The following is a 144,179-nucleotide window of genomic DNA, read 5'->3' on the forward strand; positions in this document are numbered from 1 at the left end:
AAACATAAGCAAAATGTGATTCAGGGGTGGGTTGGCTCTGGTACCTTTCATAGGCCCTCTCCTTGTTGCGGACAGCATTGGAACAAGAGTGATTAAACCAAGGTTTTCTTGCATTAGTCAAAGGATATTAGAAAGGATTGTATGCTTCCATGCCCAAGAGGATAATCTCCGTAATGCGCAAGGCACACTCAGATGGCTCCTGGCCATGGAAGCAATAATCATTCCAAGGAAAATCAAAGAAGTACTGCCTGAGGGCCTCCCAATCCGCAGCTCCAAAGTGCCATAGACTGCGTTTCCTTGGAGGGTCCACAGGCTGTACCTGAGCGATAGGACAGGTTAAGTGATAAGGTTGTGATTGGAGGAGCCCAACGGAGAGAAATGATTAACAGTGTATGCAGAAGGATTAGTTGTAAGAAAGAGGTAAAGTATGTTGGAGCTCTCTCCAAGGCGGTTGGGATTACGGGTAGGGTCCTGTGCAAGCTGCTCTAAGTCATCAAGGATATAAAAGATGTAGGCTTGTTCACCAAAATTTTTGATAGTCAGTAGAATTAAGGGATAAGTAAACAGCACAGATATATTTGGGCAGAGAATGACAGGATAGCCAAAGCCAGATTGAAGAGAATTCAGAAGAATCGAGTTCAGGAACACGAGAGCCAGATAAGTCGTTGCGTATATATTCACAACAGCCACCTTTGGCTTTGATATGAGTATAGAGAAAGTAAGAGGATACAGAAAAGGGTTTGCTGTCAGTTGCCTCAGACAGCTGAGTCTCAGTTAGAAAAAGAAGGTGAGGTTTAGAGGAGAAGGGGTGGTGGTCAACAGAGCGAAAGTTAGAGGAAAGGCCACGAATGTTGCAGAAATGAAGAAGTGAGTCAGACAGTGGCTCCAGGCAGCTCAAGTGTCAGCAGGAGAGGGGCAAAAGGTGGGGGCATTTATGGTCCCCCCCCCCCAGGGACTCTGAGACCCTGTGCTCGGTAGCCATAATTTTCTTTTGAATTTTGGAAAAGGAAGTGTAGTGTGTACTGTGCATATAGTCTGGTGTTGATAGAGAAACTTGTATTGGAGAGCATGCTGGCCTACTCTCTGTGTTACTGAGACACTGAAAAAGTTCAGCAATGGGGGATGGTCAGGAACTAGTCCTGAGGGCTGATGAAATGGGAGCTCCAGCCCTCCCTGTCATCAGCTTTCCATCCACCTCGGGAGTACTGCCCTGCTCGACTGGTGCTACAGTCTACTCCTCCTATATATATATATATATATATATATATATATATATCACCCAATCCTACGTTGCCCCATGAGGAACGTAGGAGACCGGGACTAGGCAAGTTAGTCCTGACATTTAAGATGAGAACGACAAGCCTCACTCGTCCCTGAGTGGCAATACATGAGCAATAAACCCCAACCATCCCTTGGATATAAACCTTCACTGGCTTATTCCGATTGGAGCGCCGTAAATACCCGCTAAATGATCAGGAAGCACAATTTGGTTATATGGTTACCATCCAGGGTAGTAAATAGTTTCCTGGTGTACGGGAAACTACTTTAGTGCAGTCACCCACAGGCAGAAGGAAGAGGAAAGAATGAAGGAAAGAAAGACATAAGAGGATGGAAGAAAAGAAGGATGGAGGAGAGGAAAGGGCAGACACCTGAGTGCAGCACTACATCAAGTGAGTGGATATATATATATATATATATATATATATATATATATATATATATATATATATATATATTTCCAAAGGTTCCACAGCACATGATACTGTCTCTCGATGAACACTCTTAATACATATCACTAACATTTAATTATAAATCATAAATAATCAACATTTATATTAGCAAGGTACAGTACCTGTCCACTGACGTCCATCGTTGCCAAGTGTCCTTACGTCACCTGCACACCTGTCGGTAAGGTATCGCTGACATACGCTACACACCCACAATATCCCACAAAGAACACTCGTGACACATATCACAAACATTTTATATAAATCATAGATAATCAACAAATGTCTTAGCAAGTTACAGTTCCTGTTCAGTGACGCAAGTGGTTGCTAGGCGTCCTTACGTCCCCAAACACCTGACGCTAAGGTATCACTAACCTAAGCTATGCACTCACAGAATTCCTTTACGGACACTCACTGCACATTTTACGTTCATTGTACATAAAGTATAACTTCTCAGTAAATGTCTTAGCAAGTTACAGTACCTGTTCAATGACGTCCATGGTTCCTAGGCGTCCTTACATCCCCACACACCTGCCACTAAGGTATCGCTAACCTACACTACGTACCCACAATATCCCACAATGAACACTTGCTGTACATTTCATGTTCATTGTACATAAGTATAACTTCTCACTAAATGTCTTATCACTGTTCATTGACGTCCGTGGTTCCTAGGCGTCCTTACATTCCCGCACACCTGGCACTAAGATATCACTTACATATGCTACGCACCCTAATATTATCCTTCACGAACATTCGCAGCTCAATTCACGTACACTTTTCACTAAATCAAAGACAAATATATGACTACCACAAAAATTCCACCCTTACCTCCGCAATTATTTATGTTCCATACTATGGTACAACGTGACCATGACGCAGCACTTTCACCTCAAGATTTACGACGCATGGTATATTGGCACACACGACACTCCTTCAGAAACACTCACAGAATGTTGGCCTTTTATTTCACACAAATTGATACACATGTACAGTATCACAATCAAAATATCCATTCCTAAACACCTCTAATAATCCCTTCCCGACTATGGCGTACAGGTAACGCCTGCCTCATTCCACACTATGGCTATGGCGTACATAATGCATGTTAGTTCCAATATATCACAAGGCAAGCCACTACAGCTTTCACACACTATACAGTTTAGGCATTGGCTTTTCTATATACGTATGTGTAGTCACAGCAAAGGGCCAAGGGGAGGCGGAGTGGCGAAACCCTGCTACAGTGAACACGCATCTTGCCCCTAGGCCTAATGACTGATAACGGGCACCATTTCTTCTCAAGATATATATCTATGTTCCAACGACAAAATCACTTCAACTTAATTCCCTAATTTGCCAATGAGTATCCTACTATATACTTTTCCTCGTACACTAAGAAGACAAATGCCCCCATCATTACCACACGCTTCTTTTTCCCTTTTTCCTTTGTACAGGGGAATAATTATACTTGACTTCCTGCGGGGTTCTACCTTCCTCCCAGGTCAATCTGCACATCTCCCATATCCATTCTACTACTATCTCTCCCCCATTCTTCACCATTTTACCACACACTCCATCACCTCCTTGGGCTTTCCTATTTTCGATTTTCTTCATTGCTTCCACCACTTCCATCCTACTGATCTCTTCCTCCCCTCTTACTTCCCTTCTCTCACCCATTACCAAGCAACTTCTACTAGCATTACTTTCATTCTTCATGTTTAACAATTCCATAAAGTGTTCTCTTTATCTGCTCACTTCTTATCCCTTCTCCACCATCAATCTGCCATTTTTATCTTTCTCTCCCCTACCAACTTCTCTATAACCCTGTCTAACTCTTTTTACCTCCTTACAGAACATTTTCTTACATTCCCTCCACTTTACACACAAGCTCCTTCAAAATTCCTCATCCACTCTCCTCTTATTCCTCTTACTCAACTTTTCACCTCTCTCTTCCCTCTCTCAACTTTCTCCTTGCCTCTGCTTCCCATCCACCCACTATGCACTTTTTTATTTTGCACCGCATCTTATCTAACCTCTTCCTTTCACCATGCTGTTCCTTGCACCCCCTTACGTCTTGTCTTCATCATACACACCACCTCACATGCTGCACAGATTTCGTCTGTGAATATCTTGCGCACACTTTCCACCTCTTCCATCTCCTCCATATTTCCCCTATTGCTCCTCCACTTCTCTCTTATATTCTGCCCCCCTTCCCCCTTTTTTTTTTTTTTTTTCATCCTCTTGCAACCTTTCTACCTTCCTGTCCTTCCCTCCAACCTTTCTACTTCCTCCTGTCCTTTCCTTCTTCTATTCCTCCATTGCACTTGAACCTTGATTTTCAACACCACAAAGTGGTGGACCGAAAGACCACTTCCCCAACCACTGTATGCTCTTGCATCGATTACATACCTTCTCATTCTTTCATCCATACACACATAATCAATCACTGCTTTCCGTTCATTCAGTTCACCACTCATCCTTCTCATCACTCGCCACGTATACCTGTACCTGCGAATCATTTTGTGCCTAAGGAGGGTAATGGTTATCACCAACCCCCTCCTCAGGCAAATATTCATTAGAACACTGCCATTTTCATCCGCTTCTGCAGGCACACCCCACTCACCAACTACTCCATCCACCTTCGCATTCCCAACTTTTCCATTCATATCTCCAGTCATGTAAATTTATGTTAATAAATTTTTGAACGTAATGGTTATAAAGTATACTATGATGCTGAATATACATAAGCTTTTATACCTGCTATGAAATTAAATGTATGATGGTTCTTAGGGATAAAACAAGGAAAACATTCTCCTCTCCCATGTTTACAATGCTGAAACTACCCCTATTTCACCACTAACTCCTCGGTTTGTCCATCCTAAGCCTCTGTCATTGGCTCCCTCCACCATCTCCTTTACCAGTCCTCTCCATAGCATGCGATACTAGTCCACTCCACCATCTTCACCCGTTTCATCCACCATCGTCCTGAATTGTCCTTTCCAGCACTCCCTTTCTCTCGTTACCCGCTGTCAACCCGTCTCCCCACCATCATCTCCCCCTCACCACCACACACACACGCACACACACACATGCACACACACCGGCATGAATCGTCAGGAGGCGAGGTCAGCTTTAACACGGGCCGGAGCCAGGGGGAGCGAGGTGTGCGATACATGGTAGAGCCAGGTGAGTTATCTTTTCCGCCTCCTTGTAACTTCTTACCCTCTCACCACCCAAGTTCAACAACCCGTTTGTTTCTTACGAGTGCTCTTAACATTACCTAACAAATAAATGCTGTCACCTACTTTTCAGATATATTCTGTACTACCTTTTCTAAAATTCAGCATCAGCAAAATCACTCTAGACTCTCAGTTTGCCAAGACTCGCTGAGCTGAAAAAAGTCGTTTAAAATCAAGAGAAAAATAATGGAACCATTCTAACAATGAGAGGGTTAATGGTACCATTATTATTATTATTATTATTTTTTTTTTTTTGCCAGACGCCATGTATCCCAGACGGGGTGGCCAAGGGCTTAGAGTTAATTGTTTTACAGGGAGGGGCACTAATCCTCCACCAACCCCACTTGACACGTAGGGATGCCAACAGCATCTGGTGTTCCCAGGCGGTCACCCATCCAAGTACTAACCAGAGCAACGTTGGGTACCATTATGAATACTGAAATTCCAGTGGTTTACTCAGCTGAATAAAATCGTCTGGTGGTGGGTGGAATAAAATACTAAATTGTCTAATTATTATATTCATATTTACTTGCACCCGTCATCAAAATATGGCTGTAAGATTAACATATCCTTCTTTCCGATGATACCCATAAACCTAATGGCTACTCGTACAGTTTGTCCTATCTCGAATGCTATGACTCTCTCTCTCTCTCTCTCTCTCTCTCAGCCATACACGCCAACAAATTCAACAAGTTTCAAGCCAGCTCCGGAGAGCTTTGTGTCTGGTGGTCCAAGGAGTGGTAGGGTGCAGGGATGGCCTAACTGAAAAATCAGTAACATATATTTACCTTGTGATAAAAGCAACAAATCTGGAACAGAGACAGACGAATATATTGTAGAATTTTTGGATACTGAAGGAACCTGGATCTGACCCCCGAGGGCGTCTGGCAACATTGCATGATATTGTATAATCCAACACCTCACTGCGCCTTACACTGCAGCTACCCTACCTCCACAAGCACTCTACTGTACATAGACCTACGTTCTTTCATATTTCCTTCTTATGTGAACCAATTCAACACAGATGGAGATAGATATTGAAAAAATGGGTATAAGACCGAATATTGTGCAATTATATTTAAAAAATATATATATATATTTCTTGCCTTATGATGGCGATAGCCTATGCAATATGATCCTGACAGTATGTCTTATGTTCGATTTTATCTTCGCTTGGCGAGGTATATATATTCCATAATATGGCCAATTCCAGTTCAATATAATGGCGATGGTTATAGGAACATGAGAATATTTAATATTAAGAGAGATGGATAGTGGATATATCACCATTTGTGGCACCTGTTTTACATTTTTAATATCGTATCTAACCTGCTAATGTCTTGAAATAATCTGCATTGTTATACTCCTAATAAATAACATTACTGCAGGGAATATCCGGTCTGTTTATGAACTGTCAACTCATTTAATACAAATAAATGGGCAGCTGTGCGAACATTTTGTATGGACCAATCAGCTGTTTTCAGACAGAAAGTGGGCGCAGCTTCTAGGCCTTATTAGTGTAAAATCGGTATAGTTGTAGTTGTAGTAGTAGTAATAATAGTATTATTTCTAGTACAGTAGTTGTAATACCCAAACTTCTCGCTCAGCAATGGCAGAATTGAGCGACATACATCTCCGTCTGTGTGTGAGAGAGAGAGAGAGAGAGCACGAGAGTGTCTGTCTGCCTGTCTCTCTGTAAGGCGAGCAGGCAGCCTGCGTTCAAGGTCGTTGCTATGGTTTCCGGCCTACAAGCACCAAGTACGACCGATTATGGAAAATTATTCATGTAGACAGTGTTTGTAGTGGATTTTGGTCTTATGGAAGTGTTATCGAAGTGTTATTATTGTGGAGGGCTAGTGTAAACCTGAGTTGTGTGACCGAACCTCTGCCACGCATACGGACACCGACAAAAAAAAAGAAACAGAAATTGACCTCATTCCCCACACACTCACTCTCCCTACACGCACTTCACGGACCATCTGATGAGATCAGCTTGAAATCGAAGGATTGTTGAGTAATATGAGACCTTGTCTGTTTTATTTGGTTAAGTATTAACTAAGATATGAATGTTTAAAAGTAGATGATTTTCTCGATTTCTCTCGGGAACTCCCGTCTGGGAGGAGCGCTTGCGACATCATCTGCTGGACGGCAGGGATTAATTGAAGAAAATATTATATTAGTTATTCTCTTCCGTCTGTTGGTGTATTCTAGCTACTTTCAGACAACTATATTCAGCTTCATAGAGACTTTCCGAATCAGAGGGAATATGCTTAGCTTCCATTGCTTCATGTACTAGACCAGAGCTCCTGAAACTGTCTGCAGGTAACATGAGCAGGAAAAAAATATGTATATATTTTAGAGATTAAGACAACGTATGGAATTATATATATATATATATATATATATATATATATATATATATATATATATATATATATATATATATATATATATAAAGAGAGAGAGAAAGAGATGGATGGATAGACAGGTAGACAGATAATATGACATGCGATTTGTTTCTGTAAGCATTAGTTTCTTGGTAGTCTACTTGCAGGAAGAAATGTTAGGTAGCAGGATGATATATCCATAAATTTAACAGAGTTGTATGAAAACTTGTGCTCTGTCAGTGTTAACCTGTTCACGGCAGTGTCGTATTTCATACTGAATTACTGCTACCATCACCCAATATTACGCAGACTTGGAGAGAATTTTTGAATTGGAGGAGTACGAGCTAGCCTTAATTAACCTCTTCATTGTAAAAGATTTGTCTTAAGTAATGAAGTCTCCTGTTGGTGCAAAGAATAAATACGTCATGGGGTTTAATGTGTTAAATGGTAAGTAACAAAGGTTGCCGCTAATGGCCAGGTTACGAGGTCAATGAGAGGCAATTGCAGTTATCACCTGGCTTCAGCAGTCCACTTTCCATTGATCCCACCACGGGAAGCCAGTGCCGTTTTCGTTGTTAGGGTCCTACTATTTAAACTCAGAGTGGGAACGTGTGCATAAATACCCATATTATTTTTATCATAATTTCCGAAGCATGTGATGATATAACTTCTTACCTCTCACTGTTAGCTGTGACTACATTCTGTACTGCGAGGTGCAGGTTATTCAGATCTAACAACTATAAATGTTCCATAACTGATCATCATAAATCACGAGTTGCTTACACCCTGGGTCGGCATGACTCGGCCACTGAATACTTAGACGTCCAGGCTCATGCCAAAGACAGATAGTGGAGGTTGATAATTATAACAGAACACATTAATAACCCTGAGAAGACGAACCCACAATTTCTTCCATTAGTTTTGGAATATATGATGGAAAATAAAAACTCTGAACCTATGCACCCAGTTGCTGATCGTGTTATACAAAGTGAAATGCTTTCTAGCCAATTCCTATGATCACAAACATTCTGAAATTCAACGTCTTACGTTAGCGTTTTTCCTACATCGGGCACAGTGTTTCAAGAAGACTGCAGATCACCCTACATGACTGTTTATGTGAACTTTTCTTCACCTTATTGATTAACTACCCATATATTACAAATCAGTGAGTCATATTACTTAAGGAATAGTTTGATAATACAGTACTTGTAGAGTCACCAGCCGACGCTGTGGCACCTCTCCTGCTTCTTTCTCTATGGATTTTGGCAGTCAGTAGAAACCAACATCCATGACTTTGACCACTGATAATATTTCTCGTCAGCGTCACTGGCCTTGGATACGTTTATTTTTACAAGTTCTCTATTGGCCGCTTTATGGTGTGGCGCCTTCACTTGAGAAAATAAGTGCCCATTCATAATTCTTCAGGCAACTACTTGTCGTTAACCTTTGCTGTTTAAAATAATGAACATTCAAGAAAACAGCAGTTTTCATAGTCATGTGGTTCACTCATCATTTATCATCAGCTTCTGGACAACGACTGCCAGAATTTCATAGTGCCTCATGGATGTCGAACAAGAGATATGCTGATCCCTCCCTTTGTATGAGAACTTTTTCGTACAAGATATTCTCGGCGGACATCTGTTCAGCTGTCACCTCATGCATCCCTACTTCTTCTGTCTGTGGTTTTTGTCATCTATCCCCCTAAACAGTGAATGTGTATAGCAGCAGTGGTTACCTCAAGCATTCCTTCTGCTTCGTCTGTGGTTTTGCCTCGTGCCATTATTCGGTGAAGGTGTATAGTCACAATGGTTTCGTGAATCATCCGTTCTGCTCCAGTCTGTGGTTTTGTCTGCCGTGCCTTTATGCAGTGAAGGTGTATAGTCGCATTGGTTACCTCACGTATCCCTTCTGCTCCCGTCTGTGGTTTTGTCTTCTGTGCCTTTATACAGTGAAGGTGTACAGTCGCAGTACATAATTTTTGGCTCACCGAGGAAACGATGAGTAAACCCAAACCCAGAAATGTCGAAACGAACACACCGAAATCATGAGATCCGAAACCATATCCCCACTGAATGGACTGATGTTTCAAGTTGATGTTTCACACAGAGAGTTTAACACAAGTAATGTTAAGACAGAAATATTCTCCAATCATGTACTGACTCCAACTCATTGTCATAGCAAATTAACATTAATACTATTAAAAAAAAAAAAAAAATGAAATCAAATATAAACAATACATTGTCACTGCAAATTAACACTAGTCTAACACAAGAAACATTAAGACGCAACAATATTTTGAAGCCAAATATAAACTCCAGTACATTGTCAAAGCATATTAACACTAATTTAACACTAGTAATATTAAGACACAGAAATATTTTGCAGTCAAATATAGATTCTAGTACATTGTCACAGCAAATGATTAGTCTCGAAAATGAACAATGTCTATCGCCAAGCACGATGTTTTTTTTGCACAGGACTACATTTAACCCTCACCTTTGAGTCAAACGCCAAAACTTGCGACTACCATTGAACAAAAAGAAGTGCCATAATGGAGGTTATCTCTCTCAAGAGGGGTCAAAACTTCATTTCGAGTAAAAATCCGTCAAGAATTCACGTATTCCTTTGACTGCCACACTGTGCGGCCTTGAGTATTTCTTAATTAGTTAATGAATGTTTTTTTTTTTTTCGGTTTTTACCCTGCCTACATGGTTTTTAGAATGTGGGACTATGTTGGTACAGCAGGGACAAACATTCTCCAACCAGATCAGTGTTTCACACTAAGACCAAATCCGTCAGTTTCCTCCTTAAATTATTATACAAAAAAAAATATCATCTGTATCTAGAGAAACATAGCAAGCTTATCTGTGCTTGGAAATGTTATCCGGCAGAGGACTGTGAAAGATAATAACGCTGAAGCATTATGTAACATTTGTCCCTGAATTTGGACTCCCTGCCTTCTTTCATAATGCCACTGATTTTGCCTTTTCTATTACACTCCACTTCTTTGACTCAGAATCTATGCTCTCTCCCTAACACTCTCCCTCGCTGCCAATTGACCCTAGGTTCGATCCATATCAGTCACCCCTCCCGGTTCCTGCACCACTGAACCTTTACCAACGATTTATTACTACCTCCAGACTTTCACTTCCCTCGCCCTCTCCATCTCCAAAGCACCCTCCCTGTCCACTTTATATTTCCAGTTTCACACTCCGTCATCATCACTCACCTGGTTCAAACTACACCACATCCCGGCCTGAGCGTTTTCCGTTCGCTTCACAGTGAAGTAAATGGAAGGGGGGGGGCAAAGGAGTGCAGACATCGTTATTGTTACCTGGGACTTTTCACTCTGTGCAGTACGTATATACAGTTACCGAATGAAAAATTGCCAGATATCTTTGAAATCTCATTACCTATCTGTCAATATATTGTCCGACACCTTATTCCCGTAAAGGGTGGCCGTAAACACATCGCCTCTATGTCGCACTGTTCTCCGTCATTTCACTGCCCTCCTCCCAGCTCACACACCCCTCTCTAATATACCTCTCCACTCCATCCCTCCATCTCATCCTGGACCCCCCCCTCCCATTCCCCCCCCTTCATCTCACTCACATACACTCTGCTTGTTCGTCTCTCGCTCTATCCTCTCCTCATGGACAAACCACCTCGATATATTTCTCCTGTTTCTATCACATCGACATCCACACCAACACTCTTCTTCACTTCCTCATTCCTCAGTCTGTCTCTCCATATAACTCCACATCCTCCTCCCGAATAACTCATTTCCAATGCTCAAACTCTTGACTTATGTCCTTCAAACAAGGTCCAAGCTTCACTTCCATACGTTAGAGTTGGTATCACAAGATTATCATGCAACTACATTTTTACTTCCTTGCTCACTCCCTTTTTTCTAATCACTGCTTTCAAAGAACCAGCAACCTTTCTTCCTTGTTGCACCCTTTCAAGCACCTCATCCTCCAAACTCCCATCCATACACACTACCCAAGTACTTAAATGCACTCAGATTTTCCACATCCTCACCATTCAACTTCACTGTACATTCAGTGACTTCGTTTCTCTCGAAGACCATAATTTTACTCTTCCCTACATTCGCCTTTAGATTCTGTTTCTTACACACACTCCCAGATTTATTCACTAAGCCCTGCAGTTTCCCTTCGTCTTAACAATACAGTATCTTCTGCAAACAACAGTGCAGGAAATTTTCAAACGCTGCCCTCTCTTTTTAGGGCCGCTCCAACATCCTCTTCCCCACCTTGTACCTCTTTTATAAGCCCATCAGTATTCAGATTGAACAACCATGGAGACATGGCACATCCCTGTTTTAACCCAACATTCAGACAGAAAAATTCACTCAGTTCACTATCCACACGCACTGTAGCCTTAGCACCCTCTTACACATTCTTCACGGCATTCAACAACTACCCAATTACTCCACATATTCTTAATATTTTCCACATTTCTTGTCTATCCACTCTGTCGTATGCGTTCTCCAAGTCCATGAAGGCGGCATACAACTTCTTTCCCTTCTCTAGAAACTTTTCCACTATAGACCTAAGAGTGAATATGTTTTCCCTTCCTAAAACCTTCCTGTTCTTCTCCAACTAATTCCTCTGTTAATTCCCTAACTTTATCAATAAGTATATTATCATATACTTTTCCTATTACACTAAGAAGACAAATGCCCTTTCATTACCACACACTTTTTGTACAGGAGAATAATTACCACACACTTTTTGTACGGGGGAATAATTATACCTGACTTCCAATCCTCCGGGATTTTACCTTCCACCCAGGCCAATCTGTACATCTTCTATCAATCAATCAATCATTTCCTGTGGCACCCTCGGGGATGCATAGGGCCTCGATGAACTCACACCACCACATCCTATCTTGTGCTAACTCCTCAAGATCTCCCCAACACTCATCTCCAGCTTCCCGTCTCATTGTCCTCACCCACGTCTCTTTTGGCCTTCCTCTACCTCTCATACCAAGTGCCACCCACCCTGGTGTACCTCGTACTATTCCCTGTCTCCTATACACATGTCCTAGCCACTTCCATCGTGAGAATCTAACATATTCATCGATCGGCTGCACTCCCGTTATTTCTCTAATTCTACTATTTGGTATCCTTTCCCACCACTTAACTCCTAATATTCTTCTAAGTGCTTTATTTTCGAACACCAAGAATTTATTTTCCATAGTCACTGTGTTGTACCAAGACTCGTGTCCATAAATTAAGATACTCCTAACCATTACCTTATAAAGTTTGATTTTTGTATGAACAGAAAAATTGTTATCATTCCAAATATTTTTAAGCATTCCCATTGCCTGATTAGCCTTCTTTAACCTTTCCTCGAATTCAAAGTTCAAAGAACCATCCTTGGCTAAATAAGTACCTAAATATTTAAACCTATCAACTTGCTTTACAACCATACCTCCAATTACACATTCCTGCGCATTTTCCATATTCATATTGATTATTTCAGTTTTTCCACAATTAATAACCAAACCCACCTTGCGACCTTCACTCACCAAACAGTCCAACACTCTCTGCATCTCTTCTGGCCCATCACAAATCAAAACTATATCATCTGCATAATCTAAATCCAAAAAGTTTCCTGTTCTCTCCCAAAGTATACCTGCACCGGTTTCTGTTCCAACACGTTTCATAATGTAATCAATGACCAATATAAATAATAAAGGCGATAGAACACCACCTTGAATTACTCCGGACTTGACTTCAAACGAATCACTCAGACAACCATCAACCATCACTTTACAAAATGTGTCCCCATGCATGTTCATAATGACCCTCACAAACTCCTCTGGTATTCCATAATGTCTCATGATCTTCCCCATAGTCTCTCTCGAAACACTATCAAAAGCCTTTTCAAAATCAACAAAACAAAGACTTAACGGTACTCTCATTTCATTAACTTGCTGCATCAAATGCCTAACTATAAAGATATGATCATTGCAACCACGTCCCTTTCTAAAACCAGCCTGTTCATCCCTCAGAATACCCTCAACCACTGGCTCCAACCTATTTAACAACACTCTACTGAAAACTTTCAAAGCTATCGGTGACAAAGAGATTCCCCTCCAATTACCACATTCACTCAGGTCTCCCTTCTTCGGAATTTTAACAATTACACCATTCTTCCAAACTGATGGTAGTAACCCCGTCACCCATATCTTATTGAATAGCTTGGTCAAGATCATTATTAATCTATCCCCCTCCACTTTAAACATTTCCGGAAATAAACCATCCTCCCCTGGTGCCTTGTTATTCTTTAACTGTTTTACTGCTTTCTCCACTTCTGCAAGCCTCAACTCTCCTGTTTCTATATTTAAATCTTCCTGAGCAGACGGTATATCCTCTTCTGGTGGTATTGGTCTATTAAGAACTGTCTCAAAATGCTCTTTCCATCTATTTTTAATATCTCCAGCTTTGGTCAATAAATTTCCTTCCCTGTCTCTAACTGGTATTTCCTTGCGTTTACCTGCATTACCACTCAGTTCTCTAATCGATTCATATGCTATTCTTTGACTCTGTCCATCATTTTTGTTTATTAAGATTTCAGTCTCTGCAACCTTTTCATCCACACATCTTCTTTTATCTCTCCTAGCTAACCTTCTTACTTCTGAATTCAAACTCCAGTACGCAGCTCTTGCTAATTCAATCTCTCGTTCATCAACGCATTGCATTTCACTCCTCAATTTAGCCTCACCTCTCCTTTTTATCTTCTATATCCATTCTAATACTATGTCTCGCCCATTCTTGAGCATTTTGCCACACACTCCATCACTTCTTGGAGCTTTCCTCATTTTGACTTTCTTCATTGCTTCCACTACTTCCATCCTACTGATCTCTTCCTCCCTTCTCACTTCCCTCCTTCTCCCAGCCATTCCCCAGCCACATATACACGCATTCCTTTCATTCTCTACGTCTAACAATTCCTTAAAGTGTTCTCTCCATCTGCTTACATTTTATCCCTTCTCCACTATCAATCTACCATTTTATCTTTCTCTTCCCTACTAACTTCTTTTTCACCCTGTCTAACTCTTTTTACCTCTTTCCACAACATTTTCTTACATTCCTTGTACTTTACACTGAAGCATCTTCAAAATTCCTCATCCACTCTCCTCCTACCTCACTTATCTTTTCACCTCTCCCTTCCTCTCTACATATAACTCTCTCTTCCTTGTCTCAACTTCCTCCATGCCTCTGCTTCCCGTCCACTCACTATATGCTTTCTTCTTTTGCACCACATCTTGTCTCATCTCTTCATTTCACCATGCTGTTCCTTGCACCTCCTTACGTCTTCTCTTCACCCCACACACCACTTCACATGCTGCACAGATTTCTTCCTTGAATATCTTGCACACACCTTCCACCTCCTGCATCTGCTCCAAATCATATTTGCCCAATTGCTCCTCCACTTCTCTCTTATACTCTGCCTTTTTTTTTTTTAATCCTCTTGCAACTTTTCTACCCTCCTGTCCTTCCCTTCTTCTGTTCCTCCATTGCACTTGAACCTGACTTTCATCATCACCAAGTGGTGGTCCGAAAGTCAACTCCCCCAACCTCTGTATGCTCTTGCATCCATTACATACCTTCTCATTCTTTCATCCATACACATATAATCAATCATTGCCTTCCGTTCATTCAGTTCACCATCCACCCTTCTCATCACTCGCCATGTATACCTGTGAATCATTTTGTGACTAAGAAGGGTATTGGCTATCACCAACCCCCTCCTCACGCAAATGTCTATTGGAGCACTATCATTTTCATCCGCTTGTGCAGGCACACCCCACTCACCAACTACTCCATCCACCCTCTCATTGTCTAAATTTCCCTTTATATCTCCAATGATGTAAATTAATATTATCAATAAAATTTTTGTACTTAATGGTTGTAAAATATACTATGATACTGAATATAAATAAGCTTTTGTAATTCCTATAAAATTAAATGTATGATGGTTCTTAAGGATAAAACAAGGATAAAATTCTCCTTCTCCCGTGTTAACAAATGCTGGTTGTACCCCTATTTCACCACTAACTCAGTTTGTCCATGCTAAGGCTCTCATTGGTTCCCTTCACCACCTTTACTAGTACTCTCGATAACATGTGTTACTCGTCCCCTCCACCATCTTCGTCACCCGTTTCATCCACCACCTCCCTCAACTGTCCCATTCACCACTCCCTTCTCTCGTTAGCCCTCATCACTCATCTCCTTTCCACCATCTCCCCCTCCGCCACCACACACACACACACACACACACACACACACAAACACACACTCCGGCATGAATCGGTGGAAGGCGAGGTCAGCTTTAACACGGGCCGTAGTCACTGCGGGAGCGGGGTGTGCGATACTTCGTAGAGCCGTGTGAGTTATCTTTTCCGCCTCCTTGCAGCTTCTTACCGTCTCACCACCCAGGACTGCAACAACCCGTTTGTTTCTTACGAGTGATGGAGAAAAGTATTAAGAATATATGAAGTAGATGGAAAGTTGTTGGATGCTGTGAAGAGTATGTAGGAGGATGCTAAAGCTGCAGTGCGTGTGGATAGTGAACTGAGTACATTTTTCTATTTGAAGGTTGGATTGAAACAATGATGTTTCCATGGTTGTTCAGTCTGTATATGGATGGGGTTATAAAAGTGATACAAGGTAGGGCAGGGGATGTTGGAGCGGCCCTAATGAGAGAGGGCAGTGTTTGGAAACTCCCTGTGCTATTGTTTGCAGATGATACTGTGTTGTTAAGACGAAGGGGAGCTGCAAGGCTTGGTGGATGAGTTTGGTAGAGTCTGTAAGAAACGAAATCTAAAGGTGAATGTAGGGAAGAGTAAAGTTATGGTCTTCGAGAGAAGTGAAGTCAGTGAATGTACAGTGAAGCTGGATGATGAGGAAATGGAAGATGTGAGTGCGTTAGTACTTGGGTAGTGCGATGAGTAAGAATGGAAGAAGATAGGGTGAAGTGCTTGAAAGGGTACAACTGTAGTGCCATAATTTTAAGTATTAGTGAAGATGTTTGTATAATCTAGTATTGTAAGTGTAATCTTAAACTTAGGTGATGTTATAAATATAGTCTGTACAGTTCATTAAGCAGTAAGTTCTATATTTAAGTCTAGTCTTAATTCATATTCATAATGTGAACATGATTCTGCTATTGATAGTGCTAAGTCGAGTTTCGGTGTGGATATGATTAATGTTTTTACATAATGAACCACCCGTTTTCCAACAAAGACGTATAACCGCGAAAGTTTAGTAGAGATTAATAAACGCGAATGTCTTTCTTCGTATTCTGATCTACAGATTTATATGTCAGTGTTAATAGTGCTCCCCTTTTGAACTGTGCAGTAGTGGATTGAGAGTTGTCCGAAATAAGAATGTTGATGATAGTCAAAAACAAGCGCGAAATTCATGTTACTGGAGTCGTGTTTTTGTTACGTAGGCATATAAACAGTTTGAATTCCTAATTGATTTGGCTTCGTTATGATTAAAGTTCCTGTACGCTTATTGCTAAAATTTTAAACACTGTAAGTAATTAATCTACATATGTTAAGTACAAACGTACCTCTCGTATTCTTTGAAGATCTAGACTTGATAATAGTACAAAGTAATCAGTTAAATATTTAGCCGATTCCCGAATATTATCTTGAAGAGGATAAAAGGCGAGGAGCCGCGCCATATATGCAGACCATCGCTCCTCTTCATCATTCACAGGTTAGTGCCCGAGTTCTCACTCCTTCCCTTTTCCTCCCTTGTGTAATGTAAGTCATCATATACAGGTACGTTCGTGAGTAAAATTAGCTATATTTCCCCTGATCTCTCTTGCATTGAATAATGAGACCGTCGCTCCTCTTCATCATTCACAGAGATCGTCCGATCAAGCCACTGCCCAATGTCTCACACTAAATCACCCCCCCCCCCTTTCTTTTTAGTTCATGTAGCCTAATCAAAGAATCTATCGGCTGGTCCATTTTGATTACGGTCTATTTGATTACTGTTCATGTAATTACTGTATCTGGTCTGTATATGATTCTTGAGTTATACGAATTTAATCTTAAGAGAATCTTTGGTGGTAAATTTTAGTTTCTTCCCGAAGAGTCCAACTGTGACCACGGGATTAATATATCCCTGTGTATCAGTATTCTGTCTTTGTTAATTTAGCTTGTAAGATTCATATTTCTAGTGATGTAGATCCTCATTATATTTCGTTTGGGTTCATTCACGGTTTGAAGAGTAATCTGTCGCAGTTCTTAATGCTTAGTAAATCTTAGGTTAAGTCATTTCGAGTTTTAATTTTTGCTATCCTCTAAGGGGTAGTACAGACGAGATTGAGTGGCCCGCACGGGGTACTAATATCTATCGGCTCTCGCACTCTCCAAAGATCACGCTATCTCATTTCTCATAAATTTTCAAATAAGATCATGCTACCCTACTTCTCTTAATCTCTAAAATTCTCAAATATCATCATGCTACCCTATCTCTCTTAATCTCTTAAAATTCTCAAATAACATCACACTACCCTATTTTCCATAATCTCTAAGATTTTCTCAGCATTAGCCTACACTGGTGACTAATTCTCAGCAATACATTGATGGTGACCAACTTATTTCGGTATTACACAACAAGCAATAAAGGTTGCTGGTTCCTTGAAAGCTGTGATAAGAGACAGGGAAGTGAGCATGGAAGTGAAAAAGTTATTACATGACAGTATTGTGATACCAATTCTAACGGAAGTGAAGCTTGGGCCTTGTTGGAGGGACAGATGTCAAGAGTGAGAGCTGTGGAAATGAGTTATTGGAAAGGAGCATGTGAAGTTACAAGGAGAGACAGATTGACAAATGAGGAATTGAAGGATCGTTGTGGTGTGGATGTGGATGTGATAGGAAGCGTTAGGAGAAACATACTGAGGTGGTTTGGCCATGCGGAGTGGATGGAGAGTGGGAGACTAACGAGGAGAGTGTACATGAGTGAGGTGGAGGGGAGGAGAGGCCAAGGATGAGATGGAAGGATGGAATGGAGAAGTATATGAGAGAGGGGGGGGTGAGCTTGGAGCAGGGCAATGAAATGGCAGGGGACAGGGCAACATGGAGGCGATTTGTTTGTGGCCATCCCTTACGGTATTAAGGCGTCTGGCAATAGACAGATAGATAGATAGATAGATCTTAATATTTCCTAACAATAAATGCTGTCTTGTACTTTATCAAATACTGTACATTCTGTACGACCTTTTCTAAATTTAACTTCAACAAAATCACTTTACACTCTCAGTTTACCAAGACTCGCTGAGCTGAAAAAAGTCGTTTAAAATCATCAGGAATAAATTAATGGAACATTCTAACAATGAGAGGTTTAACGGTACCGTTATGAATACTGAGATCCCTGTGACTTACTTAGCTGAATAAAATCGTCTGGCGGTGGCTGGAATAAAATACTAAACTGTCTAATTGTCTAATTATTACATTCGTATTTACTTACACCCACCATCAAAATAAGGTTGTAAGATTAACATAAATTTCTTTCCGGTGATATCTACAAACCTAACATATGCAGTTTGTCCTATCTCGAATACTATGACTCTCTCTCTCTCTCTCTCTCTCTCTCTCTCTCTCTCTCTCTCTCTCTCTCTCTCTCTCTCTCTCAGCCACCCCCCCCCACAATTTTAACAAAGTTTCAAGCCAGCTCCGGTGAGCTTTGTGTCTGGTGATGAAAGGATTGGTAGGGTGCAAAATAGTGGGGAAGCTTAGCTGAAAAATCTGTAACATTTGTATATTTTGTGATAAGAGCATCAAATCTGACACAGAAGTAGACGAATATATTGTAGAAATTTCTGGATACTGAAGCAACCTGGATCTGACCCGCGAGGGCGTCTGGCAACATTGCACAATATTGCATAATCCGACCCCTCACGGCGCCTCACACTGGAGCTACCCTACCGCCACATGCACTCTACATACCTGTAGGCCTATATTCTTTCATATTCCATTCTTATCTGAACCAGTTTAATAGAGATGCATGTAGATATTGAGAAAATGGGTATAAGACTGAATACTGTGCAATTATATGTATGTATAAAAAAAAAAAATTGTATATTTCATGCCTTATGAATGGCGGCAGCCTAAGCAATCTGATCCAGACAGTGGGTCTAATGTTCGATTTTACCTTAGCTTGGAGAAGTGTATATATTCGGTGATACGGCCAATTCGAGTTTAATATAATAGAGCTGGTTATAGGAACATGTGAATATTTAATATTAAAAGACATGGACAGTGCTTGGATATATCCTTCGATTCTTACTTTCTTTGCTTTCTATATATTAAATATTTTTTTAGGTATTTGACAAATATTTATTCCGTTTCAAGCAATAACATGCAATTCAAGAAAATGAACATTTAAAAAATGTATACTTTTTTTTTTTTCATTTCCGATGCGCCTTCATTAGAGCAAAAGGTTTTCTAACAAAAGTTTCACACTTGTTGATCCTGAGCAGCCTGGCCCATCAGTTTATGCAGTCACTGAGACGAAGTAGAATATTTGTATTGTATGTCAAGAATACAAATCAGAACCTTTAACACGCCCTTTACAGTCCAAAAGAAGTGATGTCGGAAACTGATATATTTCTCTGGCAGGAAACCTCAAAAACTTTAATAAACTCAATCTCCTTCCACGGACACTGCAGCGTGAGCGACTCGATGAAGGCAGTGGCACTGAAGCCGCAATGATCGCTCATAATACACAATATCACCAAACATGTCGACTCAGATATAACAACACAATGCTGGATCAAACGAAAAAGCGTAAGTTGAACACAGTTGATCAAGATGTAGAGCAGCCTTCAGCAAGCAAGTTAACAAGGTCACAGCAATCGAGTTTCAAAGAAACCAAAAATGCATTGTGTTTCTTCTGCAAACAAGACTCTGGCCAGGAAGGACTCCATGCATCAGCAACTTTCCAGCTCGACAGTCGAGTACCGAACATGTGTAGAACTTTATGACATGAATCTTCTGGCCAGATTAAGTGCGGGTGATACGGTGGCTCTGGAGGCCAAGTACCATGCTAGGTGTTTGGCAGCCTTGTATAACAGAACTAGGAAGGCCAAGGACACGAAATCTAGTGATGCTAATAAAGAGAGAGAAATAATTATCTGCTGCTGTTTTTCCTGAATTGGTAATCTACATCGAGGAAATATGTTTAAATGATACATCTTCAGTCTTAAACTGATTGATGTAACTCGCCTCACCACTTCTAGAATGGAACAGCTTGGAGTTAAATTCGAAGATAAACACTAATCTTCTGTAAGGACGGCTCCTTGCACAGTTACCCAACATGATGGCTTACAACAAAGGGAGAGATGTTCTTCTGGGATTCAACAAAGTTATTGGATCTGTACTTGTAAAAGTCTGTGAATTTGACAGTGATAGTAATGCAATCCATCTTCTTCTTGCAACACAGGTGGTTAGCCAACACAATATGTTTGGAAACCCCAGATGGTTTCTCTGATCGATGCCAGGAGGAGCCTGTGTCACCATTTTTTCTTTCACTTGTGAAAATGGTCCTGGAGGGGCCCAATAAAAAAAGTATTATGGAAAACAACACCGCTGCTGCACCTGAAATAGATCAACTACTGAAACTGAGCAGTGTTAAGCACAGCTTAACGCCCATTACAGGGAATGGACTGTAGCACCAGTTGAGCCCTCATTTCATCAGCCCCGGGACTAGTTCCTAACCATCCCCCTTTGCTGTACTTTTTCAGTGCTTCAGTAACACAGAGAATAGGTCAGCATGCTCTCCAATACAAGATTATCTACCTGTCAACATCAAACTACATGCACATTACACGTGACCCTTCGTACTCAAAATAGAAAAAAAAAATGTTTCATTGTACAAATCCTCGGAGACCCTGGGGGGGGGGGCATAAATGCCTCCAATATCCGCCCCTCTCCCGGTGACGACTCAACGAGTTGCCTGGAACCAATGTATGACTTGCTTCTTCTTCGTTTCTGCAACATTTGTAGCCTTTCCTCTAACTTTCTTTCTGTTCAGAACCACCTCTCTTCCTCTAAACCTCAACTTTTCTTCTTAACTGGGACTCGACTGTCTGAGGCAACTGACAGCAAATCCTTCTCTGTATCCTCGTACTTTCTCTATACTCATTTCAAAGCCAAATGTGGGTGTTGTGTATACGTATGCAATGACTTATCTTGCTCTTGTGTTCCTGTACTTGATTATACTGAATTCTCTACTTTCTGGCTTCGGCTTTGCTGTCATTGTCTGACTGAATATATCTGTGCTGTTTACTTATCCCCTAATTCTGCCATGAAAAATCTTTGACTATCATACTTCTACGATGGAACAAATCCTATCAATTACTCCTTTCTGTGAAATCTCCATTCTAGGAGATTTCAATATTCACCACCACCTTTGATTCTCCTATCCTTTCACTGATCCACCTTGTGAACAAGCCTACACCTTTTCTATCTTTAATGGACTAGTGCACCTTGTACAGCACTGTACATGTGTCCTCCACCTTGGAGAGAGTGCCAACATAGGCTACTTGATCTCTTCCTAACAACTGTTCCTTCTGCTTATGCATGAAATCTTTCCTCTCCTTTGGGCTCCTCCGATCACAACCTTATTACCTTAACCTGCCCTATCGCTCCAGTACGGCCTGTGGACCCTCCAAAGAAATGTCGGTTGTGGCATTACGGAGCTGCTGATTGGGAGGCCCTCAGGCAGTACTTCTTTGATTTTCCCTGAATAACCATTGCTTCCATGACCGGGAGCCACCTGAGTGTGCCTTGCGCATTACAGAGGTTATTCTCTTGGGCATGGAAGCATACATTCTATTCCCATATCCTTTGACTAATGCAAAAAAAAGCCTGTTCTGATGCTGTCCACAACAAGGAGAAGGCCTATAAAAGGTACCAGAGCATACCTATCCCTGAATCACATCTTTTTTTTTGTATTTCTCCCTAGTATTGTGCTAAGTCTGTTCTTTGCTCTGCTAAAAATAATTTCATCCATGCTAAATGCTCTCAACTCTCCAGCTCGAATTCATCCCGCTCGTTCTGTCACCTTGCCAAAAACCTTTTCAGTAACTTTACCTCATCATCCTTCCCTTCTCTATTCCACACTGATGGCTCTGTGGTTATTTCTGCCAATAAAACAGAACTCTTCGCTCAGACTTTCTCCTGCAATTCCACCTTAGACGATTCCAGTGCTGTTCCTCCATCACTTCACCCCTCTCACTTCCTCATGTCTAACATTAAAATTTCTTCAATTGATGTATTTTCTGCCATTACTGGCCTCAGTACTAACAAGGCACGTTGGGCTGATGGGGTCCCTTCTATTGTCCTCAAGAACTGTGTTTCTGTGCTTACACCCTGCCTAAGCAAACTGTTTCATCACTGTCTGTCAACTTGCAACTTTCCTTCTTGCTAGAAGTTTGCATTCATTCAGCCTGTCCCAATGAAAGATGAATATTCCCAGCCCTCTAACTATCGCCCTATTGCATTAGCGTCCCATATCAAAAAAGTTTTTGAGCCTATTCTTAAGAAAAGAATTGTAAAGCATCTTATCTATCATAACCTTCCTTCTGATCATTAGTGTGGGTTCTGCCAGGGATGCTCCACTGGTGATCTCACCTATCTGTCAGACTCCTGGCCATCCTCCTTTCGAGACGTTGGCGAAAGCTTTGCCATTGCGCTTGACGTCTCAAATGCTTTCGATCGAGTCAGGCATAAATCTTTAATTTCCAAACTACCTTCTTACGGTGTCCATCTGTACCTTCATCTCTAGCTTCCTTTCTGGTTGTTCTATAGTTGCTGTTCTAGAATACCGTGTTTCTCCTAGAGCTATCAATAGTGGTGTTCCTCAGGGTTCTGTCCTATTGCCAACTCTCTTCCTTTTCATCAATGACCTTCCAAGCTGTACATCTAACCCTATTCACATATATGCTGATGACTCCACCCTTCACCTTTCCATTCGCTCCCGACAGCGTCCATCTCAGCAGTTACTTCAACAAACAAGGGATGAGGCTAGGGCACACCTAATGTCTGACTTGGCTCATATCTCTAATTGGGGTAAAAATAAATCTTGTTGTTTTTAATACATTAGAAACTCAGTTCTTACATCTATCAACCTGACAAAATCTCCCATATGAGTGCCCTTTAACTTTTAACAATATCCAGTTGAATCCTACATCATTTTTAAACATGCCTGGGGTTTAATTCTCCAGGGATATATCTTGAAAAGAACACTTTACTTCTCATGCAAAATCTGCTTCCAAGAGATTAGGTGTGCTAATACAACACTGTACCTTCTTTATCTCCTGCACAGATATTAACTTTATACACGGGTTTCATTCGCCCCTGTGTAAAGTACAACTTTCATTTGTGGGGAGGCCTGCTCAATCGGTAGAGAGGTGGCCTGCAGTCCTACCGGACCCAGGTTCAAATCCCCGATGGGGCAGGGAACAGTTTAAGGATTTGAATTTCATACAAAGCAGACTTTACGGTTCTACCAGAAGACCCGCCGACATGTAAAAATACCTCTGCTCATACCAGTACACCAGTCCTGTATGAGAATGCCCCTAGCATGTATTCAATATGCAGTGTGTCCAAGTTTCTCGAAATGAACGGATGTTGAATTTGGCTCTCCGTTATTTTTTTTTCTTGGAGGGAACAATTTTGCATGCTCCTTGCATTTGGTTCATTCTTATTTGCATAAAAGAAAAAAAAATGGTTGGGTCCAAGCATTAGAGCACACTGATGTTCCAGCACCAGGAACTGCCGAGTCTTTCTTAAAATCAGTACACATTGCACATGCAAGACGAGCTCACCAGGTCACTGCAGCTGCCTTGTACATCCAGCAAAGAAAAACCTTTGATCGTAACTGTCAGATAAACCAAGTCAATAAAAAATTTGGAGACTAGAGCTACAAGAGGGAAAAGCCTTATCCTCAGTTTAAGTGCTGGGCAACTGTGCTTGACCTTCAACTGCTGTTACTCACCTTTGTGCATTCCCTACGATTGGCATCATTTACTGTGTGTTTCAAAGCTCTGACTTTGCTAGCTCCTTGGTTTCATACCCTGGACCATGCTAACTATGCCAAGGGGATCCCTGTTCATCTGAGAGATATGGTCGTACTTCAAACAAGGCACCCAGATATATTAACACAATTCAAGACTGGAAACTTCACTGTGCAAAAGACATACAAGGTATTCTCCTCAATTCCAATCGATCAGGTGCATGTACAATATAATGCCATTATCTAATGCGATGGAGTAGCTGTTGGCCTGATGGACAATCCAAGTGCCCTGTAGCATTGGATGGTAGCTGGTCCAGAAGTTGAAAAAACATTAGAATACTTTCACATTGGACTCTGTTACAAACAAAATCACAATGACACACACCAGGTAGTCAGTGTCCAGGTTTCATTCGCCATCGTAATGGAAAAGCTTGGCAACCCCTTTGGGGAAGAAAACCAGGATTTTACTATACTGGATCCAAAAGAAGCTGCAGGTTTAGCAGCAGTCAAGAAACCCAGAAAAGTTAAGGAGAGTGAGCAACAGCAGATTGAAACCTTCACAAAAGAACGTCTGATACAACATACTATCTATCTATCTATCTATAGCCCGACGCCCTAATCCCGCAAAGGGTGGCCGCAGACAAAACGCCTCCAAGTCACTCTGTCACCCACCATTTGACTCCCCTCCCCCCAACTCACCCCCCCCTCCCTCATATACCTCTCAACTCCATCCCTCCACCTCATCCTCGGTCTACCCCTCCCTCTCCCTCCCTCCACCCCACCTACATACACCCTCTTAGTCAGTCTTTCATTCTCCATTCTCTCCACATGTCCAAACCACCTCAGTGTATTTCTCCTAATCTTTTCAACCACATCCACATCTACCCCACAACATTCCTTCACTTCTTCATTCGTCAACCTGTCCCTCCACGTCACTCCACATGCTCCTCTCAAGTAACTCAGTTAAAGATATCCTTCCTCGAAACAAATTGAAGGTCTCTCAGTACACCATGATAAAGATTGCAAGCAAAGGCAGACAGCAACTGGCCTCTCTGAAGAATGAAGCTGGACTCTTCTCACGTTTGTACATTGGTTGTAAAACACAAGGAGGAAATCTTCAACAGTTTATCAACCATGAGAACCAAGCATACTCACCAGCATTGTCTGATGGTGGAAGGCTCTGTCTTGGTGCTAAGAGTGACCTCTTTGGCTGCTTAGAATCACTTTCTGAGGCCCAATCCATTATTCCTTCTGTAACCTACGTCATTCTTGTTAAATGTTAAAGCCAGCTGCTGATAAGACATTTGATGCAAATGCAAAGCGAATATTCATACCATATCCCTCTACAAAGCTGGAGAATGCATCACGCCTTGATCTTGTGTGAGACGTATTTAATGAGAATTCTCTTAAGGGAAAACTAGAATGAAATGTGTGACAGGAACACGGGGACGCGTGGTAGCCACAGCATCAGTGCCTGGAAACTGGCAAAGCTTCCTTCAAGTGGGTGACAACATGACAGATCTGTTCACATTTTGTCAAGTACTGTAGTAATATCGAGTGGTTCAATGAAGAGGGCAAGCAGCTTGTCATCAAGGATGGAGAGAGAGGTCTCAGTAAGCTACCACTTGAAGAACTGATATCACTTGCTCCATATAACGATGAGGAAGCAGACAGTGACATGCTGCTGCATGCATCTACTGCTGCAAACCGTGGCCACTGTGCAATAATTCTGATCCAGAGTGCCGATATCGGTGCAGTGGTGTTGATCGTTTCTATGATACAGATGTTGCAGACAAAAGATGAGCTATGGTTGGCAATTGGGACAGGAAAAAATTTCAGATACTTAACAGTCCATGAAACTGCATCTGGACTTGGACCAGAGAAAGCCTAGGCATTGGTCATGCTCACACACTGACAGGGTGTGACACTGTCTCAAGCTTTTCTGGGCATGGGAAGAAAATTGCTTGGGCAATCTGGTCTGCTTTCCCGGAATTGACAGCTGCATTACTGAGGGTATCTATGGCCCCAATAAGCCTATCAGATGATGTTCTAGCCTGCACTGAAAAGTTTGTCATCCTTTCATATGATTGTACAAGCACTAATGATGATATAAACTGAGCACGGAAAAAGTTGTTTGCTAAGAAAAAGAATGTTCAATTATTGATTCCACCAACAAAGGCAGCACTAGAACAGCATGTCAAGACAGCAATCTACCAAGGAGGTTAGGACAGAAGCAGAAACCAAAACTCGAACTTCCATCACTTACTGATAGGGGATGGATCAAATCTGATGACGGCCTGTATAGCCCACTTTGAACAACTCTTCCAGAGGCTGCCAATACTTGCAAGGACCTTGTGCCCTGCAAGTGTAAAAAGGAATGTATCAAATGATGCATATGTAAAAAAAAATTGCACTTCCATGCACGGCCTTATGTGTGTGTGTGTGAGGGAGAGTATTTTTTTTACTGACATTGGATTTGCTAAAGCCAAAGTCCAACTTCTAAAGTTTCCATTTGAGAGTGATTAGTAATCTGTTGAGCTTTTTATTCTTTTTACACCATATGCTTACTATAATTGGATAGATGGGATTTAATAATATGACAAAATAAATATATCTGTATTTACAAAAGATTGATGGAGATGGACTCATGACTTAGATAACATGCGATTAAAAAAAAATGTCAATTTATGTTTAGGTTTTGAAGGAATTTTTTGCCATAATAAAGCATTTATACTATTATTATTGTGTTTAATGTGTTATGTACCTATTTAAAAATTAGTCTAGACACAAAAATGTTTTAAATATGTGAAAAATAGTATTTAGCTTGTGGTCGTGGCTGCCATGGTCAGTGTGATGGATTTATGCATTGCCCCAATATCCAGCTTTGTTCAGATTCAGTTGAAATCTATCTATACCAATTTTCATGATTTTACCACAAGATGAACGAGAAAGCATACAGAGAGCTCATTCCTCCACCAATGCCATTGCCATTAAAAAGGATCTGGATCCCTGGAGATATTGTATGGAATACGTAGGATCCAGATCCGGATACATGGAAATATTATGTGCAATACATACGATCCAGATCCGGATTCGTGGAGATATTGTGTGAAATGCATATGATCCGGATCCGCCCCAAAACATAATCAATTATTCCTTGACCCATGGCCCATTCTTCCACAAAATTTTATTGAAATTCATTGAGAACTTTTGGAGATATTGTGCGGGATACATAAGATCCGGATCCAGATCTGGATCCGCCCCAAATTTAATCAATGCTATCTTGGTCCATGGCCCACCCTTCCACAAAATTTCGTTGAAATTCACTGAGAACTTTTGGAGATACTGTGCTGGATTTTCCGGATCCGGATCTGCCCCCCTCCCAATTTAATCAACTTATTCTTGGCCAATGGCCCACCCTTCCACAAAATTACGTTGAAATCCATAGAGATCTTTAGTACATATCGTGTGGATAAAAAACACAAACTGACAAACATAGGTGAATACATAACCTCTTCCAGCTTCGTTGACGGAGGTAACAATCTCTCAGCTAATCCATCCCACTAAAATGGTTTCATTCCTCCCTTGTCCAGAAATATAGAAGGGAAACGAAAATGAAGATCCGATCATTTCGAAATTCCTGCATGAATTTGCACTTGACACGGTGGGGGTAGTGTTTTTCAGAGTACATTATATTTTTTTTATTCAACCTTACTCTCGGTTCAATGATTCGTTTTGATATGTCAGGGAGGCAGATCATGGATATGACGAGGTGTGAATTGGAATTTTTGGTGAAGTTTTATCCCTGACTATTGTGTTTAGAGGAGGGGGCTGGTAAGCTGTGATACGAAGGTTTTGCAAGTAGTATGGAGTTAACTATGATGTTCACGTGTACTAGCGTCTAGAAGAGTACAGTCACGGTTTTGAGAGATACTATGCCAGGTTCACCTAAAATGTCACCAAATATGCAAGCACTGAAGGAGATACTTTTATGTATCTAGTATCTGACGCCACACCACAAGTTCGCTCATGCTGACTGTAGCGTAATGCCACCAAATGCTGAACACCGATGTTAATCAATTGCTTCCCCAATATTAGCCCACAAAGCCAAGCTTACTTTTACATTTTCATGGCATTTGAAGTATTGAAAAATAGTTTCAGTACATGAACGAAAGTACTTTGAAAAAATAGTAAACACCAATTCAAAATTTGCATAAGTACCTGATTAGTCATTCCGTGGTGGCAGGGAACAAAGAATTACCCTTATCACATTTTTTTTTTCATCTAAAAGAAGTACTAGAGCTTTACCAAATCACAAGAACATCATTTAATATAATATTTAATGTGGATGGAGAGGGATGTCTTGTCACATTATGATAAGTATTTGCACTACAGAGATTGTGATATATGCCGGTAGCAGTATAAAGGGTTACAGAAAGAATACTAGCAAGGGTACCCGGCACTGACCGGGCCAAAAAGGCAAACACTCTAATCCTATTTGTTTTAGTTCAATCTTTCTACTTCAGAAAGACCATATACCTCTCATGCTTTTGAAGAAGTATTATAAGAGGTCCAGGAACGTTCTACTTCAGCTTTTCCAGACTAATGCACAGTATTTGTGAACAACTCTTTACTATTACCGATGATCTCAAATTGACTCCGACCAGTGACCTCAAATGACCTCGGAGGTCAACCTCACATGGCCTATGTCCGAAGTGGAGGTTATGCGAGTCTCCCTGCCAAATATTGGGCTGCAGGGGTACCCGCCGTTGCCCGGGTCAAAAATAGGCAAAAACTCTACCTCAAATGACCCAGATCTGAATTTCGACCCCCTGAAAACCATCCATGGGTCACCCTGATTCAGAATATCTATGGGTCTACGGTTTTGGCGTGATTGAAGGAGAAACAAACAACACAGCTCTTTTACATATACAGATTGCCCGTCAACATATTAATTTTCAAAAAAGATTTCCTGGCATTATGAAAATGAAGGGCTTCAATTTTCTATACAGAATATGACAAAATACTTTGACAAAACAGTGCCCATTCACAAACGCCATTGACATATGGATAATTTTTCAATAACAGCTGCTTTTACATTGGTTTCTTTGCTTATGTCAAACTGATGAATTAGCTACTACTTCCACTCAGGCAAAATGCCGTTTAGTTTTGCATTCTACCTGAACACTGAATTCCATTATTTTCACTGCATCTGCATCATTCTGAGTTTCTTGTGACATACTTTTTCATGTAACTATTCTGTCACTGCCATCATCACCTTTTAGTGTTCATAAAGTGTAATATCAATATATCCATCTGCTTCTTTAACAGACGGTAAACATTCTTTATGATGTGATAACACATATTTTTTTTTTTTTACTCCAGGTAGCATAAAAAGGGGGGGAGGGCAACTGATGGTGAAAAAGAAGTTTAAATCGACCCAAAATTTCATATAGGATAATATCACTTTAACGCTGAGGTGAAAGAAAGCAGTGATCGTCATTTATATTATGGTATTCAAAACTGACGAGAAAATGAATATGTGCAGCCACTAGCCAAAAGGCTACATTTTTAGTTAACTAAATTCAAAGTTAGTCTACTGATAAGCAGTTCCTGAAAAAATCCGGCTGAGTGTCTCATGTGTATAACCTTCAAGAAGAAGCTGATACAGCACTACAAAAGAGTGCATTACAGAGCTGCTATACCTCTTCTGAAAATAAGATGATGATATATAATAATGTATGAAAACAGCTAAACTGATATTGTCTCTGTATAAATATTCATATATAAAATAAAACAGTTACATTGCGCTGCTAAGTGTATTATCAGTTCTTTATATTACAAATATCGGTTCCATACCGTTCCAAAAATATAAAGGATTTGTATAAAAGACTGAAGTGGCAGATTTTTAACAGCAAGAGTAAAAATCTAGTAACTGGGTGTGCCTGGGTCGTCTACAGTGCGTCATATTAATCCATCTCGTCATCTAGATAAAGTTTATGGGTTTCCGACATTTAACCCATTGAGAGCGATAGGCTTCATTTGGGACATATCAGAGTCAAAAGCGATAGGCCTCAAATGAGCCGATTTTCAAAGGCGTACCAAAACCGCGCCACAAGGGGTAGGTGGCTGAAAATTGTTTGGGAAATAGGGGCAGGTGGCAATTCTCGATACCACCCATGCACTGCCCCACACTGCCCCATATACGCACAGAATATGTGCCCATGGACACCATGGAGCGCGCATGTAAATTTTCCTCATTTTCCTCCCGTGATGATGCCAACCCCACACCAAGTGCTAGGGGATCTGCACACACAGACACACACTAGAGTGAGAGAAAGGGGATCTGCACACACACACACACACACACACACACACACACACACACACACACACACACACACACACACACACGAGAGAGAGAGAGAGAGAGAGAGAGAGAGAGAGAGAGAGAGAGAGAATGAGATAAAGGGCATTTTTCAGAGAGAGAGAGAGAGAGAGAGAGAGAGAGAGAGAGAGAGAGAGAGAGAGAGAGAGAGACAGACAGACAGACAGACAGACAGAGAAAGGGTATCTACACACACACACACACACACACACACACACACACACACACACACACACACACACACACACACACACGCACACACACACACACACACACACACACACACACACACACACACACACACGAGAGAGAGAGAGAGAGAGAGAGAGAGAAGAGAGAGAATATTACAGGAATTGCACAATCAGTGTCTGTTCGTCTCCATGTCCCTTCAAATGAACGAATGATGTCCCTCTTGTTTTTCATTCTCCATTCCCTCCATCTTCTCTCTGAGAGAGAGACAGAGAGACAGAGAGAGAGTTATGGGTAAGCTGAATAATAATGTATGCTTTGTTGGCAGTGCGTAAGGTAATTTATCGTAGTTCGAGAGACAGAGACACAGACAGAGACAGATTCAGAGACAGAGACAGACAGACAGACGGACAGAGATTTGGGACTTAGATAGGCCTGAACTGAGCGTGATTTTCGAAGGCGTACCAAAACTGCGCCACGAGGAGTAGGTGGCTGAAATTTGTATGGCAAATAGGGGCAGGAGGCAACTCTCAATACCACCCACGCACTACCCCATACTGCCCTATATACGCTCAGAATACAGACGGACACCATGGAGCACGCACGTAAGTTTTCCTCCCGAGATGCTGCTAACCCCGCACCCCTTCCGGTGATGGCGCATGCTCTAAGCGCCCCACCAGGAGGCCCTTGTATGTCCCTCCAGACGACTCTTCAAATGATGAAGAGTACCAGGCCCAAGAAGCCCCACGGAAGAAAAGGAAGGCTGCATCACACACCAAAAATCCATCTGTGAAGCGGTCATTATTCAAGACCTCTACCACTGCTTCCAGAACTGCCACCACTGCTTCAAAAACTACTGCTGCAGGAGGCACCGTAGCAGGCCCTTCGCAGGTAGGAAAGTCTATGGACATTCAGGCAGGGGGAAAGGGAAGGGGCTGCTTATCAGTGGAAAATTACACCTCCCACCACAGCTACCCCTACACCACCACTCGCTACCACCACACCTTCCCACACCACCACTGTCACCTCTACCATCCCCGCAGCCTCTACCACCACTTCCATGACTGCCACTACGTCTATTGCTGCCACCCCAGTTGCCAAGAGACCTAGCCGTCACAAGCCCCTCACTCCTTCTAAGTACAGTGCCATTCTTTTCAGCAATGATGAGTGCAAAGGGGATAGCAAGGGGGCTGTTCAGGGATTCATGCTGATGCGATGGTAATGGGTTGGGGGGCTGATTCAGACAGTGAATCATTGCACGGCGACCCTGATTATGTCTCTGAAGAAGACGAATCAGGGAACGAGGTGGCCTTCTGTGAACATACCAGTGATGATGGTGACGATGACGATGGCGACAACAGAGATGGTGACGGTGCTCCCATTGATAAACGGCGCTTCACGTGGTCTGATGAGGTGAATTTCCAGCCTCAGTTGCATCCATTTGATTCAATTCAGTGTGGATCTACCCCCGCCTGGCTATGTGATGAAAATGCTTGGGAAAGTGATTATTTCTGGGCATTTTTTTGACGAGGAACTTTTGAAATTTGTGACTGACCAGACCAATGCCTATCAGCTTTGGATCCAGGAAAGAATGGATTTCATAAGTTCTGGATCAAAAATGCACCAGTGGGTGGACACGACACCGTCAAGGCTGCTTGTGATGTTGGCCCATCTCATGATCATGCCCTTGATCAAGAAGTATGTCCTGCAGGACTTCTGGAGGGCAGATGGACTCGTCGGGACCTCGATCTTTGGGAAATACTTGTCTCGTGACAGGTTTTTGTTGCTGTAGATTTTTTTACATTTTGCAGACAATGAAAATCCATGTCATGAAGACAGGATCTGGAAGATCCGAGACTTCTTCACAATGTTGCTGGCGAGGTTCAAGAAGTTCTTCTACCCCTTCGGTAACATGGTGTGTGATGAGTCCCTCATGCTCTTCAAAGGACGGCTCATATTCAAACAGTACATCCCCCTGAAGAGGCACCGTTTTGGAATAAAACTGTTCGTGCTGTGTGAGTGCAAGATCGACATTGTGCTTGACATGATTGTCTACACTGGCACGGACATAGATATCCCCAAAGCGGCGCCCAATGACCCCCTGGGGTTGACTGGAAATGTAATAAAGAAAATAATGGAGCCGTTCCTGGGCAACAGGCATGTCTTGTATACTGACAACTGGTATAAAAGTCCTGCTCTTTGCAAATTCCTGCATGAGAACAGGACAGGATTCTGTGGCACTGTGAGAGCTACCAGGAAGGGCATGCCAAAATTCCAGGGCAACAGGATCCCCCTCGACAACCCATCATCGAGCGACACTCCTGACAACAGGCAGCTAGCCCAGGAGCACCTTGATTGCAATCACAGAAGGAAGAGGAGGAACCCCTACCTCCAGCTCAAGAAGTCAGGAGAGATTCTTGCCATGAGATGGAAGGACAAGCGGCCTGTTCATCTCCGCACGACAGTGTATAAGGGTGACATGGTGGACACGGGTAAAGTTCACTACCGTACACGGAAACCCTTAAAAAAAATGATGTTGTGGTGAACTACACTCAGCACATGAGGATTGTTGACAAGTCAGACTGTCAGCTGGCTGGTGCTGAGTGTATCCAGAAATCAGTGAAGTGGTATCAAAAGTTGTTCCTCTGCTTGGTTGATATCACCACGCTAAATTCGTATAATTTATGGCTTCTGAAGAAGGACATCGCCCCCCACAAAAAACCGAAGCTCAGGGACTTCATCTACAACTGTGCCTTCCAGCTCCTGCAGGACTATGGTGCTACCACCACGGCAGGAAGAGGACGGTGCCGTGTGGAGGTCCCAGACAGAATTCAGGATCAAGTGTCACACCACTACCCTGTCTCCAGCAACATCGTCAAAGGCAGGAGGATGCAGCTGAACTGCCAGGTCTGCATGCCAGGTCTGCATGCACTCAGTACGCAGACCCGGCAAGCGCACTAGGGTCTCAGTCTTGTGCTAGGAATGCAGTGTAGGCCTGTGCTTGGGTGATTGCTTCCATGACTACCACATCTTCAAGCAGTACTGACAGCGTGCCCTACCACCACTCCCTCGTCACCTGGTATCACCCCAGACGACACAGAACTAACTTAGAAAATGGCATGGACAGTCTCATGTTTATAAATCTTGTAGTTTTTCATAGAAAGTTAGGCTTAGAATGTCAAGTGTAATTTATATAAAATTTTTATGTCTGGTGTACACTGCTTGTAGGCTATGTATGAAAAATAAATTGTTTTGTTCTCCTCTGATTCATATAAAGATAGAAAATAAACTCATCAGATTATTCATAGGAGTTCTGCTCCAATGAATACTATGGCACGAGTTTATAGAGAAAATAATAATTTTCTTTCCAGCTCCAAAAATGTCCCCTCCACTCATTTGGAGATCGATCCCTTGCCTCCTGACCTCTAACCCAAAGTCATTTCTATGTCAAGCACTCAGACCACCACACCACAGGGCTACACGCTATAAGATGAGTGAATGATCTATCCATCATTCGGTACAGCTGTAAGACGAGTGAATGATCTGTCCATCATTCGGGCACGTGCCTGGGTGACAGAACATATATATATATATATATATATATATATATATATATATATATATATATATATATATATATATATATATATATATAAACTGAACGAACTACGATTTTATGTCGATCACGATCACTTTTCATTACAAATAATTATATTCTTGCATCTTTATATGGCCAAGAAGCTCACAAAAGGCCTTTGAAAGAGAGTAACTATGGTATAGCGAGGTTCGTGAATGAGAACCTCATATAATTATCTACATATTTCCTTTTATTCACATCAAATTACATTTATTGTGCCTCCGGATGATACATGTATGTAATTTTCTTGACATGGCACCGAAAGCATAGTCATTCATCACCGTAATAGCTTGTTGCTGTGTAATATCAGGCAAAATATTGTTCACACACACACGAGAGAGAGAGAGAGAGAGAGAGAGAGAGAGAGAGAGAGAGAGAGAGAAGGGAGAGGTTGATGATACAGTAATCATTTGATCCGTGCCCAAGGCCATGGTAAATATAGGCAGTCTTTCCCGGGCAATGACCTTCCTAAACCTCGCTCACCCCGGGTGGTGAGTTGCTCGCGCCACCAGCTGTTCATCTTCTGGAAATTTTATCTCACCACCATGTGACTTTATGTGCTCATATATATATATATATATATATATATATATATATATATATATGTTTCCGGATGCGCGTAACATTTCCAAGATGATGATGTGTGTTTCATTCAGTTCTGTAAGGCTCGCAATTTCAGCCAAATCGTCTCTTCCCAGTAGGTACCTATGGAACGATCGTCACTCTCCACAGGTTAAAACTAAGCAACCGGCTAAAAATAAACTTCCACTCTAAGTAAGAATTTACGTTCCCTTCACTTCCCACCCAAAACGAATTCACCTGAACATTTTGATATTATACACCGTACAGTTGGATACCAACATCTCTGTGCCCTATGCATAGCATATGGTTGGCCATTATGTTGACAATAGGAATACATATTTAGTCTTTAACCCATACCATGCCAGGCATTTTTGCAATTTTATACCCAGCCAATCACAGACTAAAAACGGAAAAAAAAAAAATTGCATAAAACAATCCAAAAGGACATATAAATCAAGGAAAAGCAAAAAATTCTCCACTGCCTTATATTCCTCCCCAGAAGAGTCATCCAGGTCTTCCTCTTCTATAGAATCATTAATGAAGGGACAGAGGGTCCATGTGACAGTTTCAACCGCCTCCTCCAACCTAGGGGGGCGGAAAAATGGCGTGACTTCCGCGACATTCTAAACATTCTAACACTGTGACGGACAGTGGCACACTGATGTTACCCAGCCATGCAGAACCAAACTCAGTGCTACAAGTGCTTGTGCACAATGTTGCCAATACATTAAGCTACTCTTTAGCAAAAAATTAGTTAGATTGAAGCAGTTAGAGACGAGCTACAACTCTCGAATTTTGCTGTCGGCACCATCATGTCACTGGGATTACTTCTGATGTTTTGTACTGTCGGCACCATGGCAACGGCGGGATTGTACGGGTTAAATAAACAACACTAACAAGAAAAGGGAGGAAAGACTCTGCACGAAAATACCATACAGTACTTGCTAGAAATCGCGCCCTCCACGCGCTCCCCCCTCACCACACACAAATGCTAATGAGAGGCACTCCGCATTAGAATCTTGAGCTTGTAATATGTTAATCTTGAGCTTTGGTTCTAGTTATCGTGTAGTTGAAGGTAGGAGAAGTTAAAGATGGATACAAGGAGTTGATCTTGATCTATAATCTTCAAAGAAAAGTTTAAGTTGAGCAGTGTATGTATTACACAGGAACGTAATTTACTGGCTAAGTCTCGTTGGACACCTCTTCTTATTTCCTCTCTCCACAACCTTTCGATTCTGTGGCTAGCCCCTTTCTTACCCTCTAATCCCTTCCTTCTTTTACAAGAAAGCTAGTGTCATGTGTACAACCCATAGGTCTGAGTTCTAGAAGCTTGTGTGTGTCTGTGTGTATGTAGCATTTCCGGTGCACTTCTAGCATTCCTTAACTAAAACCTTGCATGCTCATTTCCTTTTCCCACACCTAGCTTGAGTGGTGTTCCTTTTACGATATCTATTATGAGTTGTATTATGATAATGTAAATTCCTATATCTATCTATCATGCTATCTATTATGATTTGTATTATTATAATATGGAGTCCTGACATCGCTCGGTCACGCCAGGTGGCGTTCCTCTGACAGCAATTATCATTTACATATGCTAATCTATTAATACATAACATTGATTGTAATATTGTATAGATACTGTATAATATACATGTTAATATTGCAATGATCCAGTAATATTTTAGAAAAATAATACATTTATACAAGTTGTATACATAACTGAACAAATGTACTATAGTTAAAATGATTATAAAATATTATATGACATATTATAAAACGTGTATGCATAACAGACATATGCAAAAATGCAAAAAATATTTCAAAGTTAAAATTATAGTAAGAGCTATTAATATTTTATATAGAGATAATGATACTGGTATACTTCTATATCATGTGTCTTTCCAATTTTTTTAATATAAAATTAATACTATATACAAAATATGTTCACTTCATTCAGGGGGTTTTACTTGAATCTTTACTTTACTCCCACTAAATACTGACTCCAAGTTTGCAATTCTAGCACGCATTCTGTGCAGTGAGAACAGCACTACTGCAAATGCAATAGAGAAGATTATAAAGACAGTAGGTGCTGGGCTACACACATAATATGGGTTGAACACACTCAAACTCAAATCATCCCAGGGCTTCATCGTTTCATTGATTAGTTGCATAGTTCAAACTTAGGTGAAGTCAACTTAATACTTGTGCTCATGTTTAAGTCCATATTAGGTAGTGGGTGGAAATATTTGTGTGTGTGATTGAGGATGGCGTAGTGACTGATGGTGGATAAAGTGGACATGGATGGTGTAAGTACCGCACAGTAGTCTGGTGCTATGTATAATCCTGATGCTAAAGTATGAGATGGTGGTATATCTGGACAGATTATGTAAACTGATGTGTTATGAGTGAAATAAAACAAACTGTGAGTGTCCGATGCGTTGATGGTGTATAAGCTTATCTGGAGCAAAAGTGAAGTTACAGTGATTATGAATGTCATGATTTCTTATTTAGCCATTTCACAAGGAACTGTTCCAGTAGGGTGAAACGTGAAAATGTACGCAGGACAAAGGTGAACAGCATATTTGGATGTATAGCACTTTTGTTCAATCAGTGATTCGCTGGCGGAAGTGACAGTGTTTCGTCTCTTGGAGACCATGATGAGTTCGGTGTCTGTCGATGTTGATAATGACCAAAGTGTTATTATTCTTAGAAGGGAAGGCGTGTATTTGGCATACTGTCAACAGGTCGTAAGTTATGAATGGCACATGAACTACTACTGATTTTGGTTTTAGTGTTGTTTCTAATTATGGATAATATAACATGGAATCTCTACCACAAAACAAAGGCTTCAAATTATGTTTATGTATGCCCTGGCTAATTATCTGACGTAGCTCATGAACTGGAAGTAGGTCATTTGTGATCCTACCATTACCAGCATTTGCAATTCCTTGCATAAGTGCCCTGTAACGAATCTAGTGTTATCTAGCTGGTGTATAATTGTGTCAATACGTTCCATGATGATGGAGAAGTGTTGGAAAAGTGTTATGTTCCCTTCCATGGCATGTATTTTGTCTACACTCTGGTAAGCTATGTTTTCTGCCTTGTTTAGATTTTTCACGAGTCTTCATTGCTGAGTTTTGTCCAGCAATAAATTTATTTTGATATGATAGTACCCGAGCCATTTTATTAAATTTGTTGTTTATTTCTTGAAGGTCTTCCCCTTTAGCCAATTCAAAGATGTTACCAAGAATTGCACCACCCAGGTCAAACAAACTGCGCTTTTGGTGAGTACGTGTGATGTTCGCATCGCTGAGTACCTCCGTTCCATGAGATGGGAGATCTTGGATCATGATGAGCATAGTTGACTTCGCCTTTTCTATCTTCCATTTCGCTAACTTCACTATTTCATCCACTTCCTTTGTGTTATGTGCTTGTGAAACATAACCTCCTATCATGAAGTCCAGGGTCCTCGTGGGTTTGGTGATGTTCTCAAGATAAGAAGGTAATTAGTATAAATAGTCTGAGCTTATTTCAGTACTCATCACACTTTTCACGACTGATGTCGTGGCCATTGGAGCTATGAGACATCCTTGCCGTACAATGTGTTGGGGGCCTAAGTGAGCATATCCTCTTGCTATGTAGAGGAGAATCCATGGTATAAGTCCCTTTACAGTTACCTACCGAAAAAAAACTATTAATTTTCTAATATAGTCAAGTTGTGGTCGATGACAATGATGATGTGCGTTATGGTCGACTAACGGAGAACAATAACTTGCTTGTTATTTCATTTATAGGATTTTAAATCGATATTTAAATCATGTAAATGAGGGGGAGGCCGAGGATGAGATGGAGGGATGGGGTGGAGAGGTATATGAGAGAGGGGTGTGTGAGTTGGGAGCATGGCAGTGAAATGGCGGGGGACAAGGTGACGTGGAAGCGTTTTGATGTGGCCACCCCAAACGGGATTGAGGCGTCTGGCAATAGATAGATATATAGAAATGATGAACAGTAGATTTTTTTTGGAACAGTTGCACCTATGTTTGTTTGGTATGCAACCTTAATTTATTTTTGTAATTACTGTTGTTTTCTTGATTGGTTTCATGAGTTATGTTCGGTTGTTCGGTGGTATCCGAGGCTGTATAATTATTGGATAATTCCCTTGAAACTCGTTTTAAATGGTCAATATGCACTTGTTTATCTTCGCCACTTGATAATGACCTAATTACAACTTTGCTTTTATGTTACTCTATATGGGCCCTCAAATGTTGGGGATAATTTATTGTCTCTCATATGAATGATACCATAGACAATGTCTCCTAAGCTGATAGCCGATTCTTTTGCCTCTTTATTAAATGCCTCCGTCATTTCTTCCTTGGAGATCGATAATAGTTTTTTCACTCTCTTATGTATGTCCTGGAATTCACGTAAACGGAGTTTGGGGTAATCATCGTAGTTGTATATGGACAGATTTTCACCTTCTAGAATTTCATATGGTAGTTTTTTATCTGTCCCATATATAATGAAATGTGGTGTGTCTCCTACAGACTTACTTATAGATCCATTAATTGATGATTCTATTTTGGGAATCCAATCATCCCAGCTTGCATATATTTTTTATTTAGAGTGTGTCGTAGTACATTTAATATTTTTTGGTTTGTATCTCTACTAACTCACCGGATGTTTTTTTTTTTTTATGCGAGGAAGAAGGAACCGAAGGCCATGAGCCCGCAGTATCAGTTCCCTCCAAGAGAAAAACAAAATACAATAGAGAGCCAAATTCAAGATCCGATCATTTTGAGATGCCTGGACACATTGTGTTTGAAAGACTGGAGATCATAGGCAGCAGGAAATACAGACAGAGGGAGACAGTTCCAGAGCTGACCTGTTGCATAAATGAAAGACTGGGAGTAACAGTTAACTCTTGCATTAGAGAGTTGGACAGAAAAGGGATGAGAGTTTGCTGCCAGACGGGTGCTACGCGCCCGTCATAGAGGTGGAGGAATGCAAGCAGACAGTTCAGAGGAGCAGTGACCATTAAAGTAGCGACAGAAAAGAGATAAAGATGCAACAATGCGGCGAAGAGACAGAGGTTGAAGGGAGTCAGTAAGAGGAGGAGAGTTAATGAGACGAAAAGCCTTTGACTCCACCCTATTGAGAAGAGCTGTATGTGGGGAGCCTCCCCACACATGAGAGTTGTACTCCACACAGGGGCAGATAAAACCCCTGTATAGAGTCAACAATTGTGCAGGGGTAAAGAAAGAGCGGAGTCGGCTTAGCACACCCAATCTCTTGGAAGCAGATTTTACAAGAGATGTAATATGATCTTTCCAAGATAAGTCCCGAATAAATGAAACCCCAAGCATGTTCAAGGATGATACAGGATTAAGCTGAATATTATTAAACATTAGTGGGTATACCTGTGGAAGATTTTGTCGGGTTGATAGGTGTAAGAACTGAGTCTAAGATGCATTAAAGACAACCATATTATTTTTACCCCAGTCAGAGATACGAGCCAAGTCAGACATTAGGTGTGCCATAGCCTCATCCCTTATTTCTTGAAGTAACTGTTGAGATGGGCGTTGCGGGAACCGAATGGAAAGGTGAAGGGTGGAGTCATCAGCATATTAGTGGATAGGGTTAGATGTACAGCTTAGAAGATCATTGATGAATAAAAGGAAGAGAGTTGGTGATAGGACAGAGCCCTGAGGAACACCACTGTTGATAGATCTAGGAGAAGAACGATGGCCGTCTACAACAGCGGCTATAGAACGACCAGAAAGGAAGCTAGCAATGAAGGCACAGATAGAAGGATAGAAACCGTAGGAGGGCAGTTTGGAAATTAAAGATTTATGCCAGACTCGATCGAAAGCCTTTGAGATGTCAAGTGCAATGGCAAAGCTTTCGCCAAAGTCCCGAAAGGAGGATGACCAGGAGTCTGAAAGGTAGGTGAGAAGATCGCCAGTGGAGCGTCCCTGACGGAACCCATACTGACGATCGGAAAGAAGGTTGTGATAGGAAAGATGCCTTAAAATTTTTCTATTAAGAATTGACTCGAAAACTTTTGAAATACAGGACGTTAAAGCAATTGGACAATAGTTGGAGGGTTGGGAGTGGTCACCCTTCTTTGGGACTGGCTGAATGAGAGCAAACTTCCAGCAAGAAGGAAAGGTACAAGTTGACAGACAAAGGCAAAAGAGTTTGCCTAGGCAGGGTGTAAGCACAGAAGCCCAGTTCTTGAGAACAACAGCAGGGACCCCATCAGGCCCATATGCCTTGTTAGTACTGAGGCCAGTGATGGCAGAAAATACATCAACTGAAGAAATTTTAATGTCAGCCATGAGGAAGTCAGAGGGGGGAAGTGATGGAGGAACAGCACCGGAATCGTCTAAGGTGGAATTGGAGGAGAAAGTCTGTGCGAAGTGATCTGCTTTATCAGTAGAAGAAATAGCTACCGAACCATCAGAGTAGAAAAGAGGAGGGAAGGATGATGAGGTAAAGTTGTTAGAAAGATTTTTGGCAAGGTGCCAGAAGAAGCGGGAAGAATTCGAGTTGGAGAGTTGAGAGCATTTAGTATGGATGAAATTATTTTTAGTAGAGCGAAGAACAGACTTAGCACGATTCCGGGCAGAAACGTAAAGATTATGTGATTCAGGGGTGGGTTGGCTCCGGTACCTTTTCTAGGCCTTCTCCTTGTTGCGGACAGCATTAGAACAAGCGTGAGTAAGCCAAGGCTTTCTTGCTTTAGTCAAAGGATATGAGAAAGGAATGTATGCTTCCATGCCTGAGAGAATAAGTTCCATAATGCGCAAGGCACACTCAGATGGCTCCCAGCCATGGAAGCAATAATCATTCCAGGGAAAATCAAAGAAGTACTGCCTGAGGGCCTCCTAGTCCGCGGCTCCAAAATGCCACAGACGACGTTTCCCTGGAGGGTCCACAGGCCGTACCGGAGTGATAGGACAGGTTAAGGTAATAAGGTTGTGATCGGAGGAGCCCAACGGAGAGAAAAGATTAACAGAGTAAGCAGAAGGATTAGTTGTGAGGAAGAGGTCAAGTATGTTGGAGCTCTCTCCAAGGCGGTCAGGGATATGGGTAGGGTGCTGTACAAGCTGCTCTAGGTCATTAAGGATAGAAAAGATGTAGGCTTGTGCACCAGGTGGATCCGTGAAAGGAGAGGAGAGCCAAAGGTGGTGGTTAACATTGAAATCTCCAAGAATGGAGATTTCAGAGAAAGGAGAAATGGACAGAATGTGTTTCATCGTAGAAGTAAGATAGTCGAAGAATTTTTGATAGTCAGTAGAATTAGGGGATAAGTAAACAGCACAGATATATTTAGTCAGAGAATGACAGGAAAGCCGAAGCCAGAGTGTGGAGAATTCAGAAGAATCAAGTTCAGGAACACGAGAGCAAGATAAGTCGTTGCGTATGTATACACAACAGCCACCTTTGGCTTTAAAATGAGTATAGAGAAAGTAGGAGGATCCAGAAAAGGGTTTGCTGTCAGTTGCCTCAGACAGCTGAGTCTCCGTTAGAAAAAGAAGGTGAGGTTTAGAGGAGAGGTGGTGCTCAACAGAGCGAAAGTTAGATGAAAGGCCGCGAATGTTGCAGAAATGTAGAAGAAGAGAGTCAGTGGTTCCAGGCACCTCGAGTCGTCACCGGGAGAGGGGCAGATGGCGGGGGCATTTATGGTCCCCCCCCCCTGGGGACTCCGAGGCTTGATGAATCGACGCCATTTTTGGTGAATTTTGAATAGGAAGTGTAGTGTGTACTGTGCATGTAGTTTGGTGAAGATAGAGAAATTTGTACTGGACAGCATGCTGGCCTACTCTCTGTGTAACTGAGACACTGAAAAAGTTCAGCAAAGGGGGATGGTCAGGAACTAGTCCTGAGGGCTGATGAAACGGGAGCTCCAGCACTCCCTGTCATCAGCTTTCCATCCACCTCGGGAGTACCGCCCTGCTCGACTGGTGCTACAGTCTACACCTTTTTAATAGTGTATTGTTAACATATTTCTTGTAAGATATCAGAATTAAATTCACGTCCATTATTGCTTATCAGTACCTTTGGGGTAGTAAAGCGACATATTACATTATCGGTTATTGCCTTTGCTACTGTTTCTGCTGTTTTATCCTTAATTGGGGCTAAAATTACATAACGGGAAAAATGATCCGTTGTTACGAATAGGTATTGGTTATTACTGCATGATAACGACATCTTGAGTAAATCAACCGCGACAAATATCCCATGGTTGATGTGGTACTGGGTAATTACCTATAGGTGCAGGTGTGATTGGGTACGCTTTGTGTTTTGCACGATTCGTGTCTGGCTATATGATTGTTTATATCTTTTTGTAATGATGGCCAGTAATATAACAACTGGGCTTGTTTGAATGTCCTATCCTTTCCAGGATGTCCTGCATGTGGGCTATCATGTATCGTTCGTAATACTTGGAGTATCATGTCATTTGGGACCACTAATTGTTTATTTCTTCAGCGTTTTGGTTGTCCTGGGTTGATCCTGTATAAGGCATTATTGATTATTGTGAATTGTTCTAGTGGTACATGTACTTTGTTTAATTGTATGTCATCTCCACTTTCTAACTTGTATATAACTTTAGACCATGTTGGATCAAGTCTTTGTGCTTTCGCGATTTGATCATGGTTTGGGATGTTTCCTTTGAGATCTAATGCCGCGACATGAATTGTCTTTGGGTTCTATATAATGCATCAACAACTAGATTCATTTTGCCTTGTATGTAATGAACAGGTATATTGTAGTTTTCGACTGTACATTTCCATCTTCCTCTCCTCCCAGAGGGAAGTTTTTCTTTAAACATACCCACTTGCGGTTTATGGTAGGTGAATAAGTGTATTTCGTAACCATATACCAAATCTCGGAACTTTTGTCATGCAAAAATCACTGCAAGTGCCTCTAAGTCTGTAGTGCAATAATTTTTCTCTGCACTTTTTATTTGTCTGCTGGCAAATGCAATTGGTTGATTCTTTCCTCTCTTATCTTCTTTCATCAATACAGCCCCTAATCCTTTAATAGATGCGTTTGTGCAACTAATAAATGATTTTGTGAAATACAAATAGACCAAACATGGTGCATTTGTAAGTTTATCTTTTAATTCGTTAAATGCTTGCTTTTGTTCTTCTTCCCATTGGATTACAGTATCTTTTTGGTGTAGTTGGAATAGAGGAAAGGCTATATGAGAGAATTATTGTATAAATGACCTATAATACCTTGCTAGACCTAAAAATTGTTTAACCTCATCTATCGTAGTGGACTCTGGGAAGACTCTCACTGCCTGTATTTTATCATCAGAGGTGTGAATGACTTCAGCACTTAGTTTGTGGCCTACGAATTTTATTTCCTTAAAGCAAAATTTGCATTTAGAAAACTTAATTTTTAAACCAGCATCACCAAACTTTTGTAAGAGTAGGTCTAATTTCTGGAGATGTTCTTTTATATTGTTAGTTGCGACAATTATATTATCAAGATAAGCGAATATTCCTTGTTCTAGAATTCCGAACAATACGTAATTCATCAGACGTTGGAAAGTGCCTGGTGCTGTCTTCAGTCCCATTGGCATTATCCTGTATTGATAATGTCCTGTATTTGTGGAAAAGGCAGTGTATTTACGTGACTCCTGATCTAATGGAATTTGATAGTATCCACTTAGCAAATCTAATGAGGAAAATACATTATTTTCTGGTTCAATAATCTGTAGGATGTCACTTAGCAATGGCATGGGAAACCAGTCTGGGATTGTGTGATTGTTTAGTTTACGGTAGTCTACTACCACACGCATTTCTCCATTTCGTCTGGGCACGAAAAATAATGGGGCATTCCACGGGGAGACTGATGGCTCAATAATTCCAAGTTTTAACGTTTATTCGACATACTGGTTTGCGAGTGTGCGTTGAGATTGTGGGACTTTATAGGTCGGTTCGAAAATCGGTTGTGTGTCTGGGTGCATGCTCTTGTGATTATTCAGGTTAGTACACCCTAATTGTTCTCTGGGTAATGATATGGTGTTCCCATGTTTTTCCAACAATGTTAATAAATCAGTTTCTTCATCAAATTCACCTGAGTGAATTAAATTCTCTACTATGCTATCTCTATCCGTAAATTTTATCTTACTTGTCACTCCAGCTAAAACTATTTCCATCACGGGGGCGGGACATTTTTCAGTATTAACTATACACGTCCCCTTTTTCAACTGTACTTCCCCATTCATGTGATTAATTAGGAATATCTGAGTTTGCCCATCGTTATTCATCTTCGGAACCTAGTGTACCTGAATCCATATCCACACAGTTGAGTAACCTTAACCTTGCCCTTAGCACTGAAATTACCATTTTGGGTGATTTTAACATACATAATGTTGAATGGTTATTGCATTCTAACAGGACTGACGACACTGGTCTAGAGTGCGAGCTGTTTGCAGAATCGTTTAATCTCACCCAGCTGGTAAAGTAACCAACCAGAATACTTGATAATCCTGACCATAATGCCCATCTCTTGGATTTATTCTTGATAAATAAACCAGATCAATACAGGATAGAGGTACTGTCACCACTTGGATCCTCTGACCACAATCTCATCAAAGCCTCATTAGTTAACCCCCCCACACCTTCTCTTTCTGAACCCGTCAGGGTGACCCGATGGCACTTTGATAGGGCAAACTGGGATGGATTTAGAAAATATCTTGCTGACATTCTATGGCAGTCGTTCTTCTCTAGTGATCCCTATTCTACCCAGTCCCACATTTGCAACTTAATACTAGCTGGTACGGATTTATTCATACCAAGTCAACAGTTCACTAAAAGATCGAACTCTAAAATGGTTTGATGGCAATTGTGCCAGAGCAACAGCCCTAAAGTCATTAGCATATAACTCTTACTTACAATCAAAAACATCTGTATCACTCTCTCAATTTAAAATTGCTAGAAATCATGCAAAAGCTGTATTGAATCTAGCTAAATCAAACTTTCTTCAAAAGCAAGCATCAAAACTACTTAACAACCCTAATGACAATAGAATATTCTGGTCAACTCTTAATTTTTTCAATAATAACTTTAACAAGTCATCTTCCACTCCCCCACTAAAATCTTCAGATGGCAACATTACAAATGACTCGCATGGGAAAGCGGATATTTTTGCCAATACATTTGCCGGAAACTCTACCATAGACGATACCAGCTAGAATGTCCCAGAACTAGAACTTGACTCTCCCGAAATTGCCCCACGTAAAATACAGACAAGATACGTAAAATCCATCCTAGACAATTTACCTACCAACAAAGCTACAGGCCCAGATGGAATTCAGCCAGTTGTTTTGAAAAAGTGTTCCCCTGATCTTGCCTCTGTTCTAGCTAAATTATTTAGACTATGCATACGTACTTCTTTATTCCCAAATTCATGGAAAGAAGCCAATATCCACCCAGTTCCGAAGAAAGGAAGTTCGTCTGACCCCTCTGATTACAGACCAATAGCTGTCACATCTTCTCTTGGTAAGGTTTTTGAAACTCTAATTAATGAGCACATTGTTAAACATCTTTGTTAAACATCTTGAATCCAACAACTTAATTAGTGATAGACAATATGGTTATCACCAAGAAAGATCCACCATTGACATACTCAATCTCCTAACTCGTACTATCCATCAATCAATTGATCTACATGGAGAAACTCATGCAGCAGTTCTTGATATTTCTAAAGCTTTCGACAGAGTATGGCACCATTCCCTGCTGTCCAAACTCCCTTGCTATGGACTAACGACTTTTGTTCCTTTGATTTCTTCATATCTTAGTGATAGGGAAATAAGAGTAAAAGTAGATGATGTATATTCCAATTTCCACTCAATTAACGCTGATGTGCCACAGGGATCAGTTTTGGCGCCAACCCTATTCCTGGTTCATATTAATGAGCTCTTATCTGTCACCCACAATCACATCCACTCATACACAGATGACTCAACACTACATAGTTAATTCACAATCAGACACCCATTTACAGTGTCTGATATCTCCAACTCTCAACTCAGTACAGCCATTTCCATAAATCAAGACCTATCTATGATCAGTGAATGGGGACAAAACAACCTTGTCTCTTTTAATGCTAGTAAAACTAAATATATACAATTAACTTATAGACAGATATTGCCAGATTCGTACATTACCTTCTGTGCTACTAATATTCCCATCTCCAAAAGTATTGAAATTCTTGGAGTCTTACTTAACAGTGCCCTCAGCTGGTCCTCTCATGTCAGATCACTTGCTAAAACCGTCTCAAAGAAACTTGGATTATTGTACAGAGTCCGTAACTTCTTCGCTGATGGGCAGTTAGCTATAATATATAAGAGTCATGTGCGCTCTCAGCTTGAATATTGCTCACCCTTGTGGAATGGTTGTGGAGAGGTTGCATTCAAACAACTAGACAAAATTCAGAACAGTGCTGTTAGAATTATTCTCAACCCTGACATTATGAATAAACTACCTCCCTTGCAAGTAAGAAGGAATGTTGCCTCCCTTGCAATATTTTACAGATATTTTTTTGGCAAATGCTCAGACGAAGATGCGTCCATGGTGCCACCTCTCCATGCCTTCCCTCGTGCTACACGGGCATCTGGTAGCGCTCATGACTGGAATGTCACTCAGCCATATTGCAGAACTTCTGCCTATCAGAATTCTTTCATTCCCCGAACTGCATCTCTCTGGAACTCGCTTCCCCAGAGTTGTTTCCCTCCAAATTTCAACCCACAGCTATTCAAATCTAACTGTTACAGATATTTTATGAACAGAGGACACAAGTAATCTGGTGTATGGATTATTTTTTTATTTATTTGTTTTTCTTTCCTCCGTTCTGTTACTTAAAAAAAAAAAATCTGATATTATGTGTTTTCTACTGACAATCCTTTTACTTTACATAATACTTCCAAGATAAGAACAGTACTATTCTTTAATATCCTCCTTATGGTTACCCTTATGTAGGAGTTAGGAGGAATAACTAAATCATTGGTGAGATGGGCGGGAAAAACTGATGTCAGTAACGTTACCACGGTCTCTACTCCTGGAGGCTGGAGGAGGGGGCGGTGAGTGGATCTATACACTCATCTGTTTGTGTATGTTTGTTTAAGCTTTTAATAGTACCAATTCTTTTTGGTTCTGTTTTACTAATCGGTGAGGACTCTGATGGCATTTCATTCAATGAATTCATTATCGAAGTCTATTCCATTCATTTGTGGGAGTAAAGTTATTTGCTCTGTTCTTATGCATCTTAAGCACAACAATGTATCAGCTTTTTTTGCTAAGTATTCAACAATATAAAAAATGCAGAAATTGGTCTTGTAGTCTCTGTCAAACTGATGTTTAACAGTATCATACCTTTTACTTCAATTTGTATGCCATATATTGTATATAAGTCTAAATCAGATTCTTCCAGAAAAGTTATTGTCTTCTTATTTCTAAAAATTCTATCAATTTTTTCTTGTGTTATTATGTTCACTGGAGAGCCTGTGTCTAAAAATAAGAAAACGTTTTGATCCTCACATGCTGCTGATGTCAAGATACACTCATGCCTCCTACGTGAATTTTAGACTTGTTTTTCTTTATGATTGATCGTTTTTTGTTGTGACTTGGCCTTCCCCTGATATGATAATGGAAACTATTTTCTCTATTGTCTTAACAACTGTTGGTCCAATGCCCTTGGCACCGATAATGTCTACAGTATGGATCATATCCTTGTGTCTTTTGTTATCTTCTTTTGCTTTGATAAAGCAGTCATTCTTTGTGTGTCCTGAGTTAGTAATAATATAGAATGAACCTATCTCCTGACTGTGATCTGTGAGATGACTTTTCATACTTAGTGGTGTCTGTGGCGCGAGATCTGCTCGGACTGCTCGGAAACTTATGTGACTGCCTATGGCCTGGTGTTTGAGAGTGCTGCCTCAAAGTGTTTGGTTGGTTGTTCTGTCTGTTTTCAGGTCGCGATCGATTTTTTTTCTCTCTTTGGGTAATTGTAGCTGTTTTCACAGCTGATATTGTCTCAGATACTCTCATTCTACTAGAATGTGATTGTGTTTCGATCACCCCTGCTTTGCTACAATTCATTAAGTCTCGTTCATTAAGTCTGGCAAGCACATTCCTGGGGTGCACCGGATCGTCTTAGGTATTTTGAGTATCCTATCAGGTAATTTACACAAGGCAGCAACATAACCAATGATGTCTATGACAAGGTCTGGTGACATATTTCCATTTCCTGTTATCCAGTTTGAGATTTCTAAAGTAGCTAATAATATTCTTTTAACTGTAGAGACATCTGCTGTTATTTTACTTGGCACTTGATTTGTAGTGTGTTCCCTTCCAAGATCCACAATCTTATGTAATTCTGGGATTATGCCTGGCAAAAAGTTTATACCTCCAGAAAATTTCTTTAAGAATTCTGTTTTAAACTCATCATATGTCTTAGCCTTAAGCAGCTTATCTGACTTTAGCAAATCACCTGCTGGGCATCTTTCCTGATTAATCCATGAGGAAAATATTGCAATTTTTTCGTGTTTATCAGTTATGTGTCCTTTTACGAAGATCTGTTCACACTGATTGATCAATGAAATCACATCAATGCGATCTTTTTCCGTGCCTGAGAATTTTGGGGCGGTCTTATCCTCAGAATAAACGTAAACATGAGGTGGGGATGTTTGATTTGTGGCATTGCCGGCGGTGTTCATTTTGGATGGTTGTTTTGGTAGCTTAGCTATGGACCTGTTCATCATTGTATGAGGGATTAGTGGAATAGATTTTACCTGAGCGATGAACTCTGTTAACCCCTTAACCGTGGGGCGTCACTTTCGTGACGCTTGGGAGCAAGGGATCATACCGCGGGGAGTCGCTTTTGTGATTCTGTGTTACTTTGAATTCACCCGGGCTTCCAAGTAGGGGCTTGTATCATCTATCAGTACTGCCAATGTCCAACACTAGTCAGCACTCCTAATCTCATCTGTACTCCCATCCATTTTGACAATTTAGCCATTTCTCCCCGTTCTTGACTCCCCTCGCTACCCCCCCTCCATTATCCTATCCTCTCGCCTGCCCAACCGTGCTACGCTAAGTAAATCTTCCCTGGAATTTTTCACTGATTTCATCCATTGAAATAAGCCCTATGTCCTATTCTTATACCAAATAATATATACAAGAAAGAAATAAGGTAAGTGAGAGTGCCATACACCTGGAATTGGCTAATTATCACCTGAAAACACCTCACGTGCACTCGTTCGCTAATTTTCGCTGTTTTTTTCCCCTTGAAATATGCCGTATAATCTATTTTCGTAATAAATATACATGTAAGGAGGGAAGGGAGAAGCCTAAGTGATATTTACATTCACCTGGAACTACCTAATTTATAATGTATTGTCTAGATTTCCTGCCAATCATATCAGTGCTAGACAAAGCTGTTTCAAGATCTAACATTGGTAGCTCTGAATATATATCTCCTAAGTAGGCCTCTAATCTATTTTCGTAATAAATATACATGTAAGGAGGGAAGGGAGAAGCCTAAGTGATATTTACATTCACCTGGAACTACCAAATTTATAATGTATTGTCTAGATTTCCTGCCAATCATATCAGTGCTAGATTTAGCTGTTTCAAGAACCAATATTGGTAACTCTGAATAACCCCTAAGCAGGCCTCCACGCTGGCCCTCCGTTATCAGTTTACTCTCATCTTCCGAAGCGAGGGTAAGTATGTTTCTTCTTGCTGACTTCAAGGCCTTTTTTCACCCCCATGCAAATGGCCCTGTGACCTTTACCCCCTACTAAACCTCGTGTGGAAAGAGGTAAAGGGCTGACAATTGATAAAAGAGTGACTACGATCTTTCTATTGAGTAAAACAGTGCAAGTGGAATTGTAAATAATGTGTAAATAATGTGTAAACAGCAAGTGATAGTAATGAATGTAAATATACGTGAACAATGGAAAATAGTTTTATAAGTTATTTCAAGTGACAGTGCATAACACAGTGTAAATAAAATATAAATGTAAATAACGTAAATAAAATAGAGAACGTAAATAGAAATGTAAATGAGTAGTATTATAAGAATACGAGTATATACCCTAGGAGTAATGAAAGTGAAAGTTTCACTCTAGCATGTCTGAATGCTATGAGTTATGACAGTGAAGATGAAAGTGACATTCACTCTCAATGCCAGTATACAGGACGAGAAAGTGAATGCTACGTATTTTACTGAAAGAAATTGAATCCCTACAGTGACAATAAGCTAATACTACTGAAGGAAACTTATGGATAGAGACTGTAGATATATATAAGTGTTATATAGTAATAGAAATATAAAGTGTGAGGGGTTTTATGAATAATAAATGACAGAGTAACAAAAGCGAACTAGTGCCAGTGCGACGATCAGACGCGCTCGTAATTTCCATTGCTTTCACAGTGTTTTTTTTTTTTTTAGTATGGATCCCAAACTACTTGAAAATTGTAGAATAGTGTTTATAGTGTTTGTATCTGGCTGTGGTAATCATATTACGGGTTGTCGGGAAGTGTAAAGTGGAGACTTCGTTACCCTACTTCAGAGGTCTCCACAAGTCCTACGGTAACCGACGAAGGCTCAGCAATCATTCCAGGAGAAAGCTGAAGGTATGTGCCATAAGCATATGTAATTTTATTATTCTAGGACTAAAAACTGATTTTTGGCAAATATTTTTTGAGAGTCTGTCGGAGCCCAAATAACCCCGCGGCACACGCAAGTCATTGGTAAACAAGCCCGCGGTGTAGGGGTTAAGTAAATTTTCATGGACATGCAAGTCAGAGACAAAGTTCTCACTTGTTACATCAGAAAGGGTTTCCCAAGAATCATCATTATCATCTAGAAATGATGTGTTTATCTCTTTGTCCATAGTTTGTGTGGGTGTGTTGTCCTATTGTTTTCCTAACTGTGGATCTGCAGTGGCTGCTGACTGTGTATCATCTGTTAGTAACACGGGTTGAGGCGAAAATATCCCGGTCATATCACTCAGCTAAAATGAACTCATGTTGTTAGGGTATAGTGTTATGAAATACATCTTTTATTTATGTCCTAACTTAATAGATGAGTGAATGAGTTTTAATAAATGAAAGATAATAAGTGTATGAATGTATATATAAAAACAAGTTAGGGAGGTGATTGTACCTAATTTAAAGCACTGAGAAGAAATGAGTAAAATATATTTACACTCACATGATACAGATGATGTCACTCGGAGCGGCGTGTTGATAGACATGTCACTCTCGGAAGGTAAGTATAGAGTTGATAGAAGATCTCCCTCTCAATAATTCTAGGGCTGTGTTGATGGACGAAATTACTCCGAAAATTCCATGGCTTGGTGATCTAAGGGTTGACTACAGTGCGAATTAATCTCAGTGCTAGAAAACCACACCATACAGCATCCAACTCCCATCCAATAGCTGTTGGAAATAAATGAATATAAGTAGGGATGTGTGAATAAGACTGAGTAACGAGCAATGGGTGAGAGGTGCGTGGTATCAAACACATGATGCTTAACTTGGCACTGGTTCAGCAAACACACATGGTGACGTCGACTTCCCACACTCTGGTAGCTGTGGTGAGTAAATGAGTAGCGATGAGTAACCTGAGTGAGGAAAGATAAGTAAGATGAGTTGTGATTATGGGCCTGGAATTTGCTTTGTCGTCTCGACCTTCTTGCACTCCTGCGTCAGCGGTGGTGGTTGAGGGCCAGTTGGAGAGAGCAGTGGGGGTCAGAGGATGTTGCTGTGAACTTGATTTTCGGTTGCTAGTATTGTTTTTCTTTCTCAATGTATTTTCGGCCCTTTCTTCTTGTGATCTACTCGTTGCCACTACTTGTAGGTGTGTGCAGAAGATTGTAGAGTTGTCTCATAGACTTGTTACTTGTAGTTAATCATAGAGATGTCTCGTAGCTTGTAACTTGTAGCTCGTATTTTGTAGGAATTCACTGTAGATTTGAAGACAAGGTTCGTACTTCTGCTGCCACCAACTATATATGTGAATCTTGAGCTTGTAATATGTTAAACTTGAGATTTGGTTCTAGTTATCGTGTAGTCGAAGATAGGAGGAGTTAAAGATGGATACAAGGAGTTGATCTTGATTCATTACCTTCAAAGAAAAGTTTAAGTTGAGCAGTATATGTATTACACAGGAACATAATTTACTAGCTAAGTCTCGTTGGACCCCACTTCTTATTTCCTCTCTCCACAGCCTTTCGATTCTGTGGCTAGCCCCTTTCTTACCCTCTAATCCCTTTCTTCTTTTACAGGAGAGGTAGTGTCATGTGTACAACCCATAGGTCTGGGTTCTAGAAGCTTGTGTGTGTCTGTCTGTATGCAGCATTTCCAGTGCACTTCTAGCATTCCTTCGCTAAAATCTTGCAAGCTCATTTCTTTTTCCCACACCTAGCTGGAGTGCTGTTCCTATCTATTATGCTATCTATTATGAGTTGTACTATGATAATGTAAATTCCTGTATCTATCTATCATGCTATCTATTATGATTTGTATTATTATAATATGGAGTCCTGACAACACCACCCCTGCCAAAACCTGTTTTATGTTGTATAGCACTATACTGAGGTCTCTACTTTCGCCTGGGAGTGGACGAGTGGCCATTCTCCCACTGCATATAAGAATGAAAATCACTAAAAACAAAATACTACTCTCCATGACCACTGCAGCCGGCTCTCCGCAAAAAAAAAAAAAAAAAACATATTAGAAGGGCCCTTCATCCCATCAGAAAAATGGTGATATATGTGATGAGCAGCTTATATGATTCAAAAAATTTTCAAGGCAACCCCCAGGATTAGGTGGGTGGCCTATCCCATGAGCATCCCTGCTCTGGTGTGGGTCCAATCAGACCACCTCTCTTCCCGTTACGCAACAGCCCCAGCCAACGAGAGCCCAGGATGAGGCAGCCATAACAATCCCTTCTGTTTTGTTCCCAGCTATGGTCACAACAAGGATGCTCTGAGCTTTGGTGATTATTATCTTTGAATTGCAAGTGCTATTATTGGCAGAAAGCGAGTGTTGCCAGAAAATGCACTCGAAATGTTTTTCGTGTGAGTTGGCGCAAATGTCCTTTCACATTTCCTGATCATGGTTCACTATCATTACAGTTTTTAAATTTTATTTTTTCATCATTAATAGTGGTGAAACATCAATAACTTATACCTTATAAACAGAAAACGCAATCAAAATTCGATCTAACTTTGAAAACCATAACAGATAGTGCAGGAAAAATGTTATATTTTTTCCCCTACTGCTTTATGTTATATTAAAAAGAATCAGCAATGACAGTTTCATGATCTAGAATGATTCAGGGTTCTTTTGAGACCAAAAGTGATGTTCTATCGTAAAAAATAACTAAGTTAAGGTAGTCAGAACTTGGTCAAACTTTGATTGTGTTTACTATTTTTATTTTGGCCTGAGCAGCCCCTTTAATTAGGAGCGATGCCATCCGTGTCTGCTACATTAACCTCTTTAATACCAGCATAATGAGGTAAGATTTCTCCTTTACTACCAGCACTAATGAACTCATGCCTGCCGACACCACCACCCACACATGCACTCCCAGGTGCTACACAGAAAATGAAGGTTGTATGAAGAACACCTTCAGTCTGATGATATTTTATTTTTTTATTTCCAAAGTGTTAGACTGCAGTATTCAACTCGGGTAAGATATCTAGCTATGAGGCTGTTTAATTAGCTGCATTTAACCCCATATAATTAATCACTGAAACGTTGAAGTGACAGCAGAAAGAAATGTGAAAGTGTGAAGGATGTAAGTGGTAGATTATTAAACCTTGGTGATAAAGTAAGGACCAGATGGAAAGAATATTTTGAAAGCCTAATGAATGGGAATAGAGAAAGCAAAGCCGCTGTAAACATGATTGGTTTGGGGGGGTGCAGAAAAGGAATGCAGTGCCAGGAATCATGACACTCGCACAATGAAGAATGTTGTGAAGTGGTTGAAAAAAGGGAAAGCAGCTGCGGGTTGATGAGGTGTGTGCAGAGATGATTAAGTGTAATGGAGAGAGAGGGATGAAATGCTTGTTGGAGATATGTAAGAAGGCATGGATGAGTGAAACTGTGCCAGCAGAATGGAAAAAGGCTGTGATTGTACCCCTGTACAAAACTAAAGGCGAGCAAAGTCAGTGCAAGAATTAACGTGGCATAAGTTTGTTGACTATTGTAGGGGAGGTATATGGAAGAATTATTACAGAGAAAGTAAGAGAGATATCTGAGGTCCCAGTAAGTGATGAAGAGGGAGGCTTTAGGAGTGGCAGAGGATGTGTGGATCAAAAATTTGCAGTAAGACAGATAGTGGAAAAGGTTTGTGAGAAGGACTATAAGGTGTTTATGGCATTTATGGATCTAGAGAAAGCATACGACAAAGTAGACAGAGAAAGATTGTGGAAGGTTTTGCGCATGTGACGTGTAGATGGTAAACTGTTAGGTGCCGTCAGGAGTTTTTATGATGGTAGTGAGGCATGTGTAAGGGTAAATGGGCAGCTACGTGAATGGTTCACGATCAATGTGGGCGTGCAACAAGGTTCTGTGATGTCCCCATGGTTGTTCAATATACATAAATGGATGGGGTGATGAGAGAAGTAAAAACACGAGTAATGTCGAGAAGGATGGCATTGGTAATTAATGGTGATGGATGCAATATGTCAAACTTGTATGCTGATGATTTAGTACTATTTGTAAATACTGCACAAGAACTTGGTAGACTAGTGCAGAGTTTTGCTGATGTCTGTGAGCGTCGTGCCTTGAGAGTAAATGTAGAGAAGAGTTAAGTGATGGTTATTGACAGAGAAGGTGAGTCCCAGTGTGATGTTACAGTGAATGGAGAGTGACTAGAATTGGCGAGTGAGTTCAAATACCTGGGTACCGTGATAGAAATGAGAGGAATATGTGCAAAGGATGTGGAAAGTAGAGTGACACAAGGAAGGAGGGTAACTGGTGCTATGAAGGCCTTTGACAAGAAACAGAGTCTTGAGTGGTGCAGCTGAGTTAGGCTTACATGGAGGGTGTTAGTGCCAAATATAACATATGGATGTGAGACAGTAGTGTGGCATGAAAATGAAAAATCAAGAGTGAGAGCAGTGGAGATGGGACTGCTGAGGAATGTATGTGGAGTACAGGGAGTGGAAAGGTTACGAAATAATGTGATTCATGAAAGATGCGGAGTGAGGAAGTTTGTGGACACCAGAATCGAAAAGAGTGTACTGAGATGGTAGGGTCATGTGGAAAGAATGGATAACAATACAGTAGAGTGGTGAAAAAGGTATATCTGAGTGATTTTGAAGGCGGGAGGAGGGGAGGTAGGCCAAGGACAAGGTAACGGGTTAAGGTCGATGAGTGTGTGAGGAAGAGAGGTTTGGAAGTCGGTGAGGCTAGGGGACTGACAGGAGATAAAGATGGCTGGGTGAATTACTGTAAGGCGTGCATGATCAGGGATGTGGCACCCTTTTTCAACGTGACAGCATTCACATTGACTCTATCAGATACGTTTATATGAAGCAATAGATTGTGGTGAAAGGTTTGGGCATATCAAATAGAGCCAGGATTCTGGGGGCTTGAGTGATGAGTGACTGGAAACGTGGCCCATTGGATTGGGCAAACTCGGACCGTCTGGACGTTGCTATTCCTCACCCTGCCCTAGGGTGGGAAAGGAGGTCTGGATGATGAATGATGATAACTGACAAGTCTCCCCAGAGCTATAATAAACAAGAAGCGATGCCAAGGCACAGCAAACCCGTCCCCGGCAATATATACATTATTCAACTTAGGTAGGGTATCTAGCTATGAGGATGTTTTCTAAGCAATATTGAACTCTCCCGGTTTGACAAGTGTCCCCGGAGTGAAAGTAAGTAAATACAAAAATTTACCTGTGTAGAAAAAAATATATACATGACATTGGATTCTTTGGGTTATAACTAGAATACAGAGGTATAAACTTCTAATTTATGACTGTCAGTTGTGAAACACAAGGAGGATGTGATTACACTTCATTGTATTTGCAAAAAGCCATTACCAGCGGGATACAAATAGACAAGTTCCTTTTGTCCGGTTTTTGTAGTTCGTTCACTTTTATCAGAGATTAGGTGAATTATACATTTCTGAAAACTACATTGAATAACAAATCAGGAAACACATGTTTCCATTTTCCCGGACGCCTATAAGGCGGGCATCTTGGATTGTTTTAAATGGCAACCTTATAAACGGAATTATCAATATTTTCGCTTTTAGTTAGCCTAGAATCATGATTTTTTCGACTAAACCTACACTTTGGGGTACAAGAAATCCAACTATGCTAATTTAAAAAATGGGTATATATTGTCAAAGGAACATATACTGGTGGCCATCTTGGTATTTTTACATAAACATGGCTGAATTGATATGTTTTTCCGTATCTCCGCTTCTAAGTGACTTAGAATCTTATTCCAGTGCCTACAGTAGACCCACACTTACTGTATAGGCACAAGCAATTCAGTCTAGCGAAATGAATTTACCAGACATTATCTCCGACATATTCTGAGGACACATTTTTATAATCTGGATGCAATTTTATATCTGGTTTGTCTTCAAACATAATAATCAAAATGTGTTACTTTTTCAAATCCAAATAATTTCTGAGGGTCTGTAATCAGTCTACAAAATGTCATCAACATCATCACTATCATCATCACTCTTGCCCGTGAATGTGACATCCTGTGAATCCTCATCATTCTGGCAGTCATTTTCACACTGACACTCCTCTGAGCATGGTAGGTCGTTTAACCAGCAAGAACACCTGTGTGAAGAGCAGTCTGTTTTGCATTGGCATCTAACCATCTCATTGATGGCCTCTGATGCTGGGGGTATCTTGGCTGTGAGGGGCATCAATTACCCAAATTTGTACCTGCACATGTCATTCGGCAGTGGATCAAGGAACTCCTGTTGAGCAATGGCTGCCTGGCTTCACATTCTGGCTTGGATGTGGACTCTCAGGACGTGCTGCTTGAGAGCACCAAGGATAGGTGGCAGCTTGTCACCTTTTGCCATGTGTTTGCAGAAAAGATGCCACCTCAGCCCAGGGATACTGTCGATATGGATCTCCTTTGGCGAGTATGCTGCACATATGAACCTAACTAATGTGGATAGCAGATCATCCGTGACTTCACTGGTGTTGGAAAGTGTCTAAAGAGCTTTGATGATAATGTTGTCTTCTTTGAAGTAATGTTAAACCATGTTGCTTTACCTAACTTGGAAAACCTCCCAGTGTTGTCTGCTCCTGTGAAGCTGTGAAATGTTAGCAAAGCCTTTGCTCGATCTATACTTAATGCTGTTCGTACTGGATTCATTTCTACAACTTCAGATAACACTGAAATAGAGGTATTTTTCAGCAGGATGTCATAGATGGCAATGACTAGCACCAGGACATCTGTAGCTGGGGAAAAGAACATGAGCTGTGCGTCAGAAGGGTTTCGACATGATGCCAGAACTGCATGATGAATCGAGAATGTGTCTGTTTCCTCATGATTGTTGTCTTCAAAATGCAGCTGACTGTTGCTCTTGCTCCATCTTGCAGGAGCTGCAGTGACAAGCTTGGGGGGTCTTTGGTGTATTCAGGAGTCTTTTATGCTAGGTACTCTGTCAGCTGATCTTTAGTTTGGTCATGGGAAAGAAAACGACTCACTGTGATGTCCTTTATGTTGTCTCATATCCCTGGTCTGATATTAACTTGACCCTTTCCTTGTATGCTTTTCTTTTGTGTAGCATGCTTTAAAGAATCAGTCTTGTAGCTGTCGAACACCAAAATAACTTCATCGTAGTCTCTGGTGAGAGACATCACTCTGTCATAGAGCCATTCACTGAGATCCTTGACCGTCACCACAGTTGCTGGCTTCTTTGTCAACTTATGGACGATTGCCACTTCATCCACTAGGCCAATTTTACAGCTAGGGGGACCATCTTCACTGGATGTTCATACCATGGTGTTTGTGTCCACTGACTCTTCATGCATAAATCCTGCAGCTTGTGTTGTTATTCATTATGACTGGTGCCCAGAGACTGACATCTCCCCTGATTCTCTCTGAGACATACAACCGTAGTCTTAAACTTTGGGCAGGCGTTCACCTTGCCCTCTCTGTATCTTTTGGTAATCCTACCGCACGAAAGGCAGAGCGTTCCCTTGCAAACGGGAGAGGATTACCCCAGTGTAGTATTTGAATCTGCAGGGATTCCCATAGAACCTCTTCGCATGCCCCTTCATCATATTATAGCAGCCTTGTGCAATGAAAACTATGTAGAATTTTAAGAACCCTATTGTGTGTGTGATGGGAATTTTAATTTAATTATAAAAACAACGTGTAAAGAAAATAATAAGCCTTGAATTTTATTATCGTTTTCAAAGACTTCATCGCTTCTCCGCAGTTGGTTAATTTACGAAAAGATGAAAAGAAAGATGAGACACTGTATTCGCTTCCTTTTCCTTTTTCACTATTTCTACTAACCTGTTTATCAGATATGGTGCATGATACGTATGCAATTAGTTTGATTAGTTCATGAAATAATTCCTACCATAAAGAATGGCCGAGTATTACCTAAACAGACGACTCGTGTATAGCCACTTGGTTTGAATTACGAAGTCTCATGATTGCTTTCGTTAAACTTTTACAAGTCCACACTATTTTGTTTTGGCTTGGCAATATATTTTTCTGGTGTATTTTGGTGTGATCTGAACGAATTTGACCTTTATTTTCGGTGCTCTTAATTGGTTTTCAAATTAACCCCCTCTTCCCAAGTATCCTGAGGAACCCCCTTTCCCAAGTGTCTTGGGGGGCTGGTGGAAATTTGGGGTTCTGGGTGGGAAAAATGGCAAAAACATGCATTAGGCCAGAAACATATTCAACATCGGTATTCGTAGAGATGTTCCTGACAGCATGAACCCCTTAAACGCTATGTCTGACACCGAATTTTTCCTACAGTACAGGTTCTCCAAGGCCTGAATGCATATTGTTATACAGAGTATTCAAGAACGTCATTAATAATAAAAGAGGTAAGAATTGCTAACATTAGGAGATTATATTGTATGCCAATCCTAGAGACTGTCATATGCTTTTTCTTTATATTAAGATTTTGAATTTTAAGACAGATCAATGTTACCAACTGTTTGCTGCACCTACCTACACGAAGGGATGCTCTCTCATGCTTTCAAGATTACTACTTAATTTGAAGGTGTGGGCTTCCACCTCGTGCAGGATGCAGGAAGGGAAACCCCTGCCCTGTGCGGGAAGGGTAACCCCTGCCCTCAGTTTCAAGACTACGGGCATTAGACCTCATACAGTTTTTGGCCTGTGTCACTGATGTTTAAAATTTGTTGGACATACTCCTGTGGGACGTAAGCATGTGTGATCATGTTGTACAACTTGTCACCCTCTGCTGCATCTGGGTTGCCATGGCCGAGGATGGCAGCCTTGATCTTGTTAACTGCCTAATGATCTCTCTTGATCTGACTAGGTCCTAGACCAAGATGCCTTTTATCACTGTTGCCTGCTCTGATACCAAACTGAATCTGGAACTCTCTTGACAGGCATGACAGTTCTGGTATAGCCATGATTAATCTCTGTCTAGCATTGGCAATGTTGGAGATGCCAGTCAGCCCAGAGTGAACCTTCATCATCTTGTTCACATGTTCATATGCATGGTCTCTACCAATGGACACAAATGGAATTTCATTCTTGGTGATTGACACGATCCTAAGTCACCTAGAAGCGGAGATAAAAATACATTAATTTTGCCATATTTATGTAAAATTACCAAGATGGCCACCAATATATATGCCTTAGACATTATGTACAGCTCCGGTCAGATTTTCGTAATACGGTCAGCACTGCCAACGCCAAAGCGTCTGGGGTTCAGAGTTCGAGAAATTCGACTCGCGTGTCTCACACACACACACACACACACACACACACACACACACACACACACACACACACACAATATACACCTAAGGCATGGTAACAGACATCGACGGCGCGTCTCCCTATCTCATTACAATCACTACCAATATTTCTATGAAGTATGTAATCCATATCCTTCTGTATATGTAAAAGACTAGTGATTTTATTATTACTTTATTTCCATGTCACATGAATTAATGTGGTTAGGCAACATAGTACTATATATACCCAGAATACATCCTTTGTATAGTCATAGCTAGGAAACGCTGAGAGGTAACATTTTATCATATGCCTTGCCCTTTGCAATTGATCTTTTAATTTCAAACTACATTTGTGTAGTAAATAGATGTTGAAATTATAGCACACCTTTGTGTCGTGTGTAAACTATGAAACACTCGGATGGTCAGGTCGCCTTACAATTTGTCTAAGCTATAGGTTAGTCACATAAATGACGGATGGTACCACACCGTGGATAAACATCTTATTTTAAATTATGATTGGTAGAGTAAAATCAGTGTATTGTTTTGTCTCTTAATAATATTATAATCGTAACAATAAACACTGAAGGGGATTAAAGACTCAGTTGTGCTGATATTTATTATCACCATATGTAATATCCAGTCTATCCACCAATTTTTACAATCACTTTCCATAGCCTCCTCGTCACTGATGCCAGAAGATTTTGCATCAGTTCGAGAATTTCGACTCGTGTGTCTGACACTGATAGAGAGGGAGGGAGGGAGGGAGCAAATCATCTGAGATTTCTTTGTATCATACTGATCTGGGGGTTGCCAGTCACCAGGAAAATACGATATGGACAGGAAGAAGCAAAACCTGTCATTGAGAGGCAACATCATTGCTCCGCACGATAGTGGGCTGTCTATACTTGCTATCACTCAGCGACTTGGCCTGGCACCAAGGACCGTCGACAAGTGGATTACGAGGTGGAACACCGAATGAAACCGAAACGACCTGCATATGTTCTTTAAATTCTGTGCATACTTGGATTTGTTATAGTATGGGTATTAATAAGATATGGTGTATGTGACCAATTATAAATATTTTTCCTATGAGGTTACAGTTATTATATTGAAGTTTTCAATACTGTAGTATACAGTAGATAATCGTGTTCTATGAAAATACATATTGTCTGCGATTACATCTACAACCATCAACAATTGTCTTGTGACCTGCATTACTGGTTGGTGGTGGGGTAGTGTAGGGTCTCAGACGTTTAGACCTGTCAATAATGGGGTTGGAATAAAGGAGGGTCTGTGTTAAGCTGTTAAGCGTGCTATGATGGTTATGTGTTGTTCATGGTAACGAATGACTTACAGTAGCATTATAGTATAGTAGTAGTTCATATTTACATGTTATCTATGTTTATTTAGTGAATCCGAACCTGGCTGTAGCAAAGACGTGACCAAAACGCATTGCAGCTCTGGCTCCCTCTTTAGGCTTCCGATAATGTTATCGTCTCTCCGACCCTCCCATTCTCAAATGACCATGATATGGGTGTACAGAGTAATGCAAAGGAGATAGTTAGTTTTTCCACATACCCTTTAACTACAAATCCATATCATTGTTCCACACATTAAGCATAGCTGGTGATTAAACTATCGATTACAATTAGGATCCATTATCGTTACAAAAAGATTCATATTATGCGACATATCTATGTGTTGTGTGATTCCTCTTCCACCAGTGTTAGCGAAATAGGGGTGAGCATTGATAGAACAGATAAAGGATGAGGAGAAATGATATGGGTGTACAGAGTAATAATAAATAGCCCTGTTCACCACGTTCCTCTATTGGTAATATGATTATGGAAATTGTCCCAACTGGTTAACAATGTGTTGTCAAACTTTCGTGGATTCCATGGAGGTGACAGTGTTAGCACGTGAGGTAGTAACATAATCCATTCGTCCAGACCGATACAACTAAGCGACCTGCATATGGCAACATCTCCCCCCTGAGTGGCTCTGACAAGGTGAGAGAGTGACGTTCGCCCCGTAAAACGATATTGTAGTGTATATGCAGTTGTTCAGGTTTCACGGAGTCGGACGGATGCACTAAAACCTTACATTGTCCTTAGGGAAGAACCATGCAAACTATAATAGTAACGTTTGAGAATACCTCAATAAATGCATCACAACCTCGTTGTGTTTATAGCAAATTCCTTTTCTCAGAGAGAACAGGAGACCCATGGAGGACGACACCATTAGAGGATGGGAACATTATTGCGGCAGCGGAAGCTAACTCCCTTACCAACGCAGCGGCAATAAGGCATGACTTACTTAGAAGTGTCAGCCAGAACTCTGAGGTTACATCACGCTGGAATACACCATCACACCCCGGCTCACAAGGAATGCCTGAAGGACCAGCACTGTGCAGGAAGGCTGGCTTTTGCACAACTCCATGTTTAGCAGGATGATGAGTTCTGGAGCTGAGCCATCTTTACAGATGAGATGCATTTCTTCCCTAGTTCCCATGGCAGAGTCCATTGTTAGGAAAGTGATAATACACAGTAAGATATGAATTGTTGACAATCCTGCAATATATCCGACTTTATTGTAAATTAATAATCATAGATTTAAATACTGTAAACGTATTACGGTGTTGAGAGTGTGGATGTGATGCAAATGTGACCTGAATTTGCATCGTTTTTAGAGTATTGGTTTACCGTGACCCTGCCTTGCCGGGATGAGGCAATTAAGGGATCATATGCACATCACATATACAGTCCAAACACCTTTTACTGTGACCCAGCTTTGTGTCCCTTCCACAGCACATGGAAAAATAAAACAAAAATGGCCATTTCATACGCACATTGAATTGTGTGGCATTTGACCACAACAGAAACCTTTAGAGTACTTTCGCAATATGCATGTTGTGTTACTCCAATAATGAAAACTATGTGTATCATGTCTCTTTGGTAATAATTTATTTGACTCATTTGCACCAATCCATTTAAAGGTAAAATATTTATACCGTATGTTTATTTAAATGAACACCCATATTGCAACTTAGAAAATACTGTATATTACGAATGACTAATACGAGTGGACAGTACTACGCTTATTTTCTCCTGCAGCTATGACCGACACAAAATTCTGGAGGAAGCCCGCTCTGGTCACGTTACGTGCAATGTTTGGGGATGGGTATGTCAACACGGCATGGGTGACATGTTTCAAATAGAAGGTCGATTCACAGCGGACAAATACATAAAAATTCTAGAGGAGTGATTCTTGCTATCCCTCCGGGAAAGAGATAACCTTTTTTATGCTGGGCCCATTCTCTTCATTCAAGATAAATGCCCGATCCACACTGCCCACGCTGTACAGAGGTGGTTTCAGAGGCGGGACAACCTTGAGCTCCTTGACTGGCTCAGCAAATGAGCTGACATGAATGTCACTGAGTACGTGTGGACCCAGATTGTCAACGCCTAGGAAATGGAAATTGAGAGAAACACCAACATCCTGATGGACCACGTTCAACAGCAGTGGGAGTATAACACGGGTAGGCCAGCACTGATGTGAATGCTTCTGGCATCAATGATCACAGAAATTGATTGAGAAAAATGGTGAGTGGACTGGATATTAGGTATGGGATTAATTGATATCAGAGCAATTGAGTCTTTCATCCCCTTCAGCGTTTATTATTACGATTATAATATTAAGTGACAAAACAATATACTGATTTTACTTTACCAATCATAATTTATAATAAGACACTTATCCACGTTGTGGTACCATCCGTCATTTATGTGACTAACCTATAGCTTAGACAAAATGAAACGCGACCCGACCATCCGTGTGTTTCATAGTTTACACACGAGACACAGGTATGCTATAATTTCATCACATATTTACTACACAAATGTAGTTTGAAATTAAAAGGTCAATTGCAAAGGGCAAGGCATATGATAAAATGTTACCTCTCAGCGTTTCCTAGCTATGACTATACAAGTATAGGATGCATTCTGGGTAAATACAGTATTATGTTGCCTAACCACATTATTTCATGTGACATGGAAAAAAAGCAATAATAAAATCACTAGTCTTTTATATACACAGAAGGATATAGATTACATATTTCATAGAAATATTGGTCGTGATTGTAATGAGATAGGGAGACACGCCGTGGATGTCTGTTACCATGCCTTAGGTGTGTGTGTGTGTGTGTGTGTGTGTGTGTGTGTGTGTGTGTGTGTGTGTGTGTGTGTGTGTGTGTGTGTGTCAGACACACGAGTCGAAATTCTCGAACTCTGAAGCCCAGACGCTTTGGCGCTGGCAGTGCTGACTGTATCACGAAAATCTGACCGGAGCTGTACCTTTCTAAATTACCATAATTGGATTCCTTGTACCCAAAAATGAAGGTTTAGCCACAAAAATCATGATTCTAGGTCATTTAGGGGCCGAATTATAGATAAACTCCCATTTTAAGGTCACAGTTTTTAAAAATTCAAGGTGGCCGCCTTACAGGCTTTCGGTAAAGTGGAAACATGTGTTTTCTGATTTGTTATTCAATGGATTTTTCAAAGATGTACCGTATAGTTTACCTAACCTTCTAAAAAATTAAACGAAATTACATAAGGAACCTGACGAAAAGGTTGAAGTTTGATAACTGCATTATGTATCGATATTAATATCAAACATTTGAGGTTTCACTAGTGCTTTGTGATCACAGGTTTATGTATATCGCCCCGAGTCTCCGTTGACCAGTATTTCGTGGCTTAAATTCACAAGAAATTATTAACTCAGACAGTTATGTTTTCTGATCGAAGGAAAAAGAATGTAGATTAGAGGGCATTTCTACATATGCCACTACTTAATAGTTTGTTTGTTCTCAAAGGACTTCACAAGGATTTAGAGATACGTGCTCTTAACTTAAGCTTAGATCTGACAATGGACGGGACTTTTATGCATGGTCGCGGAGAGTGTGGACGTGTATTTCACCTGCTCTCTCCTCTAGCTTTGTAGGGCTGCCTCACCGGCAATAGTTTTTTTTTTTTTTTTTTTCACCCTTCTGGTGACTCTAGGATAGCTGGTTTCTCACTTTCCTCCCCTCCCTATTAGCTAGGAACAGTAGGTGTCTGTTCCTGTACACTGAGATTACCTTTGCTTATTGCCCATGGAGGGTCCACCCCACTGATTGCTCTGGGGCGTGAATTAACAGTCTGGCCTCCCTGGAGTGGTTTGAGAGGGCAATTTCAGCCTTAAGTGTTTGGTGCCCGGTTGTTTGTCCCTTGCTCGTCTTTTCTCCTTCTTCCCACTTCCCCCGTTGGGGTGGGGGGTTACTATGGCAGACGCCCCTACTGCCTCCCCCCCCTTCAGGGGGGGAGGCGGCCCTGACCGAACCCCGACTGACTTACGGACAGACCGCCCCCATACTGAACGGCCCCAGACCCGCATCCCACTTGACATCCCTAAATAACGCCACGTTCTTGACCCTACATCCCTCGATTCTACTCCCCTGGCTAGCCTCAATCCTTTCATGATAAAGAAAGTAATTGATGGATGCGCTGGTGAGGTAGAATTTTAAAAAAAATCTTGCTAGTTGAGATCTCATCAAAACTGTAAATTCTGCCCAGGTTAAGGACTTGCTTAAACTGCATAAGTTCCATGAGTATGATGTCGAGCCAAGGATCCCGCAATCCATGAATTCCTGCAAAGGTGTCATCACTTGCAGAGATCTCATGGTAATGGAAGACAACGATATCATACAAAGCAGCAATTCCTGCAAAGGTGTCATCTCTTGCAGGGATCCCATGGTAATGGAAGACAACAAGATCATACAGGAACTTAAGCAGCAGGACGTAATAGATGCCCGTTTTATCACTCGTTTCACGGAAGGCATAAGGACGAAGACAGCTACAATCGTCTTGACTTTTGGAAAAGTGTCTCTTCCCAATCATGGCAGAGTGGAATACGAAATTGTCAATGTCCGCTCATATATTCCCAATCCCCTTCACTGCTCCAAATGCCAGCTTTATGGGCATCTTGAAAAGACTTGTTGGGCTTCCCAATCAGTCTGTGGCAAGTGTGCAACGCAAGGTCATGATGCTGAACATTGCACATCAGAGACCGTCAGCTGCTTTCACTGCAAGGGTGCTCACTCCACCTCCTCTAGGGACTGTCCCAAGTTGAAGGAGGAGAAAGAGGTCTGTGCGGTGAAGGCGACTGAGGGCATCTCTTACTTCTAATCAAGGAAAAAGGTGGAGTTGCATGCAACTCCCACACCGAATAGGTCCTATGCTTCGGTGGTGATGTCCCGTCCTGTTATGTGCACTGTGGAAATGCACACTGATCTTGAGCCTGTTAATCAGGCCACTCACTCTACCTCCACCTCCACCTCTCAGCCTCCTGTACGATCCAACTCTCTAATTGACCTCCCAAAAGCTTCTTCATACTCACAGGCCGCTGCTGCTTCTCAGTCAGTCAAGTCCAAACTGAAGCCTGACAAGAGTGTTAAGAATAACTTCACCACCTTTCAAAGCCACGTCCTCATGTCCTTCATGCTCTTGGTCCAGCGAGGGAGAGAAGAGTTAGCTCTTCTTCGAGGGACTCTGGGAGCCTTCTCATTGATGAACAAATGGAGATTTCCGTTAGCAAGCACTGGGAAAAGTCCCCCGGTAGCAACTCGCCTGGTCTCGGGGGGGCATAAAAGAACTAAGAGCACTGGCCACCTTGTAAATCTTAAACCACCGCATTCACTATATTACGGTGGAATTGTAGAGGTATTGGGAATAAATTACAAAATATAGCAATCTTGCTTTCAATACACAGGCTAGACGTTGTTTGTTTACAGGAGACGCACCTGGATCATTCTGATCTTCCACAGTTCAAACACTACCACTCGTATAGAAGATATGAAGGTCACGGAGTCGCCATATACACACACAAATCACACCCACAAACGGAAGTGATTCTAAATTCTACTCTGTAAGCTGTCCCGTGCAGAGTAAAATTTAATAACATGTATATGTCTATTTGCTCTCTGTACTGTCCTCCACATGGCGTCATTGATAGTGATGCATTAAATTCACTATTTGAACATCTTCATGGGAATAAATTAGTGTTAGGCGACTTTATCGCCCATCACTATCAATGGGGTAGCTTGAGTATCGATGGTAGGTGGGGAGCAAGTAGCCGACCTAATACTACAGTCCAACCTCTGTCTTCTGAATGATGGTAGAGTGACTCGTGTAGATGATCGTACTGGTAACTTTTCGGCCATTGACTTATCTTCGGCCTCCCCTGGTATACATCATGATTTCTCATGGGACCCATATAACAACTTCCTGGGAAGTGATCATTTACCCATCTGTCTTTCTTATACACGTGACATCGTCTCGGACCCTCCATCTCCAAAGTTTAACTATAAGAAAGCAGATTGGAAATCCTTCTCAAGGATCGCCAATTTAGATATATCTGGGGAGATCATAGATGTTAAGGTCGAAAATTTAACCCAATCCATATTACACGCAGCGGAGACTGCTATTCCCAACTTCTACAGTTCATGAGAAGCATAGAGCACATTGGTGGATGCCGGATTGCCGACAAGCATTAAGGAAACACAATAGGAGATAAAGGATTTTTGATAGTCAGCCTACTGAGGAAAATTTTATTGCATACAAACAGGCACGGGCTGAGGCAAAGGGAAAAATAAGAAGGGCCAAACGTGACTCCTGGCAGTACATTGTGTTCACGGTGAATCGATCGACCCCACTCAGTAAAGTCTGGTCCACTATTAAAATATTAAATAATAAAGGCCCATACATCCCTATGACCACCCTACAGGTAAATAATAACATCTATGACGATCCCGTGGACGTTGCTAACATCCTCGCCAGGAGTTTTTCTATGTAAGTAGCTCAGCCAATTACGACCCGCGTTTTCAACACCATGAACGCATGGGTGAACTACAAATAATAGACTCTGCCACAGAGGACGTAGACTTCCTGTACAACCAAGAGTTTACACTTGATGAACTGCTCCTTGCCCTTAAATCCTGTAAAGACACCAGCCCTGCACCTGACACCATCACGTACGGTATGATCCAGCATCTTAATCAGGACAGCCTGATTAAGATGTTAGCATTGTACAATGAGATTTGGGCGTCTTGAACGTTCCCAAACTCATGGCACTTTTCGCAAGTCATACCGATACCCAAAGAGGTTGGTCGTCTTATGAATCCCACTTCATTTCGTCCTATTGTGTTGTCTTCTTGTCTATGTAAGGTCATGGAACTAATGGTTAATAATAGGCTTCTTTTTGTTTTTAAGTCGAAGAATTTGTTAAATGATCAACAATGTGGCTTTCGTAAATACAGAAGTTCACTAGATCATTTAATGAATTTGGAGCATTGCATTGCAGAGGCATTCACAAATAAAGAATTCATGATAGGGGTGTTCTTGGATATCCATAAAGCCTATGACATGACGTGGTGACACGGTATACTAATGAAACTCTATGCTTATGGTTTAAGAGGAAATTTGCCTATTTTTATTTCAAATCTCTTAAGGGACAGGACTTTCTCTGTCAAATTGCCCCGTAACGTAACATCGGATATATTTATCCAGGAAAACGGGGTGTCACAGGGAAGTGTTAGTCCCACTTTATTTAGTATAGTATTATGATCAATGATATTCTGTCATCAGCTCCCATCCCGAGGAATCTTAAATATTTGCTCTACACTGACGATTGTGCAATATGGACTCCATCCACCAATGGGCCTTGCAGTGGGGATTTAAGTTTCCGTCCCTAAGTGTGCTGCTGTAGTTTTTACGACTCATAACGTACCTAATTTGTGCTTAACTTTGGATAATCAGGTGGTACCTTTTCAAAATTCTGTAAAGTTTTTGGGCCTACCTTTTGATCGTCGTTTGAACTTTAAAATTCATATTTAATAATTTGCTTGCTCATTGAGATAAACCAGTAAATGTCCTCAAGTACCTAGCGGGTACTACATGAGGAGCTGACAGAAAATCTTTATTAATGGCGTATAAGTCCCTTATAAGATCGAAGCTAGACTATGGTGGACAGGTGTATGGCTCGGCATCCGATGCCACGTTGAGGAGGTTGGATGTGTTAAAGAATAAATGTTTGCGAATGTGTCTTGGAGCCGTCCAGTGTTCACATGTAGCTCGAATGGAAGTGATGACAAATGTGCTTCCCCTCCGTATTCGCCAAGACCATCTGGCCATGTCCTACGGTGTGCGGACATTAAGAAAAAGTAATATCGGCAATGTGGCTTGTACCCCCATGCATCAACACCACCATCTTATGCAGGGGGGTGCGTGTATGCAGGTGGTGCGTAGTCCACTTGCCGTTTGCCTCCACTTACTGACTCAGGAGCTTGGTGTGGACCTCAGTGACTGTGACAAGTTGATGTCAAAAAATATAGCGCCTTGGGGGCCACCCGGCTTTACTGTGGAGATATCATGGCTCCCAGCACCAAAGGCCAAGGCGCCGGAGGCGGTGGTCCACCACTTGTTTCGTAATATCATTATTCTTCACTTGGGGTCCCACCAATTGTACACTGACGGTTCCAAGTCGAGTGAATGTGTGGGTGCTAGTGTGTGGTCGACTGAATGTGCACTCAGGTACCGGTTGCCGACTCATACATCTGTGTTTACCTCCGAACTTTCTGCTATTGACAAAGCCATAGGCTATGCTCTAAATTCTCAGCATGACTCATTTGTCATATTTTCAGATTCGAAATCAGCCCTTCAGGCAATAGCATCTTGCACTACGGACTCGCACGAGATCCAGGGCCGCATCGTTAATAAGTTGCATTCATGCAACAAGTCATTCACGCTGATCTGGGTGCCTGGTCATTGTCGTATCTACGGCAATGAGCAGGCTGACTTACTTGCAAAATCGGCTGTAGAGCTTGGGAAGACCTGGGACGTTCCTCGTGATCTACAGTCGAGTCTCTCTCTCGGAAGGAAATCAATAAATCCTCGGTGGCAAGGTCAGTGGGCCTGACTAAATATTCCAACCTGTAAGCCGTACCTGGGCGACTGGGACACTGCCAACCATCCCAGTCGTCTTGAGGAAAAAGTCCTGGCGTGATTACGGCTCAATGCAACCATGGTAATGCACATGAAATCGTTCATGGAAAGACGCTTCCCACCGCACTGTGACATCTGTGATGCGGTGTTATCTATCAGTCATATCATTCTGCGCTGTCGGCGATTTATTCGTGAAAGGGGTTCACTTATAAATTACTGCGGTGCAGCCGACGACCCCTTCACCCTTTCCACCATCCTGGGTGATGGGGACGTTGTTATGACTGATAAATTGATGGCTTTTTTGAGAGAGACCGGACTGATCAGAGTTATATGACTTTTTTACTGTATGGTTTTGTTTTTTATCAACTGTAAATATGTATATATTGTACTATTAATTAGGGCTGACACTTGACATATTTGAAATGGTTCCTTCTCCCACTGATCTATTTCTAAAATAGATGTCCCCTACATTAAACCCCGTTCCTCGCATGACAGTCACCAGCTGATGAGTGCAAGTGTTGTGATCTGTTGGGCGAGGTCCTTCACTTTCGTACATATTATGTAAAAGCATTTCATCATCTTGCTTAAGTTATTCTAGGTAGGGCCAACAGCTGACGTATATGGAAATGTTCCTGACTCGTCTGGTTCCCTTTCATATATTGATGTCCCCTATATTAGGTTGTCCTTCGACTGACAGTCACCAGGTGATGAGTGCAGGTATGTAATGTAGAAAGGAATTACATATGTGCAGTCGATGGTGTTCTCTTGGTCGAGGTATTTTTCTTTTTAACATTGCTGTAGGTTTAGCTATTTGTCTTTTTAGGATTCAGCATAGATTAGCGATTTGTCTGTTAGGGTATTAGTTTTAGGGACTTCAGGATAATTAGGCTTTTTATTTGATACATAACGTAATGTCTCAAAAATAAAAAATAAAAATAAAAAATGAAACATACAAATAAAAATATAAAATAAAATAAATACATTAAAAATAATATATATATATATATATATATATATATATATATATATATATATATATATATATATATATATATATGTGTGTGTGTGTGTGTGTGTGTGTGTGTGTGTGTGTGTGTCTGAAAGTGTGTGTGTATAGATATGCATGGGTGTGTGTATGAACGTATGTACAGTATAGAGAGAGAGAGAGAGAGAGAGAGAGATTTGCCTTAATGACCTGGGGCTTCGGCCCCAATGGTCGATAGGCAAAAACATTGAAAAAAAAAATAATGGACATTTCATTACATCAACGGTATTCATACTCGTAAACTAAAGATGCCTGCTGTTCTTTGAGACAGAATCTCTGAACCTATTAAAAAATGCTTATGACAGTTTTGCCTGACATTTTCTAGAGTATAACTGCGACATTATTCATGAGTTACGTCCGTTTGTTCGGTTGTATCCGATGCTGAATAATTATTGGATAGTTTCCTTTAAACTCGTTTTAAATGGTCAATATGAACTTGTTTCTTTTCGCCACTAGACAACACTAGAGTTCGTTACAGGGCACTTATGCAAGGAATTTCGAATGCTGGTGATGGCAAGATCACAATTGACTTACTTCCAGTTCATGAGCTACGTCAGATAATTAGTCAAGGCATACATAAACATAAGTACTCATTACTCAATAGCTCCTACTCATACTCATGCTGAGGTTTGCCTGTGACTACAGCTGTTAACCACCACATGCACCAGGCCATGGAATTTCCTGAGTAATATCGTCCATCACCATAGCCCTAGAATTATCAAGAGATCTTCACTCAACCCTGCATTTTTCTTCCAAGATTGACAGTTGCATCGACACGCCTCTCCGATCTGTATCAAGTGGGTGAAATTATACTTACTCATTTCTTCTCAGTGCTAAAATTAGGTATATTCAACTCCTTTACTTATTTCTATATACACTTTCATCTATTTAATACCTTAATGACAAGGATATTTTTGCCACCACCCACGTTAATACCAGATGATAAACAATTAGCCCCCACAGCGGATCCACAATTAGGAAAGCACCAAGGCAACACACCCATTGTACAAAACTCAACACAAACTAAAGTTCAAGAAACAAATACGTCAGTTCTAGATGATGAGTGGGAAACCCCCTCTGACGTAGAGAGTGAGGACTTTGTCTCAGACTTGCACACATACGACAATATACTTAACAGGGTTCACCGTTCAGCCCGAACCTATTCCACCATTCCCTCACACAACGATAAACAAGTCCAGGTTAAATTAACAGAGCAAGCAGTGAAAATGAATAACGCAACAAATACCGCGGATCAAACATCCCCACCTCAAGTTTATGTTTATCATGAAGATAAAACTGCCCCAAAATTCTCTGGCACAGAAAAAGATCATATTGACGTCACTGGTCAGTCAGTGCGAAACAAATCTTTATCAAAAGACACATACTAGATGAACAAGAGAAAATTGCCATTTTTTCATCTTGCGTAAGCCAGGAAAGATGTCCAGCAAGCAATTTACTAAGGTCAGATTAGCTCCTCAAGGCTAAGACATATGATGAATTTAAAACTGAATTTTTGAAGAAATATTCTGGAGGTATGAACTTCTTGCCAGGTATAATTCCAGAATTATATAAGATTGTAGATCTTGGAAGGGAGCACACTACAAACCATGTGCTCAGTGAAATAACTCCTAATGTCTCCACAATTAAAAGAACATAATTAGTTACTTTGGAAAACTCAAACTGGATAACAGATGATGGAAATATGTCCCCAGACCTCGTCGTGGACATCACTGGTTATGTAGCTGCCTTGTGTAAATTACCTGATAGGACCCTTAAGATCGCCAAGACGATCGCGTACACCCCAGGCATGTGCTTACTAGACTTAATGAACGAGGTAGAAATGCAGTGCAGTAAAGCAGGGATGATCGACACACACGCACATTCTAGTAGAATGAGAGTACCTGAGACAGTATCAGCTGTGAAAACATCTACAACGACCCCAAACAGAGAACAAAATCGATTGCAACCCGAAAGCAGGCAGAGCAAACAACCAAACGTGACGAGGCCTCGATCACAAACACCAGGCTACAGGAGGTTTCATAAGTTTTCACGCAGCCCTTGCAGATCTCTGCGCCACAAACAACACTACATATGGGAAGTCACCTCGTAGATCACAGTCAAGAGATAGGTCCATTCTATGTCATTATTGTGCAAAACCAGGACACACCAAGAATTAATGCTTTATCAAAACAAAAGAGGATAGACAAAAGACACAAGGATTTGGTCCCTTCTGTAGACATCATAGATACCAAGGGCACTGGACCAGTAACTGCAAAACAGTAGAAAAAATTGTGTCTATGTTCAAATCGGGGGAAGACCAAGTCATGACAAAAAACGAACAAATGTAAAGAAAAGCAAGTCTAAAATTCACATAGGAGGCATGTTGGGAAATGAGTGTATCTTGATACCAGCTGTATGTGAGGATCAAAACGTTTCCTTATTTTTAGACACAGGCTCTCCAGTAAACTTAATAACACAAGAAGAAATAAATAGAATTTTTCAAAATAAGAAGAAAGTAACCTTTCTGGAAGAAGCTCATTCAGATTTATATACAGTAGATGGAAAAAAAAATCACAGTAAAAGGTATGATAATGTTAAATATCAGTTTTGCAGAGACTACAAGACCATTTTCTGCATTTTTCTATATCGTTGAAAACTTAGCAATTAAAGCTCATATGTTACTGGGCTTAAGATGCATGAGAGCAGAGAACATAACTTTACTCCCACAAATGAATGGAATAGACTTTGACAATGAATTCATAGAGCGAATACCATCAGAGCCCTCACCGATTAGTAAAAGAGAACCAAAAAGAATTGGTAATATTAAAAGCTTAAACAAACATACACAAATAGATGATGGTACAGATCCACTCACACCACCAGCCCCAGCCTCCATAATTAGAGACCCAGGTAACAGTACTGATTTATCAGTTTTTCCCGCCCATCTCACCAATGATTAAGTTATACCACCTAATTCCTATATAAAGTTACCATAAAGAGCAAATTACGAAATAGTACTGTTCTTGTCTTAGAATAATTATGTAAAGAGATTGTCAGTAGAAAACGCATTATGTCAGATGAACGACGAAGGGCAAACTCAGATATTCATAATTAATCACATGAATGGGGAAGTACAGTTGAAAAAGGGGACTTGCATAGTTAATATTGAAAAATGTCCCGCCCCTGTGAAGGAAATAGTTATAGCTGGAGTTAGAAGTGAGATAAAATCTACGGATAGAGAAAGCATAAAAGAGAATTTAATTCACTCAGGTGAATTTGATGAAGAAAATGATTTGTTAACCCTGCTGGAAACACACAGGGACACCGTAGCATTACCCGGAGAACAATTAGGGTGTACTAACCCGATTAATCACAAGATTAATGTGCATCCAGAAACACCACCAATTTTCGTGCCAGCCTACCACATCCCACAATCTCAACGTACGCTTCCAAATCATTATGTTGATGAAATGTTAAAACTTGGAATTATTGAACTATAAGTCTCCCCGTGGAATGCCCCATTATTCTCCGTGGCCAAACGAAATGGAGAAATGCTTGCGGTAGTAGATTACCGTAAACTGAACAATCACACAATCCCAGACCGATTTCCCATGCCATTGCTAAGCGACGTCCTACAGAATATTGGACAGGAAAATAATGTATTTTCAACAATCGATTAACTAAATGGTTATTACCAAATACCGATTGAACAGGAGTCACGTACATACACTGCCTTTTCCACAAATAGAGGACACTACCAATATACAAGGATGCCGATGGGACTGAGGACAGCCCCAGGCACATTCCAGCGTCTTATGAATTACGTATTGTCCGGAATTTTAGGACAAGGAATATTTGTTTATCTTGACGATATTATAATCGCAACGAAAAATATTACAGAACATCTCAAGAAATTAGATTTACTCTTACAAAAGCTTAGTGATGCTGGTTTAAAAATTAAGCTTTCTAAATGCAAATTTTGCTTTAAGGAAATAAATATCTTAGGCCACAAATTAAGTTCTAATGGTATTCACACCACTGATGACAAAATACAGGCAGTGGGAGATTTTCCTGAACCCACTACGACTGACGAAGTTAGACAATTTTTAGGTCTATCTGGGTACTATAGGTCATTTGTACCACAATTCTCTCATATAGCCTTGCCTCTATTCTAGCTACTCAAAAAAGATGCTATATTCCAATGGGAAGAAGAACAAAAAAAAGCATTTAACAATCTAAAAATTAAACTAACAAATGCACCTTGTTTGGCATATCCGGATTTCACAGAATCATTTATTATTTGTACAGACGCATCAGTTAAAGGATTAGGGGCTGTACTGATGCAGGAAGATAAAAGAGGAAAGAATCAACTAATTGCATTTGCCAGCAGACAAACAAAAGGAGCAGAGAAAAATTATTGCACTACAGACTTAGAGGCACTTGCAGTGGTTTTTGCATTACAAAAGTTTCGAGATTTGGTATATGGTTACGAAATCCACTTATTCACCGATCATAAACCACCAGTGGGTATGTTTAAAGAAATTTTCCTCTCTGGGAGGAGAGCAAGATGGAAATGTACAGTTGAAAACTGCAGTGTACAAATTCATTATATACAAGGTAAAATGAACATAGTGGCTGACGCATTATCTAGGAACCCGAACACAATTCAGGTCGCGGCATTAGATCTCAAAGGAAATATCCCAAACCATGATGATATCGCAAAAGCACAAAGACTTGACCCAAAATGGTCTAAAGTTATATACAAGTTAGAAAGTGGAGATGACATACAATTACCCAAACTACATGTACCACTCGAACAATTCACAATAGTCAATAATACTTTATACAAGATCAACCCAGGACAACCAAAACGCCAAAGAAATACTAACCAGTTGGTAGTACCTAATGACATGATACCCCAAGTATTACGGACGATACACGATAGCCCATATGAAGGACATCCTGGAAAGGATAAGCCATTCAAACAACCCCAGCTGTTATATTACTGGCCTTCATTACGAAAAGATATAAACAATCATACAGACAGATGCGAATCATGTGCAAAACACAAAGGATACCCAATCACACCTGCACTGATGGGTAATTACCCTGTACCACATCAACCATGGGACGTTGTCGCTGTTGATTTACTCAAGATGCTATTATCATACAATAATAACCAATACCTATTCGTAGCAACGGATCATTTTTCCCGTTATGTCATTTTAGCTCCAATTAAAGATAAAACAGCAGAGACAGTAGCAAAGGCAATAACAGATAATGTAATATGTCGCTTTACTACCCCAAAGGTACTAATAAGTGATAATGGAGGAGAATTTAATTCTGATATCTTACAAGAAATATGTAAATAATACAACATCTAAAAGGTTAATGTTTTAGCCTATCAACCAGCATCTAATGGGTTAGTAGAGAGACAAAACAAAAAAGTATTAGATGTGCTACGACACATTCTCAATGAATAATTATGCAAGCTGGGATGATTAGATTCCCAGAGTAGAAGCCTCAATTAATGGATCTATAAATAAATCCATAGGTGACACACCACATTTCATTATATATGGGACAGATAAAAAACTACCATATGAGCTCCTAGAAGGTGACAGCATGCCCATATACAATTACGATGATTACTCTAAACTCCGTTTACGTGAATTCCAGGACATACACAAAAGAGTAAAAAAAAATTTAACGATGTCCAAGGAAGAAATGACGGAAGCATTTAACAAGAAGGCAAGAGATTCACCTATCAGCTTAGGAGACATTGTTTATGGTATCATTCATACGAGAGACAAATTATCCCCAAAATTTGAGGGCCCATACAGAGTAATCAACATAAACGCAAACAAAGTTTTAATTAAGTCACTGTCTAGTGGCGAAGAGAAACAAGTTCATATTGACCATTTAAAACGAGTTTCAAGGGAACTATCCAATAATTATTCAGCATCGGATACAACCGAACAAACGAACGTAACTCATGAAACCAATCAAGAAAAGTCTCTGTAATACATACGCTGCTCAACTTAAGACTTTCTCTGAAGATAATAAATCAAGATCAACTCCCTGCATTTCATCTTTAACTCCTCCTGCTCTTCAATTATCAAAATAACAATAAAAACTCAAGACTCACTTATTACAAGAATAGAGAGTCACATTCCTTACCAAAAAAAAAAGTTGCTCTTGGCAGTAAAATGTTTTTAACAGATAAATACACACACAGGCTTACGGCGTTGCATATGGGTAGTCATCTAGGTCCTACCCTCGCTAATGCCTTGTTTATATCACTATGACATGATTTAGTATCGGTTACTGATTTTCCATCGTTATATGAATTAAACGTTTCTTGACTTTAGACATAAGAAGCAGATCCTTTTTTTTTTTTTTTTTGTATATTATAAGCTTCATGCATGGAACGTCCGAAAACGCACGATATGAAATGCCCAGCACGAAACTTCCAGGACAGGAGTATGAAAGACAGGAAGACATCAGTACTCTAATGTGGCAGAAATGTGTAGAGGTGGATAATAATAGACACCTTGTAAGATCTGAACACACTGCAATATAGGCGAATTGTACTATCTATCTATTGCAGCCTTTCCTCTAACTTTCTCTCTGTTGAGCACCACCTCTCCTCCTCTTAACCTCACCTTCTTTTTCTAACTGAGACTCTGCTGTCTGAGGCAACTGACAGCAAACCCTTTTCTGTATCATCCTACTTTCTCTATACTCATTTCAAAGCCAAAGGTAGCTGTTGTGTATAAATACGCAACGACTTATCTTGCTCTCGTGTTCCTGAACTCAATTCTTCTGAATTCTCTACACTCTGGCTTCGGCTTTCCTGTCATTCTCTGACTAAATATATCTGTGCTGTTTACTTATCCCCTAATTCTACTGACTATCAAAAATTCTTCGACTATCTTACTTCTACGATGGAACACATTCTATCCATTTCTCCTTTCTCTGAAATCTCCATTCTGGGAGATTTCAATGTTCATCACCACCTTTGGCTCTCCTCTCCTTTCACTGGTCCACCTGGTGAACAAGCCTACATCTTTTCTATCCTTAATGACCTAGAGCAGCTTGTACAGCACCCTACCCGTATCCTAGACCACCTTGGAGAGAGCTCCAACATACTTGACCTCTTCCTTACAACTAATCCTTCTGCTTACACTGTTAATCTTTTCTCGCCGTTGGGCTCCTCCGATCACAACCTTATCACCTTAACCTGTCCTATCACTCCGGGACGGGCCTGTGTACCCTCCACGGAAACGACGCCTGTGGCATTTTGGAGCCCCAGATTGAGAGACCCTCAGGCAGGACTTATTTGATTTTCCCTGGAATGATTGTTGCTTCCATGGCTGGGAGCCATCTGAGTGTGCCTTGCGCATTCAGGAGGTTATTCTCTCGGGCATGGAAGCTTACATTCCTTTCTCATATCCTTTGACTAATGCAAGAAAGCCTTGGTTTAATCACGCTTGTTCTAATGCTGTCCGCAACAAGGAGAGGGCCTACAAAAGGTACTGGAGCCAACCCACCCCTGAATCACATCATCTTTACGTTTCTGCCTGGAATCATGCTAAGTCTGTTCTTCGCTCTGCTAAAAATAATTTCATCCGTTCGAAATGCTCTCAACTCTCCAACTCGAATTCTTCCCGCACCTTCTGGCACCTTGCCAAAAACCTTTCTAACAACTTTACCTCATCATCCTTCCCTCCTCTTTTCTACTCTGATGGTTCTGTAGCTATTTCTTCTACTGATAAAGGAGATCTCTTCGCACAGACTTTCTCCTCCAATTCCACCTTAGACGATTCAGGTGCTGTTCCTCCATCACTTTCCCTCTCTGACTTCCTCATGGCTGACATTAAAATTTCTTCAGCTGATGAATTTTCTGCCATCACTGGCCTCAATACTAACAAGGCATATGGGCCTGATGGAGTCCCTCCTGTTGTTCTCAAAAACTGTGCTTCTGTGCTTACACCCTGCCTTTCACCTTTGTCTGTCAACTTGTACCTTTCCTTCTTGCTGAAAGTTTGCTCTCATTCAGCCACTCCCAAAGAAGGGTGACCACTCCCAACTCCAACTATCTTCCAATTGCTTTAACATCCTGTATTTCAAAAGTTTTCAAGTCAATTCTCAATAGAAAAATTTTAAGGCATCTTTCCTATCACAAACTTCTTTCTGATCGTCAGTACGGGTTCTGTCAGGGACGCTCCACTGGTGATCTTCTCACCTACCTTTCAGACTCCTGGTCATTCTTCTTTCGGCACTTTGGCGAAAGCTTTGCCATTGCACTTGACATCTCAAAGGCTTTCGATCGAGTCTGGCATAAATCTTTAATTTCCAAACTGCCCTCTTACGGTTTCTATTCTTCTATCTGTGCCTTCATTGCTAGCTTCCTTGCTGGTCGTTCTATAGCCACTGTTGTAGACGGCCATCGTTCTTCTCCTAGATCTATCAACAGTGGTGTTCCTCAGGGCTCTGACCTATCACCAACTCTCTTCCTTTTATTCATCAATGACCTTCTAAGCTGTACATCTAACCCTATCCACTCATATGCTGATGACTCCACCCCTCACCTTTCCATTCGGTTCCCGCAACGTCCATCTCAGCAGTTACTTCAACAAACAAGGGATGAGGCTATGGCACACCTAATGTCTGACTTGGCTTGTATCTCTGACTGGGGTAAAAATAATCTTGTTGTTTTTAATGCATCTAAGACTCAGTTCTTACACCTATCAACCAGTCAAAATCACCCAATGGTATACCCACTAACGTTTAATAATATTCAGCTTAATCCTGCATCATCCTTGAACATGCTTGGGGTTTCATTTACTCGGGACTTATCTTGGAAAGATCATATTAAATCTCTTGTAAAATCTGCTTCCAAGAGATTGGGTGTGCTAAGCCGATTCCGTTCTTTCTTTACCCCTGCACAATTGTTGACTCTATACAGGGGTTTTATCCGCCCCTGTGTGGAGTACAACTCTCATGTGTGGGGAGGCTCCCCACATACAGCTCTTCTCAATAGGGTGGAGTCAAAGGCTTTTCGTCTCATTAACTCTCCTCCTCTTACTGACTCCCTTCAACCTCTGTCTCTTCGCCGCACTGTTGCATCTTTATCTCTTTTCTATTGCTACTTTAATGGTCACTGCTCCTCTGGACTGTCTGCATGCATTCCTCCACCTCTATGACGGGCGTGTAACACCCGTCTAGCAGCAAACTCTCATCCCTTTCTGTCCAACTCTCTAATGCAAGAGTTAACCGTTACTCCCAGTCCTTCATTTATGCAACAGGTCAACTCTGGAACTGCCTCCCTCTGTGTGTATTTTCTGCTGCCTATGATCTCCAGTATTTCAAACGCAGTGTGTCCAGACATCTCGAAATGAATGGATCTTGAATTTGGCTCTCTTGTATTTTGTTTTTCTCTTGGAGGGAACTCTTATTGCGGGATCATGGCCTTTGGTTCCTTCTTCCTCACATTAAAAAAAAAATCTCTCTCTCTATAGCCAGACGCCATAATCCCGTAACGGGTGGCCGTTTGTCTTTGAGTGAATGGCTTTTCAGGAATGAGCACTAACTCTCCACAAACTTACTTGTTGATATGTAGGGAACACATGTGGGTTGGTTATATGGTTACCACCCAGCTTTGAAAATAAAAGAAAAAGTCTCCTTGGAAAACTATAGGCAACACTGTGATGGACAGAAAAGCTCCTGCACTGGAAAACGATAGACAAGAATATGGTCTGTTCACACCCCCTGGAGAATAAGGCCTAATCGAAACATGCTTTCGTAATGCTCGTCACAGATGATCTGAAGAGCAAAATACTAACAAGGTCACCATTCCAAATAAATAACTGCAACATCCAGAGAGGTTATGATGTTATTTTTGTCTGTGGATATTTGCTTACAGGAGTACACCGGTGCATTAAGATGTGAGATACTTAAGATTTATCGAGTAGTGCTGCAATGGCACGGATGATATATAAGAAAATTAACTCCATTTTTCCGCAAGGAATGAGTACTCACACATATATGTGTATAATTGCGTAATGAAAGTCTGTGCTTATTAAATTCTATCATTAAATATTTGGAACCTGTTAATAACTTAGTAGATTTTAAGCCGTGTGACTGCATAGCCACAGGCCATAGTTTAGTTTGCCAACGTTTGAGTTCAAAGACTTACACTCAGTTCCAATGCAACTCAGTACAACGTTGGATGTTATACATACTTCAGTGTGAGAGATGACGGCGATGATGAACTAGACTCTCTGCCAGTTCAAGTTAGCGCTACCCAGGAGCCACTTCACTCATACCTGTTCAAGAGCATCAACACCAGGCATTCGAGCACCAAACGCGCTAGAGATTAATAAAATCTCAGGATAGCATGGCTGTTGCGCCATTTGTTGAGGCCCAGTTCCTTTGAAAATGTTCAGAGAAGCTAAATACCTCCGGCAATGATCAATATCCAGTCTGCAGGACTAATGTTGCTATTATAATGAACTTGTTTCGGGGTGATTTCCCCATCAAAAGATGCTCGAATTTACCAATGTAATTTTTCAATATTTAATGTAAAAAGAACGCGATTATTTTTAGTAATGTAAATACTGCCAGTTATTATTATTCATACAGCATTTGTTCCCGTTTCTGTACGAAGTTTATTCTTCTACATTACCAACACTGTCTACGATTCAAGTGTGGTAATTACACTATGATAATTTTTTCCAAGAACACATCATTTCACTTGACTAAATAGAAAGAGTTGTCTCATGATTTATGTATATAAAGATTATTATATCTAATTATGGAATATATATTTCTGTGGACTTATTTCTTTACTCTCTGAGGGTATGTGTTTCGATCATCATCTTCTTTATAATTTTCCAGTGCAAGCATTTTCTGTCCATTTTAGAGCTGTTTATACTTTTTTTTTTTCAAGGGTGCATAATTCTGCATTTCCGTGTGCTCACATCTTACAAGGAAGGTGTCTTTCATTTTCCACCCTTGCATAGTTCTACCACATTAATGTCGTGTTACTATCTTTCATTTTCCTCTCCTGGTACTGTTACATTGTGCGTTTTCATGCCGTTCGTTTTCAGTGTCTCTGAATTTACGTCTGGTGCTGAGTCTAGCGGAAACTCTCCTCAGGGATATTTTTTTTATAACTCTCATGATTCATTCTCAGTATATTTGTATAGAATATCAACATTCACTGATTTATCTATTATTTTTTTCTTCTTTTGAATCATTCACCTTTATCCTAATAATCTTTATCATAACTCTTTCACCACTGCAAACCGCTCTTTTTCACCCATTCTTCTGCTTCAGCCTTCGTATGTTTGTCGGTCTTCCTTTTCTTATCCAGTACCTTCCAACAACTTTATTCTTGAGTTCCCTCATACCTTACTGCGCTTCCCTTCCTCCCTATCCTGTCTTCTTGTGCCTCTACCACCTCACTCCATACCTCATCTTTCACCAAGTAATTTCCCTTCTTTTCTCTCCATTTACCCCAGTCCCTTCATATAAATGACTAAAACAGGGACCTAGATTGTTAATCTGACGGTAGTGTGCGCCAGTCGAGTCAATAGTAATTGTTCTCATCCTACCTCCTCTTCTACTCTCACTCATTCTTGTCGGTTTTTCGTTTATTGTACTGTTTTTTGTGTTTGGTCTACATTACTTCGTCCCTTATACTCGATGTTTTACCAGCTGATGATCCACTTTCGTGAATGTGGCATCTGCACGCTCCTGCTGCGTGATTGGTTGGTTTCAATTTCATACTTGAAGTATCATTTTTACAAAAAACTATTGTACCTTATATTCCAATTCTCATAAATGCTGTTTTGCGTTGTCATTGTACTATACAAACATATGAAACGAGTATGTTTCTGTGCTTCACCCAAACGGACAATGAATTTGAGGAAGGTGAATTTGAATTGAAATATTTATTGTTGTAAGAGGTACAGAGTTGTTACATCTCCCTATATATTTTTTTTAAATAAACGCATTGGGCTGGGTATCTTAATAAATGAAAGGTATCTTAATACTTAATCACTTGTTACATTAGACAGTAGTACCATTATAAGCAAATCAGCGGTTTTGTCAGTGGTAATGTGGTGGAAGTGGGGAGGCGAATGGAACAGTCGCTACAGAGGAAGGGGGGAGGGACACGAGAGACAGCCAGGCGGGAAAAACAAGTTGTCTCGTCTCGGAAGATGTCAGACTTTATTATGGATCACACCTACTGCATTGCTTCGATACCTTCGCCCATATTATCCGTAAGTATACATATTAATTTATTTATTAGAGATTCAACAACTCTGCACCTTTTACAACAATAAATATTTCAGTTCAAATTCAACTTCCTCAAATTCATTGTCCGTTTGGGTGAAGTAAAGATCAACATATTCGTTTCATGTTTGTTTGTATAGTATAATGACAATGCAAAACAGTATTTATGAGAACTAGAATATAAGGTACAATTTTTTTTTGTAAATATGATACTTCAGGTATGAAATTGACACCAACCAATCACGCGGCAGGAGTGCGCAGGTGCCACATTCACGGAAGTGGATCATAAGCTGGAAAAAAATCGAGTATAGTACCTTACAACAGTCACTTGTCCCACCTGTATAAGGAAAAGGGGCTCACCAACTGTTCAGATACAATTATGATTTATAGAATGAGTCACTTTCCCTCTGGCATCATTCTTTCGAAAGAATTATCTTTGGTCGGATACACGTGGAAGTCTCTCTCAGCAATGCAATATTAGCCCCCCAACATAAAGTACATCACCTTCCTTCACCCACTATTTCCCTCTTCTCCTCCAGCGTGCCACCTTCCTTTTCCTTTGTTAACCCTCACTTCTCGTTCAGGTACTTCTCTGGACATCTCATCTGAAATCCTTTTATGTATACAGCCATGAACAAAAGGTTCGACGACACTGCCTCTGTGACAAGCGATGGCCCGAGGCGTATGCAGTGGGGGGGGGGGATGGACATTTTTTACCAACTTCATCCGCATGCATATATATATATATATATATATATATATATATATATATATATATATATATATATATATATATATATGTAAACACTGTTAACTGTTATCCTGTACTGTGGATAAATAGTATACTGATAATCACTTTTCACATACCCGGTACTAAATAACTAATAACTGAGCAGAAAATATCAGTGCTACTATAGACATGATACAGATAAGGAGAAATTAAATTCTAGCCACTTGGGCAGGCTTACCTGCACGGTCTGGAACATACAGCCTACAGTACAGATGCACACATCCTCCTTTATCCTCTTCCTGAATCAGTTGACTCGTTCTGATCACGAATAATTCAGTCGGCAGTGGGAGTTGCACTGGGGTGGCGATGTAAGATAATTTCCCGCTTTGGTAAGGCAAGTACTTGTACTTGGATAATTATAATTAAGTACAATTTTTTAAGTACTTGTACTTGGAATTCTAAAAACTAAAATACTTGTACTTAGGTAAAGCCACTTAACCTTTGACCCAAGCCAAAATTATTGTTCACAAGAAAAAGACACCATGTAAATTATTTAGTAGCTGGATTAAACAAATTGACCCAGTCATGATATTTGGAGTTATTTATGACCAGAGAAGAAGCAGGAGTGCATACAAATTTGCCCCGACCTCCTCCCCCTCCCCCCGCTTCGCCACCGATCTATGGGTGAAGGGGGTCCAAGTCCAGGCACCTTGATTAGTCTGGTTCTTGATATGGACTTAGACTATTCTCCTGACAGGAGGGAAACTAGGGCGTTTGGTATGTTGTACTCTAAATAATATATATATATATATATATATATATATATATATATATATATATATATGTGTGTGTGTGTGTGTGTGTGTGTGTGTGTAAAAAAAAAAAGGAGCCTCTGGGGTATAGTAGTACAGTGTGCGTTTCGTACACGAGTGGACCAGAGTTCGCGCCCCGCAAGAGTAATAAACTTTGGGAGTGTTCACCCTGCCACGTACTGCATTGGCGGACACAAGGGGTGCTGTGGTTGAACCAGTGTCGCTTACTGTAAAGTATGCTTGCACTCAGTCGGCTTGCGCGGGCTGATTACACTTGGTTCACAGACTACACACATCTAAAGCCATTCCAACACTACAGTTACACTTACAAGCACTTCTCACCCTACATACAATCTCTACCAGACAGCCTAAGCCACTTGGTAGAGATACATTGGCTGTATCGTCCCGACTTCGGTTGGGATAGGCCGGTCCTGCAGTGGATACTCAAACGGCTGATGATGATGATGATGATATGTAAAAAATATTTTGTCTCGGAGGCCTCTCCTTTTACTTTTAAAACTAAAAAGTCTCCACTCTCCATTCTTCACAAACTCAGTAATTTTTTGATCAACTCAGAAACAAACATTTGGGGGGATAGCCCCCCACCCCACGGTTGGGCCATCCCTGTCTTTGGCAATGAGACGTCTTACATTACTAGTTTTATGTATTAACAATATCACATACGCAACAAAAAGAGTAATTCCACATTTATTCCTAAACGAAAGATACCCACATCATTTTTGTCCTAAGATATACCTTCTGGCGACACATTCTTACTGGTATATATTATTCAGTTGTTTCACTCGTGATTTCCTCCTGTCTGATAATAGCTTTGACCAGTAGTTCCCTTCCTTATCTGTTTATCTAACAGACTATTTCAATATCTATCTGTATCTATCTTTCTATCTACCTATTTATCTATCCATCTACCTATTTATCTATCTATCCATATATATATATATATATATATATATATATATATATATATATATATATATACTGTATTAATTATAAATGCCACCCAAGCATCAAATATTTTTTCTTCTCGGCTCAAATTTTCTATTTTTCACAGAAATCTTCTCCTATGAATGTCCTCTCAAAGCCATTCCACCTAAGAATGAGAGAGAGAGAGAGAGAGAGAGAGAGAGAGAGAGAGAGAGAGAGAGAGAGAGAGAGACATTCGTCCTCTCAACCACAGTTCTCTTATGTCCAACTCCTCTTTACCGTTGTCTTTCAATCCCACTCTGGTCTTCTGGGTCCGTGGTTATCAAGCAACGTAACAGTTCTTATTACGATGAACTACGCGTCTCTGTTAACTCTTTGCACTACCCAGTTTTTCGCCTGAACACTAAGTGCCATTTGGTTGTGAAGTGTATAATGTCCATACGAGTTATGACAAAAGTATAAACACTTAAGTCATATCCGCATCATCAACTCAAGTAAGTTCATACATATTGAGGCATTTACTGCCCTTCCTACAGGTTCTAGAGCACTGACGTTCTTCTGTCGTTCTGATCTATTACTTTCCAATGCATAATGAACAGTTGGTGGTGATGGCCATCATCCACTCATCAATTGTAGTGCTGCACACTTCGTTCATCTTTATCATTCGATATTGTGTCTGCTATCCTCTTTCCCTACTTATCCCATCCTTCTTGTCACTTTATATTACTTTTCTTACCGCATCTCGTGGCCCTACGCTGAAAGACAACTTTAAAGGTCTCCTGTAATCCTGGAAGTCATTTACAAAGCTGGATGTAACCTTAAAACCAAAGAATACAGTGATGTGGGACCCTGTTAACTGGATGAGGAGGCAAATGTAGCATCAACCCGAGAACCAAACCTTCACACTCCTTCCCCGTACCTTAATGTGGCGAGGCACTGTGCCACTGTATGCCGAAGGAGAGCGTCGGTTCACTGCACGGGACGGCCCTGCAGAGGTGGAGGTAGTTGCTTGCCTGTGGCTTATGGGTCTGCTTGGCTAGACAGACCGGGATTACCCAACTTGCATATGTATTTCACATATTAAACGCTTATTATTGTTTATTCTAATTTTTATCTGAACTTCTTTCTTCATCCTTCCTTTAATCTGTCTGTCTGTCTGTCTGTCTCTCTCTCTCTCTCTCTCTCTCTCTCTCTCTCTCTCTCTCTCTCTCTCTCTCTCGTGATATTTTTACATTTCTACAGAACTTTATATTCTTGCCAAAATCGACAAAAATCTTCCTCCTTTCGCTCCTTCCCTCCTTCCCTGGCCTCCGTTTTATCCCTATGTCTCCTCTGTATGTCTCCTCTGCCGCACGTAATTGACATCGCAGCTCCACATACTGTCACATAAACCTTCATCTTTTCTTGCCTCACATGTTATTTGCCCTTTTTCACTACCTCCGAAAGACTCAGACGGTTACATTATTCCAAATGAGAGGATGCAGGAAAATGCGGTGTTTTTTCTGAATAAAGTGAGGAGCCACTTGTGATGGCCCTCGCAGAAGACAGCAGAATTTTTTTTTATTTTTCGCGCTCGATTATTCCGGCCTAATTCTTCTTTATGCACAGTGAGTGGGACATGTGGGACCCACCAGCTTGCCTCAAGGTATTCAGCACTCAGGTCTTCGCTGGCTACCAGTGAATGAGGATATTGCCCTATTTCTCCTTCCTTCACTGCCCAACTGGGCAGGAAACGTGCCTAGACATCCATGTGGCACTGCCTACCACTTATTTACATCTCTGACAGCTACTCTAAAAGGGAGGATGTGAAAGTGAGTAGGAGAAAAAAAAGATAAAACTGGAGCATATGTTACTATACTGTATGTGCTGAGTACAAAGTTAGCCTTTGTATGGAAGAGCTTCAGTGCCTACCACATCTCTGAAGGTTTCAAAGTGTCACAAAAGAAAACAAATGTTTAAATGGCCTGGTTTATTATGCATGAAAATAGAAAACTAATGTAATATTGAACAAAAGCAACAGTGGTGAATGACACCGCAGTTTACAACATACAAGCAAAAAAGACGATCGCTACAAAGTTATTCTGGATTGTTAGTTTTATAAGACCAAAAATATGTACTAACAGACACTGAAAATAACATTGAAAGTGCATATGTAATAATAATAAGAACAAGTAGCTGTGCCAGGGAACAACAAACCCGTCCCCGGCAGTCATTTTAGTGCTGACGTATAAACACAACAGGATACCTAGTCAAAGATATTATATATCATTGGAGTAAATCGGGTTAAAACTGGTGATTTTATGCCCATATGAAATTTTATGCCCATATGACCCCCTCATCGCTAACTGGGGAGTGACCCCCCTTGTAATGTAATGAGGCATGTTATACTATGCATATTTGAAAGATGCACCTTTAGGGTTTCATGTTGGTATGACCAGACTGAACGGAGTTATGGCGAAAAAACGAGTTTTATCCGTCCCTGTTTTTTTTTTTTTTTTTTTTTTGGGGGGGGGGGCTACAGCCTGGGCCTTGGCCCAGTTCAGCCCAAATTTTAATCAGGTGATCACAAGGTCATTTCCCATTATCCATGTAATTTTGGTCAAAATCACACCAACAGTTTTCATATAAAGTTGTTAAAAGACAAACAAACAAACAGACAGACAATCCGAGTGAAGACAATATCCGGGGTAATAAATAAATGAATGCCGATTTTTGGTAGTCAGGTGCAACATTTTTTCCCTTATGTGGCAATTCTGTAAATGTTACTTCGATATTTTGCAAGAGACTGTAGTATTAAGTGATTATATATATATATATATATATATATATATATATATATATATATATATATATATATATATATATAAACCTGAGGAAGAATGTTATGAATATATCCAATATGTGTGCCAAATGCAAGATCAGCCTTTATATGAGAGTGCTTCCCTGCCTACCACACCTACAGACGCTCCGGAGTGTTAGAGAATATAGTAAGTATGTGTAATTATCCAGCTATATTATATGAAAAAATAAATAATTAGTGAAATAGTGAGCGCGGAGACAATGGTGCGTGACATTCCAGTGTTGCACACTAATGGAGGTGAATCGGACAATGGCTGGGAAGTTTATTCTGATTTGTTAAAGTTTTACAAGACAGTGATAAGTACTTACATTCACAAAAGGACCAATAAGTGCATAACCAGTAATAGATTGGAAACAAAAAATTACTATATTCGGTGGCAAATTACTATATATATATTTTTTTCTCCTCTCATGTGGAAACTGTGCAGAAATATCACTTCAGTAGGCTGTCTTGTAAGTTACTTTACAGTGACAAGTGACAATAGTAAGAGATATATTTAGTGAGAAATGTAAAATTATAATGGAAAACTTTGAGTTGTCACCTCAGTTACTTGTCTATCTATCTATCTATCTATAGCCCGACGCCCTAATCCCGCAAAGGGTGGCCGCAGACAAAACGCCTCCAAGTCACTCTGTCACCCACCATTTGACTCCCCTCCCCCCAACTCACCCCCCCCTCCCTCATATACCTCTCAACTCCATCCCTCCACCTCATCCTCGGTCTACCCCTCCCTCTCCCTCCCTCCACCTCACCTACATACACCCTCTTAGTCAGTCTTTCATTCTCCATCCTCTCCACATGTCCAAACCACCTCAGTGTATTTCTCCTAATCTTTTCAACCACATCCACATCTACCCCACAACGTTCCTTCACTTCTTCATTCGTCAACCTGTCCCTCCATGTCACTCCACATGCTCCTCTCAAGTAACTCATTTCCACTGCTCTCACTCTTGACTTGTTCCCCTCTTGCAAGGTCCACGCCTCGCTTCCATACGTCAGGGTAGGGATCACAGTACCATCATGCAGTGACTTCTTAACTTCCATACTCACCTCCCTATTTCTCATCACTGCTTTCAGTGTGCCAACAACCTTCCTTCCCTGCTGTACCCTTTCACGTACTTCATCCCCCAAAGTTCCATCCTTACTCATCACACTACCCAAGTACTTGAATGCACTCACATTCTCCATATCCTCACCATCCAACCTCACTGCACACTCTGTGACTTCATTCCTCTCAAACACCATAACTTTACTTTTGTTTACATTAACTTTCAGCTTCCTCCTCCTACACACTGTCCCAAATTCATTCACCAAACCTTGCAACTCCCATTCATCTTCACTCAACAATACTGTATCATCAGCAAACAGCAACACCGGAAGCTTCCAAATCTCACCCTCATTCATTAGGGCCACCCCCACATCCACTGCCCTACCTTGTACCTCCTTTACGACCCCATCCATATATATATTAAACAGCCATGGAGACATTACACACCCCTGTTTCAGTCCCACATTGAGATCAAAGAACTCACTCAGCTCACCATCCACTCGCACCGTAGCCCTAGCTCCCTCGTACATACTCTTCACAGCACTCAACAATTTCCCCCCCACTCCATATATTCTTAATACTTTCCACATACCTTTCCTATCTATTCTGTCATAAGCTTTCTCCAAGTCCATGAAGGCAGCGTACACTTTCCTTCCCTTCTCTAGATACTTCTCCACTAAACATCTTAGAACAAATATCTGATCTACACACCCTTTTCCCTTCCTAAATCCCCCTTGTTCTTCTCCAACTAGCTCCTCTGTCATATGCCTAACCCTATCAATGAGTATTCTACCATATATTTTACCAGTCACACTAAGAAGGCAAATACCCCTATGGTTACCACATACTTCTCTCTCCCCTTTTCCTTTGTACAGAGGAACAATTATACCTGATTTCCAGTCCTCTGGAACCCTTCCCTCTTCCCAAGCCAATCTACACAACTTCCATATCCACTCCACAACAATCTCACCCCCATACCTAAGCATTTCACCACACACTCCATCAATTCCTGGGGCCTTTCCCAGCTTAATCTTCTTCATCGCTTCCACTACTTCCGACCTACTGATCTCTTCCTCCCTCCTCTCATCTCTTCTTCTCCCAGCCATTCCCCAACCACTTATACTCACACTGCTCTCACTCTCTACATTCAACAAATCCTCAAAGTGCTCCTTCCATCTCCTCAATTTCTCTCTCTTCTCCACCAACAATCTATTATTCCTATCTTTCACTCCCCTACTATTTCCCCTTTCACACTGCCTTACTTTCTTTACCTCCTTCCAAAACAATTTCTTACTCTCCCTCCATTTCACACTCAGATTCCTCCCAAACTCTTCATCCACTTTCTCCTTACTCTCCTTCACCAGTCTCTTAACCTCCCTTTTCCTGCTCACATATACCTCTCTCTTCTCTCTCTCATCTTCTCCCCTACCTCTACTCGCCAACCATTCACCATATGCCTTCTTCTTTTGTTCCACAGCTCGTTTCACCTCATCATTCCACCATGCTGTCCCTTGCACACCCTTGCATCTCCTCCTCACTCCACAAACCGCCTCACACGCTGCGCTTATCTCTTCCATGAATATCTTACATACGTCTTCCACCCCTTCCATCTGCCCTAGCTCATACCTTCCCAATCTTTCTTCCACTATGCTCTTATACTCTGTCCTCTTCTCACTATCTCGCAATTTCTCTATTCTTCTCACAGGAGCTGCTTCCTCCTGTCTTCCCCTTCGCCTCCTCAACCACTTTCTTTGCAGCTCTACCTTGGCCATCACTAAGTGATGGTCCGAGACTCCATTCCCCCACCCTCTCCACACCCTTGCATCCAACACTTGTCTTCTCATTCGCTCATCCACACACACGTAGTCTATCATTGCCTTTCGTTCAACAAGTTCACCATCCATCCTCCTCATTACTCTCCATGTATACCGGTGGATCATCTTATGACGAAAGTAGGTGTTGGCTATTGCCAACCCCTTACCACCACAGATGTCCACCAAAGCACTACCATTCCCATCTACTTCCGCTGGCACACCCCACTGACCAACCACTCCATCCACTCGTACATTCCCGACTTTGCCATTCATGTCTCCAATCAACAGCACTCTCTCGCTCCTCTCAAACTTGTCCATACATGCTTCTACTCTCGCCCAAAACTCATCTTTCACTCTTGCCACTCGATCCTCTGTTGGAGCATACACACATACAATCGCCCATGCTTGTATACCTACTTTCATCCTCACCTATACAATCCTTGCACCCACTGTTCCATACTCTCTTATATTCTCCTTCCACTTCTTGCTTATCATCAGACATACTCCCTCTCTTGCTCTCTCATTCTCACTGACTCCCGCACATATACCTACACCGTATTCCCATTCTCTCATCCTTTCACCTTTCCATTTAGTTTCAGTCAATCCACATATATCCACTTTTGCATCCTCAAGCACCTGGACAATCTCTCTTTCACTTCATCATTCACCCCTCTCACATTCCACGTTCCTACTCTCAGAATGTCCTTTGTCCGTTCCTTAGTCGTCAACGTATGGTCCGTCCGGGTCCGAGGCGCTTTATTTGCTTTTTTAGTTAGTTCTTTTTACGGGGTGGGGCACTAACCCACCACCAACCCTTTTAGTCGCCTCGTACGACAAGCAGGGATACTGGGGGAGTATTCTTGAAACCCCCCTACCCCCAGGGGGTAGGGGTTAAAGTTTTACAAGACAGTGATAAGTACTTACATTCACAAAAGGACCAATAAGTGCATAACCAGTAATAGATTGGAAACAAAAAATTACTATATTCGGTGGCAAATTGCTATATATATATTTTTTTCTCCTCTCATGTGGAAACTGTGCAGAAATGTCACTTCAGTAGGCTGTCTTGTAAGTTACTTTACAGTGACAAGTGACAATAGTAAGAGATATATTTAGTGAGAAATGTAAAATTATAATGGAAAACTTTGAGTTGTCACCTCAGTTACTTGTACACTCACATAACATGTTTATCGCTAAATGTAGCGATTGTGATTTTGCTGTTCCAGTTTATGTTTATATCATAGTACAGTGCAACAAGTGGCCTCATAGTTGAAAAATAGTGAATAATTGTTTTTTATATTCCTTTAAAGCACGTATATCACCTCCTGAACTTCGTCCCGCATGTAGCGTGCGTGCATATATACATAGAGAGAGAGAGAGAGAGAGAGAGACGCGTTTAAGAAATAAATGGAGAGAAATTTTGAATGAATAATTGATGACGCAGCCCTGGGGAGAAATTCTCCCGCATTTGGTTTGATCAGCTAGTCAGGTCAGGTGCGGGTAAGGGGATGGATCTATTATGATGTGGCAGGGGTAAGTCAGCTCTGCTGTCGGGCCCTGCTGCGGATGTCACTGATTGCACTGTGCAGTTGACCCTTGTGCGGTGTGATGCGGTGAGGATCTGTCCCTTCTCCCCTTTGGGGCTAAGATGCGAATGATTGTGTTTGAATGGATGAGTAATGGGGAGTGTGTCGTCCTGTCTCGGCTACCTCCCTTTCCTTGGGAGAAGCAGCCTAGGTATATATATATATATATATATATGCGTGTGTGTGTGGTGTGTGTATACATATGTATATATATGTATGTATGTATGTATATCGTCTCCTGTACCTACTGGCAGTGTCACCGAAAGCAAATAGCTACACTCTAGGCAAATCAGAGACAAGGACAGTAAACAAACTAAAATCGACGATAATCTCCACGTATAACGTAAGAAGCATCGCAGAAGATTAATGACTGAGTTACACAACATTATATGGAGTATTAAAGGTCTGAGCGAGGTCTACAGCAATGATGAATATTTCAATCTGTTCCAAGACAATAACAACCTAGTTTAATATATAGGAAGGTAGAATGAAAGAGTCAGTGATTTGGGATTTCTAATCTACAGAAATCTTGCAGAGGACATGTTAAATTCTGCAGTGTGTCTGACAGAATAGCATGGATTGTTATTCCACTTGCAAGATACACCATGAAAGTAATAGAAGTGTATGCACTCATGTCTTAAAACAAAGAAGAAATATTTTATGACGACATCTCTCCGATTACGGAAGAAAATACAAGATATGCTATACTCATGGAAAATGTCAATGTATAACTTGGCAAATCGAGAAATGGAGAAGAATGTTTGGGATAGTTAGGGGTAGGAGAGATAATGACAGACTTGAAATACTGGTAAATTTTGCTGAAACGTATAACTTGAGAATGGTTATTATATTCTTCAACAAAATAGCAAGAAGAAAAAGGACCTGGAGAGGCCCAAATGGAGAAACAAAGAATTATAATATTGAAATGACCATACAGTTGTGGCTTGTACAGCCAGTTCCAGTTTGAAAAGTGAAAGAAAAAAGGTGATTGAAATTCAAAAAGTGTGACCAATAAAAGTAAGCGACAACAACGCTGCCTTTCAGTTAGAAATGAAGAACAAAGGCTATAGCCTACCAAGTGTGACAGTGAAAATTTTGAACGACAGGCTAACAGGGGAAAGGCATAGGTAGTAGGGAAAGCTAATCCAACCAAAGGCAACAAGTATTCAAAAATAAGTCCTGAACTCATGAAAAGAAACGAAATGAAAGTAAAAATATTGAAAGATCGAACAGAAAGAGCGGAATTAAATAAGCTTATCAAGAGCAGGGAGGGAGAAGAAGAGGAAAAGAGAAAAAAGGATGATATCAATCAAACCATCAAAAAAAAGAAAAAGCCTAAAACATTTCCAAAACAAAAAGCACTAGGGAAGGGGCAAATTATATAAATGAAAGATAAAACCCACGAAGTTATGAAGTCCAGAGAGATTTTTTTTTTTTTTTTTTTAATGCAAGCAAGAAGGAAACCGAGGTTAGAAGCTCGCATGATTGTCCCCTTCAAGTAAAAATAAAAACAATATAACAGAGAGCCAGATTCAAGATTCGTTCATTTCGAAATGCTTGGGCATATTGTGGTTGAAAGACTGTAGGGCATAAGCAACAGAAAATACACACAGAAGAAGACAGCTATAGAGTTGACCTGTTGTATATATGAAGAGGTCCAAACAGACTCTTCAGAGGAGCAGTGACCATTGAAGTAGCGATAGAAAAGAAACAAAAATCAGCAGTGCATTGAAGAGACAGATGTTGAAGGAAGCCAGTAACCGGAGGAGAGGTAATTAGACGTAAAACCCTTGACGCCTCCCTGATAATGAGTGTTGTGTGTGGGGAGCTCCCAACACATGAAAACTGTACTCAACACAGGGGTGATTAAAACCCTTGCATAGTCAACAATTTTCAGCCTACGTGGCACATCTAATCTCTTGGAGGCAGATTTTGCAAGAGAGGAAATATGATGTTTCAAGGATACATTCCCAGAGAATGACACCCCAAATATGTTCAAAGATGATGGAAGCTTGAAGTGGATATTGTTAATACTTGTGAGATTTTGACGGGGTTTTGATGCATTAAAAACATCAGAATTACTTATATTCCAATCAGAGATATGAACCATGTCAGACATTAGGTGTGCCATAGTCTCGTTCCTTGCTTGTTGAAGTAATTGCTGAGACAGACACTGTGACAAGCAAATGAAAAGGCGAAGGATGAGGTCATCAGCATACGAGTGGATTGGGTTAGGTGTGCATCTCAGGTCACTGATGAATAGAAGGAATAGAGTTGGTGATAGGACAGAGAGAACACCACCACTGATTGCTCAGGGAGAACGGAGGCCATCTACAACAGCAGCTATAGAATGACCAGAAAGGTAGCTAGAGATAGGGGGGCTGACAAAAGAACAGAAACTGTAAAAGGGCAATTTGGAAATTAAAGACATATGCCAGATTAGATTGAATGCTTTTGAGATGTTAAGTGCAACGGCAAAGGTTTCACCAAAGTCTTGGGTGGAGGACTGACCAGGAGTCTGAAAGGAAGGCGAGAAAATTGCCAGTGGAATGCCTCTGGCTGAACCCATACTGGTGATTGGAAAGACGGTTGTGTTAGGAAAGGTGCTTCATTTTTAAAAAGAATGTATTAATATACATTAGAAATTCAGAATGTTTAGACAACTAGGCGAAATGGTCACCCTTCTATGATACAGGCTGAATAAGACAGACCTTCCAGCAAGTAGGAACGATGCAAGTCAACAGGCAAAGGCGAAAGAGTTTGCCTAAGCAAGGTGTACGCACAGAGGCACATTTCTTGAGGACAACAGGAGCGATCCCATCAGGCCCATATGCGTTTTTATTATTGCGGCCAGCGAGAGCACGAAGTACATCCACTGAAGAAATTTTAATGTCAGCCATGAGGAAGTGATAGGCAAGGAAGTGATGGAATTACAACTCCATAATTGTCTAAAGTGGAAATGGAGGATAAAGCCTGATCGAGTTCTTTTTTTTTTTCAGTAGAAAAACACCTTCAACACCAAAAGAATGGAAAAGAAGAGGGGTGAAGGGAATTTGCTAGATAGGTTTTTGGTAAGGCATCAGGCGGAGTGAGAGGAGTTTGATTGGAGAGTTCAGAACATTTAGTGCGAATGAAATTATTGCGAGCAAATGAGCGATGTTTACTCTCAGTTATATCTGGAAATGAGCGGCCCAACCCGACCCAGCCCGACCTGACCATTACGCTTAGCAGAAGCTAATAACTTTACTCCTATGTGAAGTAGAGTTGAAATTCTTTCTGCATGTCATACATTCATTCAATAAATTTTGTTATCAATTAAAAATTCACCCATAAATGTGTAGGAACTCCTTGGAATCTCGAGCTTTCCAAGGAAGTGCTCGGTCCTAACTGGTGAATGCCTCATTTACGAAATCAAAATTAAAAAGATTTACCGTCGTAATGGTTTTTTGCATCAGTTCTAGCTACCAAACATCAGAGATTCCGCCTTTAAATTTATATCAGAGGGAAATTGTGATGACATGACGCTCACACGCTTGTCATGCACTCACACACCTACCTTACTGGCTCTTAGCAGAGCAAAAAACAGACTTAGCACTGTTTCCAGCAAATACATAATGTACTGGTAGACGAGATTCAGAGGTGGCTTGGCTCCAGCATTAGAACAAGTGTCTTTAACCCCTTAACCGCGGGGCGTCACTTTCGTGACGCTTGGGAGCAAGGGATCATACCGCGGGGCGTCGCTTTTGTGATTCTGTGTTATTTTGAATTCACCCGGGCTTCCAAGTGGGGGCTTGTATCATCTATCAGTACTGCCGATGTCCAACTCTAGTCAGCACTCCTAATCTCATCTGTACTCCCATCCATTGTTGACAATTTAGCCATTTCTCCCCGTTCTTGACTCCCCTCCCTACCCCCCCTCCATTACCCTATCCTCTCTCCTGCCCGGCCATGCTACGCTAAGTAAATCTTCCCTGGAATTTTTCACTGATTTCATCCATTGAAATAAGCCCTATGTCATATTCTTATACCAAATAATATATACAAGAAAGAAATAAGGTAAGTGAGAGTGCCATACACCTGTAATTGGCTAATTATCACCTGACAACACCTCACATGCACTCGTTCGCTAATTTTCGCTGTTTTTTTCCCCTTGAAATATGCCGTATAATCTATTTTCGTAATAAATATACATGTAAGTAGGGAAGGGAGAAGTCTAAGTGATATTTACATTCACCTGGAACTACCTAATTTATAATGTATTGTCTAGATTTCCTGCCAATCATATCAGTGCTACACAAAGCTGTTTCAAGATTTAACATTGGTAGCTCTGATTATATATCTCCTAAGTAGGCCTCTAATCTATTTTCGTAATAAATATACATGTAAGGAGGGAAGGGAGAAGCCTGAGTGATATTTACATTCACCTGGAACTACCAAATTTATAATGTATTGTCTAGATTTCCTGCCAATCATATCAGTGCTAAACTTAGCTGTTTCAAGAGCTACGTTGGTAGTGCTGAATAACCCTCAAGTAGGCCTCAACCCCTGCTGGACCTCCTAGCAGTTCTCTCTCAGATTCCGAAGAGGAGGTACGGCTCATCCTCTTGCTGACTTCAGGACCTTTTTTTCACCCCCATGCAAGGGCCCTGTGACCTTTACCCCCTACTAAACCACGTGTGGAAAGAGGTAAAGGGCTGACAATTGATAAAAGAGTGACTACGATCTTTCTATTGAGTAAAACAGTGCAAGTGGAATTGTAAATAATGTGTAAATAATGTGTAAACAGCAAGTGAAAGTAATGAATGTAAATATACGTGAACAATGGAAAATAGTTTTATAAGTTACTTCAAGTGACAGTGCATAACACAGTGTAAATAAAATAGAAATGTAAATAACGTAAATAAAATAGAGAACGTAAATAGAAATGTAAATGAGTAGTATTATAAGAATACGAGTATATACCCTAGGAGTAATGAAAGTGAAAGTTTCACTATAGCATGTCTGAATACTATGAGTTATGAGAGTGAAGATGAAAGTGACATTCACTCTCAATGCCAGTATACAGGACGAGAAAGTGAATGCTACGTATTTTACTGAAAGAAATTGAATCCCTACAGTGGCAATAAACTAATACTACTGAAGGAAACTTATGGATAAAGACTGTAGATATATATAAGTGTTATGTAGTTATAGAAATATAAAGTGTGAGGGGTTTTATGAATAATAAATGACAGAGTACCAAGAGCGAACTAGCGGAAGTGCGGCGGTCAGACGCGCTCATAATTTTCATTGCTTTCACAGTGGGTTTTTTTTTGGAGTATGGATCCCAAACTACTTGAAAATCATAGAGTAGTATTTATAGTGTTTATATCTGGCTGTGGTAATCATATTACGGGTTGTCGGGAACTGTAAAGTGGAGACTTCGTTACCCAACTTCAGAGGTCTCCACAAGTCCTACGGTAACTGACGAAGGCTCAACAAACATTCCAGGAGAAAGCTGAAGGTATGTGCCATAAGCATATTTAATTTTAATATTCTAGGACTAATAACTGATTTTTGGCAAATATTTTTTGAGAGTCTGTCGGAGCCCGAATAACCCCGCGGCACACGCAAAACATCGGTAAACATGCCCGCGGTGTAGGGGTTAAGCCAAGGAATTTTTGCATTAGTAATAGGATACGAGAAAGTAATGTATGCTTCCATATCTGAGAGAATAACCTTAACCCGCCCCATCCCGACGTTTTCTGGGCAGTGGTACGCCCCAGTCCCGACATTTTTGGACCTTTTTTTTTTTGGCTCAAACATCCGCTTTTGGTGAGAAACATCGAAAATTCGTAGGGAAATCGCTCACCTGAGATTTAAAATACTCGATCCAGGTAGGAGTACCTCCTTACCTTACAGGGTTTTCTATCAGGCTGGCTGCAAAGAAAACGAGTTCTATGGGAGGATAACTATTCTACACCACTCATAAACGGTATTTATTTATTCATTTGGTACGAATTTATATGTAGTACGAGAGTATATTGGTTTTCAAACGGTAATATAGGCATTATAAGCATTGTTTCGCTCACTAACTAATCACCATTCCTGACCTTTTTTTGCCACATTACCTGATCATCATTTCTGACTGTTTCTTCCTCTAATGTTTGTCCTCCACATTGTCATCGATTGGGGAATCACTCTGGCCATGAATTTCGTACCGTGGCATGACATGGCTTTACTGGCCAGGTCACTGATAACAGATGAATTGCTGAGAAAAAGTCATGCAGGGGGGGGAGGAGGTCATGCTGGGTAAGGCATTGTCCCTGCCTGGCATCTTGTAAAGGAAGGTGTCCTGTGTATACGCGCCAAAAATCACTCGCAAAAATTGAAAATTGTGCAAATTAGGGACCTTGCAATGTCCTTGCAATGTTGCCGCATTAATTTACGTCTCTGGGATATGAGTGCACATCATGTGAGGACGTGAATTCACGTCTCCGGGACGGGGCGGGTTAATGCGCGAGGCACACTCAGAATACTCTCGGCCATCGATGCAATAATCATTGCAGGAAAAATCAAAGAAGTACTGCCTGCTGACCTCCCACTCTGCAGCTCCAAAGCGCCACAGTCATAGTTTACTGACAGGGTCCACAGGCCTTACTGGAGCGAACGGACTGGTTAAGGTGATAAAATTGTAATTTGAGGTGCCCAACGGCGAAGAAAAATTAACAGCATAAGCAGAAGGCTCAGCTATAAAAAATAATAGGTCATGTATGTTGAAACTCTCCCCAGTGTGGTCAGGGATATGGGTAAGGTGCTGTACGAGCTGCTCTAGGTCATTTAGGATAAAAGATGTAGGCTTTTTCATCACGTGGATCAGTGAATTGAGAAGAGCGCCAAAGGTGATGGCGAACACTGACATCACCGATTAGAGATTTCAGAGAATGGAGATATTAACCCGTACACCGCGGGCATGTTTACCGATGTTTTGCGTGTGCCGCGGGGTTGTTCGGGCTACGACAGACTCAAAAAATATTTGCCAAAAATCAGTTATTAGTCCTAGAATATTAAAATTATATATGCTTATGGCACATACCTTCAGCTTTCTCCTGGAATGTTTGTTGAGCCTTCGTCAGTTACCGTAGGACTTGTGCAGACCTCTGAAGTTGGGTAATGAAGTCTCCACTTTACACTTCCCGACAATCCGTAATATGATTACCACAGCCAGATATTAACACAATAAACAGTACTCTATGATTTTCAAGTAGTTTGGGATCCATACTCCAAAAAAAAAAAAAACACTGTGAAAGCAATGAATATTATGAGCGCGTCTGACCGCCGCACTTGCACTAGTTCGCTCTTGGTACTTTGTCATTTATTATTCATAAAACCCCTCACACTTTATATTTCTATTACTATATAACACTTATATATATCTACAATCTTTATCCATAAATTTCCTTCAGTAGTATTAGTTTATTGTCACTGTAGGGATTCAATTTCTTTCAGTAAAATATGAAGCATTCACACTCTCGTCCTGTATAGTAGCATTGAGAGTGAATGTCACTTTCATCTTCACTCTCATAATTCATAGTATTCAGACATGCTAGAGTGAAACTTTCACTTTCATTACTGCTAGGGTATATACTCGTATTCTTATAATACTACTCATTTACATTTTTATTTACGTTCTCTATTTTATTTACGTTATTTACATTTCTATTTTATTTACACTGTGTTATGCAGTCACTTGAAGTAACTTATAAAACTATTTTCCATTGTTCACGTATATTTACATTCATTACTTTCACTTGCTGTTTACACATTATTTACACATTATTTACAATTCCACTTGCACTGTTTTACTCAATAGAAAGATCGTAGTCACTCTTTTATCAATTGTCAGCCCTTTACCTCTTTCCACACGAGGTTTAGTAGGGGGTAAAGGTCACAGGGCCCTTTGCATGGGGGTGAAAAAGGCCCTGAAGTCAGCAAGAGGAACAGACGTGTACCTCCTCTTCGGAAGATGAGAGAGAACTGATAAGGGAGGGCCGACCCGGGTAGAGGCCTACTTAGGGGATATTCAGTACTACCAACGTAGCTCTTGAAACAGCTATGTATTTCACTGAAATGATTGGCAGGAAATCTAGACAATACATTATAAATTAGGTAGTTCCAGGTGAATGTAAATATCACTTAGGCTTCTTCCTTCCCTCCTTATATGTATATTTATTACGAAAATAGATTATATGGCATATTTCAAGGGGAAAAAAACAGCGAAAATTAGCGAACGAGTGGACGTGAGGTGTTGTCAAGTGATAATTAGCCAATTCCAGGTGTATGGCACTCTCACTTACCTTATTTTTTTCTTGTATATATTATTTGGCATAAGAATAGGGCATAGGGCTTATTTCAATGGATGAAATCAGTGAAAAATTCCAGGGAAGATTTACTTAGCGTAGCACGGCCGGGCAGGCGAGAGGATAGGGTAATGGAGGAGGGGTAGGGAGGGGAGTCAAGAACGGGGAGAAATAGCTAAATTGTCAACAATGGATGGGAGTACAGATGAGATTAGGAGTGCTGACTAGTGTTGGACATTGGCAGTACTGATAGATGATACAAGCCCCCACTTGGAAGTCCGGATGAATTCAAAATAACACAGAATCACAAAAGCAGTGGCGGATTAAGGGGGGGGCTGACTGGGCTGCAGCCAGGGGCCCCCAGTATTTGGGGGGCCCCCAATTCCTACAGTTTGTCAACAGAAAATCTGATACAAAAGGTCACCTAAGGGGAATGCATGATTGAGGGCCCTCCAGGGGGACCCCTTCCCAATCCCCCATAACAAACCTTCCCTCAGGTATTCCCCCACGGCTACATTAACAATATATTTAGGTTTTCATTATATAAAGTAATAAAAATAACAATAGGCCTACATACAACTTAATTGAACCGGTGCATAAAAATAAAATAGTTAGCGGTTCAATTACGTTTGGGCTGTGGTTTTCTTTCATGACTTCGTTATTTTATGCAGATATTTTATACAGATATTCAGGATAATGTCTCCTTTTTTATTGAGTTATATTATGTTTAGTACATAATAATTACTATAGTATCTGTGAGACCTAGAAGAGAGAATCAGAATATTATTATTTATAAAGAATAATTTTATTCCTACTCAAATGCTGAAGTCTTTGTTGACATGACACTCCGGTACTCGTGTGTAGTAGAGGGAATCCATGACCGTCCTAGGCGGCCAAAATAGCAACATTTAGACGTAAGTTTCTCTGTTTGATATTTTCATTACTTCTTTTATGAAATGGAGTACCACAAGCATTATTGTGGACTCTACTAAACGCACATCGGAAAGACAGAACAAAGAAGCAATGCTTCTGCAAGCCTACCTGCCACTTAGCAGCTGTGCAGCATGTTACTGTACAGAGAAAAGAGAAAATTATCACTATTCCTCACTATGGTGCTATCGATAGGAAGTTCCTGTTTAGTTTTTGTGTTCTATTTAGTTTATTCTTACCAATGATAATTATCGAGTAGGCTTAATGCCTGACGATTTTTCCCATCAATTTTGATAGTGTTCTTCGAGCTATGAAACACGGAAAGATAAGGTAATTGTAAAAGCATATACCGGTAGTACCTAGTTTGGTATTGTTAGGTTCATTTTAATAGTCTAAGTAAACCTAATTACCTCCGCCAACGAAGCTGGAGGGGTTATGTTTTCACCCGTGTTGGTTTGTTTGTTTGTATGTTTGTCTGTCTGTGAACAAAATTACTCAATAACGCGTGGGTCGATTCTTACGAAATTTTGCATATACAGTAGTCTGGACATGGCCTACTGAACAAATGATTAGATTTTGGTGAAGATCGGGTCAAAGGTCAAGGTCGTGGACGCGAAAAGGTCATACCCCACAATTTCATACTCAAAAATACTTGACGGATTTCAATGAAATTTTGCAGTAGGCTTTGATATTGTCCAAGGAAGAGGTGATTTGATTTTTGTGAAGATCGGGTCAAAGATCAAGGTCACAAATGAAAAGGTCAAAACACATTTTTGACCATAATTTCCTTTCTAATAGTGATAGAGACGTGGGACCAACGAAATTTTGTAGTATTAAGCAAGGCCTGTAAGAGCTGTAAATAGAGGATACAGTAAGAATATTTCAGCACTAGAAGAATTGGCAATGGATGAAAATCAGCCACGAGAAAGTAGACTTGTGGCAGAAAGACTTCTGGAGAAGCTTCAGCAGCTAGAAATCTCAATCTTAATTGAAGTATGGGACACAGTTTTAGAGGGGTTTCAGAAAACCAGCTTATCCCTTCAAGAAAGTGGACTCCCTTTGAATTCAGCAGTTAATTTGTTGAAATCTCTCCTCGAGTTTGTCATCAGTCAGCGCTCGGAATTTGAAAGCTATGAAGAAAAAGGAATGATGAAGTCAGTGGTCAAAGAATACAAAGAATCTTCAAACCGACAAAAGAAGAGGAAGCACCAGTTTGATGAAGGTCCCTCAGCTGAAACAGTATTTTCACCCAGAGAAAGTTTCAAGGTTGAGGTATTTTTACCAATCATTGACAAGCTAGTTTCAGCTCTAAAAGATCGTTTAAATGCTTACAAAGAAATTGAGGATAAGTTCGGCTTTCTTTCCAACCTAACCAAGCTTAGCAATGATTCCATCAGAAAAGCAGCAAATAAATTGATGGAAGAATATTCAAATGATTTTGAAGACTGCTTTCCTTCTGAATTAGTACGATTTTCAGAACTATTCAAACCTGTCAGTGCCCAAGAATGGAATAAAGCACAGAGCACAAGCCCAGAGTCAAGGATGTTACTGCTTCTGAATGAGAATAAGTATACTCAAGGCTTCCCAAATGTCCACATTGCACTGCCCATTTATCTTTCTATGGCAGCTTCAAACCGCAGTGGAGAACGATCCTTTTCCAAGTTGAAAAGAATAAAAAATGAAGTTCGAAGTACCATGGGACAGCAGTGACTAAATCAGCTTTCTCTTATGAGTATACATAATGATACTGTAGAGAAACTGAGCTTCACTGACTTAATCAATGAGTTTGGCTTGAAAATAGTTCATAGACGTGCAATGTAAGGGCAGCCTAGTATCATATTTATGAAGTGTTCATTCAAGTTTTTAGGCTTATTATTGTTTTGCAACATTAGAAACAAATTATTTTCATATATTAAATTTGGTACGTTAGAGTTGATATTATTTTATGCTTTTAACTACATTTTTACCTCAGGCTTTGCATATTGATTTTCTTAATGCCTTATTTGAAAGGTGTTTTACAAATCTGCCCTAATTGTGATATCGGTAAAGATTATTTAGCTTTGACTTAGAGATACAGGTGATTTCAAACCCAATCAGTTGGCTGCTGAATACAATGATTTTCGATCTGAATAAAAATAATCGAGACTCGCTTCACTCGCCAACTGTTTGATAAGGCCCCCACCTGAAGTATAGCCAGGGGCCCCATGCACTCTTAATCCGCCCCTGCACAAAAGCGACGCCCCGCGGTATGATCCCTTGCTCCCAAGCGTCACGAAAGTGATGCCCCGCGGTTAAGGGGTTAATATGAAGTGTACCATCTCAGAAATAAGGTAATCAAAGAATTATTCATAGTTAGTAGAATCAGTGGACAAATAAACAGTACAAATTTATTTAGTCTGTGAATGACAGGATAACCGATGCCAATCAGTAGACAATTCAGAATATTCAAATGCAGCAACATGAGAGCAAGGTTCTGAATGTTGTTGTATACTTAACCCGCCCAGTCCCGGCCACTTTTCGACCACTGGTACCCCCCAATCCCGGGCAATTTTCGACCTTTTTTTTTTTTTGCTAAAACTTTCGCTTTTGGTGAGAAACATCGAAAATTCATAGAGAAATCGCTCACCTGAGGTTTAAAATACTCATTACAGGTAGGAGAGCCTCCTTACCTTACTGGGTTTTCTATCAGGCTGGCACCAAAGAAAACGAGTTCTATGGGAGGATAACTATTTCACACCACTCATAAACGGTATTTATTTATTTACTGTTACGAATTTATATGTAGTACAAGAGTATATTGGTTTTCAAGCAGTAATATAGGCATTATAAGCATTGTTTCACTCACTAATACCTGACCTTTTTTTGCCACATTACCTGATCATCATTTCTAACTATTTCTTTCTCTAATGCTATGTAAAGTTTGTCCTCCACATTGTCATTGATTGGGGAATCACTCTGGCCCTGAATTTCGTACCGTGGCATGACATGGCTATACTGGCCAGGTCACTGTTAACAGGTGAATTGCTGAGAAAAGGGCATGCAAGAGGGGGGAAAAGGTCATGCTGGGTAAGGCATTGTCTCTGCCTGGCATCTTGTTGAGGCAGGTGTCCCGTGTATACGTACCAAAAATGACTCGCGAAAATTGAAAATTGTGGAAATTATGAACCTTGCAATTGCAGGACGTTGAAGTACGTCCTCGGGATTAGCTGTGACAAAACGTGAGGACGTGGAAGTACGTCCTCGGGACGGCGCGGGTTAAACACAATGGCCGCCCATGGCTTTCAAATCACCATAGAGAACGTAGAAGGTTACATAGAAGGGTTTGTTATTTCTCGCCTCTGACAGCTGATTCTAGGTGAGGAAGAGAAGGTGAAGTTTGTTCTGCAGGAGAATCAAGTAGGCGTATTTAGGTTGCTGAGTGGAAAAACTGGGGTAATGACACTGGAGGTGAAGAGAGCCGTGACATTTTTTTTCTTTTTTATGTGACTTTGTGAATAAGCTTGATGTTATTAGTTGTAATCAGAATGCCCTCTACATTACAGAGTGCAGTTAATAATTACTAAGAGGTCGGGCGTAGTCTGTCTTCATCACATGCCTCAGCATTTCCTATCATTAAATTATAAGCACATGGTTTTTTGGCACAAATTTTGGCAAAATACAGACAGAAACAATGAGTTGAGATGGAGGATTTTATTTTTATTTGACTTTCCGGTGGCATTTTTGAATGACACTCTCTGCTACCATGCAGAACATACATGTTGTCGTGCAATGGACAGCTGACGAGAAGGCATAATAGGATAGGGTAGCTGTCCAATTGTGAGTTGAATATTAACAGTATCAGGTTACCATGAATTTCTGTCAGCAAAATAAAGGTATCTTGCGTTAGCCGAAATAATATCATAGAGCTGTCATGATCACAATTGGCTCCTATGATTTACTGTCAGCTGATCAAAATATTGTGAAGCTATCACGAATAACACATAATAGCTTTCCTGACGAAGAGAGGGTTAGCAATGCGATATACGACGAGGAGGAGCAGTGCTTGAGGAAGACATTCCTGTGGTGGGATTAATATAACGGGGTGGTGGAGCTGTTTGGATATACAAACATTGCTCAGTTCCTTCTCTGTTTTGTCCTGCATTCATCTGTACACAGTTACTCTAGCTAGCCGGATTCCTTCTTAGTTCCTTGGCCTCGTCAGTCTCCATACCTCTCTTTCATCCACACTCATTTACCATATCAGTTCACCTTCTTGGGCATTATGTCTCTACTCGCCTTCAAACTCCCTCAAAATACACGTTTCACCACTGTATTTACACCTACTCTCTCCGCATGACCATACAATCTATGTACGCCCCTATATCCACAGAACTCCTTACTCTTCATTGTTCACAAATCACGTTATTCATTATCACTATACTCGTGCACTCTCCACACTCCACACACAGTGCTCACAACTTCATTTCCACTCCTCTTACTGAGGACTTTTCATTTTCATATCACACGATAGTCTCAAATCCGTATATCACAGTGGGGACGAAAACTCTTTCAGGCAAGCCTCTCACATCTGTCTCACCCGGACCTCTGTTTCATTTCAAAGCCTTCAAAGCACCAGCCACTTTCCGTCCCTCTGCTACTCTACTTCTACTTCCTTTCCAAATGTATCACTCTCTTCCATGTAATTAAATTTCTTCGCCAATGCAGTTTCTCTTCTTTCATTATAATAATACACTGAGAATCACCCTTTCTCTCAAGAAAACTTTACTCTTACCTAAGTTTACAACGCTCTCAAACATTTACAAAGCTCCGACAAGCTATAAGATGAATATATTAGGTGTGGACTGTGTACCATCCTTTACCTCAACTTCTTCGCTGGACCCTTTGATTAAACTGCTGTCTCTTGGTGACGTAGTAATAAAGGGTATAACTTATTCTTCATTTCGAAAAGACTCCTGTACTATATAAGGCATTCTGTTTGAGGTTTGTTGTTTTTAATGTGGCCTCAGTCTCATCAGGACATGAAGAGCAGTCGGAATAATCTTCTGCAGTCCACCATCTTCCTCGCATGGAATATGAAGGGAGATGAGGGACATTTGCAGAACTGGACAACATAGTCTCCCAGTCACGTCAGTGCCATGACATAAAGACATCCTATTCCAGGAACCAATTTTCAATGACCACAAAGAGTGAAAGGGAACACTCATTTCTTGGAATGGAAAAGACAAACCAGGCAGAACCTTGTCCCCCACCCCTCTTCCCTCCTGTAGTATACGAGATATAAAAGCTAACTCAGGTGCTTGGCAGTGGCAATGCCACATGTCCTCGCCTCTCACTCCCCCCACTGTCTTCAGGAAACATAATGAGAATATCGGTTATTTCCATTTGCACAGACTCTCCAGTCTGTCTGTCTGTCTGTCTGTCTGTCTGTCTGTCTGTCTCTCTCTCTCTCTCTCTCTCTCTCTCTCTCTCTCTCTCTCTCCCCACCATAATATCAGTAACCCACGCATCAATTACCTACTCGTGTAAACGCACCAAGGGTGGGATTAGGTTATAATTCATAGGGCAACAATTTTTGTGTGGGATATTTTTATGAACAATGGTAAAGTGTTTGAGTGGCCAGCCACACGATACACTAATAGCAAATATATCGCTTTGATCCAACATTATTCGTATCACTGTTTGCACTACAAGAGCAGCAACAGGCATATTAATGCTTTTGAAGTATTTTATCGGTATGCCGTTTTGTAATGTACTGTACATACAATGATTTGCAATGCTACCAATACTTCAACTCATGTGATCAGGAAATCTCGTCCATTGTTGTGTTTCCTCACATACAGCGGGTTAAAAACATTTCTTGTCGAGAGGCGGCGGTTGAGTGTTTAAAGTAGTAATGTGTTATCCAAGCAGAAACGATTTCGATCCTAGGCTGGAGTAGGAACGGGTTAATATGAATATTATGAAAACATATATAACTCATCATCCATAAAACTCATTAACATGTCACAAAGAAAGAATGAAAAACAAAAGAAGAAAAATCACTCACACCATTACACCAGAAACAGGACACCACTAGGATGGATTATATATGGTTGGTGAGTATTAGTCCCGAAGTGGTGACAGAAGAAGCTGCGTGACTCGTAACAGGACTGCTGGACATTAAGGAACGTGCAGTCAATTCTATGCCAATAATCAGAACCGTAAAAATGATAATTAACATTCGTGGTGGTGTCACTGTGTTACTGTGGACGTCATGGTCGTTGGTGAGCCCTCACAGTGAGTAACCAAGCAGGTGTGTGTCACCCAGACTTTGTATAGACGGAGGTACGGCTTTGAGCCGGATCCTTGTGGTATGAGAGGGTTCTTAGCTCCTCTTCCTTTGCATTTTTTCATTACATCGTTTTGTTACATGTAAAATCAGCATAATTAGCAAGATAGCAGCAATCTTATCCATGATATCAAGTGCATTATGCAGACTATAACGCAACCAAATAGATTTTACGAAATTTCCAGTGCCATTTAAAATACGACCCACAGTGGCAGTAGATAATGTGAGTTTGCAGTGAATGGATGAAATTCGAAAATTTTCCTGTTTCTGTCAACGAGCAAAGTTTGGTTAAAGGAGGTAACTACAGAAGAACCGAAGTATAAAAAGGGTACAAGATAATCTATTCTAGACAGTAAATTTTTTTTTCTCCCTCTCTTCTTGTAGTAATTACTGCCATTACAGATAAAAATCGTATTCAGTAGCTGAGAGAAGTTCTATGTGTTCTGCATAGGAGTTATATGAGCATCTAAGCAACCAAGTTGTGGCAACATCACACCCCTCCGTCTCCCTACACCCACTATCATTACGTCCTTCTCACGAGGGTCAGCAGGTGGTGCATCTCATAGCACGTTCAGATCACAACCGGATGAACCAGAATTCTCGGTCTGGTCAGATTCTGTTTTCCTTTTTCACACATTGCTGCTTATGTGGACCTGTGAGTTGTCCCCTATGAAAAAATGGGACTGATGGAGAACTGATTGTTTAAATGAACATCGTGTAGTCGCAGCACCCGTCTAGCAACAAACTCTCATTCCTTTTCTGTCGAACTCTCAAATGCAAGAGTTAACTGCTACTCTCAGTCCTTCTTGTATGCAACAGGTCCACTTTGGAACTGTTTCCCTCTGTCTGTTTTTCTTACTGCCTACGATCTTCAGTCTTTCAAACGCAGTGTGTCCAGGCATCTCGAAAGCAATGGATCTTGAATGTGGCTCTCTGTTTTTTTTTTTTTTTTTGAGGGAGCACTTTGCAGGCCACTTACCTTTGGTTCCTTCTTCCTTGCATTAAAAAATAAAATCCGAGTTTGCCTCTTCTTCCGTGACAACCTCGCCACTCTGGTTCACGTCACTGGACCGTTTTGCCGTCCGTCAGCATTCTTCACATTGCTTCAGTTATCCTAACCTGGTTACCTTAGTCCTAACCTACCATAACTGCACCCTGACTAGTAAAAGTCTAAAGTAAAAAATTAACCTATCTCTTTTTAGCCTAGTTTAACCTACCTACCCTATAAAAACCTAATTTAACTGATTTCATTTTTTATACTGTGGTGGAAGTGTGTTGTAGTGATGGGGTGAGTTGCTTGCACGTGCTGTTAGAAGTTTGTTTGTGTGTGTGTGTGTGTGTGTGTGTGTGTGTGTGTGTGTGTGTGTGTGTGTGTGTGTGTGTGTTTATATCCATTCAGCCAATGGATGTACTCTGAATTTTACTCTTACTGTCTCCACGCTACTGTATTCTGCCTAGGAGAGAACGCACGCTGTGATGGGGTTATTGAATGCAGTATTATAATACCTTCACTTCGAGAAAGTCTCTCTTGAGCTGAACATAATCGTCATAAGACGGAAAGAATAATTAGAAAATTAATTTTAGGATGGTGTTAAGTGTTCATATGAACCTCTCAGACCACAACGTATTTTTCTTGGCTGTATCTTCAGAGTTCTATACATTAGTTGTCTCAAGACAATAACAGTGAATTTACCGAAATACTTTTCTTTAAAAAGTGTTGTGGTAACTAAATAAATATCTTGAATGATAGTAAAACAGTTAATGCGTTGGTGGTGGAGCACAAAATTGTGTCACACATCCCTACTCTCTGGTCTACCGCCAGGTTACATTCCATCACGTACTGTAAGAAGTCTTTCTGTTGTGCTAACAATTTCTCTGTATGTAAAAAATCTGATGGAATATCATTAACTTTTTTGTTGTTTACTTTTTCTTGCTGCTACCAGACGCTTTAGACAGTCCGCTACAATTCTTTCATATTGAAAGATCTTCAGAGTTGATTAAATCCCTCTTGCGAGAGTGATAACAAAATCGAAAGTATGTAATCAGAAAGTAAGAGATATAATTCCTCGTATGCATTTATTCCCTAGAAGATATTATAAAACAGTCAAGTTGCAAGCATAACCGTAGGAGTGTTAGTTATTCTTTAATGAGACAAATAAACAAATTACCATAAATATGGGGAAGGAATTTTATCCTTGGTAGGCTTCCTAGACTTATTAATAATACGAACGAAGTGTGAAGGTAGTATAATATTTCTCTCTCTCTCTCTCTCTCTCTCTCTCTCTCTCTCTCTGAATAGGCAGATTCTAGACATAGACTTGATAACCCGTTCCTTGAGGGACAACAGTTCTTCTGTGTACGACATATCTTGACATACCATAAACTTAGCGGTAATACACAAGATCCATATTAAATACTTGCTGGGTCTGTGGCATTAAATCCTGGTGTGATGGTATTAACGGGGGTAATTTTATGACCGGTGTGTCTCATGGAACATTAGTAAAGTCTGTTTTAACGAATATCAAAGCATCAGATAGTTCCCCTTCCTCAGCCTGGGACAGAACTGATGTGCTGTCAGACAGTACATCATGTTCCCCATACAGGCCTACCATGTGATGAGATTTAGTTTATATGTCATTTGTTTCTTATTCAGACATTCCAACACGAATAAGCTGACTTGAATGTGAGTTGATATGCCAATGTATCGGCAGAAAAAAATTCGATTGCCAGTCAGAACTGGATTTACACTCCTTTATCCCATTCATCTAGTGGCCATACTTGCAAGTGTCCGAATCTTGCTTGAGCTGTTCACCTTTTCTTTTCTGGGAGGTTTGAATCGGATGTTATCGCGTGCTAATTAGGTCAGGTGAATTTAAGTTCAGGATTTATGTTAAGTTAAAGGTAGATAAGGGTCAGGTTAGCTTAAATTTGGTTTTCCTGGGGTAGGTAGGATGAACTAGGCAAAAAGGAGATACGTGAGTTTCAGTTTTTACTTCAGACTAGGAAAAGTCGCTGTGCAGTTATGGTAGGTTGGGACAAAGTAAGGTAACCAGGTTAGGATACCTTAAGAAAAATGAAGAATGCTGACGGACGGCAAAAAGGTTCAGTGAGGTGAACCAGAGTGGTGAGGTTGTCATGGAAGAAAAGGCAAACTCAGATTAGTATTTATCCACTACTCAAGGTTCACTTAAACAATCAGTTTTCGATCAGTCCCAATTTTCCCTAGAGGACAACTCACAGGTCAACACAAGTAGCAATGTGTCGAAAGGTCAGAGGGAAACAGAATCTGACCGGACCTAGAACCGAACTCTGGTTCTTCCGGTTGTGATCTGAACGTGCTATGAGATGCACCAGTCCTGTATGAGACAGCCCTAGCATGTATTCAATATGGACGGTGGGTGTTAGCGCCGAAGTGGTGACATGTAGAGGTGTATGGTATGTAGGAGGACTGCTGGGCCTTGATAGCAGGCTGTGAAGCCTATGCCCAGAGTCGGACACATTAAAAAAAAAAAAAAAAAAAAAAAAAAACACCTGCTGCCCCACATGAGGACGTAGTGACAGTGTGTGTAAGGAGACTGAGGGGTGTGATGTTACAACTACTTGATAGCAACGATGCCCACATTCGGTAGTTCCTATCAAGAACACATAAAACCACTCTCAGCTTGTGAATACGATTTTGATCTGCAATGGCAATATTACCACAACTAGAGCGAAAAATTGTCTATCTTATCTAACTATCTATTGCCAGACTCATTAATCCCGTAAGGGGTGGCCACAAACAAATCGCCTCCATGTCTCCCTGTTCCCCAGGTCTCCCTGTTCCTGACCTGCTTCCAGCTCACACACACCCTCTCTCATATACTTCTCCACTCCATCCCTCCATCTCATCCTTCTCCTCTCCCTCCCTCTCCCCCCCTCCACCTCACTCATATACACTCTCCCTGTCAGTCTCTCACTCTCCATCCTCTCCACATGTCCAAACCACCTCAGTATGTTTCTCCTAACACTTCCTATCACATCCACATCCACACCACAACGCTCCTTTACTTCCTCATTTGTCAGTCTGTCTCTCCATGTGACTCCACAGGCTCCTCTCAAATAACTCATTTCCACTGCTCTCACTCTTCACTTCTGTCCCTCCAACAAGGTCCAAGCTTCGCTTCCATACGCTGGAGTTGGTATCACAATATTGACATGCAGTAACTTTTTCACTTCCATGCTCACTTCCCTGTTTCTTATCACTGCTTTCAAGGAAACAGCAACCATTCTTCCTTATTGTACCCTTTCAAGCACTTCACCGTCTAAACATCCATCCTTACTCATCACACTACCCAAGTACTTAAACGCACTCACATTTTCCATATGTTGGAACATGTTGGAACATACAAAGCTGGAGAAGATATGAGGTGATAAGAACAGGAGGCATGAACACATGGAGAGGGAACGAACAACGCAATCTAGTAAATAAAACTTTGTCATAAAAGTGACGAAATGAGTTGAAGAGTTTCATGGAATTTTCCTGAATAAATACTAATCATAATTATAAACAGGTTTAGCTTCTGCTGGGTTGATTCTTTGTAAGGTACAGTAATTAACTCACTTTGGATCATTGTTTTAAAGCCAATGTAAGTTGTACCTCGTATGAGACTTGCAGCTTCATTGTGCCTCATATGAGGTCTGCAGCTCGGCAAGGGTTACCAGGTTAAGATGGCAACTCACACAAAGAAAAATAATAGGAAGTGGAAAGCTGAATACAAGGGAATTGAAAGATAATAGCAAGGAAGTCGGTCAACCGCAGTGAAGGAGATGGAGGTGAATATAAAGACAGAAAAGAACCAGGAAGTCGGACATAGGAGAAAGAGAAGAAAGTGGTATGAGCTAAGAAGAGATGTGGCAAAATTCCCTGAGAAGACTGTGGCATAAAAGAACACAGCTATGATGAAGAAGAAAGACTGATATTAATATTCGGGACTCTAAAAAGCAATAAGTGTCTCTTCAAAAGCTGTGGCAATAATAGCGTAATATAGTTAAGAGAGGGGTCTTGTGGTAGCGAAGGAGACATTTGACGTCAAAATATAACAGACAATACTCAACAAATAATGTTGTGCTTGTAGGTGGTGGTACAGGTGCAAAAGATGAAAGGTAACTGGGGAGAGGATCAGATGTAGAATGGGCAGGCGAACAGCTACACATCCGTCAATCACACATACAACACATTTACTCACACATGAATTGAGAAACTTATTTCCACCTTCATTCTTCCTTAAACTGTAAGAATATGGAATCAACTGAAACGATAATTAATTTATGTATTAGAACTGACTGAGAGGTGAGCAGGGGTTCGACTCGTACTGTAAGGAACCGTTTGTAGATCTGAAATCTATTCCACTCTGTTCCATACAGTCTCACCGGCGCATCATAATGACACCATTTGTGATACCATTAACATCAGATATGAATGTGTTATGTGCGGGTATTGGTGCCTATGTGCCACGTGACATGAAAGCCACTTGCTGTCAGCCCTCATTGAAAGTTAGATGCATAATAATATGAACAGAGAGAGAGAGAGAGAGAGAGAGAGAGAGACGTACAGTACGAGCCAGCCTCATAAATTCCAGCACTAAAGTAAAGCCTGGGCACTGGACTCCGAGCACGGCGGGAAAGAATGGAGAAAAACAGGATGATGAGAAAAAGGGATGAAAGGAGATGTAGGCGAAAGGGCGAAGAGGAGAAATGGAGAAAGGTATGAAAACGAGGGATCTATTATAGCAGATAAGGAAGGGCGTGGTAGAACTTAAAAGATGTAAAGAGGAATGATAATGTGAAGAAGACAGAAGGTTTAATGAAGAGACACGAACCGAAAGAAAATGAAGAGGACAGAAACATACGATGGCTGAAGGTACTATGTCGATAGCTTCCCCGGTAATATTCTGCCTTGTTCAAATTTACGGATATATCAAATTCCACATAACACTATCTATTTATCCATAGCCAGGCACATTAATCCCGTAAGAAGTGGCGACATACAAAACGCCTCCATGTCGCCGTGTCCCCTGCCTTCCCTGCCCTCCCCCCAACTTAAGATCCCCGTCTGTCATATACCATTCTCCTTAATCCATCCGTCTCATCCTCAGTCTCTCCCCAGTCCACCTCACTCATGTTCGCTCTCCTCGTTAGTCTCTCACTCTCCATCCTATCCACATGGCCAAACCACTTCCTAACGCTTTCTATTACATCTTCTGCCATACCACAACGCTCTTACTCTTCCTCATTTGTCAGTCTGTCTCTCCATATAACTCCACAGGCTTCTCTCATGTAACTCATTTCCACTGATCTCATTCTTGATTTGTGTCCTTCCAGCAAGATCCAAACTTCACTTCCATACGTTAGATTAGGGATCACAATACCGTCATGCGGCGATTTTTTTTTACTTCCATGCCCACTTCCCTAGTACTTATCACTGCATTCAGTGAACTAGCAACCTTTCTTCCCTGATAGTCTGGAGGCCAATTTTAAGAAGTGGCCTAGATAAGAAGTTTTGGGCACCGAAAATGCCAAATGCAGTGGACCTCCTACGGGTCTTACCCATACCCTCAGTATACCTAAACAGCCAGGTGCCAGTCTGGCATTGCGTCCTGAGACCCAGTAAAGGCTATTATCTAAATGTATGTAAAATGAGCATATTTTCTCCCCAGATGAAGACGGCTTTTGGAGCAGGAGATGTAGGATGTAATAGCAAGTTTTCATGTATATTCCAAAGTTTCCTAATTTATTCCTTACTCCTTAGTATGTTTTTTATCTTCAAGATTACACAAAAATAAAATGACACACTTATTTCGATGTTATTCGTATGAATACTATGAGCAGCCATATTTCGAAAATAATCTGAAGATAAAGACCCCTAGGTAAACAGGTGCTGTACAGCTGACGTATTATGCAAAAGTTTTCTCTGACAACAAAATAATTGTTAAAATATGTATTACATAATCTTCATGTTGAACCAGTATATCAACTCTAACAGCAATACCATTGTCATCATCTGAGTCACTGTCTTTATCTTATCTTGTGCCAAGTATTAGGAGGATTCAGGCAATAGTAATATATCAGATCTCCTTATCATCTGAGTCACTATATTCATCATCTTGTGCCCAAGGATTAAGAGGGTTGAGGCACACATTGTCCTCACTACAACAAATGCAGGCCCTTGTGCAGCACAAATTGTGTCACCTACAAGAACAATTAGATGAAACACATGAGGTTTTACAGCTACAGCTCACAAGTGCAATGCATTAAGCAGGAACTGGAAGCTTGGTCATAAGAAGTGGTAAAAGGTGTCCATCATCTTCTTTCCAGCCATACTCTTTGGGACTTGGCAATGAGGGTTTGGCTTCCAGTGCATGGTGCCACATCAAAGCATAGTAATGTGCTCGCTTGGCGTGTTGAATCATAGCATCTTGTGTTGAAGGAAGTTTTTCTGCAGCTTTAGTGCAGAACAGCTGAGTGTGTAGTTCTTCTACTGAGGTGAGGGTAGACTTTGATGCATAATTATACTGACTACAAATTTCTTAACATTTTGTAGTTACTGTGGAGAGAGCAGCCCATAACCAAAGCCATCCAGGAGATGTGGGTTTTCTTGGTAGATATGTTATGAGTCCATATTATATTTACAAATCATAATAGATAGATAAATAAATAGACAGATAGACAGCTCTATGCGAGCCTGGGAATGGGAAATGATCTTGCAAGTTATCTGAGGAAAAGCTGACGACAGATTAGGAAGTAGCAATGTCAGGAGATGATGCAGGTAGTTTGTCAGCGAAATAGCAGGGGAACAAAGCCTAGTGACATACACACATACACACACACAGGTTTCTGGAACTTTCCAACCACAGTGTAACACACGTGACACGACTCCTGTTTCACAAGAGAAAAGGACCGAGAAAACATCGAGAAGGAAGCTAGCCATAGAACAGGCAGGTAGGAGGGAGAACGAGCTTAGCAACTTGGAAGAGAGAGAGAGAGAGTGAGACAGGGAGGTAGCTAGCGGGACTCTACTTATACTTCACTCGTGTGCGAGAGACTTTTGTTAATATTCCAAGACAAATAAAAATAGTCCCATACTATTCTTTACCTCTCCTGTCATTGCATGACAAATGGGAACGAAGATTATCTACTTCAAATCTACTCACTTATAACAACCGCTCGTCCACAAGTTCAATATATATATAACTTCTCTACAAGTTACTACAAAGTCTATTATGACATTTGGTAGCAGCGAACGTATACGAACCTCGTCTACGAATCAACGGTGAATTCCTACATAATATCAAGATTGAAAACAAAAAATACCTCTCACAACCAACAACTCACAACCAGCTCCTGACAGTATTCTCTCCAACCAGCCCCCTTCGTCTCCCCGATCATCATCCTGATGTAGAGGTGAAGAGGTCACAGGACGCCTTGCAAGTAGTTTAACAAAGTGCTGATACAAACAGTCTTGCAATTTCTACGACGAACCAACGAACTACAACCATCTACAATCAACTACAAGTAACAACTCTACGAGTCGTCTGTATAATCTTCTACACGCTCCTACAAGTAGCGGCAGTCTTCATCGCACAACGAGTAAATCACAAGAGAAAAAGCTTTTCCTCAGATAACTTGCAAGATCATTTCCCATTCTCAGGCTCGCATAGAGCTGTCTATCTGTCTATTTATTTATATATCTATTATGATTTGTAAATATAATATGGACTCATAACAGATCTTCCAGGAACTTTTCTCTCCTATGCCACAAAAGTGACTGGTCGTGTCACACCCAGATGGGGCATGGAAACTGGGAATATTGTTGCATAGGTCCAGTCCAAGTGTAGCTCTGATCTTGTGTGTGGCAATAAAACGGGACTTTTTTGAAGTTCCAACTCTGAGCCACACTTATTGTGGAAGACTGACACAAAAGTCTATCAGCAGAGTAAGAACATCTGTATCCTATCTATCAGCAATCATTGTTTGAAATCCACACCTGGCAGCATCTGCACCATGTAACACCATTCTGGTGTCTGTTTCTTCTTGGTGAAATTTTAAGTGGGATACATCACGAAAGCTTGTGGTTACCATATCTTCATTATCTTTGAAATCTCCAGCAATGACCAGTTATGATCCTGTTGGAGTAGTTTTCTCTTATCATGTAGTTCATCTGTGAGAAACTGACGAGGTTGGTCTTGTTTTCTGTCAAGGATATAAATTTTGGCCATTGTGAAGGTAGTGGAACATCATTATCTTCAATTATGCGACGGATTTGCCTCTTCTTTCCTGATCGGCTTTGTCTTGTCATTCCTTTGATTGAATCTGCTTTGTATGGATCAAAGATGACATCTACTCATTTGCATTGATGATCAACTTTGGCCAGAACAATATTACAGAAGATTTCCGATAGATCACCGAAGGTGTAAGCATCCTTTGGTTTCCCAAGTGCTTGAACCAAGGCCATAGCATCAGTGATATGGCAGCTATTTCCTTGGATGGCATCAAGTTCAGTCTCTACAACCAACAACCCTCAGTTGTTCATACCCAGCAATAACCAAAATAATGAACACTGATGATGTATTGACTGGCACATCATAGCCTTAAACACACTTGTAAACTGACACGCTAACAAACCTAATCACGTGAGCAGATCCCAAAGTGACGCTCCGGGCGTCTAACGCTACTAGGCTCCCAACATGTAATCTTTCGCCAAGCCAGAGAAATGCCAAGAAAGTAAGTAGGTAGTATTTTATTATAGGGAGTTATTTATAGGTAGTGCTAGGTAAGTATTTGCCTCCTCAAGGATTTCCTGGAAAGATAAACAGAAATAAAATACAAGTGATAATAACATAGATGTTGTAACATGTATGTCATATTTTCTCCATATTTTTTACTTTAACTTGAGTATTTTTCTCCAATACATTTTGACAGTCAATAAAACGGTACTCGTTACATTGAACACTGGAGACTGACTCTTGCTACGGACCAATGACAGAGCAAAGCAGAGTGCAAACATGGATGCTGACCAATCACAATTCTATGTATGGACCAGTCACGTGAATTCTTGCATGTGCTTTCGTCTCGGTCCCCATGCTTCCTTCCCGGTAAACCAGTGCCACCAGATCGATCTCTTACGATTCACCATCATCTCAACTTCTTTTTTTTTTTTCACCAAGGATGAGGAAAGCTATGGACCAGAAAGCAAGGAAAGAGGAAAAAAACATAATAGGGGAGGAGACCTGATCAGCAGTATCCCAGCGAAATGGGTCATTTATTCACTTACTTGCCATTCAAGTCTCTGGAATCCTATTCCATCTCACAGATAGAACGATCGGGCCACTCATGTTTGTTTGTTAATGTGTTTGTTTATCTTTATAAATGCAGTTCACATTATCACAAAGTCAGTTGAACAATAAGCTGAATCCCGTCAGTTCCCTCTCATCATTGACCTCCTCCACGAGCATCTTCACATTATTGACCTTCGTAACGAGCTTCCTCATATCATCGGCCTCCATAAAGAGCTTCCTCACATCATCGACCTCCATAACGTGCTTCCTCACATCATCAACCTCCATAGCGAGCTTCCTCACACATTCATTCACCATTTCTATCCACTTTCTTCTTTGGCTGCCAACCCTCCTCCCTACCTAACTCAGTCAGAAATTTCCTTTTCACCAGCCTAAAAATATCTTTCCGCAGATGACCATAACCTACGGTTTAAGCACACTCCCTTCTGCCGTGTTGTCAACAGGCTTCCTCACTCTTTCGGAAATCACATTATTCCATGTCTTTTTCCACTCTAAACTAGAGACTTCACTTGCATTCCACATTAACCTCATGTCCATTGTTCTTAAACCTGATTTTTTGCTCAATTGCTACACCAAAATTTCACATTCAGTCGTCAGTGTGAGCAGTAACAGACGTTTATGCATTTCTCTTGCAGCCTCCACACTCAGACCTGTGTGTGGTATTAAAGACATCAAAGCACCAGCTACTTTCTTCCTTGTGCTGCTTTGTGTATTTCTTTCGTTTCTGTTATTGCGCCAAGGTATATACTCTCCTTCTTCAGGTCAAATCTCTCTCCAATCATATCTCATCACATAACACTGGGGGTCATATTCTCTCTCAACAAGCATCACACTTAGCTCTTGTTATTTACGTTCAAAGCACGACGCTCACAGAAATCAGCGAATATTTGCGTCATTTTGCAAACCTATTGTTAATTATCAGCAAAGAACACTCATTTGCAAACATAAGCCTTTACATATTCTTCCGTTTCAGTATTAACATTCTCTCTCTCTCTCTCTCTCTCTCTCTCTCTCTCTCTCTCTCTCTCTCTATATATATATATATATATATATATATATATATATAGACAGACAGTTAGATAGATAGATAGATAGATACAGTATATAGACAGATGGATAGATATAGAGAGATAGATAGATAAATAGCATTAAAGAGATAGATAAATACATGGGTAGATGGATGGATAGATAACTAGAGAGATCGTCAGAATTAACATGAGGACATCACGCATCTTGTTTCATTCCAGCACTTATATTAACCACACACTTAAATGCCCACTAACCCACACACAGGATGATTACCATTATGAAAATTCTCAAGAGCATTCGCCGAATGCTGTACACCTTACAGTCCTTTTCACAAGCTTTCTCCATTGCCGTTCTCATTGCAAATATAAAATCCACACACCCAATACCACTCCCAAAGCCACCTGTTCACAACTTACCAGACATTCTGAGGCATCGGTTACAATCTCTGTTAGTATTTTTCCATACACCTTTCCTACAACCCTCAGCACCCTTATATCATGACAAAGTTTTAACTTACTTTAAACATCTTCGTTTCTGTACAGAGCACAGTCACAGCCTTCTTCCACTCTTCTAACAAAATTGCACTCATCCATGCATTCACACGGTGGCGCAGCCGGGGGTGGGGTGGGGGGGGCCTGTTCAAGAGTAGACTGTGAATCTTAAATGTCGAATACTTGTTTAATCCAGGGTGTAATACTCGGTATGTCACATATTTGGAGATCTGAAAAAATGTGCAATTCTGAGTCAAAAGTCTTATATACACACATACTTTTTAAGACTTACTTTACTTTGAGTGAGACACAGATCATCAAATTTTCGCACAGGGAGTCGTTGGCGCCCGGACGGATGAGGACAGGAAGTAGGAAAGAAACAAAAAACGTGTGCCACTCTGCGAAATTTTCAATTTTTTTATGTACCTTATGACATTATCTTCAAAACGGGAAACTCCGTTACTAAAAGGTTTCTGTAATTAACTATACTCGGTTCCACGTAGTCTGACGCACTGATTTTGCCAGCCGAGGACAGGTGGATCTGGTAACACTGCTCGACGTACTCGGGCGGTGATTGGTGGATTTCCGTTGTGTTTGAAGGTGCTTCAAAGTGACTTTGTATTTCAACCAAGACCCTCTGTGATTTGTAAGATACCGGATTATACAGATAAAAAATTAAAGCAGTGATATCTTTAATGATAAATATGTGCCTTTTAAATTACTAGAGATAAATCTGAACGGCAATGATAACAAAAAGTAAGTAAAGTCGTGACTGGACGCATGCGGACAAGTCAGCGACTGTGGCGGGAATTCAGACATTCATAGCAAGGTGGTCCCGAGGTCCTGTGAAGGCTTGAATGTTTTTCCTACCACTAGTACACAGTATCACAGTCTACAGTCTTCACCATGCCCTTCATTACCTCATCTCCTAATATACAATCTGACCCTAGATATGCTTAGCTTATCTTTTGATAATTATGATTTGTGTAAGCACACACATACACACACACACACACACACACATACGCACACACACACCTCACTGGGGCCAATACATGCTATTCCATTCTCAGTATATATAGTGTACATACATGTTTTCATTACCTTCATAGGCAACAGTACCTTTAAAAATCTGCATTTGTTTGTATTCCCAGTCAGATTCAGTAGAATTATTTTTTTACATGAATAAGTTTGGTGTTTGATTTTCCCTAACATTTTCGTATCATAAGAGACAGACATACAGATGGACACCCTATCCCTGGTCACAGTGCATCCTCAAGCATGTATCTCTGCCCCCTCGACAAAGAGCCGGGAAAGTAATGGATTACATCATTATAGAATGAACCGAATTTTTTTAAATGGTGGAAGAAAGGAAAGTAAGATAAAAGCAAACTCCATGAGAAAATAATAGTTGAAATATGCTGCTATAATAAAACCGCGTGCAGTATAAACGAAATCAAACATAATGAAATGAATTTAAATCAGTCGCTGACTTGTCCGTATGCATCCAGTCGAGACTTTACTTACTTTTTGTTATCATTGTCGTTCAGGTTTAACTCTAGTAATTTAAAAGGCACATTTTTATCATTAAAGATATAATTGCTTTAATTTGTATCTGTATAATCCGGTATCTTACAAATCACAGAGGGTCTTGGTTGAAATACAAAGTCACTTTGGAGCACCTTCAAACACAACGGAAATCCACCAATCACCGCCAGAGTACGTCGAGCAGTGTTACCAGATCCACCTGTCCTCGGCTGAAAAAATCAGTGCGTCAGACTCCGTGGAACCGAGTATAGTTAGGAGTACCTGTGGGCATGTAGGCCTACACGTGGCAGAATTGGCAAGAAAAATAAACTATCGTGGCAATATTCACCGGCCATCAGCTGCGTGTCACTCATTCATCAACCGCCTGTGCCATCAGTCAACTCTCATCAGATCATGTTGCACCAGTGACCAATCCATACAACTTGCTAATTACGCTACTTGCACGCTGTTCTGTGACAAGAAGTGAAAAGACGCATTCCGTGGGTTTCCCTGGATCATTTATGAAACAGAAGCAGCCACAGCAATGAAGTATATTGAACTTCATGAGTTCAAGTTCTAAAAGGTCAGTTTATGTTTAGCAAATGCAATACATTGTAGAGGATATTATTGCTGCCAGTAATAATAACAAATGATAATGTCATGCCATGAGCTCTACATAAGTGTAGGTGCACACAGAAACCGGAAGCCAATGATTGCTTAAGATTTTCCTTGTGATACATTTCAGGCTTTAGCTACCTGTGCCCTGTGTGGCAACCATCACTGAAGTAAACTAATCATCACCGAACTAAGTGAGGTATTTAACAGACGATGGATTTTCATAGACATAAGCTTTGAGTGTGGTGAGTTGGGACAGTGCGGGACACGGGGTGAGTTGGAACAGTGGGCACTGCAATGCCAAATGCCAAAATATTTCCATTTTATGGTGCCCATTCAATAGCCCTGCCCCAGGTTAACAAATGTTGTTAATACTAGTTTTCTCTAGAATCACGAATAGTGCATGAAAAATGTGCAATTATGAAAGGGTAACACTTTGACCTTCGTAGAATTTCATTTTTGCAAATACACGTATTATGCCAGTTTTCCTCTCCCACAGTTAGTTTTATAGCTAAAGGTCTACTTTTTGGTGGGTGAAATCTTCAATTGCTATAGTTTTTTGTGATTTTTCCAGAAAATGCATTTTTTCAGCAGAGCAGTGCTGAAGGATTAATAGACAATTGTCCCGACTCGCCCACCATTCTTTTTTTTTTTTTTTTTTTACCCAGGGTGAGTTGGGACAACAATTTCATTTGTGATTTTCGCCAGGAAAAACCTATTCTTCATGCATTATATACTACTATATTTTATAGTTTGCTGCATTTATGGTGGCTTTGGGTGTCAACAAGTAGATATTTCTCATTTTCAAGTTCCAGACATGCCCTGAAGAGGCAAAATACTATGATGTGGATTATGGCAAAAAGGCCTATATTGGTACATTGTTAAAAGTAGGGAAAAGGAGTTGTACAATAAAGTTTTTGGAAAGGAGAAGAACTGAGAAATGCAACTGGCCAGTTTGTGACGATATACTGTATGCTGATGATGATTTTCGGCAGTATATCATTGGTGGACCTGTCTTTTTTTTTTTTTTTTTTTTATGTATCCGACTCTGGGCAAAGGCTTCAGGGCCTATTTTTTGGGGGCAGTGACCTATCCCAAGGCCCAGTAGTCCTCCTACACCTCCACATGTCACCACTTCGGCGCTAACACCCACCATCCATATTGAATACATGCTAGGGCTCTCATACAGGATTGGTGTATTGGTATTAGCGGGGGTATTTTTACGACATGTCAGCGGGTCATCTGGTAGATCAGGAAAGTCTGCTTTTTAGGAAATTTAAATTCTGAAACTGTTCCTGGATCCATTAGGACCGCAGGCCGCCTCTCTACCGATTCAGTCTTATTAGCAGGAACTGTACCATTTATGATGGAAGATGTGGACAAAGCCTTTCATGATTATAAAAAGCATATTTTCAGTGAAATTTTTCAGCATAAATAGCTACAGGCAACTTAGTGGAATTTTTAACTACGGAATACGTATTGTGCGTGGGTCCTTAAGTGCGAGGCGTGGGGGGGAGGAGGCTAGATTTATGATGGAAGAGTTGTGAGGTAGGATGGGATTAGAGTGCATTGGTGTTGTGATGAGGAAGGGTACATTGAGATGGTTTGGGCATGTGTAGAGGATGAGGGATGATAATGGGGTGCAGAAATTGATTAGTGCTGATGTTAGGGGTAGGGTTGGAAGAGTTTGACCGAAAAGGACCCAGGACAAGGTCACTGAGTGTGACCTCAGGGATAAGGGACCGAATAGGGAAGCTGCCAGAGATTGAGCAGCATGGAGAGCCGCCATTTGGTGACCAAGGCCAACGGATCAAGCATGTTGGAGCCTTTAAAAATGAAACGAAAACTAAACGAACTTCAAATTGATTATTTGGATAAATGTAAGTTTCTTTTTATGTTTTTTGAGCAATAATGCTCATTGCTTTTGATAGTGCATTTTATATGAGGTAATAGAAATAACTTTAACTTTTGTGCTACATTATATATATGCTAATACACTGAAATTAGTGGCTCTCTACTTTCAATGAGATATTAAGTTAAAAAGTGGTATGTCCCAGCTCAGCCAAGTATATCCCAAAACTGTCCCAACTTACCCCATCATGTCTGGGGTGAGCCGAAAGTACTTTCACCATCAGTGTACAAAATGTGTTCAGACCAAAACATTGAAACTTGGTATGATAAATCTGTCATATAGAGGTACTCATACTACTATATGAAACAAGTATCTTTTATAGTTTTTTGTTGGGGAACAAATTATATACTTACCCGTCCCAACTCACCCCGTTCGATGCTAACTTTTTTAAAACAGTAAGTAGGGGAATGCCAGTGCCAAGGGTCAGATTCAACTGACTATTTAACAGCACCTTTTCTGCGATTAATATCTCGTATTTGTCAGCAGGTCGTCCAGCAATCGGCAGCAGGTAGTCGTTTCAGGAGAATCAGTTTTTATATTTCTCATGGTTAGTCATTGTGCCCCCCCCCCCGAATTATATTTCTGGCTGTGCCCCTGCATTCACATATATTTCCTACTAACACACTATTGCACACTCAGTATTCTTAATCTTCTATACGTATACCCCATCAACACCTGATGTTTTAGCACTTTTTTCAAACCACATTACAGCACTCTTTGTTGCCGTCAGTGTCACCAAATAATAATAATTATTTTTTTTTTTGCTTGGAGGTGACTGATAAACAAAGGTTACTTTTTATTTCAGCATTTGGATACTTCATGAACAAGATTTTTTAGTATTACTTTAATACATTCTTCTCACGATACTTTGCTTACACTTGAGTAAACTTATGTAGATGAAATAATAACCTTAAGTAGAAAAGTCGGTATTTTTTATAACTCTGATAAGTACATCAGCGTGTGTATAATCAACCAACAGAATATTTATTCACGAAACATAGTGCTGATGTGACATACGGGGTACGGCACTTAGGCAGACAATAATCGAGTACTGAGAGGCACTGCTGTCTTCATATATGATCACTCAGCAACTGGATTTTGTCAAAAACTCCGAACAAAACATCAGTGCAGGTACTGCAACAGGAAGTGATTAGCGCTTGAAAATTGTGACGCAAGACATGGGGTGCATGACCAAAAGTCAGTCTAACGCTGGAGTACCAATAAAATTGTATACTGGAGACCATAGACGAAATGCGTTTTTTTTTTTTTTTCAGTATGTTATCTATACTGAGTAATGCACGACGCTGTACCATGGAATTTTATTATTTTAACTGAGTAAAGCGTATTCCCAGTATATAAATATCACATAGTACTACGGATTAAGTTATATGAATTTCTGTTAGAACCTTTCCATTATAATAATAACTGTTCTAATATGATTTTTTTTTTTTTTTTCGGACCAACACAGGCGTGGTCAAAGTTTGGCATCAGTAAACTCCCTAAGCCAGATTCAATCCCAGTGAGTTCTTCCGTGAAACTGGTGCATAATTCAGGCTAAATCACCACAGATTGTCTTGCATCTGGCCAACCAATACGTTATATCACATTCGATCGCTCTATGTAAAGAGATGTCGGAAGTTACAGCTAACCTCGAAATATGTTTTCGTATGTAATTCGTCACGGAATGACCTTAATGAAACACATCATGGAAGCAGAAACTGTAGGGCAGGACTTTTCCTCTCACAGATCATAATACAAAAGAAAATGTGCAATAAGAAAAGGAAATTATAGTTTCAAAAGGAATCAGAACAATAATTAAGGGATGGGACTTTGAGTAACATTTACCAAAAACATCAAACCCTTATTAAAGATTTTGCGAGCATAAAAGTCTGTCATTGTGTCCTGTCTATCTGATTATCTGTCATTTCAGTCCCTTATTGCCTTATCGGGAGTGTATAAATCTGTGGCAGGTTACTTAGTCAAGGCAGTTAAGGGGGAACCTTCCGGTTGCTCCCAGCTGAGCTGTATTATGTGAACTAAAAACCCCGACCAGCCATCGGATTTAAACCCTCATGGAATACACCAGGCTGGAGTGGTTTCACAAGTTAACCACAAGGTGTCCTTTATTTATTAAGAAATAAAAATTAACGTAAAAGTCACTTCAACTCCTTCAGCCCGCGGACTTCATTTTTTTTTTTTTTAAATATATTCTTGCTGTCTCCTGTCGATTTTATTCCTGGTTCAGGAAAGTTCTCTCGCACTGAAGGATCTAACATAATCACTACTTACCTCCTTCAGTTAGCAGGCCATCCAAAGCTGAGTAAAATCACAAACAATTTAAAGAAATGGCCTCAGTGAAGTGCCTAATAATGTGTATACGAGCCCAATACCGTACATCCGCCAGGTAAAATTACACATCACTGGAGCCACAACAGCAGCATGGAAGAGTCGTTTACCACGTGTGTTTATACAGCCCGCCATACCTAGGTACTGATATATATATTATACTCGGTACACCTGGCTCTGAGAGAGAGAGAGAGAGAGAGAGAGAGAGAGAGAGAGAGAGAGAGAGAGAGAGACAGACAGACAGACAGACAGACAGACAGAGACAGAAAGAGAGAGAGAGAGACAGAGAGAGAGACTATTTCAAACATCCTCACATCACCACTTTCACTGAACGACTGCTGTTATGTTGCGGACCACAACATAACAGCATTGTGGTGACGAAAAGGAATACAGTGACGTAATGCTAGAAATACAATATCCCGTTTTTGATGTGTCGCTGCTTAGCAATTATTTGATCCAAATATGATTATGGCCGAAAAATAAAACCTTATTATTCTATTCTCCGTTAAGATTTAACAAATTATAATACCAATGTTTTACTGAATTAATCATGACATGGAGTCTGGTTTTCCAATAGCCAGATATTCAATTACAGGATTAGTGGCAAATGTAATTTGCTCTGCTGCAAATACAGTGATTATATATATATATATATATATATATATATATATATATATATATATATATATATATATATATATATATATATATATATATATATATATAAATCTTATCGTGTCATCTGTATTATTTCATTCCAGTCAACCCCAGACCACTGTACTGAACTGAAAGTAAACACCAGCAACCAAAGATATTTAACACTGCCTCTATTATCTCTCTCAGGAACTATTCAACTCCATTACTCTACTGCAGCTAACTACAGACGATTATATTCAGCTGGAAATGACTCGAACATGTTTAAGAGAGTTCATTCATAACGCAAAAACTCCGTGTGAAATCCTAATGTCTACAAAGAAGTTATAAGTTGATATGAGAAAGCTATCACCGGGACTTATTTAATTACAGTTAACCCTAAAGATGTTATTCAAATGGTTAAATATACATTCTTGTTCTTGTTCTTCTCTAAGCAACATCAAATTGACATCCCCAGCGTTTAATGGCTGCGTCTAATGCTAAACAGTCTTACCATCATTTCATCCTGAATATCATTTTTTCAAAAGTTTTAAGCATACAAACTGGATATAAATGAATCTCTCTCTTGATAGATAGATAGATAGATAGATGGATAGATAGGTAGATAGATAGATAGGCAGATAGACAGATAGCTAGATAGGTAGATAGATAGACAAACAGATATATAGATAGATAGGTATCACACACACACACACACACACACACACACACACACACAACCTTTTTAGTTATCAAATTACATCTCATGATAATGAACGCAGACATATATACAGCTTTATGGAAACAGACCTACATACAGGTTTATGGAAATAGACCTTCATACAAGTTTGCCTCAATTCATTTCATACTTCTCAGATCCTGTTGACATTCTTCTTTGTATCCTCATATCTATTCTTGTCATACAATTATTCAGTCAGTTTAAAATCTTTATTTTCTCCACTTCAGACATTCTTGTCCTCATGAACGTTTCAGCCTGAGAACCCATATCTCGTTTCATGCTTGGTAAGTCCTCCTATAGGCTATAATTCCTTGTCATTTATCCATTTATTATTATAATTCTAGGTTTAAACTACTTTTCATACTTCTCTACCTAGGTGTAAAAAAAAAAAGTAATCCTGTGTTTTTTGCCATTGCAGTAGTCTTTCACCAGGCTCGTTTTGCTTGCCTCCTACAGGAAGAACTGAATTTTTTCATGTCTTACTGGTTCTGTTTTTACTCTGTCACGTACTCTCTCTATAGTTCCATACATTAGTGTTTGTAACCACGCCTGGATTTTAAGAATACCCTTTTCCCTTTGTCTTTTTTGTCTCTGTTTCTCTGTTTATTTTTTTTCCTCAGGCACTCATGCTGTACTTTCCATTTTAATATAAGGTATCGTTAACCTGCTCATCGTCAGGGAAGCTCAAATTCTCTATTCCTGCAGCCCGTTAGATTATTTTATTCAGCTGGGAGAGAATCAAAGGAATCTGAGTGTTAATGCTGTATACATTAATCCTCTTGAGCTCGAAGATAACTCTATCATTTTTTTCCAGCTTTAGCTAGACGATTTTGATTTTCCTAAAAGTGCTTCATGAGATTGTTAGCATTCCAGTCACAAAGGGCATCTGCCCTCTTCCATCCTGCCTTCTCTCCTCCCCTCCACTACACAACATCCTGTCTGTTCTGCATGATAATAAAAACTTTCACTCAGAAATACTAGAAAAATTTATAATAATAAGAAAAGGCCTTTCTCAATCCTGCTGCTTCAGTCTGAATTGTTGCATCCTTCGATTCGGCCAATGAATCGACTGATAAAAAATCTGCTGTACGATGGAGAAAGCACTCCACTAATAATCTACGAAAATTTGCTGAGCACATGGAAAAAGTAGAATATCTGGGGACTTTTAATAATTCCTGTTTCCATTCTAAGGTGTGGTATGCAAGCTGGTCTCATCTAATAACCATAAAGTTCTACAAAAGTAGGTAAAAAATACATGACTTACCATGTCTCTCCCAATGTAAGCTTTAGGCTTACGGCCGTGGGTTACATATCTTCCTCCGCTAGCTTCACATACCCCATCTATCACGTTCTGCACCGTAATTAACCCAGCATAATGAAACCAGATACCCCCACCAACACCATCTTAATAACGCCTACTTGACTCTCCTCAAGCCAGCATCACTTAGCTACTTATCCTACATGCCATCCTCTGCCAGTCTCATCACCTCAATTGTCCTGCATCCTCACCAGCTCTCCATCCCTCTACTGCAACCTTTAACATCATATACCACTATTTCCTCCCTTCCATTCCTCACCATCCCTCCTTCCCTTTCTCTACGGTACCTATTATCACCCCTCCCTCCCTCTCTTGCACATCTCTCCACCCCTCCCTCCCTCTTCTGTACGCATCACCACTCCTCCTTCCATCTCCAGCAAACCTCACCACCCCTCCCTCCCTCCTTCTGAACATCTCACACTCCTCTCTCCCTCTCCTGTAAATTTGCCACCTCTCCTACCCTCTCTAGCCACCACCCCTCCCTTCCTCTCTCTTTTGTACATCTAACCACCTCTCCTTCCCTCTTCTGTACGTCTCATTACCCCTCCTTCCCTCTTCTGTACATCTCACAACCCCTCCTTCCCTCTCATGTATATCTCACCATCCCTTCCTCCCTGTGTCTACAGACGTCCCGTTAACTTAACGTACTCGTACATAATGTCATGCGTTATTTATTTATATGGTTGATTATTCATTTTACTTTACTACTTGCTCTTTCAGGTTATTCAAAATGATAGCATATAGATAAAGTATTATAGAACGTAAGTTTAACTTTTCAGTCTTTCCTATGAAATTTCTATGTTAGTTTTTTCATGCTGTATGAGTGACTTTTTCTCATTTTTTCCTGCCAGTTTTAGGTGGAGGGTTTGGAGGCGGGGAAAACCATCTTGCTTTATTATCCTTATCTTTCAGCATGTAGAATTAGATCTCGTTGTCATAGTCCGTTCCGTAACAAACAGCCTCGCAAGGACCATAAGATCTGTTGTTGTTTGCTTTCCTTTGTACCCCTTTGTACTTGTACTCTCCTACACATCTCACCACCTCTTCCTCCCTCTCCTACACATCCCATCATCCCTCCCTCCGTCTATATCTTACACCCCCTGACCACCCCTCCTTCCCTGTCCTGCACCCCCTGACCACCCCTCTCTCCCTGTCCTGCACCCCCTCACCACCCCTTCCACCCTCTCCTGCACCTTTCATCACCCCTCCCTCCCTCTCCTGCGCTCCTCACCACCCCTCCCTCCCTCCCTTTCCGCCCACAACCTACACAGGCTCGCATTCCTTGAAGCATTTCTGAAGCACCCCCGTCTCTTCCGTTTGCCTGCATTCGGCGGTTCGTTTATACTGTAGTCTTTGACATATAAGCAGACTATGTCCATGTTACAAAGGCATAATTAATATACCTTATCGACAACAAACATCGTTGCAGGAAGTCTCTTTAGCCGATGAAAATACAATCGCCGACGAAAATACGTTGCTGTCATATTGTGGCCACATCCACAGTTCATCAGTCACATTAACTTTTGATACTTGACGACTCCCAGGCGCACTTGAACCCCACACCCTGTGGTTTTTAGCTCTTGCCACTTATAGCGTTTTCCTATTTGGTTTGCAACTATTCTGGCCGCTTGACTTCTTCCCCCAAATACCAGCTTGGTTAGCCATGGAATTCTGTTTGATTTGGAATGTATGGCAGCATTTGAGTGTTTTCTCGCTTCAATTGCGGTCTTTATTATTATGCCCAGGTGTTATGTTCAGAAATTTACTCCTTTTAATGATCTTTGCCATTCTGCACTCTGCATTGCTTTTGTATTAATCTGTCGTGTAAAGGACTGAGTTCATGATTCTTACCTCTCAGTTTATTGTGTATGTGCTGCTCAGTCCCATCATGGTCAGGTTAATTATTCTGTTCCTCCCAGTGTTAGATTTTTGTATTCAGCTGAGGGTGAGTGATAGGACTCTGAAGTGTCAATACTCAAAGTCCTAAGCATCATGAAACGAATACTGTGTTATCCGTACCGAATACGATAATAATCTTGTCAAAGTTACGACGTCTGTTACATACTGGGCAGTACAAAAATGTTGGCACTTTTTTTTTTTCCCTTTTTTCAGAACCCGTAGTTAACGCTTCACCCATCATTCTGAAAATTCGCATGTGGTTATGAGAGACCAGGATGATCAAATTGCTGTTGAAAGAAAAAAAAATCCACTCAAGCGAAGTAATTTGCCACTAGCGAATTCCACGTTCTTTCTTACGAGTGGACGACTTTTCCTCGTTTCCCTGTTTATTTTAGCTCGTAATTGCCTGAGCGCTGACGTCTTTATTGTCAACCTATGTCTGCATCTATCACCGTGTTTCTATACATTATGGAGGTAATTTCTGATGGCTGTATTATTGATACAGATCAGAAAGAAATACATATTTACTGGTCATTTATATACTGTGTATAATTACTGGATATAATTCGCCTACAATCCCCTTAAAAAAGCACAATCAGGAAGTATACACACAGGAACAAAACACATTTTATTTACATCAGATGACTGAGTATGGTTATGTCAGTTTTATAGAAAGAATGCTCACAGTGCAACAACCACGACTATCAGGTGGGCACGCAAGTAGAAATCAGAGATTACCTTGTGACCCTGGCTTTTGATTGACTGTTTTCAAAACTGAATCCCTTCGTTCCTGCTGATCCTCAACTCTTCCACCAAGTTTTGTTACTGAGTTAGCCTTGCTTTGAAACCTTGAATTCGACATTTGGCTGTGACCTTGACCTTTGGCTGAGTCTTCTGAAAAATCAAATCCTTTTATTCTTGCCATATCTTCAAACACTCCACAAAGTTTAGTCTAAATTAGATATAAACTGTTTAAGCTGACCTGGCTCCATGGCTTTGATCTTTAACCATTTGTTAAAAAAAAAAAAAAAAAAAACAATAGTCACACTCCTTGGGTAAGCCACAACACTTCCAAAAAGTTTTATTGAAAATGGATCATGAATAAGTTTGTTCACACACACACACACACACACACACACACACACACACACACACACACACACGTGGGGCTAACTCCGACCTTTGCCTTTTTTACTTTGATCATTAACTGTTCTCAGAATTGATTCACTTCATTCTTGCATTACCAGTAACTTTTTTTTTTTCTTCGTGTTGGACTATATTCGATAAAAAATATAATTTGATTTTGCTAGGTCTACATTTATCCTAGCCCTGTAACCTTGACATCTGGCCCAGTTTTCCTAAACTGTTATTCATTAACCACAACCAGACATACGTTTCCAGACTCAGCTCTAATCAGAGACATCAGTGCACCAAACCACACTGCAGTGCGGCCATTACTCTTCCCTGCTACACAGCGGACTCGAAATAAGACCCACAACCTACTAGGCCCACACTACAATGCAGCCTTCCATACCATAACACACATACTCACATCATGCACTATATCAAAACGTAAACAATCCTAAACATAACCTAAGCAAAAGATCTCGGGAAGCTACCGGTTAAACTGGCCCGTTTCCCGGGGTTCACTGGGCTTATGTCTAGATGGGACGTGTAAAATATCAAGAACAACAATATTCCCATTCCAATATCTGGTTTTGTAGCCAGTGATCCTGGTTGCCCATTTGTTGTAATCTTGGTTGTCAATTTCTTATAGTCCGCCTGTGTGTGTGTGTGTGTGTGTGTGTGTGTGTGTGTGTGTTCCCATTATAACTCATGACCGGCTTAACCTATCAACATGAAACCTTCAGGGCTTCAAGATATTGCCAAAATCATGGCCGAGTTCAAAAACGGGCACTCGGGGTCAAGGTCAACGTCACCAAAATGGCTGCCAAAGGTCAACTACTTTTTATCGCCCGCCTTTAGCACCATTATCTCTCATGAACGGCTTGAGCTTTCAATATAAAACGTTTAGGGTATCAAGATATGGCCAAAATCTTGGACTTGGCCAACAGCATATTCTGGCATACGATTATCATTCGGCTCCTGAATGCTTTTCATTCATTGTCTATGAAACGAAGAACGTGAAGAGCACACGCCCACTTATGCTTTTTTGCTGTGGAGATTGTATCCTCTGCTCGACTATCTGCTGAACGTAGTGGCACTGCCTCTACAAGGACTTGGAGAATATGCAGTGTCACTACCACTACAGCTGTTTTATTTTTTGGAAATATACTGCACTACCAGTACTCTAGCCGCTACTGCTACTTCAAGGACGTATATATTTTTATGTAATATTTCTGCAGGCTTTATATCCGGGAACTTCATCTTGGTTCTTAGGCTGTATCAGTAAAGTGCATCCCAGATGCAGGCTATTGCTTTCAATTACGAATATTCAAATAACATAATAATTACACCCACGCTCGCGAAGCAAGAAATGGTGTTATGTTTTGATCGACATGTGAGAGAGAGAGAGAGAGAGAGTATCAAATACAGTAGTATATATATATATGATTTAACCAAACTTGGTCGGAGGGTTAAGGACTTTGCAGGAAGGAAACTTATGGTTTTAAAACTAAAAGGTAAGAAGTCAAGGTTACACGGCAAGGACTCAGCTTAGCCTCGAAAAATCAGCTGAAACCAGTTATTAGCAAACTTTGAGAAATGTTAAGGGCAAGGCAACAGTGAAGTGATTTAGTCTTGAGAATAATCATCCGAAGGTCAAGGTCGGATGGCATGGTCAAAGTTCGACCCATGTGCGGTGGATGGGTGTGAGAGCTAACAAATAGCTCAGTTTTGATCCAATTTCAGTCAACCTTGGTGGAAGTGTTAAGGGTCAGGCGAGGAAATCCACTTTCTCTGTCTGTCTGTCTGTCTGTCTGTCTGTCTCTGTCTGTCTGTCTCTCTGTCTCTGTCTCTGTCTGTCTGTCTGTCTGTCTGTCTCTGTCTGTCTGTCTGTCTGTCTGTCTGTCTGTCTGTCTGTCTGTCTCTGTCTGTCTGTCTCTCTCTCTCTCTCTCTCTCTCTCTCTCTCTCTCTCTCTCTCTCTCTCTCTCTCTCTCTCTCTCTCTCTTTCTTTTAAGAACAATAAGGTAAACGTCAGGGTCACAGGGCATAGTAATAATATGACCCATCTGTTGGTGTTAACAAGATAACTAAGTTTTTATCCGATTAAAACAAACCTGTTGGAAGGGTTAGTCAAAAAAAAAAAAAAAAAAAAAAAAAAGTCAAATTGTGCCCTGTCTGTCTGTGTATGGACCAAATAACTGAAATGGTGTTGCTTTGTCTTCGATATGGAATTAAGAACTGCAGCATAGTGGCCCATCATCCAGCCTCGAATGGCCTAGTAGAGCACCAGAATAGGAAGATACTGGACAGACTGCGTCATATAGTGGGAGATCAGACTTCCACTTGGGACGAGTGGATTCCGCAGGTAGCTGCTTCAATTAATTCATTCATCAATAAGTCAATTGGTGAAACACTATTCTTTGTCATCTATGGCTTTGACAAAAGACTACCTTATTCATTGTTGCAATCCAAATCTGATCCGATCTACAACTACGATGACTATGAGCGAGTCCACTTGTCCAACTTCCAGAAAATTCATAAATACGTTCAGGATAATCTGGCCATTACAAATGAAGAAATGGTACGTAACGAACATGCCGCTGCCACAGATGTTACCATACAAGTAGGTGACTTAGTTTTTGCCCTAGCTCATGACCGAGACTCAAAACTAGATAGTAAATTCTTAGGTCCCTTCCGTGTCATATCTCGTAAGGGGAATAAATTTGAAATAAAAGATCCTTACAAGGCAGAGACAACATGGGTGCATACAGATGCACTGAAGGGCATAATCTTGGAGGAGCCACTGGAGAGGCCACATCTTCTCCTCAACAAGGAAATGCTTCTTAGTCAAGTCTTTCTTCTAACACTCCTACTCCACCTTCCCCTACTACTGATAACCATCGTGCCATATATATATATATATATATATATATATATATATATATATATATATATATATATATATATATATATATATATATATATATATTTGTAAATTTGACCAAACCTATATATGTATGCTGTCACTACTCTTTTCATATACTACATGCCTAGTTCATTCGTGGCCTATACCACGATAGTGCATTGTTTTCGTTCAGCTTTTGCATTTATTAGTAAATATCACCTTCCTTGCCTTTCCAACATGGCCATGTACTGTATATATATAACTTCTTTGTGTACTCAACTTCTTGCATTATACTATAAGACCCCCCTTTATTATTATACTCCCATGTAGTCCCCAGTCAACTGTGTATAATCTGTCCAGTTACACTCTTTCCACATTATGCTTTAATGCCTCTACCGCTGTCAGAAGACACGCTTTTGTAACGCGGGGGAAATTTGTTGTAACCATATGTAATAATTATGCAGTAAGTAAGTATACCATGTAAGTGTATTTTAAGTGTGATCTAAGTAGAGTGCCATTGATCGCTTACTAAGGTCTGGTCTGATTCAAATTCTGCTGAACCCTGAGTTAAAGGCCGCACCATAACCCTAGCCGGCTCTCCTCCGGCAGTTAGCAACGGCCTGGGGACGAATAAGTGTGGTGTGCATACTGCTGTGTGGAGATTATAAGGCGGTACTTAATATATTATCAGAAAACCACTCCAGGATTTTGAATTCACCTACGACTGGCGTCAAGAGGATTAACATCTCTCTCTCTCTCTCTCTCTCTCTCTCTCTCTCTCTCTCTCTCTCTCTCTCTCTCTCTCTCTCTTTTTCTTTTAAGAACAATAAGGTAAACGTCAGGGTCACAGGGCATAGTAAAAATATGACCCATCTGTTGGTGTTAACAAGATAACTAAGTTTTTATCCGATTAAAACAAACCTGTTGGAAGGGTTAGTCAAAAAACAAACAAACAAACAAACCAAAATCAGTCTGCCCTTTCTGTTTGTGTATGGACAAAATAACTGAAATGGTGTTGATTTGATTTCGATTATACTTGATGGATGAGTTGAGGATCACCCAAGATGTTGACCTACTCTTTCTTCATTAGAATGTATTAATGTCATAGTTCACGTTCACATGGCCAGGTCAACCTAAACAATTTTTATTTGATGTTGACTAACCTTTGTGGGAAGGTTCAGATTATATCAGGGAATAATAGTTTCACTTTGAGAAGAATAATTCAAAGTCACATCTGCACATAAAGATCAACGGTCACGGTGACAGGGCAGAGTCAGCTCAAATATTATTGACTAGATTTGAACCGAAGCTGATATTCAGGCTGAGGGTTGGGCAGGAATGAAATCATACGATTTTCATAGTATTCTGTCGAAGATCACGGTCACAGGACAAAGTCAAATATTCGATCTTTAGACCAGTTGGTGGGCTCGGATGTTGTACTCCTGAGTACTCCTTGTTGTATAAAATTTTTTAGTTCATTCGTTCGTTTACCGATTTCCTTTACCTATAGTGCAGGCCGGGCCATACATTGGCCTGGTCTGTGGGATATGGGCTGATTAAAAAATAGTAACGGGGGAAAATAGGGTCTGGGGATTGACCAGCACACACGCCCTGTCTCCTGGCTGTCTTTGTGGTGTGTGTGTGTGTGTAAAAAAAAAAAAAAAATTATTTTATTCACAGAAATTAAGAATGCCTGAAACTTTATTACAAAATTTTTTCCTTTATGTCAAATATAAATTTCCCGCGTTAAATAAACAATATAAGTAGCAGGAGACATCTTATTTTATTTATTATTTTATTTCAGAAAGAGGGAAGTTGAAGAAGGTTGGAGAGGAAGGGCGAAAGAGGGGGGGAAGATGAAAGACAGTGGTAGATAAAAGTTGGTGGGCAGTGCACCTTGCTGAGTCTGTTGAGTGTTTAGTGTTTCATTTCCTTGAGTTTGTGGTTGGTGTTGTGCTGTATTTGTTATTTAAAGTGGATTTTTTAATTTTTTGATTACATTCCGAAAGACATCTTATCATTTACAGTATTTGTTTGTAATATCGCACAGGAGCCTCTTTATTCCAGAATCCAGATTAAATAAAGATTACGAACACTACAAACACCTAACTACCGTATCATGATGGTTCATTGACAGGATTTTTTATTAACAGCTTTGCCAGTTTAGGTATGAATGATACCAGATAACAACCCTACCGACGGGTCCACAAGAATATGTCGCACACCAGACTCAGACTAATCCGATGCACATCGAACACCAACATAAGTAAAAGCAATCAGTAAAGAGTAGCAATAGGAATACCTCAGAAAGAAAGCGTTGCTGTAATTTCTCTATGCTTGATAAAAAATATTGCGCTACATAAATTCGCCAGTGAAAAAAAAAATAAAATAGCACCGCTACGTAGCGTCACTAGTTGTAGTGCCACTTCTCCCAACACTTCCTCTACATCTCCTCATCTAGGAAGGTCCCTTATCATCTCTTCATTCTTTCCATTCCTGTCACAGTATTTCCTTTCTAAGGTTTTCGTTAACTACAAGGTTTCTGATCCTAATTTTAGAAGAAGAGCACACTGTTTAAATAATTGTCTCTTTATATATAACGGTAGTCCCATACCCTTCATACAAATAATATCTTTCCCAAAATCCATCCATCACAATCCTATTACTTGCATGATTTCGTCATAATGAACCGGAACCGTATCAACTGCCTGCCCAGGTTTATATATTCTTCAATACATTCTAGTCCTCGATCAACAGTGTTTACTGAATGAGACTGAACATGCCTGTTAAACAAGAATTTTGTCTTCTTCATATTTATTCCCAAGCGAGAATCACACACCTCCCACTCAAATTAATAACCGTTTCTTGCAATTCCTCCTTTAATTCACTGCAAGGAACTATTTCATCAGTAAATCGATCATTGTTCAATCACTCATCAGTTTTATCCTCACTCCTGATCCGGATATAGGGCCTAGTCATTAGATGAATAAGTCTGCATGCATGTGTGTCCTTTCAGTTTTAACAATGCATCCGCCTGAGTCTTTGGGAGGTGGGAAAAAAAAAGTACCAAAAATGTGCTAAAAGATTGTGATGAGGGAATGTGGAGGTGTCGTGGGAGTTACGAGAGGTTGAAGAGACGTAGAGAGGAGCATCAAGGACGATGTAGCCGCTAGAGAAGGAAGGAAAGGACGGGCGAAAAGAGTGTTTTTTTTTCTCTCTTTCTCTTTTGGTAAAACAAGTAAAGTTCTGTTCAGAATGTTAAAATACCGAGAGAAAGAGAGAGAGAGAGAGAGAGAGAGAGAGAGAGAGAGAGAGGGGGGGATATAGATAAATTCACAAAAAGAAATTAGAGGTGAAATAGTGAAATAAGCTCCGAATTCGTTTGAGGTGCACAGCCGACTATAGTTCTAAAGCCATAAAAGAAACAGTGCCCTTGAACAAACAGGCAAGCTAGGAAAGGAACCCATATTTATGAACTTTCTCGAACTTAAGATGCAGGTATGACTTGGTGTTTATACTTTCCTGCCTACCCATATGAGCACTGATATCCGAATAGCAAAGAGTAAACTGATAAGGATAGAGGCACAAGAAGTATAATTCTTTAAGATCGTTAATAAAGAAGGACCCAGAAGATCCGATGGAGAAAGGAAGATGTAAGGGAATTTGGGGCGGGACACAAGGGACTGTGGTACTGAGGATGGACGTCAGAGAAAGAGAAAGAAGCATGGGATCTCTCTCTCTCTCTCTCTCTCTCTCTCACACACACACACACACACACACACACACACACACACACACACAGATGGAATGGCTCTGAAAGCATACGTTTGGGAATGGATTTCGGTTGATAAAAAGAAAGATCTGGGTCAAGGAATGTAGCTTTATGCAGGAAGGATTTTTTTTTTTTTTTTCGTTTCGTCAAATAAAACAAAAATATTTAGATGCATAAAGGGAACTTCTGGGCAAGCTATTATTAGATAAGTGTAAAACACTAATTACATGAAGGGAATTTTTTAAAAAAAGTAAAAAGATATCGGCACGATGCATGGCTGAGCATAAGTGTGTTGACGGCCCTCTTCCGGCATTGTTTTCTGCCTCCCATCTGACGTTTAGGAAAAAATGGGAAGTTCACCTTCTTAATCGATAGAGTATCCTCCCTTTCCATACTCTTTGACTGTGAACTTCATATTGCCATCACATAAAAAATAATTCTTATAACACCTTGTACTATCACAGCCGGCAGAGTAGTGTTGTCAAACATTTGTTCATGGTTGTAAACATATGATGATTTCAGATAAGAAGTCGAGAGAAATACCAGAACGAGAAGTGAGGACTATGGAGGGAAGAGAAAGACGTTATGCTGAAGAGGAGGACGAAAAATATTGGGTGAAGAAAAGTAGTGTGCTACATGATGGGGGAATCCGAGGCAATCTTCTATTTCTCTACTCTCTCTTCAAGCTACTGTAATAGTGCTTAGCTGATAATTCTCTGCACATAGATGAAGGATCACTGTAAAATACAAGAAGAAGTATTAAAGACCAAACTAGACTGTCGGGGACGGGTTTGTTGTGCCTTGGCACAACAGGCACAACAAACCCGTCCCCGGCAGTTATTTTAGTGAAAATTGACGATTACCTGTCCATTTGAAATCTTTGGGCCAACCCACCTGACATTGACCCCCCTACTGCTAGCTAGGGGGTGACCCCCCCCCAATGTAATGAGGCATGCTATGCGATGCAGATTTGAAAATGCACTTCTAGGTTATTGTTTCATGCCGATATGACGAATTTGAAATGTGTTATGGCGAAAAAAAATAAAGTCTTTTTCTTTTTTTTTCTTTTTTTTGGACCTACAACATAGATCTTGGCCCAATTTGGCCCAAAATGTAATTCGGTGATCAGAAGGTCATAGCCCATCATCCCTGTAATTTTAGTTGTTAACAGACAGTCAGACAGACAGACAAACAAACAAACAGACAAACTGAGTGAAAACAGTACCGGATGACAGTGTACTGTACAGCATATGACGCGAAAGACTAACTAGAATGGGAGGATTATAGCCAAAGAAGAGATAGGATGAGATTAATGGCTATTGGCTAAACTATGGTCGTTGTGGTAGTCATTAAATTTTTGCTTAATCTCAGTCTTCCCCCACTTTCCGACACACAACTGTCAATTATACAATTCAAGTCCCTGTTTTAGTTGTTCGTATGAACAGGCTGAAGTATATGTTGAAGAAGAAAGGGTGGAAAATTACGGGGGAAACAAAGGTAAGGTATGATGTGAGGAGGTAGAGGCACAAGCAGAGGGGAGGGGGAGTCTGTAAGACATATGGTTACTCAGAAATCATGCTGTGGCAAAGTACTGGATGAGAAAAGAAAGAACGACAGGCAAACGATGGCTGAAGCAGAAGAATCGATGAGGAAAAGCGGTTCGGAGTGGTAGAAGAGAGTTGTGACAGAAATGAATAGGATATAGATGAAATGGAACAAAAGAAGAAAACTTAAACCAGTGAACGTAGGTTTTATGTACAAATAAATTAACCATCAGAGTTATAAGGCAAAATATCAACAAACGGGGTTTTCCGACAGACTCAGTTTCAGACGCAAATTCTGTGCATCAAGCTTATATCAACTATGTCAATAGATATTTCTCCAGTTTATCTATGAGAAATGCTTCGTCCGCATAGCGGCGGAAAAACAATGGTTTAAACACTCCATCTGACACTGACCCACGCACGTCGTTTCACACCGACATAAAAATGCAGTAGCAAGGGTAGGACCAAGACCACTGCCCATCACAACGCCGTCAATTTGTGTGTACATTAGTTTGTTACCGACAAGAACAGTTTTTCTGAAAAGAATAAAGTATTTAAGCTTATGAGAAAATTCTATCCCTAGATAATGGCCGCACCACTGTCAAACAAAACTGCATCATTTTTTCTTTTAGGTTCAAAGATTCTGTCTCAAAGGAGCTACAGGCATCGGTCGTTTGTCAGCACCTGCTCCGTTGACGTAATGCAGTGTACACTAACAATAGTAAGTCCAAGTTAAGTCAAGCATCATTAAACACTTGGGAAGAACTGGTGAACCTATAAGCCATTAGCTAAACCAGTGTTTAGCAACTGGTGGTCCACAGGACGTTCACTATATTTGGTAATAAACAGGAGATTGGTGCATATATTTTTAAATTTATTGAAAATGCAGTATGAAATTTTTTTCAAAATAAATAATTGGCCATTCACTTTATTGTATTATTCCTATTTAAGACATTTTTTTATTTAAAAAAAATTGGGTCAGTATGATTGTTCTTACCAAAATCTGTCAACACATGCAGTCAGATGTCTTTTGCCATTTGCATCAACCTGCATGTGTGAAAGCGGATTTTCATGTTTGTTGCACATTAAGTCCAAACAGAGGAATCGGCTTGCATTGGAAAGCGATATTCGTTGTGCATTATCAAGTACCACTCCTAACACTGAAAAGCTTGTCAGTGAGAAGAAAATCCAAAAGTCTGCTTACAAAGAAAAGTGAATTATTCAATTTTCAAAGGAAAATATCAGCTGTATACCCCTACCTAATTTCAAAATTCTCTTTGTTAGAAATAAATTTCACAGCAAAATGTTAGATAAGTAATCATGTCTTTCCTGGAAATTAAGTTTGTAAGAAATATTTTTTAGACCAAAATGTCAGCTGTCTACTGTGTGATATTTCTCGAATTTCTGTTTGTAAGAAATATATTTCTATCTATCTATCTATCTATTGCCAGACGCCTCAATCCCGTTTGGGGTGGCCACAAGCAAATCGCCTCCAAGTCGCCCTGTCCCCCGCCATCTCACTGCCCTGCTCCCAACTCACACCCCCCTCTCTCATATACCTCTCCACCCCATCCCTCCATCTCATCCTCGGCCTCCCCTTCTCTCTTCCCTCCTCCACTTCACTCACATACACTCTCTTCGTCAGTCTTTCACCCTCCATCCTCTCCACATGGCCAAACCACCTCAGTGTGTTCCTCATAACACTTCCTATCACATCCACATCCACACAACAACGCTCCTTTATATCCTCATTCGTCAGCCTGTCTCTCCATGTGACTCCACAGGCTCCTTTTAAATAACTCATTTCCTCTGCTCTCACTCTTGACTTGTGTCCTTCCAACAACGTCCAAGCTTCACTTCCATACGTTAGAGTTGGTATCACAATACTGTCATGTAGTAACTTTTTCACTTCCATGCTCACTTCCCTGTTTCTTATCACTGCTTTCAAAGAACCAGCAACCTTTCTTCTCTGCTGTACCCTTTCAAGTACTTCACCCTCCAAACCT

The sequence above is a fragment of the Coenobita brevimanus genome, chromosome 35 (assembly GCF_032717465.1).
Source record: "Coenobita brevimanus isolate Jiangsu-jjx chromosome 35, ASM3271746v2, whole genome shotgun sequence".
NCBI classification, from domain to species: Eukaryota; Metazoa; Arthropoda; class Malacostraca; order Decapoda; family Coenobitidae; genus Coenobita; species Coenobita brevimanus.